Source organism: Pleuronectes platessa, chromosome 10 (genome assembly GCF_947347685.1).
Source record: "Pleuronectes platessa chromosome 10, fPlePla1.1, whole genome shotgun sequence".
Lineage (NCBI taxonomy): Eukaryota > Metazoa > Chordata > Actinopteri > Pleuronectiformes > Pleuronectidae > Pleuronectes > Pleuronectes platessa.
Window position 1 is genome coordinate 11293182 of NC_070635.1, and position 140210 is coordinate 11433391.

At 44.2% G+C, this 140210-nt stretch overlaps 11 protein-coding genes across 23 annotated transcripts in view; 8 read left to right on the forward strand and 3 right to left on the reverse strand.

The window, feature by feature from the left end:
• The first annotated feature begins 1025 nt into the window (after positions 1-1025).
• On the forward strand, positions 1026-32086 carry si:dkey-246i14.3 (ephrin A4). Of its 2 annotated transcripts, none has more exons than XM_053433277.1 (5): positions 1026-1595; positions 20876-21174; positions 25090-25158; positions 30732-30758; positions 31458-32086. In XM_053433277.1, the coding sequence occupies exons 1-5, from the start codon at positions 1477-1479 to the stop codon at positions 31538-31540; spliced, it is 597 nt and encodes a 198-aa protein (XP_053289252.1). In that variant the 5' UTR covers positions 1026-1476; the 3' UTR covers positions 31541-32086. The 2 variants fall into 2 exon arrangements, with proteins under 2 accessions (XP_053289252.1, XP_053289253.1); XM_053433278.1 differs by having other exon boundaries at positions 30735-30758.
• A 9311-nt stretch (positions 32087-41397) lies between these two features.
• On the reverse strand, positions 41398-47262 carry flad1 (flavin adenine dinucleotide synthetase 1). Of its 4 annotated transcripts, none has more exons than XM_053432374.1 (11): positions 46902-47261; positions 45837-45921; positions 45456-45618; positions 44619-44996; positions 43984-44097; positions 43619-43886; positions 43114-43261; positions 42688-42786; positions 42337-42526; positions 41845-41918; positions 41398-41760 (listed from the first exon to the last, which is right to left on the reverse strand). In XM_053432374.1, exons 2-11 carry the CDS (start codon positions 45842-45844, stop codon positions 41625-41627), a joined length of 1578 nt encoding a protein of 525 aa, XP_053288349.1. In that variant the 5' UTR covers positions 45845-45921; positions 46902-47261; the 3' UTR covers positions 41398-41624. The 4 variants fall into 4 exon arrangements, with proteins under 4 accessions (XP_053288349.1, XP_053288351.1, XP_053288352.1 ...); XM_053432376.1 differs by lacking the exon at positions 46902-47261 and adding an exon at positions 46605-46895; XM_053432377.1 differs by lacking the exon at positions 45837-45921 and having other exon boundaries at positions 46902-47262.
• Positions 47263-49022: 1760 nt separating this feature from the next.
• Positions 49023-71289, forward strand: shc1 (SHC (Src homology 2 domain containing) transforming protein 1). Of its 2 annotated transcripts, none has more exons than XM_053432497.1 (13): positions 49023-49264; positions 60568-61443; positions 61624-61694; positions 62192-62255; positions 63268-63387; positions 64609-64662; positions 65035-65086; positions 66147-66273; positions 66370-66517; positions 66765-66822; positions 67252-67368; positions 68129-68385; positions 68506-71289. In XM_053432497.1, the coding sequence occupies exons 2-13, from the start codon at positions 60850-60852 to the stop codon at positions 68632-68634; spliced, it is 1791 nt and encodes a 596-aa protein (XP_053288472.1). In that variant the 5' UTR covers positions 49023-49264; positions 60568-60849; the 3' UTR covers positions 68635-71289. The 2 variants fall into 2 exon arrangements, with proteins under 2 accessions (XP_053288472.1, XP_053288473.1); XM_053432498.1 differs by having other exon boundaries at positions 49026-49264; positions 61279-61443.
• Positions 71290-72368: 1079 nt separating this feature from the next.
• Positions 72369-73663, forward strand: lenep (lens epithelial protein). Its single transcript, XM_053432499.1, has 2 exons — positions 72369-72682; positions 73183-73663. Exon 1 carries the CDS (start codon positions 72369-72371, stop codon positions 72561-72563), a length of 195 nt encoding a protein of 64 aa, XP_053288474.1. The 3' UTR covers positions 72564-72682; positions 73183-73663.
• A 114-nt stretch (positions 73664-73777) lies between these two features.
• Positions 73778-84377, forward strand: pbxip1b (pre-B-cell leukemia homeobox interacting protein 1b). 7 transcript variants are annotated; one of them, XM_053432500.1, is made up of 11 exons: positions 73778-73899; positions 75549-75625; positions 75826-75901; positions 76164-76237; positions 76753-77167; positions 78111-78359; positions 78540-78563; positions 79063-79115; positions 79437-79550; positions 81322-81556; positions 81735-84377. In XM_053432500.1, the coding sequence occupies exons 2-11, from the start codon at positions 75575-75577 to the stop codon at positions 83234-83236; spliced, it is 2793 nt and encodes a 930-aa protein (XP_053288475.1). In that variant the 5' UTR covers positions 73778-73899; positions 75549-75574; the 3' UTR covers positions 83237-84377. The 7 variants fall into 7 exon arrangements, with proteins under 7 accessions (XP_053288475.1, XP_053288482.1, XP_053288478.1 ...); XM_053432507.1 differs by having other exon boundaries at positions 81322-81412; XM_053432503.1 differs by having other exon boundaries at positions 75829-75901.
• Positions 84378-88395: 4018 nt separating this feature from the next.
• si:ch211-105c13.3 (uncharacterized protein LOC325758 homolog) lies at positions 88396-93746 on the forward strand. Its single transcript, XM_053432508.1, has 3 exons — positions 88396-88557; positions 93013-93134; positions 93256-93746. The coding sequence occupies exons 2-3, from the start codon at positions 93015-93017 to the stop codon at positions 93409-93411; spliced, it is 276 nt and encodes a 91-aa protein (XP_053288483.1). The 5' UTR covers positions 88396-88557; positions 93013-93014; the 3' UTR covers positions 93412-93746.
• A 1512-nt stretch (positions 93747-95258) lies between these two features.
• s100t (S100 calcium binding protein T) lies at positions 95259-97050 on the forward strand. Its single transcript, XM_053432509.1, has 3 exons — positions 95259-95358; positions 96247-96409; positions 96506-97050. The coding sequence occupies exons 2-3, from the start codon at positions 96248-96250 to the stop codon at positions 96668-96670; spliced, it is 327 nt and encodes a 108-aa protein (XP_053288484.1). The 5' UTR covers positions 95259-95358; position 96247; the 3' UTR covers positions 96671-97050.
• A 3162-nt stretch (positions 97051-100212) lies between these two features.
• chrnb2 (cholinergic receptor, nicotinic, beta 2) lies at positions 100213-109583 on the reverse strand. The gene is made up of 5 exons (XM_053433436.1): positions 109446-109583; positions 107299-107343; positions 104773-104882; positions 101858-102986; positions 100213-100365 (listed from the first exon to the last, which is right to left on the reverse strand). Exons 1-5 carry the CDS (start codon positions 109473-109475, stop codon positions 100213-100215), a joined length of 1467 nt encoding a protein of 488 aa, XP_053289411.1. The 5' UTR covers positions 109476-109583.
• Positions 109584-112214: 2631 nt separating this feature from the next.
• LOC128450029 (E3 SUMO-protein ligase ZBED1-like) lies at positions 112215-115337 on the forward strand. Its single transcript, XM_053433435.1, has 3 exons — positions 112215-113407; positions 113838-114457; positions 114594-115337. Exons 1-3 carry the CDS (start codon positions 112291-112293, stop codon positions 114993-114995), a joined length of 2139 nt encoding a protein of 712 aa, XP_053289410.1. The 5' UTR covers positions 112215-112290; the 3' UTR covers positions 114996-115337.
• Positions 115338-125497: 10160 nt separating this feature from the next.
• she (Src homology 2 domain containing E) lies at positions 125498-133067 on the reverse strand. Its single transcript, XM_053432304.1, has 6 exons — positions 132109-133067; positions 131467-131593; positions 129490-129744; positions 128892-129267; positions 127454-127573; positions 125498-126791 (listed from the first exon to the last, which is right to left on the reverse strand). The coding sequence occupies exons 1-6, from the start codon at positions 132553-132555 to the stop codon at positions 126599-126601; spliced, it is 1518 nt and encodes a 505-aa protein (XP_053288279.1). The 5' UTR covers positions 132556-133067; the 3' UTR covers positions 125498-126598.
• A 1569-nt stretch (positions 133068-134636) lies between these two features.
• Positions 134637-140210, forward strand: part of LOC128449244 (cingulin) — a 15589-nt gene continuing 10015 nt past the window's right edge. For both annotated transcript variants that reach the window (XM_053432305.1, XM_053432306.1), the window contains exon 1: positions 134637-134793. The gene's annotated coding sequence lies outside the window, so the exon portion shown is untranslated. The remainder of the gene's footprint in view (positions 134794-140210) is intronic.

Sequence of the window (140210 nt, forward strand, 5' to 3'; positions counted from 1 at the left end):
TTTGGCGGTCTATTCAAACTGCGAAGATCTCTCATCCCTCCCTTTTTTTGTGTACACAAGTTGAGTTCCTACACAAATTAAACAACATACTACACAGTAACTTAAAGGGAGTAAGTAAACAACAGTGAGTAAAAAATGTGGACATATACAAACAAAAGTCATGTACCTCTCCGTACAACAGCATAGAGGGGGGAGGTGAAGTGGGAGTCACACCTTTAGAAGTGAACAGAGGAGCACAGAAACTTTCTCAAACGATCCACGTGTTAGACATGTCAGGTAATACGTTAAACTGATGTTTGTGGGAATATAACATTAAATATGACAAATGTACAGTGGCCCTAAAGTGCAAAACAGAACAGCCAATAAGAAAAATACACACGGGCAAATAAGAAAGACAACAAAACAAAACAAAGGTGGCTGATATTGACAAGACTCGTCGCTGATTGGATGGACTCGCTGTCCATGTGTTTTGTGATCTGCTGTTGTGTTTTCTTATTTACCTTATTTGTGTTTTGTGACTTGTTGTGATTTGCACCTGCAGGGCCAGTGCACTGATGTATAATGGCCTCTGTTATCATATTGTTAACATATTCCTTCTGTATGTCATTGATTTCTTGAAAAACACAATTTGGCCATGTAATAACTCTCGGAGCTACACTGTAAGTATGAAGTGTAGGGGCAGGAGGGGGGTGTAGGAGGTGATGAGGTGGGGATATGTCCTATCCCTGACAGGGCTCTGTCAGTTGTGTGTCTACAGCCCTCAGCTCCAGACCAGTGATCTGAGAGGGTCTGTACTGACCTTTCCTGAATAACTGGATCAGTGACAGACTGGTCTCCTCACACCAGTCGGCGCACCTCCCAAACATTTAACCGTGCACTACAATAACACACAGACATACACACCCACCCACATCACCACACCCATGTCAAGGGATTGGTCCAAAGTTCCCCCTGGCACCGCCCTCAGCTCAGAGGCCCCTCCCTCCTGGCGCTTTGCAGTCTGTCGCTGCCAGTTTCCATTTACTATCTGACCCACCGCTGCAGTGCGCAGCTCACCCTCACCTTTAAACTCCCCTTTAAACCTCAGGTTACAGTGTGGGACTCTGCGGGGGGGGGGACCTCAGCTCGAGGGCGTCATGCAGAATAATGGATAAACTCTGGAGAACTTCTCCCAGTGGAGGTGCACCACCCCTTCAACTCTGCAGCCTGTGACTGTTTAAACCTTTTAAAAGCTCCTGCACTCACTTGTATGCGTGAGGCGAGGCTGCAGCAGCAGATGACAGAAGTTTGGAGCCGGTTCCTGAGTTAGTGAAGCCGCTGAGAGGAAGTCGTTCACCGGGTGTCGCCTCCTGCTGCTCCTCCTTCTCCTGCTCGGTTCTTCTCCTCACCTGAGGCGCGCACCCCTCCCAGCCAGGCAGCCAGGCCCCGGCCCACAGCTTCTCTCCGCGGGCCTCCCCTCCCTCCACGGCGGTCAGGATGGCCCTCGGGACACCGGGAGCTCTGGCCACCTGGAGAGCCACGATTTTACTCCTCCACCTCATCTCAGCCGCGGTGGCAAAACGACACGTCGTGTTCTGGAACTCCACCAACACCAGGTGAGGAAACCCTCCCTTGAGGAGAGCAGTTTCTCTGAGCTCCTTCTCCCCGCAGGCCACGAATCAAGGATTAGCAGTGAAATAGGGAAAAGTGGTTCAGTGTCAACACTTTGCATCAAACTGAAACTGGTCACAACTTGTGCTGTTGCGCAATAGTTGCTAATGACTCAGGCTCTGGCTCCTGTGAATAATCTGTGCTATGCAGCAGATCACGTCCTTGTGTGCAGGAGCAGGTTTGATCACCTGAAACCTGCCCTGAGTCAAAGTCATCCCACATGTTTCTCCTTTTAGATAGAGAAGCTTGATCTCTGGGGCCTCCTCGTCTCCTCTGAGGAGAGAGCGGCCTCCTGCAGGTGATCCTCTGGCTCATAATAGCCACAGTCTAACCCGAGCTTTCAGCTACACACTGCCTTTTGGCGTTTAGTGATTATGCTACTTAAAGGAAAGCAGAAGTAAGGGCTTCTTCTTAAGTGTACTGAATGGTGCCCTAGATAACATTCTGAGGACACAGGTGTATGTTAAAGGGAGTATGTTGGTGTGTGTGTTTTTTGTGTGTAGTGTGTTTATTGGGACCATTAGCAGGCCAGAGCCGGGCTCACCTGCTGATCCAGGTGTTCCAGTCTGGCTAATTGAGGGGTTGAGGTGGGAGGCCTGCAGGGCGAGTCGGGCCTGATGCCCAGAATAACACGTCCCCAGACAGCCTCTCTCTTGACCTGCACAGTTCCAAACTCGCTCCTCAAGGCCTGATTTCCCCGGCACTCCTTCACATGAGTGTCCCCATTACTTGATAGCCACCAAGACCACTTTGTCAGTCACAGCGTTGTCTTTTTTCTACATTTTCTGGTTGCTCGAAATGTGACAGAAGTATGAAGCCCAGGATTTATAATTTCCCAAAGGGCTTTTTTGTCAGATCTGCAGGACTTTCCTGTACTAGAGTCAGCGGAGGTTATATCCAGTGTGTCCAGCTGGGTAAAACCCAGTCTTGTAATTGGGATCCTACAGAAATGCGGTGTGGCGAGGATTAGGAAGCATCTTCTTGTTCCCCAGAGGTTCAGGGATGAATGGTCGCACCGCCTGTGGCAGGGCCACACAGTCGAGTGCAACACCACACAATCACAATGCCATCAGCACCACGGTGGAGGGTAACCCACTGTGGCAGAGAATCACTCTCATCAGCAACACCACCCAATCACAAAGCTATCAGCGGAGCCGTGATGCTGCAGCCGCTCCACAATCCCCTGGGTTTACCACCAGGACTCACTTTCTCCTCCTCTCCTCTCCTCACCTCTCTTCTCCTCTCTCATTCATTACCTCCCTTGTTACATCCCACTCACCTTTTCATTTTTTTCCTTGCTCTGCACTCCTTCAGCCGTTTATCTCTCACGACTCCCTCCTGCCCAGTGATGGATATTGGCGTTGTGATTAGTTGAGCTTCATTCATTTTCCCATACCATATTTTCTATTAGCTGCCTGCCAGCCAGCCAGCCAGGCTGTCCTGAGGCCTGTAAATGTAGCCTGGCGAGGGTGAAGGAGCACAGGGACAGGAGAGAGAGCAGTGCCTCTGTTGGCGTGAGGCTGCCAGGCAGGGTCCAGGGCTGGAGTCCAGGCTCTGGGCGCAGACGGCACATTATTCAACCGAATAGCCACATTTGGCTTTTTGGTCATTTGTCCACAATGTTGTAGTGAAAATTAAACTTATTATTTACTTTATAACTCCCTTCTTTAAGCTTCTTTCGTCATTAGTTCATTACGAATGATGGATCAGCTGAATCCCTCAGCTTCACTGAGCTCTTCATCATCTTTCAGCGCATTGTTTTGATTTAACAGCCAATTTAACTGTTCCGACTCAGTTTTGTTTATTGCAAAAATAGCTCCGACTAACTAGGGCTGGGTGATTATAGCCAAAAGTGTATCAGTAGAAAAATTTCAATATTAGTCGATATCGATAATTTTCACAATAAATGTCACATTATCAGTTCTTTTAGGTTTAAAGACAGTTTTTTACTTCTGAGTGAAAGTTGTGGTTTCAACTGTTGCTATGGGCAGAGAATGACAAAATATTATAAAAATCTGAAGTAGAACATAAAAAACGCTATACATCCACTACATGCTTGAACAATGCATGAGACTTATATCGTTATATAATTTACTTCTGTGATATTGCAATTTTTTATATTATATTACGATAATTATTGATATCGTATTATCGCTCTGCTCTTCGACTAACTGCTACCTGGCCAGCATCGAGCTGCAGACATTAAAACTGAATAAGTATTATTTATATATATATATCAACCAGCTTAAGAACCAGATATTTTCTTCAGGCATTAATGGAGTAAACTAAACAATTATAATATAATAAGTAAATCAACACTGTTGATAATATCAGTGCTGTGTTCCTAAAAATCGATAAATTCTAGTAAGTTTAAAGATATCACCTCTTAGATTTATGGAATATGTTGAAAGGATGTTGTTGTTGTTCTGGCCTTTGTGCACCTTCTCATTGGTTCAAACCCTTTTTGCAAATGTTGGCGATAAAGCTTTCAACACCTAGAAGCTAAAGAACCGTGCAGAACAGTTTAATCGTGACTTACATTAAGGCCGCTGCGTGAAAGCCTGAGCTCGTTTTCATACAGTATAGATCGAACACAACTGTAGCTGCTGAGCAAACAGGCTCTTATTTGATACGGGTGACAGGAGACATTCTCTGGCCGTCACCTTTCCGTCGACATCTAGATTTATGGTTTTAATGAAGCCGGTGCAGTGATGTGGAGACTGAAGGGTCTCGTTGCTCTGGTCTTTGATGGCTAATATGTCTGTAACAAAGGCTCAGTGAAACACTTTAACTGGCGCACATTTAGCACCCTCCAGATTGAAAAATGGAGCTCTGAAATGGATGTGATGGACCTGACTGCAGGGTCAGCGTCGGGCGCGGTGGAATCAGATGCCCGGCCTCTCTCATTGTGGGGCTCAAGTGGCTCGATTGCCCTCTTTTACGATTTTATGGACGGAGTTTATGATCGCTTTCATTTTACAACCGCGCCTCTCCCTCTGTCTCTCTCTCTCTCTCTCTGAGCAATAGATCCTTATTAGATGAGAAATTCTTTTTTACTTCCTAGAGCAGTTAAAGGTTAGTAAAATATCATAACCTCAGCTTACCTCAGCTTGGTTTACGGGTGTGTTCAGCCCCCTCGTGTGTGCTTTGAAACCTATTGGAGCGAGTGGGTCGAGCAGCCGACTCGCTGATTCAACAGTGTCTGCGTCCTGTGCCACATCCATCCTCATAGATTTACCACGAATGTGTCAGGAAGTTTACTCAGAGAAACTTTGCATACGAGCTGCCTTTTTAGATTTAACAAGAATAAACATCACTCATCATACCTGAACCCTCGATAAGCCTCTCCAATTCTCTGTCCTCTTATTGACCTTGTTCTTGGCTCCTCGACACCTTTTACCTTTTTGTTTTTGCCCGTCGTGGCAGGAGTTGAGCTTGTTACAACAGTCACCCTGGATCGCTGCTCAAACTTGAATCTCCAAGTCTTTGCATTCTCCTCTCCCACTGTCTGTCTTTCCAGAGCAGTGAATCTATGGGGTGTTAACTGGAGATAACAGTATTTTACCATATGTGCACAGTAGGAATATAATAACCAACGTTTCTTACCATGTATACCCTGTTGCTTGTACTTGAACTCACTCTTTAAGTCTGGACACGGACCTTAAAGCATTTTAAAACAACATCAGACCCCCTCCTCTGCCTTTCTCTCGCTCTCTCTCTCTCTCTCTATTCTTGCACTCTGTCTTTATCTCGCCCTCCCGCTCCGACAGGGACTGAGGTCGGGCTCAGGAGCCAGTGGAGCATGTTTAAACGGTGTGCGTGCAGCAGATGAATATTTGTATTGGTTTTCTGTATCTTTATTGAAAGCAGCCCTCATAAGTCTTCCGTGTAATCTCCGCTCTCTTTATGCATCATTTCTCTCTGTGCGCGCTCACCGATGATCCTGTTTAAATACCAGAGTAAATCACATTCTGCATACCATACCTTCACACATGCAGACACATGCACCCACACATCCGGCGTGTGGGCTCGTGCAAGCAGACACCCCCGGTATACAGTAAAGTGAAATCAGACACTGCTCGTAATTGTGTCTTGTCAGGGGAGATGATGGCACATTAAGACTGATTTCTGTTTTAATTTTTAGTCTTTTTTTTTTTTTATTAAGTCTGCAGCCGCAGGTCTGACTGTGTCTATTTCTGCTCCGTCGTGTGTGTGCATGCAAATGAGTGTGTTTCTCGCAGTGGCGGCTATCTCTTCTCTCTGTGTCTGTTTCTATACTAATCTCCGTCTTCCCCTGGTAAATGATTAACATGGAGAACCTGGCTGAACTATAATCAACAAACCCGCAGTGAGGTAATTACCACTTTATTCCCTGTCCTGCTAACAAAGCAGCCCCCCCCCCCCCCCCCACCTCACTCTCTATCTCTCACAGGTTCTCTCTCTACTCATCTGTCATCAGGCTGTATCAGTGTCTCTCTCTGTCTCTCCCCTCTTCTGTCTTTCTGTGTCAATGCTTATTGTCTCAGCCGTGGTCCGCGTTAGATGCAGAGATGTGTTTGTGAGTGTGTTTGCTCACCTTATCGCTCTCTGTAAACGAGCTTTCTCTGTTTGTCGGTGGTATTGAGTGTATTATCAGGAGGTAAACTGCGGATGAGTTAAGTTTGTGTACACTTCAGCTTCTTCATCTCTGTCGGAAAACAATGCGGGGCAGTGATTTCAGTGATTTGTCAGCCTGTGAATTGACATTCGGTGGCATTGTTGTCTGCTGAAGTTGTGTGTGTGTGTGTGTGTGTGTGTGTGTGTGTGTGTGTGTGTGTGTGTGTGTGTGTGTGTGTGTGTGTGTGTGTGTGTGTGTGTGTGTGTGTGTGTGTGTGTGTGTGTGTGTGTGTGTGTGTGTGTGTGTGTGTGTGTGTGTGTGTGTGAGAAGAGATGGTGTGATCAATTTCAGTTCTTGAAAACCAAAGCCTAAAAAAGTAGCAGGTTACCCGGCTCTATTCAAATACTTTATTTATTGTTTCTACTACTTTCTTTCAACTTGCAGAAAGTAATGCAGGTCCTCACTTCCGGCCAGCGGCGGCCGGCTGTGGGAACACTTACCAACCACTGTGCCGTCCTCTCGACTAAATAGCTCATTGTTTTGTTTCCACTTGCTAGTTGAGTTTAGGTGTGACTCAAGTGTTGGAGGGAACAGGCATGTTATTGCCTTTGGATGCTTGGTTTTTTGAAGGTGCGGCGTGCTGATAGAGTATTGTGCAACTGTTCCCTTTGCTCTAAAGTGTCACATGGCCTCATTTTAAGAATAATTTCCAGAGAAATTACACAGACATGGTTTACGAGTCACTGACACAGCTTCCTGCTTTCTTTTATATGTGTATGTGTTTATTGAAATGTTAAAACAACATAGAAAAGCTTTGCAATTGAAGTGAAAGACAAATACATTCTCACACACACACACACACACACAGGAAGACATAAAATCATGGTTTAGAAAATAAGGTTAGGGCAGAGGCCTGGACGTCTGTGTTAAAATGGATCAGATAGTCACAGTGCAGCTTGGAGCCGTCTCAGTAGACATGGTGTACAGGCATGAAAGGACGGCCGCTCTCTCTCCTCCTGGTCAGGATATTTAGTAAATCGATACCAATTTAACACCCAGATATTATCGCCGGCTTCTCGCATTATCGCCAGACTGCATATGTGCCCTTCGCTTTCCCAATTTCTCACACCACGCTGCGCTGTCTCTCTGTGCACACACATACATCAATATTAGGCTGCATTAAGCTGTAATAAGTTGCATTGTATGAATGTCTCCAAGTGAGGTGGAACAGCTGTGGAATGAAATGAGGTTAGACAGCGTCTGCAGCTCGGGCTGGCACGGCACAGGCATTGCTTTGGCACAAAATGGCTGCCGTACGTGTGGGAAGAGGCTGTGGTGGTTAGGGGCCGTTGGTGAGCGCCGGCTGGGAGCGCATTCATTCATCCATCCATTCATGCGTCCGTCCATGGCACAACAATGAGCTGGCATTGTTGTAGGTGTCAGGCCAACTGTGTATTTCTCTGACACACAAACCAGCAATTACACTGTGTGTGCGTGAGAAGATATGAACGGAAAATGTGGGAAACGCTGTCAACACAGGCTTGACCAAAACAATACCGTCTGCTTGTTGTTGAGCCAACATGTGCATTTTAGCCACAGACAGACAGACACTCTCACGTACATAAAGAGCTCACACAATGCTCTTCCACTCGGCTCAGAAATCCTGCCAAGAGGCGACCAGGGAATTTCCTGTGACAGAAATTGAATTAGTATTGACCCAGACTGAGCAAAAGGACGTACAGCAGGAACCTGGATTATTGTACCGTACGAGGTCCTCGCTGCCGGGAGGACACTGAGACGTGTTTGCCATCATACCTCAAAGGCCTCGAAGGTGCTTAAGGACAGTCCCCTCAAAGTTCTTTTCTTGAATTGCCTCTGTCTTCTCACGTATAAAGTTCACTGTAAAACGGTTTCTGCAGTTTTATTTCCTGATTTGATATATAAGAACTTCAGCAGAATTTTGTGCAGTGACACATGTTTTCCTCTGACATGATGGTTCTTGTTGTCGTCACCTGTCGAGAGGGCGCTCTTAGGAATGTGTTCATCTAGGTGTTGGTGCTCGATTTGAACAACTGTTCTGTTTTTATTAAAGAAAAGCCAAAAATCTTTAAAAATCAAGAAATACTCAGACCTTGGTATAGTGCATCTCGTGTGCAGTATATTGACCCAGTTAGATCAGTAGGTTGAGAGCCACAAAAACATACATGTCCATGTTTGTTAAGCGTTTAATTTCCACTTCTAGTGAGTGCAGTTTGTCTCTGGATCAAACTTAAGATTCAGGCTCCACTGTTCTTTTTAGGTAATTGTTCTTGTCACAAAGCGTCTTGTCTAAATCTAAACCGATGTGATTTTAAGAGACATTTCTTAAAACTGAAAAAATATTATAAATGTGCATGATGTACCTTCATAATCCTGCCATGGAAAGACATGATGGAGGATACACAGGTACTCAAGCTTTTAAATTAAATCACTCAAATCCACTCTCAGAAGGAAATGGAGCAATTCTCTAGAGTTAAGGGAATACGCTGCATTTTTACCAATGTTTGACATTTGCAAGTCTATGTTCCATATCTACTCTGTCCATGCCATGTACAAGCTGCAGTACAGTGTGTTCTAAGTGTGTGAATCCAGAAGCCATATGTTGGAACTTGATGTTCTTACAAACTGGACAGAAAAGTGCAGCTGCTCTACGCCTATCTCCAAGAAACATTTTGAAAAAAATACTTAAAGGTGTGTGGGCATATGTGTGTTTAAAGGGAGTCTACTTCAGTGTAGTGCACCTTTTTTTTTTTGTATAAACAATTCTGCTTATCAGTATGACCTTCTCATTGCTGTAACATGCAGAGCTTCTAGTTCTCAGCTTCCTGTTCCTAACGACACCTTTCATCTCATACTTTGTGATTCCCAGACATGACAAATGTTTCACCATGTAGATCTTTCAAATCCGCTGTATGATTTCTGGAGTCTTGGTGGAACGAAAAAACTAATATTATTTTGGCAATTGCCTCCCAGATGTATGGCAGCACATCCCCCAATGAAACGAAACACACTCTTTTCAGCTTCTTTTTGGCACACACTCACACACACACACCATATATGAATACACACTCTCCATGCCTGCTTCTTTTCTCGTCGGCCCCCAGAGATGGTAAAAACATTAGACCTGCAGTGGAGGGAGCGAGGGATGGAGAATGCGTTGAGGAGCGGCTGGTAGGGAAAGAGTCAACAGATTTCAACTCCCAAAACAGCTCGGAAAGGCCCCTGGGGACGGAGGGATGAGGTGAGCGGGAGAGAGGGATGGAGGGAAGAAAGGATGTCAGCAGGTATTACTATCACTGTCACAAGCAGGCGTGAGGAGTGGACCCTCCCCTTAGCCCCTCCCTTTGCAGACACACATACACACACAATCTTTGACGCATGATCTTACACAGGTGTGGTGCAGATATCCACACACATACTACTAATAGTACCATTGCCCTGGCTGCATACATTGCACACACAGCCCTCCAGGAAGTTTGAATGACCCCATCTTTTTAAGCTGGCACTGCTTTCTGTCAAAACATGAATGGAATGTGGTATCAGACGCTTATTTAAACATGCCAGTGCTCAGATTGTAGATGATAGTCTGTGTGTACACCAGCAGATTTGGTTTTGTTATTTTTGCAGAAATAACCAGGACCACATGATTTTGGGGTGTGCAGTAAATGCAGATCCAGCTGGATCTCCTGGTCCTCTTGACGGCTATTTTTTTTCTTCTTTATTCTTACTTTCTTCTCAGATTTAGTTTTTTGATCAGCCTGCAGTTGTACAGCTACAATGAGTTGTATCTGTCAGCGTATAGCGACTGCAGGAGCAGGTCCTACACTCACTAGGGGCTCCTACTGGGCTACTTTTTGGCTTGACCGCAAAAGTAAACCATAAATTGTCTGTACAGTTTCTACAGTCTTATATACACTCAAAGCCCTTTAGAGGTATTCATGCATACATTAATTTATGAAGCACTTTTTCTATCGCACACCATCCATACAATGTCGGTAGGAGCAATTTGGGGCTCAGTATCTTGCCAATGGACTCTTCAGAAAGCCCTGGAAGAGCCAATGGATTGAACCGCGACCCTCTGGTCAGTGCACAGTCCTCTCTACCTCCTGAGACAGCCCATAGTGGATATATCTCCCTGGCTGGCACTAACTGAGTGAAGTAAAGCCCTATTCATGCTCCTGCATCAAATCTACATATAGCTCCGGTGTTGACGTGTACCATACGCAGAACGTGCACCTCCCCAAAACTTTAAATACGAGTTACAATTAGTCGGCCAACGAACCTGTAACTGAGTGATGTTTGTGATGTAGCTCGGTCTTTTTTTTTCTACATGTCTAACAGTGGCTAACTATGAGGCTAGCACCTTTCTTATGTTTGATAGGCTTGATGTTGACAACTAGGTCAAATTTATATTTGTAAAGTTATTTGACAGTGCATCTGCCTGTCGCTGCCTATCAACCATCAACTGATGCACGTAGAGCGCCACATGCTGGCAACCTGTTTAATTTTTTCTCCTTTTAAAACAAGCTTGTCTGACAAATTGAATTCACTCTACGTTTTTATAGCCATTGTGTCCCTCGGCACAATAAGTGACAATTAGCGTTTATGGATGTGACCGTAAGGAATATCAGCTCTTTTATAGCGATTCATTTCAAATGACTGTCAGAGGGGCCCCTCAAGAATGCTTTGCCCCCTCCGTACAGAGTCTAGTTGCGCCCCTGGTCATATGAATTCAGCCTCTATAGTGATTGTGTCCACCTTTTGTCACAGAATGATGCTTGTTACTGATTTAACATTATCACTTTTATCATCTAATGTTGCATTGACAGAATTCTGTGTTTAACTGCAGAGTAGTGCCTTAAATATTGTACATAGCGTATAAACTTTCTATAAGGAATACTTTCTTCCTTGTCAATCAGTTCAAATCTTCCATCAACTCTCCGCCTTTATGTTTATTGACATTTCTCGAGTCATTTTGAAACCATCGCCGCCCAGTCACTGTCCAAACGCGTGTTTTGTTATATTTGTCAGAATTGATCAGACTGTTGTAATTCACCGTCTGGGAGCATCAGGAGCAGTGGTTGTATTTTTGTGCTGAATGGGAAGAGGTGAAATAGCCTTGTCCCAAATCTCCATAGCTCTGGCCTGGTAGCAGCAGAACTCATGAATCTCATTGCTCTCCCATTCAGGTGGAAATGGAGTTCTTCTCCGCGGCGCACTCCAAACACCGGCGCAGATGCTCCCTGTTTATGATTGTGGAATTAATCTGTGCTTTTCTAGAATACGCCCAGTGACAAAAGCATCATCATTGAAGTCAGAAAATCCCTTACTCGCTACATTTTCTTTCTTTTTCTACATTTAAAGAGGTTCCCTGGCTCCTTTCAGAGCAGACAATTATTCTGCACAGTGTTGTTCCTCATCAAAGGTCGATAGTGAATAGCTAAACAAGAGGAGGCAGTTTTTGTTGTATTTGCAGCTTTACTTCACAAATGATTAACACTGGACTTTTTTGTTACTATGAAAACAGACGCACACACACAATCACATGCTATACCTCCTGTGTGTTAATCTTGTAATTTGTAGGTCATTACTTAAAGTAGAGACCAGTCATCTTTAATCCCAAATTAATCAGTTAATCCCTGCAGTCCAGTGTGGGGCTGTTGTTAGTGCGATGTGAGACCGGAGTCGGCCCCTCTCCTCCTGACCCTCGCCACTTCCTTCCCCTCCACTCCTAAGTCCCCCCCCCCCCCCCCCCTTCCTTCTTATTGTGCCTAACCCTTTTATCAGTGTTGTTGAACTTAACTGGCATTTCCAAGAAATTCAGAGGCATCCGGCCATGAGGTGGACCGTGCCATTTATTTCTATCAAGCAAAATGTCCAAAGCATGAGTTTTATTTCACACAGTTGAGCTGATTTACTGAAAGTACTGTAAAGAAGTTCTTTAAAAAAAACACATGTTCAGCAACCTTGAAGTCAAATGGATATATAGTTTAGATACTTCAGTAATCTTCTTTCAGGATTTTGTTGATTGGTATTAGACCTCAATGTGACCACCTCTAGTGCGAATGTGTTCGTGTGTGAGGGCTGGCAGGGGGGGGGGAGACTGTGCGTGACTAGAACAGGACAAAGCTGGCTGCCTTGAGGGTGAATAGGGGGGACCTTCCAGACCCCTGATGCACAGTGCGATATGAATCTCAACCGTTGTGACGGAGAAAGATGGAGTGGGAGAGGGAAGCGCGGATCGCCTGCGAGGGAGAGGCGAAGGGGCCAGTTTAGACTCCTGGGATTCCAAAGCAGTGACCGTGAAAGTGCTTAGATAAACACAGAGAAAGATGGCAGGGGGTGGGAGGGAGGGAAGGTGAAATGGTGTTGGAAAAGGCGATGGAGGGAGGAGAGGACTAGGAGGAGCTGCCACGCTGACAGGGGAAGGAAATGAGACCCGCTGAAGATGGGGTGAAAGAAAGCAGATGGGGATGAAACCAAGTATAGAAGTTTTTTTGAATAAGTTCACTGGGAGTCAGACGGACTGAAAGGGACCAGCGTTACCTCTATTTACTCCTTAACTCTCTTTCCTCTCCAATCTCTTCCCCTCCATATTCTCCTTTCCTCTTCCTTCCCACTGTTTAAATAATTCAGGGCTGTTGGCTGTATTAGAGCTGGTTTCCTTGACATGTCTTAACGGTGTGTGTGTGTGTGTGTGTGTGTGTGTGTGTGTGTGTGTACGCTTGTGTGTCACTTAGTGATGGACTGAAGGACAGCTACAGTCCTCCCAACTGGCCATATACTCCTCTAATAACCACCAGATAAACACATATGGAGGGAAAGGGTGAGGAAATGCACACCTGGGATGTATAGTGTGTGTGTGTAAGTGTCTGTGTGTGTGTTTGCTGCCCATCCAGCACTGACCTTCAGATCATGGAGAGACGTAAGCAGAACCGAGAAAGAGATGGTGTCTACAGCATCTGAATTGTGACCCACTTAGCAAATAATGGATTCTCAAAGCCAAGTCTGATTTATTGTTTTGAGTGTACTTGCCCTTTTCACTACGGTCAAGAGTAAATATTTGTGTGCTTTTTTTTGACGGGTGTTTCTCTTGTGTCTTCCGTAACCCACTGATACAGAACTGTACTTTACTGCACTCCTGAGACACAGAAAAGTATAGTACAAAGTAAGTGAATATAATGGATGGAAGAGCAGGGTAGTAAGCAGGAATACTGTAACAAAGGGATTAAAACATTTTATAATAAAACTAAAATGCATTATTATGTATAGTAGTTTATGGTGTGATATAGAAGAGGACACCAACCGTACGCATCCCACGACGAATCCACTTTTGCGGCTGACATCTCCTGAAGTGGTAATTTTCACGTAAAATATATATATTTACACAAAAAGTTTCTGATTTGAAGGCGAAACAAAAGCTTTCAGGTAATGACAGCTTTCGTAGAAGTTGAAACCAGACATGATATTGCAGCAGATTATTATTATTATTATATAAATCAACCTGGTTTAATGAATCTGGTTCAACTGTTTGTGTTTAAAATATAAGTAATTTGTAAAAATGTTTCCCAGAGCTCAAGGTGAAATATTCAAACTGCTTGGTTGATCAAATATCAATAAAAGCTGGAAGTCTTTTTTTTTGTACTTTTTTTTTGTACTTTTTTTTTAAATAGAATATTTCCCAGTCCCCTCTCAACCTTACAGCACCTGTGCAATTGCCCTGCTCCCAATACAACCCTCATTATGTGTAAAGTTAACATTAATCTGTGTTCACTCTCTATTAAGCGACGCCTATTGCTCTGGCCCCGATGGAGGCTCCCAGCAGCAAAGTCAGTCCACAAACATGAGACGAATGATGTTGACACAGTAAATAAGCTCGACTGCCACTTCGTTGCAATACACTTTGATAGATTTCATCAGTAGTTTGAATCATTGCTTTCGGTGTCCACCCATCACAGCTGTCTTCCTCCCCGCTCCGTCCGTCCTGTCAGCGTCGCAGCGAGTGAGGCACTGCAGCTATATTCAGGTTTATGCATCGGAGCCTGGCACCTGCACAAATCAGCCCTGTATTTACACTGCAGCTCCATTTAGACTGCAGGAACATGGAGAGCAATCATTACTCTGAGGTTTTTAGGCTGTCCGAGAGAGGGATGCGAGAAAAAAAAAAGACGACCGTAGTGAAGGATGGATGGGTGGGGTGTTGGCTTGGCACCAATCCCAGCACTGGATTGGTTGTCGTGCTGGCAACGGCACGTCTGACCTTATTTACCCCCTCGCATGCCCCTTCAGCATGCGCACACCGCGTTCTCTCGCCCAGGCTCATTTCTTTTGCCGCACACTTTCCCCGTCACTCCTCTCAGCGTGAGATCAGAAGCTCTTCGTCTTCTACTTCTTGTGCCCTCTCTCCTCTCGCACTTCCCTCACGAGCATGGCCACCTCCATGCTGAGCAGGTGAGGGAGTCAAATCAGAGCAACACTTACAGTCGGCGCCGTGCTGGTGGGCGCAGCGAGGCAACCTGCAGTGTTTTTCGGTCAAACGGCGAAAAAACACAAATGACTCGTCCATTTCTGTTTTGGACAGTGATTTCCTAGCTCCTGGAAAAAGTCACTGGAAAGCTTATTTTAGGATCAGACCGGACCACACATGGAGAGCTGCTGAGATGCATGACAGAGCTCCGCCACAGAGGGGGGAGATGGTTTCCACAGACCTGCAGCCACATCAAAACGGCTCCGATAGATTCGTTTCCATACTGATGGGTCCTGTGCACCAGAATCATGCAATTTCCCTCAGCTCTGACGGCCTTAGCTGTACATCCTGTTGTGCTGCTGAGTCCCACAGAACGGAAACACACACACACACACACACACACTCTAACGGACGACATAACAGGCAGAAAATAGGGTCTGTCTTCACCTGAGGTTTGAGTTCCTTTAGGGCCTGAAGCAGCAGGTGTGTGTGTGTGTGTGTATGTTTGTCTGTGTGTTATCTTTATTTAAATTGAGGGGGGGTATGGGTCTGTGAGGCGACCTGCTGATTCACACACTATGAATCAAGGGTTGAGTGGTGTGTACGCCCTGTGCCTTCTGGTCATTTAATGGAGCCTGCGGGGCAAGAAGGCTGCAACCAATCACTTCATCTCTGTTACACACACCCACAGCTATAATGGCCGACGCTTATTCACAGAATTCAAGCTGTGCGATACATTGCATTGTGTGAACGTGTGCACTCGTGCATCTTCTGTCCGTATGTGGGCAGGAACTTTTGATTTGTCCGATGGCTAAGGCTTTTCTCCAGGAAATTGTGGAGCAGGGACGGTAAGCCACTCAGACCCTGATGCATATTAATATAATGGGCGAGCTCAGAACTTATATAAATCAAAAAAAACTCTTATGTGGAGATAGAAGAGGGGGAAAGAGTAGGAGGGAAGTTCACGTAACATCCACGTTTGTTGATAAGGAGTCCTTGAAAAGAAGGATATGGTCTGATGTAGGCTAGAGGTTCACTTGTTCCTGCTGACCTTGAATGAAGCCAACACACACTCACACACACACTCACACACACACTCACACACACACTCACACACACACTCACACACACACTCACACACACACTCACACACTCACACAGACACACCAGGCAGTAAAGAGCAGATAGGAGCAACAGCTGGCCCCCTTTAAGGCGCTCGCTCCTCACTGAGAAGGAGCCGTTGATCCCCGTCCGGGCCACAGTTTGATTAAACAAAGAGACGGTGTATCTGCAGAGTCTTGAGAGTGTGGGGTTCGAGGAGAGGGGGGGGCATGTGAGGTGGTTTTGGGGGGGCGGGGGGGCACCAGATGGTCAGAGGTGGGGGGTGAGGTCCTTGTTTGTGCGCGCCGAGGGGAGTAAGACACAACACTGGTGTTTGGGCTCTGGACACATCGTGGCTCTGTGTGGGCGTGGAGTGGGGCACAGCGAATGTAGGGGAGATGGGTGGGGTGGTTGTTACCCTGATCCTGCACTGTTTTTACATCCAGAAAGATCCTAGAGGAACTGGAGAACAGAGAGGTTTGAGCCTTGCAAGTTCCTGTGGTAATGAGTACCTGAAGTCCATTTCCTTTTGTTGTATGATTCATTTTCCTGTTTTCCTCTAACCTGAGGAGCAGGAGCGGGTCACTGCAGAGCTCGAGGAAACAATGACTTGTCTCGCTGTAGTTTTCTGCCTTGTTCCTTATTTTCTCCTGCCCCGTCTTCAGGGACTCTTTGTCAGGAACTCCTCTCGTAATTTCCCATCAGTTTATTCTTTACTGCCCATTAAAAAGTCTGGTTCTATTCAGCTGCTCAGATCAGTTTTCCTTTCTGTCTAACCAGTTTTGGAAAACACCTCCCTAAAAAATCTGTAGGTGTGACACTATTATGCAAAATAGTTTTTGTGCAGAATCCCAAAATTGTTTAGTTATTTGTAAAATTATCCTTCTAACAATTTGTTAACGCCGTAAACCGGATCACTCAAAAACAATTTTTCGGATTATGCATTTCCATGAAACATGGTGGAAGGATGGGACATGGGCTGAGAAAGAAGCCATTAAATCATTTTAATGGCGCACATTTGGATAAAGGGGCAGATCCAGGGTATTTTGGTTTCAATTAGTTTAACATGGCATTTGGATGTTTTTCCTTCAAAATAATCTATCTATCTGTGTGTGGTGCAGCCTGATTAGATTGAAGAGGTCTGTGCGGCTTTGCAGGAGATACGTGCGCTACTGATTATCGTTAAATTCAGGAATAGTAAATATCACCTCTGTACCTGAGAAAAATGCCAATCTGGGTTTAAATCATTGTGCATTTCTGCAATGTAATGAAGTCGCTTTGACTTCACCTCTCTGAATGAATCTATTGATTTCAGAAATAACTTTTACATAAACAGATTTTTGAGGTGACTGGATTAAACAAACACTGATAAAATACTGAGGTTTGTCTTTGTTTTTTTGTTTCATTGAGATAAACGACTTTCTCTAAATGTTCTTATCTGTCAATGTGCTGAAAAAACTGAAATAAACCAAAATAAATTCACACAATCATCGTCTTATAGAGCCCTTAACATCCTCCCGTGTCACCATGCTACATGTTACTACAGCCCATAGAGGCTGAAGCTGTGTCATGCTATGCCCTGCCAAGGCAGAACGACCACAGCGTGCTGTGCCCAGTCACCATGGTGACCAGAGTTAGTGGTCACCATGCTGGGATCGACCACGGACAAACTGGGACTCCAGCGAGCCGGTTCGGCCTCCTGTCGTTTCTACGAGGAAGTAGAAGCCCTTTAATGTGGCTGGTTAGCATACCATCACAGGCAGGAACGTGTATATGCGAAACCGCTCTGCCCTCAATGTACATGTTCCAAATTCATTGGGGATGCCCAGCACAGTGTAAGCATGTTGTTAGCATTTTCATTGTAGTAGAATATTTTATCTCCAGTGTTTGTGTGTGCGTTGAGGGCCCCAGCGTGTTCAGTATGCGTAGTACGCAGCTGCCGTGCGTGAAGGAGAATCTGTTCTGTATTCCCGAGGCCGTGTTGTAGGATTGTTGCTCCTTTAATTATTCTCTCATATTAGAGGATCAAAGGTCTCTGCCACAGTCGAGCCCCTGAATTTCATTATAACAGTGCACACACACTTAAATAGTCTTCTGTATGCATGTACATTTACATGGACACACATGGGGAGGGTATCGGCTGTGTTCACTTTTTTGAATTTTGAATGTGATTTCCAGTGATTATAGAAGAGGGTAAACTTTGGCCTTTTCAAGTTTCCCACTGAAGAGCCCAGCGTGTTCGTTTTGATTCGACTCCTCAGTCCGAGTTTTCTTTATCAACCGAGCGCTTGCACCAGAACTCAGAAGGGTGTCACTGATCACCCTCTGGCAGGAGGAGCATGTTTTATTCTCCTCAAGTACTTTCATGTCCTGGTGTGTGTGAACATCATGTGTTTGTGTGTAGTCATGCCTGCACATGCTTAAACTGCACATGAATTTGCCTGTGTGTGTGTTGCTCTGCGTCGTTGCCCTCTCCCCCTCTTTTGCGGCACTGGACCAAACCAGTCCTCTCCTCTGCGTCCAGAGGATTCTCCCACTGATGGCTGGCTGCACCAGCGCTGTGTTCTTTGACACTCACAGCTCCTCGGTGCTCCCACGATGCCCCGGTGCTGTCACCACTCGGCTGCACGGTGGCTGGCAAGAAGGGGGAGTGTAATTAGGGCGTATACCCAAGCCTGTACCAGGGCCAGAGAGAGGAAAAGGGAGGAAGAAGAGGAGAGGAGGAGGAGGGGGGGGCTGCTGACAGTTTGACATCACTGGGGCACGGCGTCTCTGTAATTGCTGGCGTGCATATGGCGCGGGCCGATGTTGGAGGCTTGTGGGAGAACGAGGGGTTGGAGGAGTCAGAAATAGGAGGGAGAGCACAGACGGGATGCAGCGTCACAAGAAATGGATGGGGGGATGAGTTTGTGTCACAGAAAGTGGGGAGAGGAGAAGGATGGAGGGAGGAGGAATGCAGATTGGGGGGGTTGGGTGGTGGAAACACGACCTTAGCAGTGAAGAAGAAGATGGAGGTGAATGACATGTGTAGCAGGGGTGCAGCATGTTGACACAGCACACGCCTGTTATTACATACATGCACGTACACGCACATACACCTACACACAGCTGGTGCAGCTACGAAAACATTTCCGCTTGTGTATTCATGCCCGTGTGTGTGTGTTAGTGTGTGTGTGTGTGTGTGTGTGCAGATGCTTACACTGGCTCATGTGCTATTGTGTTCTCTAGACCAACAATTTAGTGTCTCTGTTTGGCTGTAATTAGTGCACACAGGTAATAGAGGTATCGTACGTGGCCACACACACATTCGCTGGGGGGGATATTGATCACAGGAGTGTGTGTGTGTGAGTGCGCGTGTGTGTGTCCAGAGCAAGGGACCCTGATCGATTGTGTTCTGTCCGGTTGATAGATCACCAATTCTGCACACTGGCTATTGAGCAGGAAGCAGCTCTGGGGATACCTGCCTCCCGGGTCTCACCTAGCCCCACATGACTCACTGTTTTATCTTATTCTGAAGAAATAGACAACATCACAGGTTCAGAGTTAACATGGATTTCTATTTCAGTTTTAGTTGTTATTTTGTCGCACCATCCAGCCCCCCCTCCCTCCGACCGTCTCCTGTCCCCCCCCCCCCCCTCATTGCTCCATCCATCTTTGAAACCCTCCGCTGGAGCATCTCACGGCTCCCGTCACGTCTATCTCTTTCATTTCGGTTTTCATCTCTTCTGTCTCCTCCTTTTTCACTCAATTCTTCCACTCATTGATCCTTTTGGTCTCGTCTCTGTCCGCCTACTTAACTCCAGACTCGTTTGCCAACCACCGCCACTGCCACTGCCGCCTCCTCCCCATTCCACGGTCCTTTTCCCTCCTGTGTTCCCCTCCAATGGTTCCCAGCACTCTCTTCCTCTCTCCTCCGCTCTGTCACCCCTCCATAAAGACTCCCAGTGACAGACCAGCACCTTCTGCCCAAGCCACATTCGGCCCCTTCATTCTTCTCTCCTGCGCTCCAATGTGAAGGAGAGACCAATTAAAGTCGGCTTCCTCTCCTCTTCCACGCCGTTGTTGCCCTCTCTGTGTCTCTCACTCAGACTCTCCGGGGTCGCTAATTAAAACACTCCACTTTCCTTTTTATACTTTTTTTTTCCACCTGTTCATGCGGCGTATCTCCTCCTCTGACTTTCTTTATTCTGCCTTTCTTCTTTAACCTGTTTCAACAACTCTCTGTTCATCAGTCTCCGTCTGTCTTTCTCTGGGCCTCGTCTCACTTCGCTCCATCACTCACATATTTTCCATCCATTTCTCACAAATGTCTCATTTCTTGTCCCCTCGTTTTGTCTCGTCATGCTGCTATAATCAATTTACCCTCTACGTACCTCTCTGTCTTTGTCCTACATGTGCCTCCCTGAGTCGTTCTCTCATGCTCCCTTTCTCCATATTAGTTTGTACATGGGTAACTCTTTATACTGTTGCTGACAGGAAGTCTAAAGGAGCATACATTATGCAGCCCTTCTGTTCTAATGATGCGGTCTTGTCCAGAGTTGTTGTTATGCCTGAAGCCAGTCAACCTTGACTGAAGACACGGTTGTGCATGCACACGCACGTCCACTTCAGTCCGTACACGCCTGTGTGTGTGTGTGTAGAGGGAGAGGGGAGAGCGGAGCGAGTCGGCTTTATTTTACACTGAATTCCCCTCAGATGTTTTGATTAGCATACAAGGATTTCTATCTGTCTCTAAACACTGTTCCCTTGCCAGTCTGGAAATGAAATGAACATGTATCATTGTGCATCAAATCCCCAAACATCCTTTAACACTCGCACTCCGCTTTATGACCCTGTGTAATTGTCATATGTAATATTGATGAACGATCAATCTGCTGGAACTATCCACATTCCTCCAGGCGCAAAGGAATTACCTTCTCTGTCTGTCTATGCTTAATCACCAACTCTCTTTTCCCTTCAGTCACGTATCACTCTGTGATCGCCACGTGAAATATTAACGACATTGTCTTTCTGCATTCCAGGTTAACGGCAGGAGATCTGTCCATCCAGGTGAATCTGAACGACTACCTGGACATCATCTGCCCCCACTTCCCCAACAAGGAAACCCTGGGCCCCCGGCAGCCGGAGACTCTGGCCCTCTACCTGTTGGGGGAGGCAACGTTCCAGGGCTGCGTGGAGACCAAAGGAGCGATCAAGAGATGGGAGTGTAACACCCCCTTTGCTCCATTTGGACCGGTGCACTTCTCTGAGAAGATCCAGAGGTTCACACCCTTCTCACTGGGGTTTGAGTTTCTCCCAGGGCACCACTACTACTACAGCTGTAAGTAAAGTATACATACATACATCATATAAACCTATATATCTCCGCCAAGGCCCACAAATCCCCTTATATTCAATCCAGCTTCACCAAATTTGACATTTTCATAAAAACTGGATATTTTTTCAATCCATGCAGTTTTCAAAAAACTAAAATCCAGCTCTGGATTTGCACCAAATTTAATTTTTCATACCATATCCTTTTACCAAGCTTTTGGGAAATTCTTCCTTTAAATTTTGTGTAATCTTGCTTATAGACAAACAAACAAAAGCACCTACTAGGTGGAAGTAATATCGACAATTACATTTCCTAAAGCTCGAGATGACATCCCAAAGAGCCGACAGTCAAATACCCAAATGGTTTCAGTTTCGCTCTACCAGATGTTCCCCTCACAACACATTTTTGCAACTCACTGACAAAAGCCCCAGATCAGAGCTGAATCTGCATTCTCCAATCACCATGAGTGATCTCTTCAAAGACCTGATTAGAGAGGCTCGTCAACACAGCACTTCCTCTAGCAGGCGGAATATCCAGACGATGGCGACAACAGCAGCCAATCAGAGAGGACCGCACGTACAAGTTGTGTATGTAGTCTAAAGTTGGATTTGGCAAAAGGCGAAAAAAAACCTTCATCAATGACTAATGGCTTATTAAACAAAATCAAGCTTTTAAACAGCTAACATGTGTGTCAAATCCTATCAGTTCATAAAATTATGGTTTTATTACAACAGTCCACATTTAAAAAGCACTGAAGTTTAATACTCAACCTTGATCACAAGACTTGTGTGATTCCAACTAGGCTGAAAAGTGTTTTTAAGAGTTTTTGTGATAAATGTATTTTTTAGTGAAACAATGATCATTCGCTCCGGGCTCCATATCCTGAGAGCCGAGTAAAACGACCCAAAAAGAGAGAAGATGTGTAAATATTTGATGTTTCACTTCATCAGCCTGTGCAAAGACACCGGTGTTAAAGCATGTGAGCAGGCAGCCCCAGTCTTTTAAGGGGTGAGGCGTCTTTAACCAGTGTTGAGTTCTTGCAAACAGCAGCATATGGATTTAATATCTTTCCATAAATTCACACTGAATCCGATTTAATCCTTTTAGGCCCTTACTGAGTTTTAGTGATGCTCTCCTGTTTCTCCAGTGCAGCGTCTGCGCTCCTCACTCGTTTATTTCAACCCAGTGGAGGAGCAAAGGGAGGGAGAGAGACAGGAGATGGCTTAGTGGCTGTAAAATCAGTTTACATTTTCTTTTTTCCCACTTTGTACAACTCCTGGTGTCAGTCCAACCAAGAGGGGGAGGACATGAAACAAGGCAGAGAATGAAAGAGTCAAGTGAATGCGCGCTATGGAAGGGTGACAACAAAGAGACAGAGGGGCCGCAAAGTGTAGGAGGAAGAAATGGAGATCAATACGTGACGACAGTGAAGGGGAAGGAGAAAAAAAAGGCAGGCAGAGAAGCAGACAGAGGTAGAGAAGCGTGGAGGAGTGACAGAGGGAGAGAAAGAGCAAAAGATGGACACAGTCTGACAGTACAGGAAGGGGAGGGGGGAGAGAGGGATGAGAGAGGCCAGATGAGTGGAATCCACACTGGAGGAAGAAAAGGGAGAGCAACAAAAGCGACGGAGAAAAGGGATAGATGAGACTAAAGGAGAGAAAGAATCTTTACATAAATTACTGTTGCGGTCTGAAGGACAATGGAGCATTGTGAGGGCATGAGAGAGTGGTTCCACACACACACACGCTAACACACACGCATGTATATATGTACACACACACACACACACACACTGGCCTATTGTGGTTGCTCAGGCCAGTTCACAGAGAAGCAACAATGGGTGCCCCCCCCCACCCCTGGTCGGGCCGCATCAGGCTCAGAGCGATTGTGTGTGTTTTGTCCACATCAAAGATAAGGCGTAAAGTTGGTCCAAATGTCTGGCTCTGGGGTCTGTGAGCTGAATGGGCCCGCAGCACTGGAGACACTATAAGGGCATTAGCCTGGGAGAACAGTACAATAGTATTAGAAACACTAATGGCATTAGCTGGCTCAGTCTGAGCTGGGCTCAGCTCCTCTCACTGGCTCCCACAGACTATGACACTGACAAGCCACTGGGTCTGTGGGTCACTGACCCGCTGCCCAGTGGATCTGCATGTCTGGATCCCCACAAACAGGAAACACCTTAACATCCTCTGCAGTCAGCTGCTGAACCAAAGACTTCAAAGCACCAAAACCTTTTAGTTTTAGCATTTTAAAATGATGCAAATAACTAGTTCAATGTTGCCCCAAACCACAATGAAAGTAGATTTACAGGTGCACACAACACATACAAGTTTCCAAAACCCATTAAAACCTGATGAAGACGCCCGTATTTTCTTCAAGGCTAATGCTGAATCACAAAGGGGACCAGAGTGCAGTCATTGTCTATGACGACAACGGCGACTTCTCCAGTTCAGGTTTCTGTGTGCTGAGTCGAGCTTCACCAACCTGTGGATGAACAGGTGAACAGCTCTGTGAGCAGCAGCGGGGGCTGCAGGGGTCTGTGGACTGAGTCCTGCTGCACTTTTACAACTCTGAAAAATAAACTGCTAAATCAATCCCTGTGTGAAAGTCTGAATTCTGAGTGAATAATCCACTAGTGGCCTCAAAATGCCACAATGCAACAAAAAGGCTTTCTGCCAAAGACTCCAATGACAATACACTTGTCAGTGATGACAGGAAACGACAGTGATTAATAAGCTCAGTGTTTGAAATCTTAATTATCCGCTCAATGTACCGTAAACCACTAATTGTCGATTATACTGGGAGTGGTAACTGAATGAGTGAACAAGGGAGTGATCAAGAGTCTGGGTGTTTTCAATCAATTTTTAATTTCCTTTCTGCTGTGATATTGTTCTGCATACAGTAGTTCTTCATTCTTCTGCAATGTTAGGGTCCGTAATACAATATATGAAACTTCTCCTTAAAGTAATGATAATGTGTAATGCCCCTGAGGCTTGTCTCTCTGTCTGTCTGTCTGTCCCATTCCTGTGGACCTGATATTTCAAGAATGCCCAAAAGGTTCAGTTTGGCTCCAGGATAAACTCGAGGTGACGGTGTCCTCGCGAAACCCTTTTTTAACCTTGTGAACGTGTCATGAGAAAACCCTTTCAAATTTTGCACAAATAGTCACTTAAATTCACCAATGATTTGGGTGGTAAAAGGTCAAGTTCAAGGTCGTCTCACAAAATATGTTTTTGTCGCATGCACTCAAAGATTTTATCTCAGGGCTCAAAGGTAAAGATCATGGGGACTTCATATGAGTCACCATGATCTATGAGTTCTGTGCATGTGTGTGTGTTGATTTAAACCGTTAATATTGAGCAATGCCGTAGTCCCACCTCTTGAATTGATAACCAGAAGTGAGACAGACTGTTTGCCATCATATGCTCAGCTTGTGCACCGGCTCCCTGTTGAGTTAGCAGCTGTTTGTGAGTTATTCAAATATAAAGCCCTTTAAATGCACTTTCCAGACAGATTTGTTTTGTAGAACCGATGCTGAACCGACAGGTAATATAGTTGATGTTTTCCCATGTGAGCCGTGTTCAGAACTGATATCGGAGCTGTCGCCTGCTTTTATGGCTTCACTCTCAATTGTGTGTTTTATTGTTTTTATTTAGCTGCGTAGGTAAGTGCGATGTGTGTCAAGTCTCCGTGACACAGCGAGATGGTGTAATTCTTTATCCTGCTATCATGAGGTATTGATGTGGTGAAACCAGGAAAACAACCTCGCTGTTGGGCTCATAATCAGAATTTTTCACAAGTAGAGATTTGATGGAAGCACTCCATCCAGCAAATATCTTTTATTTAACACTTTTTGAGAATATGTTATTGGCTTCAAGTTGCTCATCTACACCTTTTCTCTTTTTTTGTTCTTTGCAGCTCTACCCACAGATGAAGGGCCTGTTCTGCCATGTATGAAGTTGCGTGTCACTGTGTGTTGTGAGCCCAGTGAGTACACTCCTCTTTTCATCTGCTCCTCCTTTCATGCTTCTCCTCTGTGCACCAAGGAACTCTCAGCAGCTCAGATCTCTGCTATCAGGACGGTCCAGCATCGTGCATAAACCGCAACTTATCGCGTTACCCTTCTCTCCTTCTCACAAAGTCTGAGGCTCTAATGCTCCATGTTTTTTGCATCGACATCACCCGGGGGGATGAGTCTTTTAAAAACAGCACTCATCTCTCCATTTTGGCTTTTTTAATCTAATCAGATTGAATTTTTTTAAAGTGCAACCCTCTTCTTCTCTCTTCGCCTCCCCTTTAGCTTTTTTTTTTTACCTCCTTGTCCCCCACATTCTCCCACTCTCCATCGCCCTGGGTGGAATTCCCAGAGTTGATATAATCCAGAGCCCGCCTGGAGCAACGTTAGTCTTCCAGTCCAGTGAGCTGCCTGTTCCGGTTGGGAATGTTGCCCAGTCACTGTGGGAATCCCTGTACAGTTGTTAGTGTGTGTGCATGTGCGTGTGTGTGAGTGCGAGTGAGCATTACTATGACAAGTCTTGTGTCTGTGGACCTCCTGCATGAGTCTAGTGTTCTTTGCGTGTGTCCTCTGGCAGTTTAATTTGTTCAAGTTGGTGTGTGTGTGATTTCCGAGACGTCTGTCCCAGTTCCCATCCCAGTGCTATCTGCAGGGTGCTTGTCGTGCTGTCCCATTCTGAACTAACACACTTTGGTTGTGTGTCCCTACGTGTGTGTGTGTGTACGAGAAGTTACCACTACGTTCCCACATGCCTTCAATAGCAAATTCCTCCCATACCCGCCACCTTGATTAAATGGGAGTCAGTTTGGCTTCAAGGAAAAGAAAATATTAAAAAACCTGGAATAAAAAGAAAAGCCCGATCCGTCTCTTGTGGATTTGTAAATGCCATCCCGGTTGCAGTGCGAGACGAGGAGTCATTTGCTCAGTTATTACCAGAGTGAAGGCTGATGACTTCTTTTTTTACATGTTAATTATCCTGCTGTCATTAATTAGAAATACCACAGATAGTTGTGCAGTGTGGAAATGCTAATGTGGTCTTGACCTTCTGACAGAATTCCCACATCAGCGTATCTGAGCCGGAATGAATCAAAATATTTGATATCGCGTGGATTATGTATGCTGAGACACACACACACACACACACACACACACACACACACACACACACACACACACACACACACACACTTGACTTTAAAGCTGACACCCTTTTACATTAAAAAGAAACTTCTACCTACAAAGACGCTCACACTTCTATCCACTGTTTCCTTTTTCTCTCTCCCTCTCATCCTGTCCCTTCACCAACTTTAATCCCGACTAAATTTGGGGTTCTCCCTTTCCTCGTCCTCCCCCGTCTGTCTGTCTGTCTCCCCCCTCCCCGCTCATCCTCCCTCACCCCCCCTCTCCACCGCTCCAGCCTCCTGTTCTTTCTCTCCACTCTTGTCATTCCTGAAGTGGCACTAATCCTCCCCTTCTCTCTGTCTCCTCAGCTCTAACCTCCCTTCCTCAGTTTTTATGATCTTTCGCTACTGGAGCAAAACTAATCTAGGCACCATCCATGGCGAGTCTCATACACTTCCTCGCCGCCCAGCCCCCCCCCCCCCCCCCCCACCCTCATTTGACTCCGCCCCACCCCCCCCTCACCTTCCCCCATATCTGTTTTACAGCTATTCTCCGACTCTCCCGAGCCGTCCCTGTTTCTACGCTCCGTCTCTGTCGTGTACACGCTGAGCGGCGAGTGCGTTGGGACGAGAACACGCGCAGCTGGAGAGGGGAGAGCGACTGAGATGGATGAGGGAGGTGATGAAGGAGAGTTGGAGGGTCTCTCGCTCTCTCGCTCTCTCTCTCTCTCTCTCGCTCTTTGACTGTCCATTAGTGGCAGTTTCCCCACAGCTGTTGTTGTGTTGTTCCCTGTGGTAACACCTCACATACTCCCTGGTTCCTTCCTGCTCAGGTTCCCTTTTATCTGACAGGCAGCATGGCAGGCAGGACGCGCCGTGCCTGTACATCCAGTGTGTGTCAGTGTGTGTGTGTGTGAGAGAGAGAGAGAGGGGAAGGCAGCGGCTCTCGTCCTTCAGCTATATCTCGTCTCTTATCTGAACTTCAAAACCTGCACCTCCCTCCCTTCTTTTCTACCCAAACTAAAAAGTAGTTCCACTTGGGGATGCCCTGTTGTGGGTGTTTCAATTAATTACCACTGGGTGCAGACACACACATACCTGCTTCACCCTGGTCTGAAGGACAGAGTGGTGACAGTGCGAGGGCCCGTCAGGTACACTAGTGTCATTGCTCCAAGGTCAGCTACCTCTCTCCGGCCCCTCTGCTTCCTCTCCAGTGTGTGAACGTGTGTGTTTATCGCCTTAATTTATCCCAAGAACACGACACACCAGGCAGGACAGTTGCAGTGACACAGGAGGCTCCTAATGACATCCTCTGTGTTTGTGTGTGTGAGTGTGTGTGTGTGTGTGTGATGTTCCTTGTTTTTTATTCTTCCCATCCTGGCTTTTGCTTGGAGTACTGTGAAGCCGTTTCTTTTCTTTTTCGTTGGGTTTTTCAGAATAGCGATGTGAGCGAGGATGTGATGTTTATTTGAACTCCACTCTGTCATGAATCATGCCAGAGAGCGAGGCTTCGCTGAAAGGTGCTTGAGTCTGTGTTGCATCAGAAAACAAGCCTCCGAATCGGCAGAGTGCTGCCATGTGAAGTCTCCGGCACCCTGCAGCCCCTCTATTGCGTCTTTGACCTGCTCGCTTCGCCTCTTACTCCACACTTACCTTTTTTTTTAATAGTTTTTCTTCCATTTTTCCACTGCAACGTCTCCCCAAAACTCCTCCTGTTGTGTATCCCCCTGTTCTCCTTGTCACTCTGTCTTTCCCTTTTGCTGCCGTCCCACTGCGAGAAACCATTATGGACCAACTCTCCTCCCTCTAATTGATTCCCTTTTTCCCTCCATCTCTCTTCTCGTTTTTTTTTCTTCTCGTTCCCCCGCTGTGACGAGTCCATTGCTCTCATTTAAGTTTGGAGAGCTTCACCGTTTTCCCCACTTTGTGTCTCCTTTTTCCTCTCGCTGTTTTTTTAGACTTTCCTCTCTGCCCTCCTTCACCCCCTCCACTCTCGCCCAAATACCTTTGTACCCTCGGAACCTGACACACACACACACACTTAAACACACACACACAAACCGACCGAGCTTAAACACACACATGAACGCGCACAGTCTGCCCAGCCAAACTCTCTTAGACCAAGAACTCTATAAAAATTTGACTTTCGCCGCTTTTGCCAACTCGCTTTGTTATTTTGTGTTTCTTCTCTTTTAACAAATGTTTCTCTTTTAGTCTGGTTAGCAGTCAAGCTCAGTTAGCATTAGCTCCTGTGTGTGTAAAATGGCGGCGTGTGAGGAGAGGTGGAATGGTGGAACATTGTCTGTCTCTGCAGTGGGGCGTTCTGCTGACTGGAGATACACACACACACACAAGCGCGCGCACACACATACACACTCACACACACTTAGCCATAGTTGTGCATGTACAGTTACACTGGCTGCATGTTTCTGACTGCAGTGCAGAAAAAGGCACTGCTCTCAGTCACGCCACCGCGGACGCCATTTTGTGCTGGAGCTCGCCATGTCCAAAATTAAGACGTTGACACAAATGGGCGTCCTCCGATTTTTGCACAAATGATGAGATCAAAGCCGGATCAAAACACACATATCACACACAGCCGGGTAAACACGAGGCATTTTTCATGAGCGGGTTCGCGTTTCGTGAACTCGCCGCGTTACACACACACACACTAAGTGACAGCGCACACTATAGCTTCCCTCGACTTAAATATAAATCTAATATTAAAAATATATCTGTCAGTCTTTTTATACAGCTTTTTTTTTTTTACATAATCGTTCGCTCATCGAAAATATCTACAATCACAAAAAATTGTAAAGTTTGAACTTATAAATGCTATATTTATATTAGTTTTTAGAAGTTTTATTAATTAAAAATATTTTTTGCAAAAAAGTAAAGATTTTACACTTTTTATGTTAATGTTTTATCAACACAATTTGAAATTAAAAGAACTTTTATTTAACTTTGGTGATAAAATTGCATTCAAATACATTTTGATATCAGAAATACATATATTCTTAAAATGTAACCTCATTGACATCATTTTTTGTTAAATTTTATGCAAGTACAGCAGCCGCTCTATTAAGCAGGAAGTGTTTCAGTATTATCTTTTCTGTTTGCTTTGATTTATATTTTCCCCCACAAACACGCACACAAACCCTCAGACACACACACACACACAGACCCTCAGACACACACACAGACAAACACACAGTGGCCCAGCGAGAGGCCCAGACGCAGCATGCTATTTAATGCTTCGTTAACCCCTCGATGGTCGTTAGCTATACAAAACCTGGGAGTAATTTAGTGGCTCATGTCTGTGGGAGCGACGTGTTGCTGCAGGGACCTGTAGCTACAAGACAGATATTACAGAGACAAACGCTGCTCTGCTAAGCCTCCATTTCATAAACCCTCTGTCTCTGCGTGGCTGTACTGTTACAGATGAGATAGAGCGTCCCATTTCCTCTCTCCTAATCTCAGTCAATCGCTATGGGATGCGGAGAGGTGGTAGTTTTCTCCGACGTGTGTGTAGGTGCGTGTCTGTGTGTCTGTGTGAGGTGGGCTCGGGGCTGTAGATCGATATAATAACAGCTGAGATTGTGCAGCCTCATCCGTGTTTCCTGACCCCCCCCCCCTGTCTTCTCTCACAGACGCTTCACGCCACCTCTCCTTTCTGAGGAGATTTAAGCGTTTCCTCTCTTTCAGCCTCACTATACCTGCATTTTCCCCTCCAGCTCTCCCACTCCTCCGTCCCACCATTCCTCCATCCGTCCCCCATTATTTCCTTTTAGTCCAGCCCCCTGCTGAGAAAGTGACGCCCAGACACAAACACCCCCCCCCCCCCCCTATCCCGTCTCCTTCTCTCCCTCCCTCCCTCCCTTCTCTCTCTCTCTCTCTGTCTGACCTTGTTTCAATCTTTCCAACCTTCTTTTTTTCTCGCCGTACTTTTCTCACTTGAGTCTCCACCACTCTTCCTTTCATCTTCTGTCCACTTCTTGGTTTCGCTCTGTCATTTTGAATTTTCTTGTTTTTCTCCCCCCGCCCTTTTCTTTTTCATTTCCTATATCCGCTCTTTATAATCTCGATCACTCTTGCTCCCTCTTTCATTTACATAACACTATATTTTCCTGTTGCCTTGCTTCTCGAGCTCCTTTTTTTATCCGACCTTTAAGAGAATTTGCATGGGGGACATATTTAGGATTGCACAGCCAGTCAGGACTCATTTTTCACGGCGTTAGGCTTTGAGTAATGGTAAATACCTTCCCCTGGTCATTTGTCTGTTTCTTGCTCCTTTTTGTTCCACAAAGCAGAAGCTGCATGGAGAAAGTTAAGCACAAGAAATGACTAATCAGCAACTTGTTTCTTTGCCTCAACTTTATATGAATCTCTCTCTCCCCCTGCTCTCTCTCTCTCTCTCATTACAGCAGCGGAGGGTTCGAAACAAACACAAGGTGAGATGCAGCATTTTAAATCTAATTTTATTTCTTGAGTTTCAGAAGCTTTTAACGATGAACCTCTTTATCGTTGATTACAGTGAACGAGTCTCATCTGGGTCTCTCGTCTTTTTCTCTGAAGTTCAAATGTGCTTTATTTAATTACAGCAAGGGCCGGAATGTGGCACAAAATTCACATAAAGAAGAAACACAAAAAATGCATAAAGCAAATGTTGCCTAATCAAGTAACAGAAATAGGTTGAAACGGAAAAAACATCCCAAACAGAGAATGTGCACAGCCACTCATTACGCCCACATGTGCTTCTTGAACTCATCTGACCAAAACCATGAGCATTAATGCACTGCAATAACAACCTCCTCTCTGCTGGGAAGTTGTTCTACAGTAATTTAGACCCTGGCTGCGGAGATCTTTGATCCCATTCAGCCACAAGACACATCACTGTGGTCGGCCACAGATGTCAGGCAATAAGATCCGGAGCGCAGTGCGACGGATAGGATTGAGGTCAGGGCTCTGCGCAGGCCGGGGCAAGTTAGAAAATGAAGATCCTTCCCCAGACTATTGAAGATTTCAAAAATCAGATGCTCTTAATTTGGAAAACAGCCACAGATCAGAAGAAACTCGTGTCCAGTCACTTTATATCAAACAGTGTATATCACACACACGTTCTCATGCAAGTTTCCATCTCTCTCTTTCAGTAACCGCACCTCTGAGTAGTGCTTCCTCACTGCGGACAGCTCCACTCCTCCTCATCCTCAGCCTTCACCTGCTGACCACCTGACCCCCCCCCTCATCCGTCCTCACCACCGACCTCGCCTCCTGCTCCCCGTAAGGATCAGGAGTCGCTACTCAGACGATCAAGTACACAATGCAATCTGCGCTCAGACAGCGAATGACACAATGCAATCTACACTAAGCTATTGCAAATGACCAACATTACCTTGTGAGTGTTTGACCTGTGATATTCCAGGAAGAATCATGTTGGGGATTTCTCTTCGGAAACGGGGGCCACGGTGACTCAGGGACTGATTTACCGAATCACTGTGATTCATTTCTTGTTATTTCCTCCTGTCACTTGTTGTGTAAGTAGCAGCTCAGAATAATACACACAGGGCTTTGGCCTACTCATGAGAATCATATCCCAGTCTGCCTCTGCCAGAAGAACAATGAGTCTGTCCGGATGTGTTCCAACAAAGTTCTCTCAGTTTTTCATTTCTGTTTCTTATCCTGTTTTTCCTTTTCTACTTAGTTTCTTTTATTTGCTTTTTTTGTTTGTGTTCTAAACCTGTCTCCAGTTGAGAATTGGCCAAATAAACACGTTCTATTGCACTGAGTGGCTCAGGTTGGAGGTCGATCAGTCAGCTGGCGACTCTCTTTTCTTTCCCGTTATGCTGGATATGGGCAGACGCAGATAATTAACTGCCTAGTTTACATCTGAGAATGTTAAATGTGTTTTTAAATCTAATTAGATTTCTTGGAAAAGGCTTTTTAGGAGAAATGGGGAATATTCTGGAAAAGTCAGGAAAAGCTCCTGCGCCCCCTACTGGGATCAGACTGGTTTAACTGGAATTGGACTGGGTTGGCCCTGAACCCAGAAACTGGACACTAGATCGTGGTGGTATATGGTCATAATGGCACCTGGGACTAAGATTGTTCCTCTCTGACTGGACCCCCTGTTGTTCTGCCTCCCCAGCCCTCTGTCTGCTCCAGAACAGAGGGGGTTATGGGTAAACGGAGAGAGCATCAGCATGTTGATCTTCACTGAACACACTGCAGACCACTGAGGAGGACAACCATATGTGTAGATGTACACACAAGCATTTTGTTCCTTGCGTTGTTTATTGTTTTCACAGGATTCTCGATGTTAGCTTTTACTGTATAGTTAATATATTCTGCACAATAAGATGTATTAACTGTACAAGTCAGTGATTTAGTAAGATCTGATATTTGAACGCAAACATGTGGAAATAATTGCTTTTTTACCGACACAGACAATGATTTATATTCTGGGTAAAATGGATTTACTGGATTCTTGTCAATATGCTTTGCTACAATGTATTTTCCCAAGTGAAAGGATTTAACGGTGGAATTTATTTAATTTGGACTGCCATTCGTTTTGTATTAAGAAATGGCTCTTCTTGACTGTCATTGATCGAGGAAATATTATAATTAATTCAATATTAATTTACTTAATTTTAAGATTGTAATTGAAGAAAATAAATCAGTGGATTTTCTTAAAGAAATTAAATTAAGCTTATATATCTATATATATGGTAAAATAATTATTTCCCCACAATATTTTAGTGATTTGAGATCAGAAAAATCTTTAGATTAATTATATAGTTTATTCTAAAAAAAATACTACATTGTTAGCACTTAATATATTTGTTTTCCTCATCGCACCAGTCGTGCCGTTGTTTCATGTTTTTTTCCAAAATGGGTGCTGAGAACGGATGTTTGAAAAATGTTTAATTTGAACGATGTAGAATTTTACAATCATGTACTTGTAGGATTATGATGTTGATTTCTTTATGTGTGTTTGTGTAACGCGTTTCACATTTTCGTGAAAAATGTAGCTTCTTCTGTGAAGAGCCAACCGCAATCTGAGCCTTTTTTTTTTTTACGTGGCACGTCAAAATAAATTCGATTGCATTAAAACAATGAGTCGGTCATAATTTAACTGTCGACAGTGACAACACACTCACACAAATAACTTTATTTGTGGAACACACACTTGGGTGTAATACACAGGAGTATGGAGATAAGGAGACTACTGGGACTGGAAATGACCTTGTGGTGTAAGAGGCCATTGTAATCTGAGTAACCTCGTTGAATATTGAGCTGAGTTTTTTATCTACAGGCCGCCTGATAAGACTCAGATACCCAATGGACTCCCGGTATTAATAGACCCTGAACACCAATACACAGACCTTAGAGTGCTTACTGTATTTATTTTCACCAAACACAGGACCGGGGGCTGAATACAGAGCGAGGGGGGGTGCGATGTTTGTTTTGTGCTTTAAATATAGAAGTTTATGTCCAAATTAGCTGTAAATACATTTCAATTTATATAGGCTTTAATGTTGAGCCTCTTGTGAAGCCAGAAAGGCAATTTCCTGGATAATAGAGCTAATGCTCCTATTTCATGGTTTATGATCCTTTCTGATGACATGTTTGTCACTGCAGAGGCATGTTGTTATGAACTGGCTATGATTCTGACCTTCATGTATACATTTCCGAAGCCCATGTTTTCATTCTTTGCTCCACCGCGAAGGAGGAAGTCAGCGTGTAACTCATCGGGGGGGAAAGGACTTTAAACCGCAGCGGCAGTCCACTCCTATCTCTCGTGTTGCAATTGTTTGTTCCAGCAAGAGCATGAACAAACCTAAAAAACCTTTAGATGAATCTGTGACAGAGTTTTTTGACGTTTTAACTTTGATTTTCCAACAGGAAATGTTTACCAAAGGTTTTTCTCATGTTAATAACTTCTTCTCTTGGAAAACTTCTGCCGAATTAACTCCCCCTTCAAAATAAACTTTATAATTATGGACAGATGTGGACAGATTATTTAAATTTAGAAAATCACGAAATTCGACTGATCGTAAACAATTTCTGGCAAAAACAATATTAGTTTGAAACTGTCTGACGAAAGAAAAGAAAAAAAAATCCATATTGCATATCCACACTGCAGATCTCTTCTCCACAAATTACACTGTAATTACGCTGTATCAGATTTCAGCCCAGCAGGTTCTGTAGCCACAAGTTGGCCTGTATTTAATTGCTCCTCTGGATATTTAAGGCTCGGGTTCCTGGTGTTGATTACGTCGTTAGAAATACTTACCAGTGGCTATTAATAGAAGCTAATTATGTTTTTAATAATTTGTGTCAAGCTATTTTATGTATTTATTTTTAGTAATTTTTGTAATGAGAAATATCATTTAACTTGTTAACATAGAAATATCTTGGTTTCAAATCATTGCAAGGCAAAAGGTTTCTCATCTTGTAGTGTTCAGCAGTGAATAGACAATTTTCTCAAGCTCTCCCTTGAATTTTAATTTTGGCTGCATGTTTTTGAGTCTCTCAGTGTATAATCAACATCTTGATCAGAAGAGATTTTCCTGCTGTGAATTCTGACCAGTTAGTATTTGACAAGGTGAAATGAGGTGAATTGAAGTGAAATGAGGCGAGGCAGCTTCCACACTGCAGGAGCTGTCCTTCACAATATGATGTGATAAGATTTTTGAATTCATTTATTTTTGTATTCTCATTGTTTGATTGAAGTCACAGCATCCCTTCAGAAAGCGCACTGCTGTCCTCCGGGTAGTGACGTGAAGGCCACGCTGGTTTTCTGTCTTTAGGAGTCTTCATCGGGTTCAGTTGAACAAAGGCTAGAGAATTATGAAAAATATAGAGCAGCCAGTTGGAAACTCAACTTTAAATACATTATTTTAAACCAAAGGAATAATTGGTTTGGATTGAATTAGTGAAAAGGCTTTCTCTCTACTTTTTCAATCTAAATACTAATACAGTTTTTACCGAAATGGTATCGTGCACGTAATTGATGACCTTTGTGCAGCCAAATCAGCTCCACTTATCTTTCCAGCTCGGTAATGTAATCTACGGTTGTCATTTCTGCTCATAAGTGTCCACATCTGCCAACTGCCAAACATCTCTCTGCCTCAAACGGGACTGGATCCCAGTTTCAAAACCCTCTGACCTCTCAATCTCCCCAGAATGTAAAATGTTGTGTCTCCGAGCGTGGACAAGCAGAACCTCTGTGAACAGGAATGTGGGGTGTTATTGACTCCTCATGGTAGCGTCTCCGCTCTGTGTGCAGGGATCAGGATCAAGCACCATGTTTCCACCAATCAGCATAATGCCACTTGACATCTCTTGCACACATTGCGTCTACTTTTTCAAAAACTTTATAATCAGACACTTTATATATATATATATATTTCCCACAGAGTGAATATTTGACCCATTACGCAGTGGAGTGTAAAAAACGGACTTAAGATGCTAAGTCTGTGAAGTGGGTTATAACGAGAGGAACGTCCACTTTCCAAGAATATTCTCCTCTTGTTAGTCTCAGAGGTTTTGCTTCACTTGACTTGCCACAGACAAATTTAAGACCATTTTATACTACCCTTAGAACTTAGCAATATATATCAGAACGGACATGATTAATACCACACGTTACTTCACAAATATACAGAGCTAACTTGTGGATCGAAATTTAGAGAAGGACAATAACCCATTAAAATAGATGCAGACTTCATTAAAGATGTCCCATTACAAGAGATTCAGCTTTGAAAAAATCTGCTTTTATGAATGCTGTAGGTTTTTTATTAACTTAAGTCTTTATAAGGTGATTTAGTGCACACATTTAATAAAAGATATACAATACAAATCTGTTAGAGGCAATATTTGTCTTGCTTTTGTTCTGTTTGTTCAGCAATTTCATTTCCAGGTGATGAGTAATAGTCAGGGGTTTTATTTCCTCTCAGGTATAAATAACTTCTAAACTAACTTGATCGGATTATGTCAAACGTCTTTCCACATCCTTAACTCCAGTCATGTAACCAATAACACTGTTCTTATTTCTGCTATATGCTCATGATAGAGCGTTTTTCATTGTGTCACATAAACAGTGATAAATATGGATGAGAACGATTATGATAGAATAAACACCAACGTTAGTTTTTCACATCGAACAACATTTTACCTGAGCAGGGGCGGATCCGGGGGCTGGGTCAGGGTGGCACCAACCCCGAATGAAATCTGATTGGCCCCATAACTTTTCCCTTCCCTGTCTGCAGTCTATAAACAAAAACATTGAACAGGAAACAATTTTCTAAATCTATTCAACGATGTGTGGCTTTGCTCAAAGCTCCCGAGCTAACACTAAACAAGCAATGACTTTAATGTGCATCTCTCTGAATAAGGAGTTATGTGCATGAATGTTGGACATATAATGATAACGGTAAATAATGGTAATGATCAAGAAAAAAAAAGTAATAACCAGTACGTATCTATAAAAGCAGGAAACAGTTGAGACGAGTTCGGCCTTCCTGTTAAACACCTCCGGTTTCCCCAGCCCCATGTTGAAGTTATGGCTTTCTAGCGCAAATGAGATCCAGTGGAGTTGAGCTGAAATTGTCCTCATCAGCTTTCAGTTTGCTGGTCGCAGCTTCACAGGCCCTTTACATTAAAGTGAGCCCCCCCTGTGTGAAAGGCATCTCTAAATGCGTGCCATGTGTGCGGCTGCCAGCAGGGGCTCTTGGTTCTATGGACCGGACGGCGAGCTGTGACAAACTCCGGATTATTAGACTGGCTTTAGTACCCGACACAAACGAGGTGCAGTCAGTCACACTTTGCATGGCAGCGAGCAGAGCAGCCTCCCTCTTCATCCTCCCTCCCCTCCCGCTCCTCTTCGCTCTCACTTTCATCCACTTTTAATGTGAGACACTTTGATACTGAACATCCTATTTCCCGTGTTCTGGTCGGTTGACTTTACATGCAGATGGGTTGGTAATTTGCATAGACCCTTCTCTCCTGATGCCTTCTGACAATGAAGCGTCTATTCATCCTCTGTGTTAAGCACCCCTCCGAGGACACTGGCTGAATCGCTGTCTCATGCTGCTTCAGGTCTCGTTTTACACTGCGGGAACTGCTCAGGAATTGGATTAGGAACCTATTCCTTCAGAGGAGAGCATCGTGTTCGCCGGGGCGGGCCCTCGTAGGAGCCTCGGAAAGGGAGAGTTCACTCCGATATCAGGGCTTGTCACGTGTTTTCGCACCGAGTCGTGCCAAGTGTGACCCTAAGTCGTGCTGAGTCCGTATCACAAACACCGTTAGCTCTGTCGATTCTGTTATGACTTCTTCCCACCTGGGAGATTTGGAGAGAAATGCCGGAGTGTGCCGAGAGAGGAGCAAGGAATTATGGGCCCAACACCCAGGAGGAAACTCTGATCACCCCACTTCTTTTTTATTCTCCCATCACCTCAAGTGGCTGCTCTGATCTTACTCCCACCACCTGAGCCAAACCTGTCTTTGGAGAACCAATTAAGTTTAAATATGCACGGCAGGGAAAAAATAGACTATTTTTATCCCTGCTGGTTCCACTTGCTCTCAGATGACACAAAAGCTGCTGTATCGGGATTTTAAGAATGTTTTATTCCCAGATTTCAAACAAACCCTGTTTCAATCGCAGAGGTGTGCAAAATTTAAGAAGAAATTAATAAATATGCAAACAAGACGGCACAAAAAGCATTTCATTCCAGACAATCTTAGGCCCCTGCAAGTCAGTACCCATTTCCTCCCGCTATGTCACCCCGGATGTTTCACTGGCTCTGTCCTTCAGGTCGAAATCAAAACATTGATTTAAAATTCATGAGAAGAAGTGAGCAGAAATGCAGAGTTACAGTACAAGGAAAGGCACCGAGGAAGGAAGTGGTGCGATGACTACGGTGGATCGTGATTGGATAAAGCGGTGAAGCCAAAAACAGGCATGAGGGATGAAACAGCCAAGTGAGAGTGATGGAGTGACAACTGAAGGAGGATGAAGATGAAACTGCTGGAGACAGGAGACAAGAGTAATAAACTTAAGACAGATATCATGCAATGTCGCTGGATTGACAGCAAATACAGTAACACAAGAAACTAACACCACTACAGGCACCAAAACTCCCTATAAGGTTCAGATCAAAGTGAAAGGGATCTATTGAATATAAAAAAAATACTAATTATGTTTTCACTACTGTGTTTCATCTAAATTGTACGAATTATTGTTTTCTTTACCCCTTTTGATATTTTATGACAACTGAAGGCTACCACAGGTTCCTCTGTCATGTTTGGAAGTAGAGGGTGAGGTGAGGGGTCTTCAGCTGTAGCATGCAACTTCACCACTAGATGTCACTAAGCTTTACACTGAACCTTTAAGAACAGAATTATAACAAGGACAACAAACTTTAAGTTTAGAAATGAATCATGATATAGAATATATATCCGTTATAATGTTACTATATTTGTTATATACATGTATCCAAGGAATAAAAAGCGTTTTACTTTTGTTGCCTGTGGACATGAAGCAAGTTTCTACTACTCAAGGGAGTTCAGTCCAGGAATCCCCCCCCCCCCCCCCCCCCCCCCCCTCGGGCTCGGCCCCAAAGAGTCAGATGATAAATCTCAGAGCTCCTGAGATGATTAATAGGGTAGGAAATAAAAATGTTCTGCTATAATTTCTATTCTTTTTTTTAAACCGTGGGTCATTTTCCCTACCTGTAGGCATAGAGTTTATAAATGAAACCTTTGGAAATTCTTCGAAAAGCTATACAAAGGTGAACTGTTAACAGGGGCAGGAAGCCCTACCCTCATTTATGCAGGTGAAAGTTGGTCCGTGTGGTCTAGTCCCACTTAACAACTACTTTAGTACAAAATGCAGAGAACAACAATGCCGTCTGTGATATTAAGCTGTCAAAACACACAGTGCATTCTAGTGTATGGTGCTATGAGGGCGCAGACCAGTCAGAGTTCTTATGTTGACAGCGCCATGCATCTCATGGATGACTGGGTTCACGTGTCATTTACCTGAGGAGGAGACAAACCTGGCATTTACGTGAATTTTACTTCCTCGCATAACAACATTGTTGCAGAACAAGTACATGCTGTCACAGCCAAAAGTATTCCCTGAAGCCTGTGGCCTATTTCAGCAGGATAATGTGCTCTGCCACACGACGGAAATCTTACGAAGAAAAGTAGAACAAGCTTGATTTCTTGCTATTCACTCACTTACATGAGTAGGCTTGTAAGCATCGTTTATAATTTATAAATCCATGCTTTGCTAGGTAACTGGTTACCAACGTTTTCTTGAATCATTCACTTTCTGCTTTGATTACATGATGTAAAGTTCCCAAACTGCCTAGCATAATTCCTTTTTTTTATATTTTGACATATTTGTATAAAAAATGTATTTTGATGCACGGTAAATATGCAAGGAAGACTGATAAAGCAAAAATATGTTTTCCACCCTATGCTTGAAAAATAATCTTATGTTTCAGGGGCTTTATTGCAATATGTGGCTGCAACCTCTGCTGCACCACGACCTTCTACCTGGTCAGCTGACATGAGTCATCCGGCACTTCACAGCGTCCACTCCCTCTTCTGACGTGACGGCAGCTGCAGAGCTCATAACAGAGGCACCACAGGATTCTACATCCTCGCTCAGTCTGTGTGCACTTGTGTGATTTGGTTGCTGCACTGGCAGTGTTTCGGGGGGCCACAATCATAAAAGGTTGCTTAGGGCCACCAAAATCCTACAGCCGGCCCTGGATTGAGTATCTGTAGGACCCAGTAGGTCCCAACTCATATATTAGAGGGTTTAATACACTGAAGCACTTTGTAAGCTTGTTTAGATAAGTGCTAAAGATATAAAATGATATATTATAAATTATTTTCATGGTTATTTTCATTGCTTTTACAAAATTATTATTTTTATAGCACAGTGGAGTTGGACCTATACAATAATATGTGATTATTAATATTTAGACCGATCATGATATTGCAGAACCAACATAGGGTAAAAATAATCAAACTAGAAAATTACAATACACTAATTCCATTTAAGAAATCAACCAAGAATTTAGAACAGCTTTCCTTTAGTTTGTGAATCTTTTTAACTTTGTTAACATCTTAACACTGAATCAGTTCCAGTCTAAGCTGCTTATGAACACAGGACAAAGTTTGGGTCACATAAGGGGAGTCTAAAGAAATATGATTTTCTACCAAACAAATCTCATCATCCCACCCAATGTCCCGGTGTGTTTATCTCTCCAACAAAACACACACCATCACATTTATTCTGTGATTATGAAGCCTCTGTTCATCGCCTCTTTTATTACTGTTATTATTAATAAATCAGGCAGGCAGTGAGGCCCGGACAGGGACGTTAAAGGGGGGCGCGTGTGTGTACGAGGGGCCCGGGCTGGAGGTGGTAATTGCTGGTGTAACAGTGTGTACAGCCCCGCGGTGGCCTCATAAGCAACCCACTTTATTAGATCGGCCGGTATCGATCCTCGCCGCGCGGCGTTGACTAATCTGCAGGCGCGGGGCGGGAGAGAGGCAGCGGGTCGATGGGCCTGGATTCAATCATGTCTGGAAACAGAGAAGGTAATTTGTTGTAATCACGGCCGCTAAATGGAAAACGTGAGAACAACGCGCCCGTGAGGTGCGTGGAGAGAACTACAACATCAAGACACTGGAGCTTTTCCAGTAAAAGGCCTGGACACAAACACACACGTGCTCAGACAAACGCACTGTGCTTTGCAATTATGGATATTCAGCCTGAGTCATAGAAGAATCAATACGCGCCTGCTGCACGACCTTCACTTCTCTGCTGCACGCACGCAAGTTTCGAAAAGCTGATTTTCTCACCTTGACAGAAAACCTTTTCACATTATTTGCTAATTCGTTTTGATAGAGGATCTTTTTCTGGGCAGATTGGTCTTTATTGGATTTGGAAAAATAAGACAAATGGATTCACGAGTGAGGTAAATCCAGAGCAGCGTCGAAAAGCCCCGCAGGCGGCCGGTCCTGTGTTGAGAGTCCTCTTAAAATAGTAACATGACAATAGAAAAAAGATGAGACGGATTGATGTTTTATTCAACAGCGCAGAGCCATTACTTCAGACGCACAAGTAACACACACACACACACATATAATCTCATTCTGCAGTTACACGAGTCAGTCTCCTGAAAATATTCACATGGAGACGACAACAAAAAGTCCAATTTGTCTTTACCACAGAGTTAAACGCAAGTGCAAGTCAATTATTTGTGTCCATCAGCGACAGGTTGTGTGAGGCGACGTCAGGCTCGGGAGTTCCTCTCCTCTTCCTCGTTCTCCAGGAGGTAGGCCGGCCTGTAGCGCGTCACACCTCGCGCGTCCACCATCTGCAGTGCCGTGTTCCGACAGGTGTTGTCCATACTGCCCAGTGAAGTGTACCTGCGGATCCACACGGGGAGTTTAAGACCCAGAAGTGTGCGCTGCAGCTGGGATGTTCAAATAACACGGTGGATGTGTTCTTACCCTTTGTCGTAGAGGATACAGTAGGGAACGTACAACGTCCTCAAGAACGACCAGATGTCATGATACGTCCAGTCCTGTAGAGCGTTAGAAGGCATTGAATTGGTTTGTGACTGATTCGTGATCAGTTCAATCTAAAGTAACTCATCCTCCAGTGCTAAAACACGATATATTATTTGGAGCTGGAATCAACTGTTAAACATGCCTGTGTTCCTTCGTTATGTACATGCGAGTTGTCTGAATAAATCTACAGACATTTATTTTCTTCAACGACACTGGAGGGTGTAACCACGTGCAATTCAACATCAAGAGACCTGCAGTAACTCATAATATGTAAAGGTAGGTTTCACATTAGTTGTGTTTGTGTCACAGGTGTGTGGACTGGGATTCTTGAGAGTACTTCCTGTAGGACTCATTCCATGTGCTTTTTAAACAATGCTATATTAGGGGACATAATAAGTTACAGTATCTCCATGCTATTTGAGTGTGTCTCACTAGTAAGGGGTTGACTCTCATGTAGTCTGGCCAGCCGGGGTCTGTGGGACACATCGGTGTGAGTGTGTGCGAGTAGGGGTCACTCCTCCTGGTGCCCATCAGGACGGCTTTCAGCTCCGGCTTCCTTTCCTGGACGTCGCTCAGCGCCTGCCGAATACTGCCCTCCACAGAGAACAGATCCAGGTCATATCTGTAGGAAACACATTGCCAAATAATGACCCGCTGTGTTGTAATGTAGTGAAGATTATTTGACCAAAAAATACACTAATACAATTCATGAAGACTGGAAACTATAAAAATACAAATAATAAATCCACTGAAATGTGTTCATTCAAGGATATATTAATTCACCTTTTGATTGTGTCCTGGAGGAATCTCTCCATTTCTGGGAACGGAGAGACGACCCGGATATAGAGAGCTTTCACCTTGTCTTTACCATCTGGATACCGTCTGAGTGGCAGGAAGAGAGCAAGGGGACATTTAAACAAGATGAATAACAGGAGGACAGAGAATGATTAGATAAGAGTCCATTCTCCTTATCAATATGTCCCACCGTCTGCCCGGTGCAGGTCAAGAAGAGTGAAAACAGATCTGTCTTGTCTAGAATTTTTCTCTGTCTAGTTGCTGCTCTTCCTCCTCCACTCATTTCTTACTGTTACACCCCCGACTGTGCAGAGGTGGCAACATCATGTTTTTAATTGGAATCTCCCTTTAAACTCTTTTCTCTCAGGTCATTTATTCTGTCATGGTTATATTATATCTGCCCCCCCCCGTTACCGTTTCATTGCAGCGTAGTAGAGGTGCAGCAGCGCCGTGCAGTCTTTGCCTCCGTTGAAGCCGACACAGACTTCCTCTGCCGAATACTGATCCAGGGCCGACTCTATCGTTTTCAGAGCAGTCTTAACTTTGTCCCCCAGTGGTGTGTCTGTTGGAAATCAAACCCACAGTGAGAGGACGCTTTACAGGGGAAATAAACAGTGTATAGAGTGTGATATCAATGATCCCTCACTTCTACGTCAAATCAAACAAGTTAAAGTACAAATACCTTCTTGTCCTTGTTAATGATTCATGACTCTATCCTTTATTCAGTCCAATACCAGTTCATACATTTTTTAATCCACAAAGATTTAACAGCTTTAATTACTTCCATCTCTATGCTTATTTTACTGGTCCCAATGCCTGTGTGAAGTGTAAAGATTTCTTCAATATTCACTTCATATTAAATTGGCATAATTTAACAGTCTTCTCCAACTACCCTCAGCCCCCCCGTCTCCCCCCTCACCACGATTGGCCAGCATGTACACATCAGCGGTGGCGATGGACACTGGATCAGTGACTAAAGGCACCATGCTTCCCTTGGGCAGCTCGTCCAGCAGCTGTGCCCGGGCTTTGTCCACCTCCTCCTGGCTGTTTGAGTCCAGGACCAGCCTGACTCGATGATAGTTACTCAGCCAGTCAGGGTAGGAGCCCAGAGCCACCTTCCTACCCCAACCCGCCTGCAGCTTGGTCAGCACGGGGGCGATCGCTGCTTCATCTGCATCCACAAACACCTAGCACAACAATATTTGTTGGGTTCGCCTGTATCATGAAAACACAGAATACAGACGCACATTTTTTGTAAATGATCGGTTGGGTCCGGGTGTTTACCTCACAAGTGTGAAAAGTGATCCCTGAAGCAACAAAGAGTTTCTCGAGACCACTGAAGGCCCTCTCCAACAGAGAAGGGATCCCGGGAAAGATGTACACGTTACGAACACTGACCTGGGAACAGACACATTATGAACAGTAAGAATATGTGAGTCAGCGTTTTCCTGAACCTACAGGTTGGAAGATACTATGGTCGACATCTTTATCCTAACACAATGTCCTTGCTACAACACAGTTTTTAAGCGTGTCAAAAAGTCTGTAGCTCAAATACTAATATGCCTTTCACTCTTGTTTTCTGTAAATGTTGAATACAAGTATTTCCCAAAATTTTTAGAAGATGGTTTTCTATCCATGTTCTTTCAGGATTATGGTTAATGCCGCAATCAGTCTTTTCAATATAACCCTTAAACAGGATTGATCTGAGAGAATATTATGGGATTTTCAGTTAAGTCTTTTTGAGAGTTGTGTCAGCTAAACAATTTTGTGAAAACCAAACTGAAAAGGTAACACACACAGGCATGGAGGGTATTGATCCATCGTGTATAGTATAATTCAATCGAATCTAGTTTCCTGTAAAATGAATCACTGCATTTGACACTTTGAAACTAAGCTTTCCCAGCTCTGCACTCTCTCACCAGTGGGTAGCGGAGCAGTTTTCCAGTCTGAGCATCAGTTCCATAGTTGAGTTTGGCTGAGCGAGGCACCATGGCCAGCTTCATCGTGGCGCTGCTTTTGTCCGCTTCGCCGAAGAACTCTTTAACCAGCTGACTGAGCTCAGGGTGGAGATACAGCTCCTCCTGGAACGCCATGGCGATGCTCTCAAAGGTGACATCATCGTGGGTGGGGCCTATGCCTCCCGACGTGATGAGGTGTGTGTACTGGGGTGAAAGGAGGGCCACCTCTTTGGCGATGACCTCCTGTACATCTGGTATGACTGTGATTCGCTGGACGGACACTCCGAGCCTCCTTAGCGCTCGTGTCAGAAAGGCACTGTTCGTGTCAAGTGTTTGACCCTGGGACCGGAAAGAACAAGAAAGGACTGTTAGTTCAGTTAGCTTCAATCCAGTGTTCCCAACCTCACTGTAGCAGCACATTCAAGGACTTGACAATGACTTCAATGTCTTGCTTGATGATATTGAAATGACTCACAGTGAGTAAATGTCGAGCTGAGATATGACATTGGATAAAAAGAAAAGCTTCATGTTTAAATCATGATCTAATTTTTTTTTTTTTGAGAATATAGGACGAGATGTTAAATACCCCTTGTACGTTTGAAGGTCTTCTGCATGGCTAAACTGCATGGCCGTTGGTGTCGTGTTAACATGTATGTATTCATAAAAGTCACACTTTCAAGTGTCCAGATTTATTTAAATATTCTTAAATCCACAAACTCTCAAGGATTCTCAGAGGGTTGCTTTCAATCACAGCTTCAAAGTTGTACAAACCACGAGCATCTATCAACACTAAATCACCTTGAGTATCTCATCTCCAATGATGAGAATGGCCGCAGTGGGAGCATCCCCATTGCGAAACAGACTTGAGCCCTGCTGGTCTGTGGACATTGTTGCTTTGGTGAGTTGAGCTGCCAGTCTCCTCGCACGCACCACTGCTCTACTCAGGCTGGGAAGAGCAAAGCTGGGAGACAGAGCCAAAAATGCATAAGGCAATGTATACATGCATATAGAGTTTCTGTTGATATATTATAATTTAAACTGTATACTGCAGTTATATATGAAGGTGAATGTAATGTATGTTCAACCATTTATACATTTTAGTACAATCTATATCATTTTGGGGCTTTTATACTGGCAAGATGTCCCTATGAGGATTAAGAAAACATTTTTTTTTCTTACATCAACATGAGGAATCCATGTACGCTATCCCTATTACAGCTCAGGCCGTCTTCTACTTCTTAACTTGTCTTTGATCAGGAAATATCTTGAAGGAGACACATGAAATTGCAGATTAGAAACAGAAAAACATGCAAAGAATAAGACAAGAAGCACCGCAAGCTGAGTTAGTGTCTCAGCAGCACAGACAGAGCATCAAACAATGATCATTTCTTGATGCAATTCAGCAGCACAGTAAATGGTAAACAACTGTTTTTATTAGCGCTTTCAAAATAAGAAATCAAGAGTGAGTAGGACACTGCATTAACATTGATACGATTGAATTAACTCGATAAAATGAGTCTGTGCAAGACTTAAACTGGGGACACTGCAAATGTGACACCTGCCATGCCTCCTCCAGTATCTTAGTTCAAATGAATTGCATGAAGAATTAGATGCAGAGTTAAAGGGTGAAGCAGACAGATCGATGTACAGTGGACATTGTCCACTGCACCACAGTTCGGATCAACAACCCTGCAGCGAGCTGATGCGTTGCAGACAACAGTGAATCAAACTTGAGCTGTGAGATGAAGCTTTGTGTTCAAACAGAGGGAGCAGAGGTTCAATGGACGGATGTTAATCTACACTCTTTAACGTAGTGACATCAATGAGACATGTTTGCCCACAGGTACAGGAGCAGCTAACTCAACACTTAACGGCGCATTTGAAGTTGCGCAACACTTACACATACTAACGTGGAAACTAAAAACGAGGAGCATGCACATTCAATACCTCTCATAAAACGAACTGCCACAGAGGAATGATGAATGATGACTACAAGTCGCACACACCAGGACTTCTATAGCAGATCCCCGCTAGTTGCGCAAGTCTCCTTGTTAGCTTACTGGAGGAACACAAGGAGACTCAAGCTACGAGCGAACTGCATGTTAGCGTTCAAGCGCAGTGATGCAATATGCTGTATTTTGTATATAATAACGATGTCCCCTCCACTATCACCTGCTGCGGACAATCAAAGGATTTATTATAGTTTTGTATAATTCCATAAGAAACTCATTAAAAGCAGCGAACCTTCCTCCTCAGCCGCTGGCAGTCCTCGAGTTTGTGGCTACATGCCAGTCAAATGACAACTGTCCAATCACGAGCGAGAGATGGCTTCACGAGTTGTCCGGCAGCCAATCCGGGCTCACGGAGGCGGTGCATAGCTCAAATCTGTTTTCACTGAACACGGAAGTGGCTAAAAGAAGCTCCGTGTTTTGCTAGAAGAAACACAGCCGATGTGGATTAATACATGTATTTATGAAGAGGAGTATTAGCTACAAGAGCTGCGCTGATGACTCGTCCATTGGAGGAGATTCACTCTGCAGCGTCTACACTGGACTTCCATGATGCTAACAGGTGCTAGTGTCACGTTCTTCTTCAGACTGAATATAAACAGACTAGTGTCACGGTTCTGCCCCTAGTGGCCGGAGGAGGCAAGTCCGGGATACACGAACAATCTTCCAAATGTAGATATTACTTCTCTGGCCTGTAGGTGGCGTGTTTGCATGACTTCAACTGTCCAGCTCAGTAAGCAGCATGAAATGTTTAGCTGTTTAAATATTTAGTCTCAATGTAATATTTTTCAATGATGTGTTAAATAAAAAAAGAGGTATTGCAGATTTTTATCAAAACATATATAGAAGAACTTTTCTGTCGGCAAAAAACTCATCAAAATGTTGGAGAGATGAGACTTTAATAATTAGAATCATTAAATAATAACTCAGAATTAAGACAAGTAATTATATGACTATATAAAATAAATCAAATTATATAATACAATGACCATAAATAATTTGAAGAATAAAAAAGATACTGTCTACATATATTATATTTATTTATTTATCTTAAGTTTAAGGGTAGGCAAAGCAGGCAAATTGCCCAGGGCCCTAAGTTGTGAGGGGGGTTCAGAGAACAGCTGATTGCATTAGTCAACAGTGATGACGATTTTGAAAACCCCCTTTGATTCTCTCATAGGCTGCTGCAACGTGTTGTTGCGGTTTTGGCTGCAACACTGTTTGCCCCTGAAACTCCGAAAGTGCTTTGTAGACTGAAACACTTCACCCATCCCTCCATCCGTATAGAGGTGAATGAATAATGAGTAAAAGATAGGACTTAACCTAAACTTAGACTAAGATGTTATAGCGGCAGGAAGGCCAGAATGAGGTAGAGAAGAGAATAGAAAATATAGAGGCAATAGAATAAAAATTCTACTTATATATATATATCTACCAACAGCTGGAGAACGCTGGACTGACAGACAGCACAGAGGCGTTAATCATGACTGCACAGGAACAGGGCCTACGAACAAGAGCCATAGGGGTTTACCACATCAAACAAGACCCAGGGTGCAGCGTGTGCCCTGAGACAGTTCAGCATATAAGATCAGGGTGTAAGATGCAATCAGGAACAGTGAATATAGAAAGGCACAACCAAGTAGCTGGAAAAGTGTACAGGAACATCTGCACCCAGTATGGATTAGAAGGGCCCAAATCCCGATGGGGCACACCATCGAAGCTGGATGAGAACACTAGGGCTCAGGTCCTGTGGGAATTCAGACTCCAGACTGACACACACCTACTGGCTAACCAACCGGACGCAGTGGTGATGGACAGACAGCAGAAGAAGGCAGTAATTGTAAATGTCGCAATACAGGATGACAGCAACATCAGAAAGAAGGAACACAAACAGTTTGAGAAGTACCAGGGGTTGAAAGAACAGCTGGAGGAAATGTTCGAACATCAAGACCAATGTGATCCCTGTGGTAAAAGGAGAACTGGGGCCTGTGACCCCCCCCCCCCCCAACTGGGAGAGTGGCTCCCACAGATTCCAGGATCCACATCTGAAGCCTCAGTCCAGAAGAGTTAAACAACACAAATCATAATCATCATAAAGGTCATAATAAGGTAATACAGATGTTTTTTGTTTTTTATTGGACAATGCACTTTAGTGACAAAAACACGAATATGAAAGTTCACTATCATTTATTGAGGGTAAAAAATAAACCAGGTTCTGTTTGTGGCTCGCGATGTGGAACATTTTACTTTTGCGCAATCTGCATTGAATAGGCCAGGTGCAAAACACACACACATACACACGCACACACACACGCACACAACCACACAGCCGCACACGGTGCCAGATGACGTTGCCATTTGTTCGCGGAAGTGGCTTCTGTCGTGGAGGGAGGGAGGGAGGGAGGAGGAGGAAGGAAGGAAGGGGAGAGCAGAGAAGAAGTTTCAGAGTCAGCCCGTATGAAAGTTAATCTGAAGTGTTTGTGCGGAATAAGAAGCTTCGAGCCTGTGATCTGCTGCTGGATGCAACTCAGCTGAAGTGGGTCTGCCAAGGAGGAGGAGGAGGAGGCACACATCGAGGCGAAGGGAGGAAGAGAGCTGGTAAGTTGCGCGTTGAAGTTGACCACACTTTGTCGGGGCAGGGTTTCGTTCGTGGTGAGCGCCTGTTCACCGCAGTTATTGTACTACTAATACATAAATAAATAAAACACTAGTTCAGAGGAGACACATCGACTTTTCTTGTCGTGGTGCCTTCAGGGAACCATTGTTCTTCTGGCCGTGTGCAGTTTGGGTTACACGCTTGTCGGGACAGTGGAGTGAAAAAAACTGGGTAAAAAATGTTGCTCATGATCACACTGGCCTGTGAACACATCTCTCCCATGTTGTGTGTCCGTCCCTTGTGCTCTCACACACTGAGCCCACAGCTGCCTGTTGAGCCACTCTGCAGGGTCACAGTGTGCTAATGTGCTGAAGTTAGTTATAAGATATGATGAAGAGTCACCTGAGTGGCCCCAAGCTCGTGTCTCCCTCTGGAAGTCACTAACATGTCTTTGGGTTTGTCTGTCAGACACAGAGATGTCCTCCAATCAGGTCAGAGCTGAAATGATGAGGCTATTGATCAGGGGAAGGCAGTTATAATTCATAATCCCTTATCTATGGTCTGAAGTGCATATGGCAAATAGCAATAATGATTTTTAAAAATCCGCAAATTACAAAACACAACATTAACATTTAGTTCTAAGAGAGAAGGTAGGTACCTGCTATTCACAGGATTCTCACACTGTCGTTGTATTTTCTTATTTGCTCTTGTGTTTTCTTATTTTTTTGTTGTGTTTTGTAATTGCCTCTTCTGTCCCGCCCCTTTTGTGTTGGTGAGTTGTTATGTTTTCATATCTGTCGTCGTATTTTCTCGTTTGCCGTTAACATTTGCGTTTTGTTGTTACACTTTCTTATATTGTTGTGGTTTTTTATTTTTGCAATCGTGTTTTCTTGTATGCAATAATGCGTCGTCAGTTGCTGTTTTCTTTTCGGATTTGCTGTTTGTCTTTTGTAATCTGCCGTTGTGATTTGCACTTCAGGGCCACCGTACTGAACTGGCTTCTTACACCTTCTTCAATGTGACGATTTTTTGTACTTTAGCAGAATATGTGTGCATTTCGGTCACACAATGATAGCATTTCAATTTGTTACCGAATAGAAGCATAGTGTAGATAAAATTGAGAAAATGTTTGGCAAGGAAATTATAATACATTTTTTAGCCCTAACTTCCATAATTCCATAAAGAAAATGGATCCTGGTAATGTCAGGGTCAAGCTGAGTCTCTGCAGGTTAAAGTAAATTATCTCTGAGATAAGCTGCAGAGTACATCGTTGCACACACACACAGACACACACACACGCACACAAGGATAACCATAAATCTGTACACAATCCCCCCCGTAAACCTTCAGTCCAACTGTTTTCTCCGTATCCATGGAGACCGATCAGCTAAACACAACTTGGATGTGTTGAGCCGGGGTCACTGTGACAGGAGTGAAAGTTCACCCTGAGAGAAGGACACGCAGACCATTATGGAAACAGACTCAAGGGCATGTGGGATGATTGAGGTGACTGAAAGCAGTGGGCTCAGTTTCTCTTATCAGGGTCAGCCACACCGTCCAGAGCGTCAGCCCCCGACGTGATTGGTGGAAGTCATCTCCCCTGATGGAAATGGAGGTCGGGAAGACGAGCCCCGATCAACAACCGATCCGACAAAAATGGTAGATTCGGACACGTCAGGAGCCAGAGGAACCGGACACGGGTGCACCTACACACACATGCCCGAGGACGAAAAAAACAACACAACCAGAAGGACAGCTTGTGACACAACCTGCCAGTCGAAGCGCATCATCTCTGTCACTCTATCACTGCACTGGCACGACCCAAAATCCACTTGATTAAAATTGGATCTGTCCAGTTCTGCTCACACCATATCAGTGCCCGATGATAGCGTTAGTCCTCCTGAGTGACAGCGGAGTGTGACACTTGATTGTTGCAGCCTCACTTTGACAGGTGTGTACTTGCCCACAGAGGAACACGCAGCAACACTAGAAATGAGCTTTTCAGTTGTTTTTTTTGTAACTGGGGAATGCCAGTGCCAATATTAGCCTTGAATCAGTCTTGTGATGCTTGAAACTTTAGTATTGATAGAACACAGCGGCGTCTGAACTGCTGTAAAAACGACGAGGCTGCTGCTCAGCACACAATGCAGTTTTGTGTGGGTGTCTGTGCACGTAAGAATATGTCTGTCTGTGTCTTTTTTGTCTGGTGTGTTTGATACTATGTCTGTCTGTGTGTTTGTCTGCCTTTTGTGGGTCTTTGTTTTTCTGTGTGTTTGCGTCTGGTGTTCGTCTGTTTTCTTGAAACTAACGTAGGAGTTTGTTTTTGAGGTCGTAGCGTGTGGTTGTCCGTCTCTGTACCTCGACACAATGGGAGCTAGTCTCAGATCTGTTTCCCCCCCGTGCTGCTCGGGTCAACTGAACAGCGTTTTAAAGTCCTGTGTGAAGTCAACAATGAAAAGTGAGTGTAGCTTGGATATAGGGAACAAAACACAAAAGTTGAAACGGTTATAACTGTCAATGCTCTAGTTGGGTTGTGTATTAGCTGGTCCTGCTTGTTGCTTTAGCTTTGACATGAAACTCAGTGTGCATCTGCTGTGTTGTGTACTTCGAGCTGCAATCATGCTCTTTATTATGGTTGATCTCTTTTCATGCCGAAAGCTGTGATTACATAAAACAGAAGTTACCTCTTTTGCAAAGCAGGGCTCCGTACACCCTTCCTGAAGCTGGGGCCAATGTGTTGGTGTGAGATTGGACTTCTGCGTCTGCCATACAAGGTCACTTAAGGTTAATATCCAGTCTGGAGCAGGCCAAATTCCCATTCTTAGAGCTGTTATCGCTGTGTTATGCTTTCGATTGTCCCATACTGATTGCAGAGAATAGAAAATAACCAATAAGAGGTCATCAATCAATGAGAACCTAATGTAAATGCCAACCCACACACAAGCAGCCAAACAGGAAAAGCTGGGCCTTAAATCAAGAACTATTAGGATCTGAGGGTAAATGTGTTCAAGGCCTGACCAACCTTTTACCCTGAACAGCTTTGGTAGTCGAGTGTGGAACTCAGAACACGTGTTACTCAAAAAGTAAAGAAGTGAAGTAACACTGCATATGACAAATAAACTGTGTAGCGAGGGGGAAGTTGTATGTGGAGAGAGGCAGTGGGTGGCAGCAGGAAGGGAATGATGGAAGGAGATAGAGATGTGGGAGTGTGGTTAGAGGGGCTGCTTGGGGGGGTTGGCACGACCCAAAATAGCCGGCTCACATGTTTGCTGTGTGCGTGGTGAGCTATGAAACCAGCAGAAAGGCCTCCTGCTGAATGCCTGGCTAATCTAATGTTCACTCCCACCCTCTAATCTTTGAAAATTTGATCGCCATCTTGCTTAAATGTGTGTTTGCATGTCTCCTCATATCAGAGACGATTTGCTCTTTCAGACTTTTTCTCTCCGTCCCTCTGTTTTCTCTGCACTCATCAGCTTCATCATCATCATCTCTCTCGTCTCTAATGTGAACTGTCTCGCAGTCAAGAAAAGGTCAGTCAGTTTACTCATCGACGCTCATTTTCTGTTCTACAGAATGCAAAGGGGCGAAAATCGGATTACAAACACCAACACACACACTCGCACAAACACGCGCACACACACACACACTTACACACAGAATAAGAGCAGACAGCACATGTGGCCCTGCAGCGTGTGCATTAGATCCAGAGCTCTATCTCAGCTTCCCTCTTACTGTTCCATCTTATAAATACTGACTGGCTGGAGCTTCCACAGAGAGTTAATACATCCGCTGCATACACACAAACAAGATGCACGCTGGCTATCTCACACTGGGCAAGCTGAGACAGTCACATCCTACACACGCGGCCCTTTCAGTTGATTCCTCTCATTCCACTGAGTGTGTTTCAACATGCTCAAAGGATTATTGCCATTCTCTTATCACACTTGCTCTTTCTCTCTCCCACTTTCTGTCACTTTCTCCCGCTCTATCTCTGTTTAATGTCCATGTTGTGCGTCTGCGTGCTTGATCAACTGGGCCATTTATATCAAGGAGGTCCTGTGACCCTCTCCACAGCTGATCCTGGGAGCAAAGCATGCTGGGAGTCCAGTAGCTACAAGGGCGGCATTGGAGCAAGCTGGGATTTGCTCCTTGAGTATTGTGTGTCTTCCTGTTTTTTGTTTTTATCGTGTGCTGATGTGCACTAGGGTGTTTTTAGGATTACGGACTCACAGGCAGCCTGTGATGGCCAATGGAATATATGGTAAGACATGCAAATAATACAACCAGCTCATCCAAAAACACACCATGACACAGTGGCAAAGGGGTTTATTCTTCTCATTACAATGAATCATCACTTTTATAGTTATTTATACATAGATATGAGGTTTAACGAGTTAATTACAGCAGATAGAACCTCCTTCAAATAATCATTCAAGGCTGCATGACTGCAGGAAAAACGTTCTAAATTAGATATTGAGAAAACAACCCGCCAACTTTAATACGGGGGTGATAGCAGGTACGGCAAGACCTGTCACATGATGCAAGTGATGTGCCGAAACCACCAAAAAATACTATGTTATTGAGTGCAAATTTGTACCCTGTGTGTAAAGAATAGTTTAAATGCAACCTAAAAGCTATGTTTGCATAAACTAATAATAGTTTTCAATTTGACTATGTTTTGAACATCTGACCACATCTAGGTTCAAACATCATTCAACGTCAGTTCTTAGTAGGGATGTAATAATTCACAAAATTGGCCTATTACTATTTTCTATTCCTTTTAATAACTCTACTAATCTAAACTTGATTAACTTTATTATAATGTTTGAAACTTTTGACAAGTTTTTAAGCAGCATACAAAACAATGTGAGAACTATTCAATAGATTTTTACAAAAAGTTTAATAAGGAGCAACACAGTATGACGCATTATATTGTCTTACCCCAATGAGGGATTTGAGAAAACAAAATATTTTTACTGCATATTTGGTTTCCTGGGTAATTTAAATGTTTTCCCGGCAGCGAATAAATAATTCAATATTCGGTAATCCTATGAAACTGGAAACTCAAGTCACAACTTGTAATATTGTGCGAGAGACTGTTCAGTCCTGTGTATGTAAATCTATCATGGGTTGAGTGAGTTATTAGTTTATCAGGTCCATCCAGCTAAAAGTATTACTGTCTAACTATACAATCCTGCTTTAAATTTTGTCTCTGTGATGGTTATAATGGTCAGTGTATGTTTTGGAGACTGTCCTTTTTTAATTGTGACGATCACAAACTAAAGATTAATATCTTTCATGGAGGTCGAATTACCTGCAGGGTTGTCATTAGTTTTAGTAAGATGTACTTCATAAACTAGCAGCTGAGCGTGTATTATATATGTATAATTAATTATATATATGTCAAATTATAAATCCAGAAAAATAGATCTGTCAACTCTGAGCCACAGTGTCTCATGTGTTTCACTGGGTACAGGCTTCCTGGTGCAGGCTGTGGGTGGAGGGGTCCGTCTTCACCAGTCACAATGAAACCAGTCACATCTCAGTGTGGTGCACAGCGGCACATTTTACCTTGAATGACATCTCAGCAGTTCTCTTGAGTTTCTCTCCCTCACATCCCCGAGTGCACTGCTAGACTACACAATGACGGCGTGGTGGTCAGACACAGTACTGCAGGGAGTCTTATGTTCGGGGTGTCATTTGAGGACTCCTTGCTCTGCACTCGGCTGGGTTCCTGTGGCGCTCTGTGGGTGGTTTCCTCTGCTTTCCGCTGCACTGCCTTCTCATCAGACACGCTTCAATGTCTTGACCAATCGCTGGAATCTACACTTTCTCTCTGTCTCTTCAGAATCACTCATTTGTTTTTGTGGTTGCCTGCTAATAACCTGCCTTTAGTGTTGCGTTAACATGGGGATATTTATTGTAATGGGAATTTCAGACTTTTTGTCTTTTCTTTTTATGCCTCTGCACTGGTCCGAGGAATTTATGCTTTCGGGTTGTCCATCTGTCCGTCAGTCCCAATCCTGTGAACGCAATTTCTAAAGAATGCCTTGATGGAATGTCTTCAAATTTGGTACAAATGTTCACTTGGACTTAAAGATGAACTGATTCGATTTTGGTGCCTGGAGGTCAAATGTTACTGTCAATGTGACATATTAGGACTGCCCTTTGGGAATTTCTTTACATCTGACACAATTCACTTGGACTCACTGATAAATCAATTCGATTTCAGTGGTCAAAGGTCAAGGTCACGGTGCCTTAAAAAAACCCATGTTTTTTGCCTCTTTAATGAAGGCATTTTTATCTCAAGAATGCTTGAGGGAATTTCTTCAACGTTTGATCAGTTTTCACTTGATCTCAAAGACAAGTGATTATGTTTCAGTTGTCAAAGGTTACAGTGACCTTTATATGAATCTGGAATCTTAAATCATTGAAGATGATATAGGGTGACCTCATGTTACCCTCTGTGCAGCACCTAGGGGGAGGGTGAACACTGTCTGTCTCCTGTCTCCATCCTCCATCTCTCCCTCTCTCTTTCACCCCCTTTCACCCTTTTTCTCAGGTTACCAAACATGAATAAGGGAGGAGCATTGAATAGCCAACTTGGTCAACCCTTCCTCCCTACATATGCACACACACACATATCCATCTATCCATCCTATAACCCTCCCTCCCTCCCCCATTTTCATCTCCCCTTGGAGTGAGTGCATTAATGTGCAGGAGCAAAGCATCTCGCTGTGCATGTATGTACGCTGCTAAATGACTGAGGCTGCAGAGAGGAGGTGGGGGGAAGGGGAGGAAACAGGAAGGAGGTAGGATGGGAGAAAAAGAGGTGGGGAGGGCAGAGGCAGCAGCTGACATTGTGTGTGTGTGTGTGTGTGTGTGAGTGAGAGAGAGGGGGGGGGGGGGTGTAAGAGAGAAAGAGAAAATGGGAGGCAGAATCACCCACCCAGACTAGAAGGAGGGGAGTACAGACAGCGTGCTCGTCCCTCTAACAGACAGAGGTGGAAGGAAAGTGGGAATGAGAGACAGACGTGAGGGGGAGAAGAGGAACACAATGAAGGAGTGCCATTGTCCATCCTGGCAGCACTGCCATTTCACCATCTGCTGAGAGAGAGCGAGAGAGAGAGAGAAAGAGAGAGAGAGAAGAGAGAGAGAAAAAGAGAGAGAGAGAGAGAGTGGAGGGAAGAGAAGAGAAGAGAAGAGAAGAAGAGGAAGCCAAACGGAGGAGAGGATGGATGGAGAGGAGCTGTCGGCAGTGACTTTGTGAATTAATCGAGCGGAAGAGTGTATCAGAGGAGAAGCACGTTTTTCAGGGAGTGGACGGACGGACAGCCAGGAAAGAAGAAAGAAAGGACAAATGCGCGTCTGGTGCTGTTTAAACATTAATGTGGTTCTCATGTGAAGATTGAGCCCAGCTTTAGATGAATCCACATGGATTATCAGCTACATGCTCTTTAAACCAAAAAAAGGAACTGTTCTTGAAAAAAGGAACTTTTAGATAAATTGATTAGACTTACTTTATACAATTTGAGTTACTTTATCATTGTGTAAATATAGACTCTTTTGTGATTTCTTCTCTGCAGGTTAATATCCAGTCTTTGTTATCTGCTGCACAGAATATTCAGGTTGTTTTTATGCAACTTTTCTAAACACAAATGTTGTCTTTTAAAAGTAAGTGGTCAATGTAGTTGTTGTTTCTTCTGTAGTTAGAAAAGTGATAGTTGTTCTTTTTAGATATTGTCCGACACAGAGATCTACACTCTCTAATTGGACTCAGTGCATGCAGCCGCTATGGGATGTCAACATTGATTGGTTTTATGGCTGGCGCGACGCTGGTCAAACTTTGATCATTTCCTGAAACCTATTGATTTTTCTAGGAGTCTGTAGTTTTTCCTCCGGTTGGATGAAAAAAAATTGTCTTTTAACGCAGCTATTAATTGCTGCCGTGTGACTCGATAAAGTAGTTCTCTCTTTGTCTGAAGATTTCTGTCGTTGTCGGGACTATCCTCCGCAGGCATCTCTTTTAATGTCTGTTGCCATAGCAACGGGCAGCAGCTGCAGACAGACCAACATGTAAAGTTCATTTTTCTTGTCTTATCGTTAAAACTGGTGCTGTTCCATTAGGTAATTGTGTATTTTTAGGAAATAAGAAGCAGTAGACCTTAATAGTCGAAGAGTCTCCTTCTTAGACAGGATTTTTTCTTGCTTTTCTAGACAGTCTTTGTCTATGCGGAGCTCGGCAGTCTCCGAGAATCAGGGTTGTTTCAGGTCACCTGTCTCCCCCTCCCCATTCTGTGTGCTGGTCTGGTGCGATTCAGCTCAGCGCTGCTTGTCCTGATCTCACCTTTATCCACCGCGACTACGGCAACGTGTTCATCAGTCAAGCTGATGTGCTAGAATCAGGAATGGCTGCATAGATTTGATTATCTTACTGATTCCACTTGTGCATATCACTCTGTGCAGGTGCTTGGCCACATGGCCACTAATCACTGATTATTAGGTGTTCTATGTCTGTGACAGTCTGTTCCTATTGCTGTCTGTGTGTAGGTGACTCAGGACTTCACCTCATGTAGAGGGTCATCTCCTCTGCAGTCACCTGACCTGCACTGTGTGCTGTCTATTATAACATCCTAAAGTAAGACCAGGGTTATCTCTGCTTATAGAGCAGTTCAGCATCTCTTTGTTTAAGACCACATTGGCCCTTTTCTCTATCTGTGTTTGATCTTTACACTTTTTTAAGTGCCAATTCTCTCTTTGAACATTTTTAATGCAGTGTTACAGATTGTTATATTTGGTCTGCATGCTCTTTGATTGTCCAACTACAGGTGTCTTTTGTGACTTTTCCAGCCATACTTCTTTACAGTTTTCTGGAGATCATCCCAGCCTGTCTGGCAGTGCATGCTTATGACTGGATCCTCCATGGCGCCTTTGAGCCAAGACCAGATGGATGACTAGCTTGAATAGCTAGACAGTCCCTCTGTGGTGCTAGACTAGTGTAGGCGACTGTTCCTTTTGCCATGCATCCTGCGCCCACTGCAAGCTGGTGCACTGTACTTCGAACACAATCGTGTTATGAAATAGTCTGTTGAAAGATTTCTGTTTTTCACAAGGTGTCACTAAAACATTGGTGCCAAATTTACAACCTTGTGCAAGAGGTCTAGTCAAGGTGCAAGTGAACCTTTGCTCGACTTTGAGGGAGTAAAGGTCAACAGATTGTATACATGACTAGTGCCTCAACAGCACTGAGGTGTCAGTTTGCTGCAGGACTCTGGGTGTAGACTGGCTGCAGGACTGTAGGTGTAGACTTGCCTCCTGCAGAGGTCAAACTGCTGCAGACTGTTTTGTTTGTGGGACTTTGGGTTGTGAGAGACTGTTAATGTCAGCGGGACTGTTGTTTGCCTTCAGGGTTGGACTATGCAGAATATGAGCTGATGCGTGGTGTCTGTACTGTTTGTATTAGAACTGAGAGTTAACCTGCTGCTTGATAAGCCCTGCCTTAGATAAGGAGGGAAACAAGTCCAGAGTAACACTTGTCTTAATTAAACCATATCGGGCCGTGTCAGCGCTCTTCTCTCAGGTAACTGACTATTATCTGGGCTTGTTGTTTGAACTAGGCAGTAATAAGTAACAGGGTAAGAGCAGTCGAGCCTAGAGAGGTCAGAATATCAACACAGTGCAGATTTATTTGAGCATTTCCAGCTGGATGAGTTAGTTCACGTTCATCTGTGAGGATCCTCCAGCAACATTCAGGGAACCTTGGGTTGGGAGTTCAAACCAGACCGATCAGGTCTCATTACCATCACAACAAGCCCACCGGTAGTCGTCATCAGCCAATGACCTACATTCTCTAGTGTTGCATCACCACCCTGCTCCTGCAGTGTGTGTCACTGTACCAGACACAGACAATATCTCAAACTACCACTTTCTAATGGTGCTCTGGAGAAAATACGGACAAAAAGCATCCTTAACTGAGGTGGCCAGGTTTTAGGGAACACTCTTGAACCGAGGCAGCCTCACTTGTTTTAGCCATATCAAAAACTACGGTCAGGAACGGCCCACCACTGCTGGGCCAGTCTTAAATACTAACTTTTTTTCTTTGTTTTCTACTCGTGTCTAAATAGTTGACCAAGCCTTGCCTCTAGCAATCCGTAATATTACAGTCAGAGGCCGAAGGTCAGGGGTCACCATTTATATATTCGACAGGGGGACTGTTAAAGCAGCCAGCCTGGAGAACGGGCGAGCACACGAGGGAGGGGGTAAGGGGGAGAGAGAGATCATCTGGAAGAGGAGAGAGGAAGTGGTGGCGCGGGAGAGGGCAGAGGCGTTAGAGAGACAGAGGTTGGAGGAGTACATTGTGTGGAGGAAGAGAGACGACTTCCAGGAGAAGAGAGGAGACAGAGACAAGGGAGTAAGGAGTGTGGAGAGAGTGAAAGAGACCGGGCCAGAAGTGATCTGGAAGAAGAGAGAGGAAGAGGAGGGAGACGCGAGGGCCATTCAGAGAGGACATGAATCTATTTGGAGGAAGAGAGAGAGGGAGTAAAAAGATGGGAGCTCAATAAAAGGTTTTAAGGTATCATGCATTTGAGTAGTAGGTGTTAAGAAAGGCGTGCTGCTACTGAAGACCAGCCATACATCAGTAAGCCTTCTCTCTCGTCTTTAACAGCTTTGGGCTTCATTGAGCTCTGCAGGTGCTCGCTGTAGTATTGACCAATTGGAGCTCAGTAGTGTGTGTGTCTGTGTGTTTGTGTGTGTGTGTGTGTGTGTGTGTTGTGGTGTTGGTGCTCACAGCCCCCTTGCGATCCCCTCGTTGGCTGCTAATAGGATTTTTATGGGGCTGTGTCAAGCAGGTTATAGCCGCCAAGGGGAGCTGCTTCACACGTGCATGCATATGTGCACGCCAACACACATATACACACAGATAATCTAAGAGACACTATGGGCAGGGAGGGTTTATTCTCCCTCACATGCATGTAAACACATAACGTGCAAATGCTCGCTCCCCCCTGTGCAGTAACACATGCGAGGGAGTGTTGAGAGAAATCCCTTGTGCTGATTCTCCATGGTGCTGCCGACAGCTGGATAACTGGAGCTCACTGAGAGGCTGTCACGTCGGGACAAGATACTCCCAGATATTGTTTTACATTGTGGCAAAAACACCAAGACAAACACTAAGACCACAGAGCTAAGACCACATCATCGTCAGTGCCAGGGAACACAATGAACATCGAAGCAGATTTTAAACTGAACTGATGACAACATGATCTGCGCTGGTGCACTAAAAACAAACTCTCTTCATCTGCAGTCGATTAACTGGGACACCGCACTTCTCCTCTCCACCTTTTCTCCTTTTTCTCTCATTGTGGATAAAGCCCTTTTTGTAGCGGTTGGGTTTTGGCTGCATGGTAATGAGTGGAGGACAGACAACCAGACAGATGGATGCAGCTCTTACGCCGAGCAAGACAGACAGATGGCTGTGTGTCCTTCTGGGGAGAAACTTTGAATCCTGAGACAAAGAGACATTGAAGGAATCACTAGAGCCTGTGTGGACTGTCGTGGACATAAAAACTGACGCTGCAGATTCATCATGGAGCTTGTCCCCAAAACCAAGTACACACACTTTCGGAGTGAATCGCTGAGCTCAAACGATGAAACAAACTCCAATCCGTCACCGTTCCCTCCGTCCAGTCCTGCCACCCCACTCACTCCATCCCCTGGTTTACCTTCTTCTCTCTCCTCCTCATCTCTCACCCCCATCTTACCCCCCACTTCTCCCCGGCGAGCTGAGAACAGCCCCACCACCCTCTGCTCCTTCTTCCCCAGGATGGGATCCCTGCGTCTCGGTGTCTCCACCAATCTTCTCCCAGGACTCAAGGCCTCGAGCAGGCTGCAGCAGCCCCACGCGCCTGTTGAGTCCTCTTGGGATGACAGGGGCAGCTCTAGCTCCTCCTCTCCGCTGCTTCACCCTGTTCCCCCTCTAATTGCTCCTTCTCCTCCTCCCCGACCTCCTCTGCAGGACATGAACCGGCTGGGAGGGGCGTCCAGGAGGGCACGGGTGGAAGGAGGGCAACTGGGAGGAGATGAGTGGACGCGCCATGGCTCCTTCGTCAACAAGCCCACCCGTGGCTGGCTGCACTCTGACGGTGTGGTCAGCACCGCCGGTGTGTCTTACACTGTACGGGTAAGTGACCGGCACACACTCACTAACCTCTGACTCCAATATTTAATTACACATCTCTCTTTCCAGTCTTTACATTTTTAGAAACTAATTGCCCTATTTATTTCCTCTGTTTTGTTTCATCTGTAAATCGGGACTGTGATGATGGAATGCTAACGTGTTGCTTGGCTCTTTTCTGGACAGTACATGGGCTGCGTGGAAGTGCTACAGTCAATGCGAGCCCTGGACTTCAACACTAGAACTCAGGTCACCAGGTGAGATGACACACTGCTCATCACGGGCTCGCCATTCCTCTAATTTCAACTCTTTGGTTAAATGGGTCAAATCTCACACACACACACACACACACACAGACACACAAACTCAACGCTCATATTTTTCTTTATCTAGTCTGCTTGCTTTCTGTCCCACTTACACTCTTGCTGGCCTGTTTCTCTCTGCATTACTGTCTGACTGCATCATCTTGTGTGTGCGTGTGTCTGTGTCTGTGTGTGTGGTTGTGTGTCTGTGTGTGCGCGCATGTGTGCAGCTCTCTCAGACCCTAAATTAGAATGTTCTGGAATCCTGGTGGTTTCCCTCTGGTTTCCGTAGCGCTGTTTGTCTCCGTGGTGTAGACGAGTATTGCTGCCAGGGATGATAACTTCATTCATCCGCTGCCAGATCTCGTTTAATTCACATAATTGTGAATCCGGAGAGGTGTGGGGGTTAATGACATGCCATTGCAACTTTCGCCTGTGTTTGAATGTTTCAGGGAGGCAATATCTGTGGTGTGCGAGGCGGTACCTGGAGCCAAAGGAGCCCAACGCAGGAGAAAGGTACACACCATGCACACTAGCACACACCCTTACAGGGCATTATTTATTTATACAGCTTAAGTGGGCGTCCGTGGGAAGGGTTTTCTGGATAAGAGCTAGATTTAGCTTGATTGTCCACTCTGTGGTCAGCTGGCTATTCAGACACACACACACACACACACACACAGACACAGACACACACAGTTCTTGATTTAGGCTGATTGTACACTTCTGCGGTTAATGGGCTACTCGCAGGTAATTACCAATCACTCTCTTGTCTCTCTTTTTCCTCCCTCTGTTCACAAGGGAGGCTGGAGAGCTTGTTTCTCCTGTGGAGCCAGTGTCAGGCCAAGGAAGCAATTCAGACTAGTACATAGCCGCCAGTCTTCTGTAAAGACTTTGTGTGTCTGCGCGCTGTGTTCCTGTAAAACGTTCAAAAAAAACTCCAGCCAAACAGTCCATAAAACAGGTGGCTAAATCCAGTGGCCAGCTGCCATCGCAGGGTTCGACCAGGGACCGTCTGGCAGCGCTGCACAGCAGTCAAAAAGCAGTTAAAGAATGCAAACTAGAATAGATGAAACCCGTCTCCTCCCTCGAGTTTGGCTGGACTAAGGTAGATGTGGCCGGGCATGTGAATCTTGTCTTGATGCTGCTGTTCTCACGCCTCACTCCAAACATTCTGGAGCAGATGTGGATGTGAGCCATGAGAACAGGCGGGGTATCAGGCGGAGGATCGGGGATAAACAGGCTGGCACAATAGAGTTGGCGTGGTCTGCCTGATGCTCTTGGCACAGCCTGCTGTATGTGGACTCCCGTCTGCTCCCCATTGGTCACAGTCGGCCTTCAAGACAGGATCACTTTCACAATTGCAGCTGTTCTCCCACTCCCACACGCTCAGGCATTTCCACACATACACACACAGTTTTCACGTGCACAGGCAGGCAGCACCCGCAGCAATAAGCATACCCTGTAGGCTTCTGTTTGTGCAGGTTGTTTGTTTATTACTCATTGACCACATCCCTCTCCATTGCAGCCTTCCTCTCGCAGTATGACGTCCATCCTGGGAAAGAGTAACCTGCAGTTTGCTGGCATGACAATCAGCCTCACCATCTCGACCAGCAGCCTCAATCTGCAGGCCCCCGACTGCAAACAGGTTAGACTGAACAGCAGCTTCCTCTCCACGAAGCAACCGTGGTGTTCTTTTGTTTCAACTCAGTAGGTTTTTGGTAGATTTGTCCCTGACAGCTTGAGACTTAACCATGAGTCAGAGATGCATCTGACTGTTAGAGCTCTGCTGTAGCCAGTGCACTAAAAGCCTCTTAATTTTAATGAGGTAGATTAAACCTGAGCATCTCTCAGCTTTAGGGATGTCTTGTGTTTTTTAAGACTTATTTTTATAGATCAACTTTAACGACAATTTAAATAAAGAAGACAATTTGTTTTAAAGCTTATTTTATTGTCTTAACTATTATTGTTTATTACATCTCCTAACCTGAATTATCTGTCCAGGGTTAGTGTTGTCATTTTATTGTATTTCAGAGAATATCCACATATGATAACGCTGTGCACGGCTGTATGCTCACTCATCTGCCAGAGAGCTAAGCTGGAGCAGGACGACTTACTAGAATTTCCAGTTTACACAGGGGATGTTAACATTTCAGAGACAATGTTTTGGAATTCTTTTTCCCCAATGCTTTCAGCCTGTTACTTAACAAACTGAAAATAAAAAATACTTCAAATACTGATTTAAAATCAAAGATGATCTTTCTATATCAAAATCTAACCTAGTGTAATATATTTATTCAAACAGACAGTGTTTATTATGAACTTTTGTTAAATTCAGGGGATTCCCATATCATTTTAGAGCCTCTCCACTTTGCCTCATTTACTCTTATGCTGCAGAAATCCATCTCAACCAACCTCTTCATTCCTGCATCAACACAAAGTAGAGAAAGATCCTGCTCCTAGACCTCTAACGAGTTAATATCTACTGAGCGATGTATAGTTCTTTGCTGTATACAGTAGAGCAGTGCATACATTTGAACAAGTAGCACAAAGAAACCTGCCGTGCACATTTACCCATTCACAAATGCAGCCTCAGATACAGACCACACGTCAGGCAGAGAGCATTAGCTGATGTTATTGATCGCACATGTCGGCAGACTGTTAAAAAAGTGTTCCATCTATTGTCTGTGCTTAGTTTTATCCTGGCTGCAGTTGATGGCGCTCAATGGGAGAAAAAAAAGCACTTTTCAGTAATTAATCCATATTTGTCTCCCCCATCCACACGCTCTCATCTCGCTCTCCACATATTCATGTCACCCATGTGCTCTCCCTCTCTCTCTCTCTCTCCTCTCTCTCTCTTTTTCCACAGATAATCGCCAATCATCACATGCAGTCCATCTCCTTCGCCTCTGGAGGAGACCCAGTGAGTCACCCAAAGTCAGCTCAAACCTCACTCTGGACATTTTCTATCTGCATTTCCTTCCTTCCTTCCTTCCTTCCTTCCTGTCCTCTTTCATTGTCTGTTCCTATGAATACCACTCACTCCATTGCTACCTCTCCGGTTTGCGGTGCCTCTCTTTCAAACCTGATCTCACTACGTCCTGTTATCTCTCTTTCAGCTTGGTGTCTGTTCTTAACTTCTTGTATGACTCACAGGCTGCAGCTTTGCTTGATCTCTTTCTTCTATGTCTTCTTGTTCTCAACCTCTCTATTTGAAACCTGCCCTCACTTTTTCCTCCGATCGATTTCCCCCCCTTCCCCTCTTCCCCTAACCATCTTCCCCTGTCTCCCTCAGGATACGGCTGAGTACGTAGCATATGTGGCCAAAGACCCAGTCAACCAGAGAGGTGAGCAGAAAAGGCAAAATGACACCTTCCCTGAAGCAGCATCTGCCAATACCAATCTAACAATCCAGGAAATCTCTGTCTGCCTGAACTTGGCTTGTATATTGAGAACCGCTCCATCCTATCAGCCTCACAGCTGACATATGTATTGTTTAGGACCCAAGGAGGTACAGTGTTGAATTGGCTGCCATTTGGACACACAATATGATCCATATTAATAAATCTCAGGCAACGACTGATTCTCTAGTTCGGGTTGAGCTTCACCAAAATTTGAATAAATAGCTGAACAACTCTTTGTGCAGCAGTGGTGTCACAGCTTCAGGTTTCTATGGAGCGAGTCCTGCACCTGGTCTTTAAATGCCGTCGCTCAATTTCTGCAGGTCACAACCACAGGCCAAGCAAACACCCCGTTCCAACAGGGAGACTTACAATGGGCACTGCACAAGTTTATATATTTTATAAGTTTTAGGGCAACGGTTTTGACCATATCCTCTGACGCGTGAGTTGCAAATCCCTGCATTGACTGTCACTGCATGGAGAACCAGGATTTAAGTTTGCACCACCAGCAAATAATGTGAATATAAACAATACAAATTTGAATGAATCCTGTTAAATAAATCAAATGGCTCCATTCATTATTAAATTTTAAGTTTGACACGCTGCCAACTGCAGACAATACTGACCCAGAATGCTAAATCGGGTGGAAGGAAACACTGTTTTGGGCTTCATTTATTTTTATGAGCTAAATATATGAACATGTGGCTTGATTTTTCAAGATATATTGGTGAATAGAAAAACATACACAGAGCTGAGGAGCAACTGGAAAAAAACACTGACATTCTGCAGGAGTAGTTCATGTATCATTAAGGTCCCTGCAATATTCAGCCCCAATTTAAATATGATTCATGTTATTCATGTAAATCTGGAAATTTGAGGGGAAACTACACTGAATGAAATGCACTCTTCCTTTAGAAGAAGTCAGTATATACAATTTTACATAGATACTTATATATTCCTGCAGCTGCCTTGATTTCCTCAGTCATTTGTGTGTCCTCTCTTTCAGCATGTCACATCCTGGAGTGCTCAGAGGGTTTAGCCCAGGAAGTTATCAGCACCATCGGGCAGGCCTTCGAACTGCGCTTCAAGCAGTACCTGAAGAACCCACCCAAACTGGTCACACCTCACGACAGGTAAACGTCGATGTGCTTTGTCACGTGATGCTTGTGTTTTTTTGTTGTTGTCACATGTTTCTTAATCTGGCTTTGTATCACCCCTTTCTCTACCAGAATGGCTCCGTTTGACGGCTCTGCGTGGGAGGAGGAAGATGATGACGCCGCTCCGCCTGCTGATGTCCCTTACTATAATAATTTCCCTGGAAAACAGCCTCCCCCTGGTGGACTGGTTGACATGAGGACCCGCCCAGGGGCAACGCTGGTGAGACGAGAACACACTCCACACATGCTTCGGCACATCCAGACACTGACACCACTGCAGCTAAGCGATGATACACAGTGTATAGAAAGGAATGCTCAGGTTTGAGCCGAGAAGAATAAATCACATCTGTGACCCTGCTCTGTTTGATATAAACACATTATTATTGACCTCTAAAACCCTCTCAGCGGGTTGAGTGTGTCCACATTGTGCAGTGACTCATTTGTTTGTGTGCCTCTTGTGTTTGCAGCCTTATGGACAGCCGGGACAGAACGACATTCACAAGCAGCCTCTGCCGCCTCTACCAGGTGAGATCTGTCTCTGCCTGTCTGTCTGCCTCGCTCTCTCTCTCTTGTCTCTGTGATTCACTGTGAGGCTGAGAGGAAATGACTCAGGCTATATTTCAGGCAGACTGATGAGAGACTATGACACACCTATTTCCCCCCCACCTCTTTTTAAGATAGAGTTATTCTCCTCAGGGTAGAATGCTGCTTAATCATAATGAGTTTTACTGGAATTTGTCTGTAGGTGTGCTTGAGGTCAGTGCCACAATTAAATACGTTGGGCATTTTTTGGCTCTTTAATGTTTAAACCCATTACCGACAGTGGAGAAATCCCTCTCTTTTCTCCACTCTTTTGTCTTTGTTGCTATCGTCTCGTCTTTAATGTGAACAGCTGAATGGACACAAGGGAAATGCCAAGGTTACTGATGTCTTTCTCTTTTTCTTTTTTTTTAGTGGGTGCCAAAGAAGGAGGGAGGGAGCTGTTCGATGACCCTTCATACGTCAATGTGGATAAACCCCGCCCCCCAGTTGCAGCAAATGGAAACGCTCACCGAGATGCTTTTGACATGAGTAAGTGTCTTACTCTGTATTTCTGTGTTTTTAATATTACTCAGTGTGATGTATCATCTAGATTTCATGAGTCCAGGTGACCAACTTACTTTCTTACATGTATTTCTTGTAACTGATGAGATGTGTGTTTTGTAACCTAAATTAATCCAAATTGCTGGTAGAGGAAATGTTTAATAATTTCAACATTTAGCAAGCTTAAGGGTCAATCATTGACAAAGTGGCTGAGCAGAACAGTGTGTCATTTACATTCCATATAACTAACGGAGCTGCGCACTGAAGGTGGCCATGAGGAGAGATAAGAGAATTAGAGTGCCTTTGTCCATCACAGGGGGCATTTTATGTAACATGATTGGCTGAATAGTTAAAGCTTTTCATGTTAATGGCACAGTCTGCTATAAGTGTATAGCACACATCTGTTAGAGGCCACCTAGTTCAATATTTAGTATGCCTCCGCTTCAGCATACAGCCACGTCCATTTGTCCATATGCATGCCCCTATTTATAGCACAGTTTAAAGCACATGTCTATTGAGATAAAGTGATGACCCTTCATCATCCCAAAGGTCAAAGTTCAACTTCAGTGTGTACTGCAGAAACACTTTTCTGGACATTATTAAAGGCAATAACTCAGGAATAAATTCTGCTTATATTCTACATGTTCTTAATAGAAACAGACAAAAGTAAAGGAGAGAAGAAAAAAATATTTGATTTATACATGAAAAAAACACAACATTTTACATTTATCCGTGTTTGTTTCTAAAGAGCCATTTGATGATGCCCTGGGGGTTTCTGGGCACGGTGGACCGAGCTCAGGGACAACAGCGCCCCCTCTGGTGCAGCAGTTGCAGTGCGAGGCCTGGTTCCACGGAAGCTTAAGTCGCAGGGAAGCGGAGAGGCTGCTGACCCGAGATGGCGACTTTCTCGTGCGGGAGTCCGGGACCACGCCCGGACAGTACGTCCTCACAGGGCAGCAGGGGGGTCAGCCCAAACACCTGCTACTAGTCGACCCAGAAGGAGTGGTGAGTCAGGGTGGGGGGAGGAGAAGAGCGAATAAGCAAGGGACAATTTAAAGTAAAGTTTTCCTAACACATGGTTGTACAAGTGTGTATGCAGTTAACCAATTGTATTTTGTCTTTCAGGTTCGTACTAAAGATCATCGGTTTGAAAGTGTGAGTCACCTGATCAGCTACCACATGGACAACAGACTCCCCATCGTATCAGCTGGTAGCGAAGTGTGTCTGCAACAGCCAGTCGAGCGCAGGGCCTGACGCCGCAGCGACCAATGAAATACACCACCAAATATACACACACTCCTTCTGCAATTCAGCATACAATCAAAACATCCACATTCTAATAACACACGCAGCGACACTGCATTTAACACACTCAAACATACACATGAGCACACATCGCAAAGAAAACCAAAAAAGTCCCCAAAAAAATCACCATTTTCTCTGCAAAAACACTTACTTGCTGCTGTTGCCACATGTTCCTATCCCCTTTGAAAGCCAAACTGTGATCCGCAGTCCTTCCTCGACCCCCGTCAGGCGCATCGCTCCACAACGGAGAAGCACTGCTGCAATTTCTCATCAGCCTACTGTGAACCAGGGAGAAGCCCTATGCTTATTTCAGAAAGGGGCCGAAAACAAATGCAATTTTTTTTATTTAAGAAAAAGAAAACCACATCGTTCAAAAATGAAAAACAAAACAAAACATTTTACTAATATTTGAAATTGTGTACAAAGAAATTATGGAACTGAAGAGTGAAGAGACAAGGTGACGTGGAATAAGCTTGTGTTCTTTCCATCTGGAGGAAGTGATCTCCCTCCTCTGACTGTCGCTGGAGCGTGTTTGGCAAAACCCAAACTGGACGGCAACAGTTCTTTGTCATTGACACTGAACCAGGCTCGAACAGAAACACTCCCTTCAGGTGTCACGTGAGCTTTTTGGCTGCAAACCTGACTTTGACGTCACTCTGCCTGATGAATATGCATAAACCAGTCGGCTTCCGATTCAATCAGGAGGGCCACCCTACACACAACCACTCTCCCGTTAGAGACTTTTGAACTTTGAGGTGGAGCTGATGAGGAAAGCCTGTATGCAAAACTGGGACTGCTATGCCAATGACCATCATATACCTGTTTCTTTCATGTGTTTTGTTCTATCTTGAGATACTAATCGGACATTGGGGGTTTAAGAGGATCGTAACAGCTGTACTGCCCTAGTCCCTCTGTAAACACACGTACACCTTTACGCCACACGGTCTGCACCACCTGTCACGCCAAAGAACATGAACTTGATCGCTAACAGCAGAAGAGGAAGCCATTCGAATTATCAACTGTTATCTGTCTTGTGTAATAATTACAGCTTTGGGAGCTAATCAGATGGACGGAATTGCACATAAAATGGGCCTGTGCTGGACGGAAGAGGAATCAAGGTGCTCGTGCCTGAATACATCGTGAGAAGGACTTTGCTGTCACCCACAAACACAATAACAACCGCGTGTAGAGAAGCACGGACCAGATCAGTCTGAGCCACTGCTTCTCGTTGACATCTGAGTATGTGTTTGCATTGACAATCTATGGGTCATATCTTCACAGAGTAAACTGAAAGCTATGGAGGTGAACCCTTTAAGGGGCGGCCAATAAGAAATGTTGAGCAGTCTAAGCAAAGAATTTTCCTCTGCAAAAAATGATGCAAAGTATGTGATAGTAAGTGGTTAGGTAAAAAATGTTTGTGTATTGTGATGTTGCTTTACTTTTTAAATCACTTGAGGGAATCATTTTGTAAAAGCTTGTATCTAATGAAGTGGTTCTGGGGTAACAGAAGATAAGGACATGCATGTTTTTTCGGAGCGTTGCTAATGATGAAATGTTGAGCCCAACGCTGCTCCTAGTTGTGCTGTTTAAAAACAAAAAACGGGAGGATCCGAAAGGGAGACGTTCTCCTCTCCTCTTCCTCCTCCCTCAACTCATGACCTTGTTTTTTATATCTTTTTATATCGTGCCTTGTTTCTTCGATGCAGTCACGTCACTTCAATGCAGTCACCTTATGTACTTAATTCAAATGTAGTCGCCTACAGGAGAATCTCACACAAGCCTCTCCGTTAAAGCAAAGACGCAAAAATGACACTCCAGTAAACACACACGATCCGATCCAGTGATGGCAATCTCCTCTGCTGCATTCAGCAGATATGTATAGTCACAGATACTTGATGTCACCGTAGTGGGGATACTTCCTGACCACCTGTAAATAACATCAGCTTTGAATTGGTCAGCTTGGTAGTTGTTTTCATTGTTGTATATTTGAAGACCTATTTGATAAGTACCACCAGACACCACAGCACCGCGGCAGCTCTCTAAGCCAATTGAACGCGTCAAAGAGATTGTGTCCAAACTCCTGCAATACGAGAAGGGATCTTTTCAACTTAAACCCGAACTTTTAACTTGTCCTAAAACCCAGAAGTGGTCTCACGTGTAATCTTACCATGCACACGCATACCAGAGGGAAGGCTGAGTCGGTCAGACACACACTTCTACCTGTTGTGGTGTTTGAAGGTTAGAGCTTTAGGTTATGTGTGTGTGCGTGTGTGTGTGTGGGACCGACCCACCTGACCCTCTGCATTATTTGATGCCAGGTCCTGTGTTAACATTGTTCATCACAGTTGCCTTTGTTGCATGAAAATCGTGTCAAATGTTGTTGGTGATGGTGATAGTGTTGTTGATGCTGTTGTACTTTTTATTTTTTTATTTGTGTTGAAAGCCAAAGGTTACTTTCAGATTGCGTGCACAGATATTGATTTTGACTTTATATATATTTCTGTTTTAATACTTTTTGTTTTTGTTTTTAGGGAAACATGTCTGTTTACACCTGTATCTGAAAATATAGATTGCATATATAAATACATATATCATTCATCTCTCTTTGCGAGTCTGGCTTTTGATATAATTCCATGACCCGCGTATTTATTTCCTAGTTGGCCAGAGTGTTCAGATTCCTTTAATACCTTTGTGTCCACGACTTTTTCGTTTCGGTTGTGCATACGTCTCAACATCCGTCCCATTCTTGTGAACACGTTATCTCAAGAACGCCTCAAGGGAATTTCTTCAAATTTGATTTAAATGTCTAGTTGGACTTAAGGATGAACTGATTTGATTTTGAGGTTACAGTGACCTCTCTTTCTGGTAAATGTGATACTGTATATAAGGAACACTAGTAGGGGATTTCATTTCACCTGATACAAACATTATCTTACAAATGCCCCAAGAGAATCCTTTCAAATTTCTTCAAATTTTTACCAGTTATCATTTGGACTCAAAGATGAACTGATACATTTGCAGTGGTCAAAGGTAAAAGGTTCCTGTGATGTGATATCTAGAAAAAAATTACATAGACTTGAACCGCAATGGTTAGTGGAGGTTTACAACTGTAGGGTGTTAATTTTAGTGATATAAATGTATATTTGACCGGATTATTTATAACCAATGTTAAACAGGATTTTTAGATTCCTTTAATTTTTCTATCAATTAAAAAACTTGGATGGAAAATTCACCAGCACAGCACACAATGCTAGAAGGTATAGTATGATCCCCTGTCACACTCTGTCCTGAAACAATGTAGTGGGATGTAGTGCTGGGGTGTGACTGGAGCTGCTGGAACCCTCCTGTTTGTGGACAGACGAAGCTGTAACAAGGGGGGGCTGATTCAGGGATTGTTAGAGCCTGGAGAGTCTGTGGGGTGGTGGTGGGGGGGAATTTTACAAAAGAGTGGGGGGGCAGTGCACAGAAAAAGGTAAACAAGGCCTTCAATCAATCAGCGGATGTTTGAAAGCAGAGGAGCGTCTAGAAACAGCAGGATGTGAGTGGAGGCTGCCTGCAGTTCATATAGGAGGTTATAAGTAGAGGAGCTAACCCTTAGCTGTCGCACGAACCTGGTCCAGTCCCATATGCCAGACCCTCCTTCTTGCCTCCTGCCTTATCGCTCCCCTTTCCTCTGCGGAGCCATGCATCCACAGCGTCCTCTTCCGCAAGCCATGCCCTCCTCCTCCCTGGGACAGCAGCTGCGGGACATGGCCATGGGTCTGGGACGGGGCAAGAACTTCCTGGGAGGAAACTTTGCCTTCAGTTTCATCCAGTCGGTGAAGGAGTGCCTCTATTTCCTTCTCTGCTGCTGGTGCATCAAAGAGATCCTGGACTGACCGACTGCGAGGGAGAAGATCAAGGAGTAGATCATTTTTCCCTGTGTCTCCGTTGGCTCCTGTCAATTTCAACCATCTTTAATCTCATCAAAAATGAGTGTTTGATCAGCAAAGCATTGGCAAGTATGAATTTTGTCTCATAAAAAGATGGTGGAGTAAAATTTCTGATATATACCGGTAATTAACAATCAAAACCGGCCTGTACAACCCTCCTATAATCAATTAAATGAATGAAACATATTGATTGCTATAAAACATGATAGAGTGATTGGTTTTCTCGATTTGATTTAGCATGAACAAAGAACAGCTTTTTCCAGACAGATCTTTTTGTATCTACTTTTGCTGCTAGCTAGTTGGTATTATCTGGTAAGTGTATAGATACTGGTTCTATATAAGGTTCTATATATCAGGCGATTGGTAAGAAATAATCATTTCTAACTTTTTGATGATGCCTTTTGACCTCAGTCTCCCTCATAATGTTCAACCCAAAGTTACGCCCTTGTATATAAATGATGTGATCACAGAGGCTCTCAGTTTTATTGAGGAATAGTTTGACTAAATCATAAAAATGGTCCAATGCGCTTACGCACAGATCTATTTTGTTATTTCTGTTTTTCAGGGTCTATAAACGATGCTCCTGTTGGGTTTTCAGGAAACACACTTGCACGTTTTCAGATGTTCACTGTGGGGTTGGTTATAGTTTCTGGAAGTTCCCTGAATGATCTTAGATCTGGACGACCGGCTGACACGGCTGAAGTTCACTGTACAAGACAAACTGCTGTGGACGTGAATAAAGGAACGAATAAATAGAACAAATATATATTGTCTGCATTTTTGTTCATTTTTTTCTGAATAATTTAATTTAAATAACAGTTTAGGTACCCTGTTTTTATTAAGAATATGACTTTATTGGTTTAATTTGAAAAAGTTTGCAGAGCTGCATTTCTTCATAGTGTTAAACTGGATGATTTATGTGTTTAAAACAACAGTGGATGGATTTTACAAACTGTTAAACATGTAAACGGAGGATCTGTGTATCTGTATGAACCTGGACACGTGCGGAGCAGCGGTGTGAACTTTTTCAAGTGTCTCTTGGAAAACTAACTGACCCGAAGTTATCACCTGCATGTGTCAATCAACCTGGAAGCCTTCCCTGGTGACGCCGCGTCGCGATTGGACGAGCCGCCATGCAGGGGGCGGGACCGGAGCGAGCGCCGCCTGCGATTGGACGAGAAGGGCGAGTGTCCGGGAGGAAAGTTCCCCAAGTTGGATGAGAGGAGGCAGACAGACGCGTGTTTGAGTTTCTGCGTCAGACCGAAGGAAGCGACGCTCCACGGTGAGAACCCCTCTTCGTTTTAACGCTATTTACCTCCAACAGGAAGTGTTCACGCGTGTCGGGTTGTTTTGCATTTTTCCTTCCGTTGCGCAGTTTCACCCACTTTCTGATTTCCTGGTGGCTAGACCGACTTGTAAGGTGGGGAAAGTTTTGTATTTAATGGCGAATGTCAACAATTCTTTAATTTTACTCGACACTTAAGGTTATTTTACCTCATCAGCTGCGGCCTCCACCGTCGAGTCGAAGACGCCATTTGTCTGACTTTAATGTAAGACGTGGTGTTTTTCTTTCTCTGTGACATTTCCTGTCCCAGTTTGATAACCTGTGTGTTTTATGGGTGATGCTGTGTGTCTGTATGTTTGTGTGTGTGTGTGTGTGTGTGTGTGTGTGAGCTGCTGTGAACGTGGAGCCTCCTCCTCTGCTCTGCCTTATTCTCTTGACCTTTTTTGGTGTTTTTATCCCCTACTCACTCCAAGATGATATGAGGAGGCCTACAGCTGTTTCCGACTGCTTTTGTGCATGAAAAAAAAACTGTATATACAAGTAAAAATATTGAAATTGCCGAAAGGAAGTGAACACATTTTGAGCAGAATCATTGTGTTAATATACCAAATGGTTGTTTGATCAGTGCCCTGAAGCCACACCCACTCATAAAGATCAGATCGTAGGAAAAAAGAGGCAGTGACACTTATTTCAGTCTGTTGAAAGCTGCAAACTCTTTTAAAACTGTCATTAGATCACATTGCTGCCCCTGTTGTGTCTTCCATCGCCATCTCCTGCTCGCTCCCTCTCAATGTCTCAACTCAATTTCTCTCCAGCTATATTTAGCCGGTATCTATTTAAACCTATATGCTCCACAATGCTCCCCGGGCCTCGGGCTGGATTCAGTAGACCTCTCTCGGGAGCCACTTGATTAGGAGACCTAAATTGCCGAGCGAGGAGAGAATTGAATCTGGGGAGTGATGTGTGTCATTATCCACCGCGACGTCGGCTCAAATGGTTTTGTTCATTCCTGCTTTCACAGAAGAAAGCCAGCCAGTTAATATCTCTCGTTATGTTATCCTCTGCCGTTGTTTAAATACGCTACTGCAGTTGCAGACAAGAGAAAAATGGCATCTTGTAATTTTGTGCATCCTGTGCTTTGGACAAATATACAGTTTTGGTTCTTTTGCACACATCTATTCAACAGGCCACTAGGTTGGACATGGACGGCCCATTCTGCTGCCTGTATCTCCAGTATGGTGCCGGCCTTAGTTACCCGTGTCTCCACTGAAACATTTCCCAGCTAGTCAAAAGGCACACAACACAGGCAAACTACTAATGAAGAACTGAATGCTTCAAGCGGATTGGGACTTCCTGCACACTCAAACACACACTCATGTACATGCACAGAGCAATCTGTTAACACCGTGCTCCATTAGTCCTTTATTTCCAGAATGGGTGAGGCCTCGCCGCAAAGCACATATTCAAATCCTGTACAGGTGTAAACAAAGGACGATCATGTCTTAAAGCTGCAGGACTGACACTGTGACAGTTCTCTGAACAATCTGCTCACTTGAGGTTGTTTTATCTTGTCATCAGCATTGACCCAAAGGTTATGAAGGCAGTTAATCATATAATCTGTTCTGGTCATTCTTCTTGTGCTGCAGGAGACAGGAAAAGCCTCCAGGGGGTCATGTCTGGCAGCAACAGTGCGAACAGCAGCTGGACCGTCCTCACTCCTGAGGTATCACCACACTGTAAAGAGCGTAGGAATACACAGAGTCGTTGTGCATGAACTCAATGACAGCTCATTATTTAACACCTTGTCCCATATGATTTATTTTGGGTCACCTGAATGTGAACTAGGTTTTCTATGATAAGACTCTGCCTCTCTTTCCTTTTTTTTTAAAAGAAAAAAGTATAGTTTGTCGCTTTTTCTTCTAGGAGACTGTCGCTGAAACCCTGAAGCCTCTGGCAGAGGAAACAGAGAATCATGAAGAAAGTCTTACATCTGCAGCAGGTGCTCTTCACAATAAATCCGAGGTTCACTGAGGGGTTACTAAGGGATGTCTTCCATACTTACGTATTATATAGTTTAGCTTTTATTCATTTTCTTACTTGCCTTAACTCTTCACATTCTAAAAGTGAAGTGAAAAAGAATGGGCCTCATCACCACTGGCCCTCACTCTGCATATACAAGCTGTTGTCTGAAGTCAGAATTGCTCCATTGCAAATGTTTCTTTAAATGTTTCCCTTCTTTCCTCCTGTGTCTGCGTGTCAAGAGCCAGAATCTGGAGCAAATCAGGCTGCAAGAGGTGAAGCATCCACAGAGGGCTCCCCTGTGGAGGAACACCTGGTAAGACATGAATACACATCATTTTTTTAATTATGTATCATTTTTTAATTGTGCCAGAGTTGTGTCCTTGAGTCAGAAGGAATTCCGTCTGGAAAGTCCCAGGAAAAGTTGTTGAATTTGATGTTAAAGAAGTTCTGGGAATCCTGTATGAGGAAAGAGCAGTTATATATGGTACCCAGCTATTGGTACAGGTCATAGTTATCTATCGCTTCGACTCTGTGGCAGGCTTCCCTTCATGCAGATGGACCACACTGCGATTGTGTGTCTGGTTTTCAATAACACAAAAAAGGCACATGTCACGGTTCTGCCATTGACCTCCTCTGGTTGCCAGGATCAAATTAAGTCTAGAGTTGTATCAATCTTCTCCCTTTTCATAACCGTATTTCCCAAAATGTTGAACATTTGTTTCTGAATCCGTTGCTTTCCTACAGCTAAAACCCCAAATGCTTAAATATCAGGTGCCCTAATCTCTGAGTGGTAGTGTTATGAATTAAGGAATTTGAATGACCTAACAGGTGTCAGGAGAAAGAACAGTGGAGCTAATTGGAGACACAAGCACAGAGCAACAAACCTCCGTGCCACCTGCCCTCAGCGATGCCGCGGTTCCAGCTTCATTGGAAGACTCCGGCAGCTCTGTTCCAGGCAGAGATGCCCTCGACCACTCTCAAGCACCACCCGAGGGCCCAGCACCGTCCAGCCCTGACCCTGATTCTTTCTGTGACTCCTACACCCACATAACCCCCTCCCCTGATGAGCCCCCAGCCTCACTGCTGACAACAGAGACTCTGGGAGGGGGCGAGTTTACACAAGAACAAGAAGAAGAGAGGCTCGCAGAGGAAGGAACGGTGCACCACATCAACGGTGTGGAGATACAACAGGAAGATGAGTCAGACCTGTCTCCAAGAACGAGTGACTTAGGGAAACAGGCAGGTATGAACAGCAACTCAGACGCCATTATTACATTATTATTTGAATGACCTCAAGTTTATTTTTATTGTCTGTATTGTTATATGGGAAAGCTTATCACCTGGTATGCCTGTATCCTTTGCTCTTTTATTTGGAGACTGAGCCATATGTACTTATTTATGTTTGAAGTGTCCTTGGTGGACCAGCTGGTTATGGACTTGTTCAGTATCTGGGCCAAGAGGTTGTCTGGAGAGGCTGTGGTCGGTATGAGGAAGGGAGCATGATGTGACAGAGTAACTCTGCATGTGCTCAGCAGCGAGGCTGCATGACACCCTGCAGAAGTAAATTGGCTTCAGAGGGACCGGGACCTCCTAAAAGTTTTTTGCAGGGTGGTGCTTTTGGTCTGTAGCTCTGTTCTACACCATTAAAATTCTTCCTTTGCTCTGCTGTGCATTCTTTCACTGGCTCTTTGTTTACCAACTCGAGTTTAGTGTCAATGAGTTCTTTGCAGTGTTCTTTATAGTCGCAGTGCTCTTTAACAGCAGTGTGGGATGCAAATAATTTAGAAAGCTAAAACACTGTTTCGAGGTGCCAGGAATTTCCAAATGTAGCATTTGAATCACTTGCATATGCAGCTAAATAGAAACTAAGGAATGGCATTTGGGCAAATTAACATGTACGTTCCTAACCCACAGCAGAGCTACAAAAGAAACAAGTCTTACGTCCCAAGAGATCTCATACTGCAAGATCAGACCAGTTACAGCACCATACCTGCTTTAATCTATCTAATATCACCTCTGTTCGAGCAAGCATAAAGTTGTACCCTTTAATGTGCAACAGTTTTGCTTCAAAATAATCAATACATCAGTGGATGTCTACAAAGTAAATGATCTGCTGGTTTCACATTTACTTTGTAAATTGTCAAAATCAGCTTTTTTTTATTCAGCTTTTTTCATTTCTGCTCCAGACTCCCCCGTGGATTCCGAGGTGGGTGAGGAGAGAACTGAGAGGAAGGAAGAGGAGGCAGAGCCAGAGGTGAGGAGGAGGCGGACGTCTCTCTTAGCGGCTCTGGACCGAATCGGTAGGACAGAGGAGGAAGAGGAAAGAGAGGAAGAGTTTCAGGTGCCGCAGCGAGACGACGACAGCGGATTCTCTGTGAACAAGTGCATGCTTGGTGCCGTCATCCTGTTAGGCCTCGGCACCATCTTTTTCTCCGGTAGGCATCGCAATTTTGACCCGTTGCTAAGGAAAGCATCCAGTCCTAATTCATAAATGTCATTTTAGAAGGATTTCAAGATGTTTAAGTAAAGTTGAGTTAGTTAAGTAAAGAGGAAAGTGGGGATGGAATTGGAATAGATAACAGTCATGTTGCAATTGAGGTGTATTGTATCTGCAGGTGTCTTCATGGACTTGGATGAGGGTAGGTTGTTTGGTTGTGTATGCATGAGGGAATAAATGAGTGCCAAGCATGTGTTTGTATGTGTGTATGTGCATGCAGGTAAAATTGTTTTGCATCTGACACCCATATTTGAAGCACTGCATGGTTTTAATGATCTGAACAAGAGGGAAAGAAAAATGTTTGCACTTGAGGCATATAAATATAAATAAATGTTTATGTTTATCCATGGCATGAAAACATTCGAAGCACATACAAGGCAAGGTAAACATTGAAATGGAAAAAGAGCTAAAGTGAAGATACAAGATTTTCAACCAGCACTGAATATATTGTCCTTAACCTTTTAATTTAATTGTGATGATATTATGCAGTATTAATGTATATGCCTTCCTTCAAATGAGGAGCACCTGTCTCATTATCTTGATTGGGTGGATGCCACATTTTTCAATAAGAAGCATGTGCTTGTGGTCTTTGTCACTGTATATTTGCATATTGAAATAAAGCTTTGCATAATGGTTTTCAGAGAGTGACTATGGGACAAGGGAGCTGAGAGATTCAGAAGCTCCAGGAAAACAGGTCAGTGTGACGTCAACATTTCATTTTTTCTTTCTTCCTTTGTTCTTTCTTGTCTAACTTTGATACATTATACATGCCATGTTGTAGACGAGAAGCACCATGGCAAGACTTTTTAGTTAGATATGCTCAGTCGGAGCCCACCCACAACACTGACAGTATTCTGGCTGTTTTCTACCTCCTGTGCTTCTCTGGATTTGTTTTCCCCATTTCATCAACATGTACTGTTCTCTCACTTCTCGACCTATCCATTAGACTGTAATGATGTTGAGAAGTCCTCCAAAGCCCTGACACTGTTGTACTGTTTGTGTAATTTGTTGACAGGAGTGGCTTAATCCAGAGGTCCCTCCACCTCCAGTAGATGCTGACAGTACAGAGCTGCTAAATAAGTTGGCTGAAGAGAACCAACAGATTTCTTTGCTACAAGCCCAATTTCAGGTGTGACTCCTTTCTTTCACTTAGTTTCTCCCCTGTGTGTTTGTGCGTGTACGTGCAAATACAGTATATACAGTGCCTTGCATAAGTATTCACCCCCTTGGGACTTTTCTACATTTTGTCATGGTATAACCACAGATTAAAATTTATTTCATCGTGAGTTTATGTAATGGACCAACACAAAATAGTGCATCATTTGGAAGTGGGGGGAAATATTACATGGATTTCACAATTATTTACAAATAAAAATCTGAAAAGTGTTGAGTGCATATGTATTCACCCCCTTTACTGTGAAACCCCTAACAAAGATCTGGTGCGACCAATTGCATTCACAAGTCACATTTCAAAGTCACATAATTAGTAAATAGGGTCCACCTGTCTGCAATTTAATCTCAGTATAAATACACCTGTTCTGTGACGGACTCAGAGTTTGTTGGAGATCATTACTGAACAAACAGCATCATGAAGACCAAGGAGCTCACCAAACAGGTCAGGGATAAAGTTGTGGAGAAATATGAAGCAGGGTTAGGTTATAAAAAAATATCCAGAGCTTTGAACATCTCTCTGAGCACTATAAAATCCATCATAAGAAAATGGAAAGAATATGGCACAACCGCAAACCTACCAAGAGGAGGCCGTCCACCCAAACTGAAGAGTCGGACAAGGAGAAAATTAATCAGAGAAGCAACCAGGAGGCCCATGGTTACTCTGGAGGAGTTGCAGAGATCCACAGCTGAGGTGGAAGAATCTGTCCACAGGACAACTATTAGTCGTCTACTCCACAAATCTGGCCTTTATGGAAGAGTGGCAAGAAGAAAGCCATTGTTGAAAGGGATCCATAAAAAATCCCGTTTGGAGTTTGCCAGAAGCCATGTGGGAGACACAGCAAACATGTGGAAGAAGGTGCTCTGGTCAGATGAGACCAAAATTGAACTTTTTGGCCTCAATGCAAAACGCTATGTGTGGCGAAAACCCAACACTGCCCATCACCCTGAGCACACCATCCCAACAGTGAAACATGGTGGTGGTAGCATCATGCTGTGGGGATGCTTCTCTTCAGCAGGTACAGGGAAACTGGTCAGAATAGAGGGAAAGATGGATGGAGCCAAATACAGGGAAATCCTTGAAGAAAATCTGATGCAGTTTGCAAAAGACTTGAGACTGGGGCGGAGGTTCATCTTCCAGCAGGACAATGACCCTAAACATACAGCCAGAGCTACAAAGGAATGGTTTGGATTAAAGAATGTTAATGTCTTAAAATGGCCCAGTCAAAGCCCAGACCTCAATCCAATAGAGAATCTATGGCAAGACTTGAAGATTGCGGTTCACAGACGGTCTCCATCCAATCTGACTGAGCTTCATCTTTTTTGCCAAGAAGAATGGACAAACCTTTCCATCTCTAGATGTGCAAAGCTGGTAGAGACATACCCCAAAAGACTTGCAGCTGTAATTGCAGCGAAAGGGGGTTCTACCCAGTATTGACACAGGGGGGTGAATACTTATGCACCCAACAGATGTCAACTTTTTTGTTCTCATTATTGTTTGTGTCACAATAAAATTTATTTTGCACCTCCAAAGTACTATGCATGTTTTGTTGATCAAACGGGAAAAAGTTTATTTAAGTCTATTTGAATTCCAGTTAGTAACAGTACATGATGGGGAAAAAGTCCAAGGGGGGTGAATACTTATGCAAGGCACTGTACATGATTATATCAGTGCATATAAACAAGTCTCTGGATCACATTCTCACAGGATTGTCTTTTTCCTTAAACAGGCAGAGCAAGAAGAGCTAAACGTGGCCAAGGGACAGGCAGCAGAGGGAGCAACGGAGCGTCTGCAGTGGGAGGAGGTGGAGAAGGAACACAGTAGGTTGAAGACAGAGATGGCATCTCTCCCTGTTCTTCAGAAAGAGAATGATAAGATGAAGAGAGAGCTGGAGTCTGTCCTGGCCCTACAGAAAGAACTAGAAACACTGAGATCGACTGGGACTGAATTAAAACGCTCCCCAGGTACAAAGGGATGGAGGCAGGGAGGGGCCGAGGTGCAGGGTAGATGTAGAAGATGATAGTTAGTAGAAGGTTAGGGGAAATCGGTGGCCTTTTTATTATTTTATTATCCTTCTGTTTTCTCACTTAACTGTTCACTGTTCACTTCTGAAGCTGTAACGACCACCTGTGTTTCCCTCAGAAGCCACTGAAGCCGCTCAAGCACCTGTGCAGTCCACAACATCGCCCTCAAGTGGTCAGCCCGAGGAAAGCAGGCAGGAAACGACTAAAGAGAGAGAGGATAAGAAACCATTGAAGGACCAGAAGGAGAAGAAGACGGATTGGAAGAAGGAGAAATATGACACTGGTGAAAAGAAGGAGTGGAAAGAGAGAGAGAAATTTGAATTGAAGGAAGGAGAGAACAAAGAGCGCAAAGATGGAGGTAAAACGGAATGGAAAAAGGGAAAACACGAGCAGGGGAAGTCTGACAAGGTGAAAGATAAGGAAGGTAAACAGGAGAGGCACAGCGATGTAACGAAACAATACAAGGAGAAGAAGAATAAGAAAGAAAAGGTGAGCCGAGGTGATGAACGAAAGTCATGGAAGGTTAGCGAAGGGAATAAGGAATGGATAGAGATGAGTGAGAGAAAAAATCAGAAGGAAGTGAAAGATTGGAAAAAGACGAAGCATGAGAAAGTGAATGAGGGTAAGCAAGAGAAGAAGGATCGGAAGAGGGGAAAGGACCAGGGAGAGAAGCACAAGGGGAGGGAAGAATGGAATGGAGAGAAGGAGTGGAAGAAAGGGAAAGATGGCTTCAAGGAAAGTGGCAAAGACAAATGGGAGATGAAGGATGGGAAAGAGAAAAGTGAGAAGAAAGATGGTGAGTGGAGGGCTAAAAATGGCAAAGAAGGGAGAAGAAAAGATGATAGGAAACAGTGGGAAGAAAGGGAAAATCATAGCAGAAATCATGGTAAGGACAGGAAAATGAAGGATGAAAAGAAACAGTGGAAAGAGAATGAGTGGAAGGGTAAAGATGATAAGGAATGGAAGAAGAAGGATGAGAAGAAGCAGCGGGAAAAGGAGGGAGAATGGAAGAGAGGGCAGAAAGAGAAAGATCAGAATTATGACAAGAAGAAAGTCAAATCAAGCTCTCACAGAAATGAAGATGAACACCACCATGGCGAGCGTGTGCGGGGAGAGGGGAAGGCCGCCCACACACACCGCAGCCCCCCCCTCGAACAACCTGAGTACTGGGTCCAGCAGAGAGACCGGCTCCAGCACAAAACCAAACCACCACAGAACTGCAACTCATTGGAGACCTGCGCTCAGAGTGAGGGGCTGCTTCCTGTCCCCCTCCCCGAGTTTGAAGCCATCCTCCAAACTTACCTAGCCAAGGCGGAGGAGGCGGGAGTGGATGCTTCCAAAATAGAGGAGCTCAGAAAGCTGGCTCCGGAGTTCTTCAAGGATGGAGTCTTTGCTCACGACCAGATGAGCTTTCAAGAATTTGTGGAGGACGTGGGGGATATTCTGGAAGATATGGTGGAAGGGGAGGAGAACGGGTATGATACGGACAGCGAGATCGAGGAAGAAATGGAGGAGTTCGAAAGAGACGTGATAAAAAAGTTTTCAGTGCCGAAAGCTGCAGAGAAAGCGGAGGGAATCCAAAGGGAGAAACGGAAGGAGAACGGACGAGGACGTGGCTGAAATGGGGGGGAATTGATGGATCGGTTAAAAGCAGCAAAGAGGAGCAGTGACGGATGAGGTTATTCAAAGGGAACATTTGTTTTTGGACCACAAAAGCTTATAAAGGATGCATTAATCCTTTCCTTTTTTTCAGAGGATCTTATATTACCACCTCTGCGTGTTGTTTCGGTGGCGTTTCAACTTACAGTTTAATTTACCTGTTTTGGTGAAAGCTTTTTATTTCACCTGCACACAGCAGAAGAGAAATGGCTAACTTATAGATCATAAGATTTGTTTGGGACGGACGTAAAAGAGAGTTTAAGAGGCTGAAACTCCACATCTAGTTTCTTAGTTTTATCACTGACTGACCACCAATGTTATTTTCTTCCTTCTCTGAATCCTGTTAGATTGACCTGCTTTGACTCATCTCTGTAATAACCACTTGTCGTCTTAGTCACACATTACACGTCTTCCTCTGCAAACAGATCCGTGCACTGTTCATGTCTTCACTTATCAGTTCCTACAGTACGTCATCTTTATGTTGTCATTTCTTAAGCCTCTCTCCTGACAGATTTAAAGAATGAAGTTTTGTTATATAGAGTGGAGTGAGTGTGAACTGCTGATATGGTTTGATGATTATTTTACGTGAAATTAGAGAGAATCTGCTTTGATTTTGGCTTTGAATGTTATGTACATATTGCTTTGAATGTCTTAAAACTATGCAGATATAGTTAACTTATTTTATAGAAGCAGGCATGATATAGGTGAAATAAAACAATTGTCACGCACTTAAAATATTGACATGTTGAGCATCTATGTTTCTTTTCAGGTACGGAACTTGTGTTGTGCACTAAAATGTTCTTAATTATTGTTTTATTTTGAATGTAACATTTGTTCTTGATTAGGTTGTCAAGTCTCTTAAATCATGGGAAATAGATTTCGGAAATTTCCCTCGGACAATAGTGTTCAAACAGATTTATAAAAAAACAACTAACTTATGAAGTGTTGTTGATTCAAGGCCCTACAGCCGCACGGAGATTATTAACTATGCAGAACCACAGATTGTGTCGGCTTTTTGGCAGCATAAGACTTTGTATGTTTGAATGTCGATATTTGCCCATATTATTGTTATAAGAGCAGAATAATAAATTTGGTGAATCCATTTGATGAAAAGCTGTTTTTTTTCTTCTTTTTACTCAATTATTAAAGAAGTTTTACCTACAAACATCTACACATTTTATTAGATGTTGATCACAGGTGTTAAATACACTTGAATTTGGTCGAGCTGTGATAATTCTGCGATGTTGGAAAGAAGGTGAGACTTTATATTTCATTTAATATAATAAATAACTGGTATTAACTGGTGAAAGTCCATCATAGGTTGTAGCTTGTTTGTTGACATATCAATACAACGCAGTCTCCTGTCTCCCTGTCCTGACTGTAGATCATGGAGTAGTCTACCTCTGACACACGGATGTCTTTGTGTCGTCTGCATCTCGACACAGAGCAACAAGCTGGCTGATGTTAGCAGAAGAGAGGAAAGACACAGAGAGACTGTAAGGTTTAGTTAAAGACTAATGACCTGTTTACAAGATTTTACCTTTACATTTTTTATCAAGTAAACACATCCATTCTTCATTATAATATTGTAAAACTGCTGTACCTTTCTGTCCATATCCTGCTTCCTCTGTGTAAAAATAAAGTTTAATTATGTTATAATGAGTTATGTTCCCTAATGTACACCTTTCTCTCTGTAATGACTTACCTAGCTAGTGAAGCCTGATAAAGGCCCAGTAGAACTGCTCTATGACTCTGAGGACTTGTAAGTTTCCCCAGTTTCCCCATTCCTTTCTGAGGGTCAGGGTTAGGAATTTAAATTCTCTGTTGTGATGATGGATTTCTCTCAGCTGGATTCCAGAGAGGAGAGAGGTATGTGGGTGCATGGCTCTTCTTTGCATGCATTTCCAGGCCTGACCTCCATTGGAGCTAATAGACATGTACAGCTGACCTGAGAGCAGAGCCTGCACCTGACGGGACCCTACAGAGGAGCCCTGCAGATAGACCAGTCAGACAGATCTGTTTAGATCTGAGGTAAAAAAAAAGGTGATGCGAGGGGGTTTTGACAAACTGACTCAAACTGGCAGGTTCATTAAACCACTAGATATAAAACGTAGGCTGTTTAAAGGTAAATAGACAGCTGGTGAACCAAACACAAATAGTCATGTAGGCTAAAGGCATGTCGCCTCACTTACCCACACACACGCACACACACTTCGACCTGCCCTCCTTCAGTCAGAAGATTTCTATTAGTTGGATGAGTGGGTACAGCAGGCAATCAACAAAAATAGACAAACAAGTCCTTGGACACAAATACACCTCCAGCGGAGCATCCATCATAAGAGCAACTAGCTGCATTACCCCATGGACAACGCTGATGCTCATATACAGCTATGATTACTGAGTCCTCTCTGTGAGCCATTTATTTTGTCTTAGCAGCTGCACTTCCTCAATGATGGTCAAGGGAATGGAAACCGAAATATAGACCGCTGTGTCAGCTTTCTGTCTGTCTGTGTGTGTGTGTGTATGTGTGTGTGTGTGTGTGTGTGTGTGTGTGTGTGTGTGTGTGTGTGTGTGTCATAGAGCTGAGACATGAAAACACTGGGTGGATATATCCGGATGATAAAGCCAATTTGCTTGTTAGCACAAACTGTCTCACTAAGATGCCAGTTGTGCACATTCTGTCAGAGGTTTGACTTAAATATTTTCACTTTCTGAGGTAAAACCCAAGTGTCTCATTCTCAGAAGTTTCTGCAACAATAACTGGATAATTATACCTGATTTACTGCATTTTCTCAGCTTTACAGCACAGCCTCCCCCACAGTTTCACGCTCATACTCCGATGTGGAAAAAAATGTCTGTCCATCAGCATTAATTGTGCAAAACATTAAACTGTTTGTGCACATAATATTTTGATGCCTTTAAACTGTCCTAATTTAAACCTAACTTACCCACTCAATTCAATTTCAATCGCATAACAAAGCACTCTCAAGGTACATTAGAGAGATAGCTCATTCTCATAATAGACTATAGAAAGAAATCCAACAGTTCCCATAATGAGCAGCACTTGGAGAAAAAAAAATGATTCTCCTTAAAGAGGCTGAGTTAGTCTGGGCTCTGTAATCTATAACTTCTCCTGGAAACTATAGTTACACTCTGAAGTTACACTCACATTCTGGAAAAAGCTCAGTTGTGTTTTTGAGAATCACATCAAAATGTATTGAGTTCTCCCTTGACCCATGTTCAATCCCAAATCTAGGGTTTCCTCCTTTTTCTGTGAATCTCTTGGTCTTTTTTTAGTTTGTATCCGTGACCTGTTCTTAAGTAAGAGCAAATGCATTTCCTAAGAGCCAGTGACAGGCCTGGGACATCGGTCTATATTTAGAGATGGACAATGCCTTGGTGTTTTTATCTTTTCATGGGATCTATTAGGTCTATAACTTTACGTCTATCACCTCCTTGCTTTATTTGTACATGTTTGTGAGGAACTCAGCTAAATTAGTTTGAAAGACAATAGCCGGGAAGATATTCTTAGATTTCTCCCTTACTGCTAAAACTGCTTTGGGGTGGATTCATGTTGCATTATCTGGATGCCACATTGGCTCTTATTGCTTTGACCATGTAATTAAATGTTAGTCATCATTGGTCTGAGTTAACTAGAAAAGAACATGTGGGAGTAGTTTAATCTCCAAAGGAAGAGTTCCCACCCTTTTGCGACGCCTAAAGCTTCTTCTGTCTTGATCTGGTTTTGTTTTCTTTAACAAGAAAAGAAAGTAACCGTTACTGAGGCCTAACAGGAACGAAAACTGTGCTGCCTCTTCCCAGGGTGGAAAATTCCATGTTTCAACTTGCATGAAAAGCTGAAATAAACAGCGACCACTAGATGGTGACAGAGACGAGGTTCAGCACGGATGCCAGACCACCTCTGCTGATGTTGCATGAACTTGTTAACTGGTGTGCCATGCCAGTGGCGCCAGCGTGCCTCTGCCTCATCTCACCACACGCATCTTGAGTAATATCAGAGCTCTGCATCGTCCTCTGTGACTGTCTGGGTGGTTTTTTACAGCTCGACACACGTTTCTTCCTGTTTTTCCTGCAGAATGCTGGCGACGCCGCTGTTGTTGACCAACGTCTGAGCTCATTGGACAAGAGAAGTGATGGAGAGCTCAACTTCCTGGAGTTCTGGCAGCTGATTGGGGCAAACCTGCAAGGAAGCATGGAGGGTTCTGGGCCAATGGTGTGTCCCCAGATGCTCTTTTACGGTTTTTGTCACTGACTTGTCTTTTGGCCACACAGCTTGCAAAAAAATAGGGAAATCAGCCAAATGGAAAACACCCTAAAATCGTTTTCAGCTCCACAACGCTGTGCTTTTATCAGTGGGCTGCTTTTTCTTTTTCACCCTGTTCCCTCAGCGGCTGCTGCCAAACTGGCACTCACTCTGCCCCTGAATACTATTAAACGGTTTCAGCAGTTTGAAAACTAGTCCAGGCTGTTGGCTATCAAACACACACACACACACACACACTCATACATTCCCAGCTGCTTGTGCTTACAGGTCTGCGAGGGTGTTGTGGAGTGGGAATTGCATTTTGTGAGAGCTGACAATGTGTGTATAAGCATTATGTGTTCTCGGCTGGAACATGTCTCTGTGTTTGTCATCTCTCTCCAGGACACAAACCCAGTTGGGGTGTTGGCACAGCTGGATTTAAGGCTGGGAAATCAAATCTAAAATTAAATGCAAAAAAGCAAAAACAAAATTCCTCCTGCCTCCCGTGTCTTCATTTGAGACTTTGATCACTACGGATTCCTTTCTGGTGAACAATGTTTTCCCTGTCTTTTGCACAAGTGAGTGAAGTTTCAGGGTGTGGTTTTTGAATACATCTGTCTTTTGGGAAAGCGCAGAACGCTCACACTCAGACATGTTGAAAGTGTGTGTGAAGTCAATTTCATGAATGTGCTCGTATAAAAAACCCTGTAAAGATTAAAACCACACGGTGTTTGAATCGTGGAGCTTTGGGAGGAAATTTTTTTGCTGAAAAGCGCTGTTGTTGCTCAAGCTGCTCCTCTTTCCACATTCCTTCTCTCTCAGGCACACGCCCTATGACAATGAAAAAAAAGGAGAGAGAGAGAGAGAGAGAGGGAGAGAGAGAGCTGGTTGGAGTGAGAAGTTAAATCACGGAAAAGATATGTGTTGCTGCTTAATCCAGCCCAGGACTGAAGAGGAGGATCACTGAGAGAGAAGGAGCACACACACACTCACTCGTCTTTTGTTCCCTGACATAACGGTGAGTCTGCTTTATTTTCCATTTTCTCCTCATCCCTCTCTTTCTGTGATGTCATGTTCTCATACTGAGTCCAAATTGCTTCAAAGTGACATGTTTAGCTCCTTTCCTCCACCGTGGCATCAATGTTGTATCAGCAGGGAGCGTCTCTCTCTATTGTCACTGCCCAGCTTGGTGGACACAGGGATCGGGTTCCTCTTGGTAATCTAACGCCAATCCCTGTACACGTCCAGAGAAACCGGAGGCTCGAGTAACGTTGACTTATTTATTTGTTGTGTGTCACTCCTGCCTCTGGCCCTCTACAAATTGTCAGGATTAGTTGGGGCTAAATGTAAATGTAGGACGCGGACAAACCCCCCCACCTCCCCCTGACGTTTCTGGTTTTGCGCACGGCGCGGACTGGCTCTGGTCACGGGCCTGGGCGCACCGCCGAGGCCGGGCCGGGCCGTGCCAGGCCGTTACCACCCCGGGAATCAGTCACCATGCGGCGGGCTGCTGTGGCTTAGTCATCGCGGTCTTATTTAGGATTATCAGTGCGAGTGATTCACGTTGAAATGAGACAGGAGTGGCTCGTGACGCGCAGGGCAAGCAGCCACCTGGGCACAGACAGGTAACAGGACGGAAGTGAGTCAGTCCCACCTGATGCAAATAGCACGAGTGGATCTGATCAGGGATCGATCCTCGTCCGCATGAGGACCCGTGGTGGTCGGTGGTCGTTAAGAGTGAGGTGTCACTACCTGCTCCAACGTTGTCTGGCACTAGCTCTGTGGGAGGTGACCTCATCTGACATACTGGTAAACTGGTTTGTACGATCCCAGTCATCTGCACGTGTTCTTGGGCAAGACTCTGAACAACTGGATTGTCCGGTGGCCCGAAAGAGCTCAACGCACTGCAAATGGAAAAAAGTGCAAATGAAGAAAACAGTATCAATTTGAACTTCTGCAAAAAGTTACCACAAAATCAAACTCAGAAATGCGCTGCAGATAAAAAAGTTTCCAGGGGAATTCAAGAAAAGTATGAACCTGGCTGTAGTTCAGTTCTGTGTGACTTTATTAAATTCTTCGACTCATCAGTGGTGATGGAACTGCTCCTAGAAAAAAGTGCTTTATTAATACAGACCATTTATCATTTATAATATCCATGACTTAATTGAATATGTCTGGGTGGTGTGCAAACAGGATTTGGTTAATTTCAAGCAGAATGCAGAATCTCTGGCTCACAATTAAAACACCAATGACAGACAATATATCTCATATTCATTAATATTAATTTAACTGTTTAACCAGATAAATCCTATTTGGATTTGAAATGTATGTAACAAGCAAGAGAAAGTAACACCCACTGATAAAACTTATAATAATATTAAATAACTCCCCCCAAGGTCCAACAGTCTCCTTATGAAACCACATCAAAATGAACTACATCTGTTTTTTCATTTGGATTTGCACCAACTTGCACACACTCGTGTGCAAGTTAACCATTGCTTAAACATGCCGGATTTCCCCCCCATTAAAATCCATCAATCATTCCTCACAAAAGTCTCATGGGTCATTTGGGTCAAGCCTCTCTCCTCTTTTTGTGGAATCCTGCTGACGAACTAAAAAACAAACACAAAAAAACTTGGTGGAGGTACTTGTATATAGTATATTGAAAGATCAATGACAGTATGAATTCAAATCTTCTTGAAAGAACCAGAATCCATCCATGCATGCAACCTCGATCAGCCACTGTTTATCCTGCCAGGGTTGTGGGAGGAGCTGGAGCCGATAGAAACCGAATCCTTAAGCAATTTCCCTTAATTTGATATTGCTCAACTTTTTCACCAAATTACCACGAAATGTTTGAATAACCAAATTCCAAACCAGTTAGAGCAGCAGTTTCCAGTCAGGATCATAATAAAATCCAGGCCCTGGCTGTGTAGCTTTTAAAAATGAAGGTTGAAAAGAAATGGTTAAAAGTATGGCTCTTCTTGGTTATCTTGTGACCATGAGTTCTATTTATTTTGAATACGTCTCGAGGCAAAAAGACAGGAAGCCACAAAGTGAGCCTGTGTCTGGTGCAAAACTTACAAAAATGCCACACATGCAAATGTTCAAATAAACACAATGTAGCAGGCTGAACACAAGCTCTCACCACACTTCAGTCATTACGATCACCACTCTATCTGAGTGCTGTGAGGCCGCCTCCTGCTCTTATCACGCAAACACAACTACATGCTTCATTCTGCCCCATGTGGAAGATCTGAGGCCTCCAGTTCTGACTAAATGCATCTTGGTTTCATGTTATCTCAATACACAAGAGACTCTTATGGATGGTGCAGGCCTGTCAGACATTTTGATGTAAGGCCTGTACAGACACTCACACACACACACACACACACACACACACTGGTCTGCCTGCTCCTCTGCTGCTGTTTGTCTTGTCGGGGGTGTTTGGAAGGTGCTGGGGCAATTACAGTAACCTATTAAATAGTGATGAACAGCATGCTGATGACAGATGCTCACTTCAATGTAGGAAAGTGTGTGAGTCTGTGTGTGTCTGTGTGTGTGTGTCTGTGTGTGTGTCGTGCGTGCGTGCTGGCATGGCAGGGAGACATGAAACCGAATCCAGGGTTTGGGTGCCTGCTCTCACTCACCCAGTAATTAGGTTAATGCAACAGAAGTCCTAATTTGTGTTGGCCTTTTTAGATATCTGCGTGTGTGTTAGTGTGTGTTTCTGTCTGTCTGTTTGTACGTATATGTGTGTTGCATAGTGTGAGCATCGAAGCGGGACATCTGTGTCAGATGGAAGATTTACCAGCTTCTGCAGTTCAGGCCCCGATCACCATCATCATTAGCCGTCCTGTGGATGCCTTGTGGTAGTTTCCAATACACACTGGAAATCCGGCAGTAAGGTCTCGCCCCACATTGATACTTATCAACTCAACTCAAGTATCCACAGCGTTAGTCGCTGCCAATGAAACACCACAAATTGGCTGTGCTGGGTTCTATGATCTGTTCCCAGATCTGTTTTTTTTTATTTTCGACAGCAATTAGTTTTAATTTGTTGCAGAAGAATGTCACAGTCAATTCAACGTGACATGGAGAACGCATTTGTGCATCGCTTTATGACTCAGTACATTATATATTCCTCAGCAGATATTAGTCATGGTCTAACATTAGCAGTGCCCGGCATGTTTGTCAGCAGGACATTGAAACAGAAACAGCTAAATGGAATCCAGCCATTATCAGTTTCATTATTTACACATTTTGTCTGTGACAGGTCAAAACTTTCCCTGTGTAGGTCGATCAATGTTAATCAACAGTACGTATACCGACGTTTAGTCACTTCTCCGGTGTGTGTGACAAACTGATAAGGTGCATGGAATCGGGATGTGGCCATTTGACACCCAATGAAAGCATAGATGTTGTTCCTGTGCATCCAGCGTGTCCAGCAGTGAGTGACGTGAATCAAAACTTCATTCTGCCTCAAGTCAGTTCAGACGAGGACATTGGTTCAGGCTCACAGCTTCCCTCAGTCACAGCAGCGTTGGATATTTGTGCTCAGACTAGTTAAGCCCAACAGATCTCAGCTGAAGGGGCCCACGTCACGTTCTTCAGCTCACACACAGCCCAGTGTGTAGTGTGTTCACACAGTGTGAGCGGAAGTGTGTGGCAGCAGACGGACAGCAGGCAGCAACTTGAGCCTGCGGCCTCCCGCTGGCTTCTGGGGATTAGATGTCCACCGTCAGAGATCACAGCTCCCATTGTGCTTACCTCAGAGACTCCCCTCCTCTTCATCCTCCCAGTGCTCCCTCGCTCTTGCTCTCTTTACCTCGGAGAGCCTCCAGGCCCCTCCCCCCTCTGCCCCTCTTCCTCTGCCCTGACATCACCTGTGTGTCTCACCTTTCTGACATGTTTGTGTTCAGAGGACAGATCCAAACAGATCCCGTTCAAAAACACTTTCATCATGTGGTCTCACTAACAACAAAGAACGACATGTTCTATCAACGTTTCTCACCATTTGGGGGTTAAATAATAACTCAAATTCTTTTACTTTTTAATTGCTTTATTAACTGTTATTATAACAATATTCTTAAAATGTAATCATTCAATTTCCTGTCAATATGAATCCATACATGAATGTGTTAATCTTACTAGCACTCAGTTTAACTACTTTACATAATATAATGATTGCATATTATGAATTGTGAATAATTCCTAATCTCGATCATTCAGCTGCCAGCATTCCAAAGTAATTATGCACATCTCTCGGTTCTGCAGTGCAAACAGATGATGCACCAAATAACTGAAACAAGCAGTTTGTCCACCCGGAGCCCGATGTGAATAAACCTCATCAGGACTGCTGCTGTTAAAAAGAAGGATTGTAATTAGGAGGCCTGATGCCTGAGTGTCTGAGATACGAACATATCTCAATTCTCCTCTCCACCTTTTTGTCCTTGCCTCTCACTCTCTGTAGATATGGAGTCTGCAATTAAGACGTTGGTGACCACTTTCATCAGTGCTTCCAAGGGTAAGGAAAACATGGACACCAAATCCTTCCAGAAGATGGTGAGTTCACAGCTCTCCAACACCATGCAGGTAAGGACCTACGTCGTTATTTTTTTTTCTTGCACACTTTTTGAAGGAAATTATCCAAGAAAGTATTTTCCTATGCAATAATTCCTGTCCGTGTGTGTCTGTTTTTGTGTGTCTTGCTCAGGACACAGACAGCAGCTCTGCCATTAAGGAGATGCAGCGGGGCCTGGACGCAAACAACGACGGGAAGGTCAGCTTCCAGGAATACCTCACGCTGATTGGCTACCTGGCCAACAGCATCAGTCAGAATAAGACAGGATCCCCCTCGGAGGCATCGTAGACGCTTGTGAAGCCGCTGCGTTTGATGGATTTGCAAATGATCCGCCTTTGCTCTCTCTTTTCTGCACCTTTTAAGTATCTTTTCTCCATTTGAATGTTCCAGCAACCATCCAGTGTACCTGTTCACCGTCCATTATCATCTCGACCCACCTAAATCTAGCAGTTGTGTAACGCTCTGACCTTGAATGTCTGCCCAAGTCTATCTCTTCAGTCACATCATGGTCTCCTGTGTCAAGGACACATTGAAGGACTCTGAGCTGGGCGTGTATTTGTCATGCCATTTACACAAAGGATACCGACCATTTTTCCAAAAATAAAAGCTTTATATTAAAACCATGCTGTGTGTACGTTTTCATTAGCATTTCATCAATGAGCAACCTATTCCTGTTCTCTGTTGTCCTCCTTTGTAATGCTCCAGGGAAACCAAACACAAACGCTGTACTCATGCAGTGGTTTTCCTGACATGGCTTAACAATGACCCACAGGCACCAATGATACCCGATGATACCTGCTCCTTCCGTAGCTGCCGGCAACACTTGCTAAATTTAGCCGTGACAGTCAAACTCAGCAGCTTTTAGATGCGCCAGCTAACGCAACCGGATCCCGACAGTATACGCTTCCCATTGTGTGCCATCTTCCACTCTGCAACACTATACATATAGACATATGGTGCATTCAAGCGTGCACACAACACTGTGCTCCCCCAGTCTCACAGACACAATACACTGCAGCAACAAGAGGATGCTCTTATACAGTCTATGGCAGCAACTGGGCTTCTACATTAGATTCGATCATGTTTGCTTTATAATTACAATCAGAGATCATTCAATCAAGTGAACATGATTATGTGTTTTTCCTGACATTCATTTTCTTTTCACTGAATCCATTATATCGCTTTAAGTCTGACGGATAAATGACATGAATTGTTAGCTTGTCCAAATGCGTTTGTGTTCAGAAGTTGCGTGTGTGTTGTGCGCGCATGTTGCATGTTTTGAGGTATTTGAGAAAGTGCGCCCGTGTGCGTGTGTCACCTTGAATGAACATGGCTGCCTTTGTGTGTTAGTCTTTGTATTAGGATTTTTCTGCATGGCTTGCCAGGTGTGATGGATCCATTCAACGCCGCAACACTACTCCTTCGGATACTGTATCAGGCATGACTCGCCCCTCCTCCTGTAAACATCTCACCCCGGCGCTCACCTCCCCTCTCTGCTGATTAAAATCTGACACATGGGGAGAGCTGTCAATGTGTGTTCATCTTTGTCTCGGATCAGTATTTATTTAGGCACTCCCTTCGAGCTGTCCCTCTGTTTGACATGAGGTAATAAAAGCGGTTGCACAACAGCATAGCAGGATAATCTGCTATCACAACAGCAAGCTGCAAAGCAAGACATATATGTCATTGCCACTGCACTACAGCTCAGTGTGCTGCTGGCTTCAGGGAGATTAAATCAACAAAGTAAGAAGTTAGAGACTAATTCTTTCTGCCTGAACTGGTTCTTTACACCCAGTAGCTGCTGGGAGATGTACCTTCCACGCAAGGGATCATTTGAGTATAAGAAGAGCTGGTTTGTGGTGTGCATTGTGGTCAAATTAAGGCCACATCAATTAACCCAATGTCTTTCTGCATTAGTGCCATGCGTGTCAATATGGCTCTTAACGTGTTCGATGGGGGGGGGGGGCGGCAGGTGGGTCTTACCTTCGTCCGCTCTGAGGTGTCTGATGAGTAAATGGAGAAGGAGAAGGAGGAGGGGGGATGGGGGGGGGGGGGGGGTGGGAAGGAGCAGAGGAGTGTCAGGTGGAAGGAGGGAGACGGGAGGAAGGGAGACGTGGGATGGGTGGAGTGAGGGGTGTATTTAAGACGTGGTCCCCCTCATGCTCCTCATCATCGCCTTCCACCTTCTCTCACTGCACCTGACCCGCTGGCCAGCACTCGTCCTCCTCCTGTCAGGTAAGAAACTCCGAAGGATGCAGAGAACAGATTTCCACGCAGAATGTTTGTCAACGCATAAACATAGAGTTTTAACAGGGGCACTTGTGCAAGATGTTTAGCTTGGAGGTCCTTGTGCATATTGACGACAAAGACTCGAACTTCAGGAACATTAAATAACCGTGTTAAAAAAATCTCTTTCTTGTAGTTTTTCTTTTACATGGGGTGCATGAGGGTAGACTGAGGTAAGAAGTGACTGACGGTTAGGTCACAGCTCAGAGGTGATGTAGGTGCAGGAGAGTAAGGGACCTGTCTCCGGTGCAGGTTTCCTTCCATCCGGTGGAGCTAAAGTAAAAGCCGGATCAGGTTGCTCCTGTGTGTACTGGTTACATCTCCTCCACTGGTTCAACTGCCTTACCAGCTTAGAGTTTCACTCTTATCAGCTGGCTCACATGTCCGGCCTCTGACTCCCAGAGGTCCTCTTCTCTGGGACAAAGCAGCAAAACAGATCGGGGATCTGTTTATCTGTGGCACAATCTTATCAGGACCACTGGCAGGGAGGAAACACTCCCGATGAGCAGAAATGTTAGAGCAAACTTGACTCCGGGGCTGTGCAGGGAGCTCTGACTCTGCCAAATACCTCATCTGTCACTCGATAGATATGCTCAGACACCATCTGTTTGCGGCTGCTTGTTTTTCCTCATGCCTTATCTATCTGTCACTCCTTCTGGCTCGAGTTTCTAAGAGAGAAACATTGTGCGTGCATGCATTTGTTTATGCCAAAAAGCATTAAATCTGCATTGGTTCGCAGCAGACTTGTCCTCCATGCTTGAGAGGGCAGATTGTGCATGCAGCGTGGAGCGCTCACACAGTCTCCTCATCCCTTCTTTCTCTCCTCTGCCTCTCCAGAATGTCTTTGCCCAACTCAGAGAACGCCTCCAGCCTGGAGAACGCCATGCAGCTCATGATCCAGACCTTCCATAAGTACTCTGGAAACGAGGGGGACAAATATACGCTGAGCAGGACTGAGCTCAGAGAGATGCTTACTGCAGAGCTCGGCAACTACCTGGGGGTAAGGAGCGTGCAAGTGCAAGCGTAAGAACACAAAATGCACACACAGGTTTCATAGATAAGGCCTGATTTGTATTTTATACCCTCGCCCCTGCAGAATGCACAGGATAAGGAGGCAGTGGATAAGGTTATGGGAGACCTGGATTCCAACAACGACGGGGAGGTCGACTTCACCGAGTTCATCATTCTGGTCGGAGCCCTCACCGTAGCATGCAACGACTTCTTCCTGGACTTCAACGACAAGCAAGAGAAGAAGAAGTGAACGCCCTCGGCACGAAGACGCCCACTCCGCTAACCTGCAAGGTCCAGGGAAGAAACAGTTTGGACAGGAGAGAGGGAACATCCTGTCGTGGGCGTCATGGGCGTCACATGCCACAAATACACATGCACGCACGCACACACACACTAAGACACACACAACCACACGCACACACAAACAGTGGGTGTTTGTGTATTTGTCTGCTATTACCCATCAATCCATTAAAAGCTGTATCTTTTGCAATGTGAAAACCTGGAGAGTTTACGTTTGTTTCAGCACCGGTCATTGTTGAATATGCGAACACATCTCTGTATTTTGTAACACATTCAAACTTAAGGAATTCCCCCCTGGAAAGAATAAACGTGACCTTTTCTCTAACGATACCATGTGGGTTGAACTTTATTACAGCAGTGACACATGACGGGCACCAGGTGGCAGCAAGTGGCCCTCGTGCGAATCTCGCAGTTGTGTCAGGGTTATTCCAACTGTGGATGGAAAATAGATTTTGGGTCAATCACTGGCAATATATCAATGTTATAATACCAATGAGGTTTACATTAACATATTGCTGTCCTCTTTGCTTTAAAACAAATCAAAGTTTGACAAGAACAGGTAGTTTTCCTGTTTTCACAGCAGAATAATAAGAGCGTAGAGTGACCTTGTCTGGGTTGTACACCCATGATTGTTTAAAAGCTGTGCTTCCTAAAAGAAAAAAAGCACTACGTGAGTGTGGGCATGTGTGTGTGTGTGTGCTTGTGTGTGTGTGTGTGTGTGTGTGTGTGTGAGTGTGTGTGTGTGTGTGAGTGAGTGAGTACATAAAAAGGAAGCTGCCAGCCACAATATTAGAAAGACAGGAAATGTTTCTTTCTTTCAGGCTATCCTGTGGTGTGGTGTGATTAATGGGAAGTCAGGCTACTGCAGTAATTTATGGACCATAGGTTGTGCGTGTGAGTTTGTGGTCTGGGTATTAGTCGTGTATTGAGGATGTAAAGCTCTTAACGCAGTCACATTATGGGGATTTAAGGTTACTTTAAGGTTAAGGGTTAGGTTAAGGTAAGGGTAGGGGTTAAACGTCATGTTGGTTGAGGTTAGGGGTGGAGTTAGTCTACAGGGTTATGGTCTACTAACCCTAAATCGACAGGAAATCAATGTAAGTCAATGTAATGTCCTCTGAAGTCATGGAGCTATGACTGTGTGTGTATGTGTGTGTGTGTCTGAGAGAGAGAGAGAGAGAGAGAGAGAGAGAGAGAGAGAGAGAGAGAGAGAGAGAGAGAGAGAGAGAGAGAGAGAGAAAGAGAGAGAGAGAGTAAAAACAAGCAGCACAGACCCAAATTTTTGTTAATCTGAACCTACAACCTTTATTGGACCGGTTAAGGTGTGCACAGGAGCAGATTTGAGAGTCAGGAAGGAGGAGGTGAGAGATGAGGGGCGAGGATATAACGAGAGAGAGGAAGTGAGAGGGGAGGAAGGAGAGAGTGGAGAGGTTAGAGGGAGAGGACAGCAGCACTTTTGTCCGTGTGGAGCCGTGGTGTGGCCTACAGTTTTCACAGGTCTCTGGTAGGCTTTTCACACTTGTTTGGGATCTGCATGGTGACCCCCCCCCCCCCCCCCCCCCGACTGGGTAATACCATCCTCCAGAGGCAGATAGAGAGAGAGATGGAAACACAGCTCCCAGTCCAGTGCTGAGCTGCAGACATGGCAGCTGTATAAAGCAGGGGGAAGCGAGTGACAGTGACTGAGGATTAGACAGCATTTCTTTTTTCTTTCTTCAGATATTTATAGTGGCTTTCATATGCTGCAACAACCACAGCAGCATTCCATTGTCTCTGTTCATCCTGCTTTAACTCACTACCAGGATTGTGCTTGTTGTGGTCAGATTATCCATCCCCCCCCCCCCCCCCCCCGTTAATCCTCAGATGCAGCGTCATATTGAAGTCAATCACGTTTCTACTACATAGCTTCATGTAGTAGAAACGTGAGTCCGTGTGTGTTGGAAAAATAACCTTTTTTGCATCTCATGGGAACATAGCGGACATGACGAAAATAAGCCGTTCCATGCAAAATTAAAAAGGTGATTAGAGGATGTAGGTTTTTTCTAATTGGACTAAATGTCAGATATGTGTTTGTGGAAGACCAGATAAAGAGGGAGGGGACTTGAGGGAGGTTGTCAGACATTAATAGAAAGGGTGGATGAGGGAGAGAGCACAGCATGCTCTCCTGAACATTGCATCTGACAGATATGATAATGGATTAGGGTACGGGGGCACGCATACATCTATACATATGTTCTTCACATTACATACATGAACAGAATCCAGTGCAAAAATAGATACACCGGCAATGGAGCGGAGCGGAGAGAAACAAAGAGAGGAAGAACAAGTGAGACGCTGTCTTTCTCTGATCTGATGATCACAGCACTGTAGTTGTGAAATAACAAACTACTACACATAACAGCTTAATTTCCATGTTCTCCATGCTTCCACCAATATATTTTGATTTACATGAAACTTTTTACCGATAGCGATCTTTACCCCAGAGCTCTAAATACTTCATCCTGGAGAAATCATATTCCACTGACTGTCCTATAGGAAGACCTGTCCACCATCTTGGCTTATATCGCCCCATCTTTCCACGGCCGTACTCTACTTGCTGTGCTCAACCTCTCTTAGCATAAAAACTGTCCATGCATGATCTATTTTCTTTATCCCTTTGACCTTCATCACATAATGCTTCCTGGCTCTTGTATGTATTTTCCTTCGCAATCAGTTGCTTGTACACATATTGTGTTAGTGTATGTGCCACGGGCTGTGTAGTACAGTTTATATCACATTCTTGTTATAGCTATACAATCATACAACACACCGTAGCCTCTCTATCAGCAATAGACCCTGGTATGAGCTAAGACATAGAGAAATCTTGATAATATATAATCAATGCTTTACTGTGGTAGGCTGCTATGCTATCATAAAATATATTGAGTTCACTGGCTTGGTGGATTTCTGGCAAAGAAAATAAGAACCTGGATATGAACCTTCCTTCCCTCTCTGATTAGCTCTCACTGACATCAGTCGATACTGTGGATGAGAAATGTCATAGTGGGAGGAGGGCACGTAGTCGTTGGTAAGTAGAGCAGTCAGCAGCAGGAGGAGAAGTGTCGATTGGCTGGCGTGAGGTTTCTTAGCATCCTCGCTCCCTGACTGGCTGAGGAGGAGAGCAGGGACGTCTCCACCGGCAAAGGGGAGGTCAATCCGTCAAACATCTGGACCAAACACTGCAGGTGTATGATGGCCTTGTCCTTAGCTCTCCATACAAGAAAAATCTGTTGTTCATTGCAAAAAATGTTACTATATAAAGGTAATGGGTGTGATTCCTTTTTCAGTTCCAGTTCTGGTTCCGGTTCCATAGATACAACAAAATAAAAACCCTAGACCCGCTCCCCCCCTACCATCCCCGCCTCCGGCCCTCTGCTGTTCTGCTGTGCTGATTGGTCGGGGGGGGGAAGCTGTCCGTCAGCGTGTTCGTGGCGGGGGAGAGGGGGGGGATGCTCAGCCCGGCGTGCTGGTGATGGTCTTGGCCGTGTAATTCTGGAAGAGGGGCTGCATGAACATGCCCAACGTGCCGAACACGCACACGAACACGAAGATCCACAGGAAGAGGCGGTCGATCACCATGGCGACGTACTTCCAGTCCTCGCTCACCTGTGGATGGAGGGGGGGTGGGGGGGGTAGAGAGAATGATTACGGTGAGCAGAATCACTCTTGCTTTGTTATGTATGCAGGGGAGGGGGGTTAATAGAGGTGAAGGGTTAATGCGAGCGGAGACTTGTTCTGCCACAGAGCACTGATGAGGTCCAGCGTGAGTCAAGGAGGCTGAGGAGGACATGGGAGACAAGAGAGAGTGATGGAGGGCAGAGGAACCAGAGGGTGTGCTGACACTCTAACCCCGGCTATGATGACTTGGGGAGGAGAGGGGAGGCGAGAGGGGATTTGGAAGAGCTGAGGCAGGAGAGGAGAGGGAGGGTTTTCAAAACAGTCGGCATGGAGATGGGATGGTAACTATGGCGATGATGGACAGAATTACAGAGGAGTGTTAATTCCCCTGTCGGCTTCTTTCACTGCGAGAGAGTCTCCTAAGATGCCTTGAGGGGAAGCGATAAAAAGATGCCACCCTCGCCCCACCACAGTCCTGGCTCCTCCGTTCCTGGCGCTCCTCCACTTGTTCCCCTTCTCCATGCACACGTCATGCCGCTGCTATAATTGCATGTCTGCGTTGAATATTTAGAGGGGGCTACGATTACGTCACCAGATCTGTCTCCTCTGCTTAGGCTCCGGCGTGGTCCCCCATGCGTTTCAAATGGCAGAGCTAAACGGCGCGGCTGCGAGCCCCGATCATCACTATAACATGATATGGCGCTGGGAGAGGAGAGATCAGTGCTGCTCAGATGTGCCTGTTACCAACATATTCCCATAAAAGCAGGTGATTTGAGATGTTATCCACATAGAGACTACTAGATTATAAGGTACCGTGGTGTGAAGAAGAACCCAGGGGACACACAGGCGGCCCTGTGTTACCACCAAATCTATTTGTTACAGATATATTGGTCTCAAATTGAAAAGCAGTAAACTGCAGCGATGAAAGATTAACTGGCAGCATCAGCAGAGTGTATATTTAACCAAGTTATTTAAACCTACATCAGTGAATTTTTCTTTTATCTTGAAATGATAAAGTCTCTATTATGACACCAGTTTGTTGGTGTCTTTGTCCATAGTATGTTCATATCTGGTGTTTTTTATTGTCAACAGCTGCCCGGGAGAACAATTTACATCTGGAGCCCGACCAATATGGATTACTGGGGTCAAAGCCAATCAAGTTTATTGGCATATGAGAAGAGATGCGTAAATACCGACGTGCGGGTCCATATTCATGTTCATCATCACAACATGCATGATTTGCTGGAAAGACGTCTCATGGGAAAAGATGCGTGAACACAGACGTGATCCATATTTTGCTACCCAGATTACAATTTATAATGTTTAAAAAACTGATCAAATTATTTTACATCATAGAATTTCGTTATTATTGCTGGTATAAAGGGCAAAATTATGGGTCGGTCTCTTATAAGGAGCCACAGGGAGTTATACAGTATTGTGTGTAAATGGTTTTCCACAGTAAAAATACAGTGATACTCACACTTTGATCATCATCTTCACCCTTCATGTGGTTGGCGATGAAGCGAACTCCTTCCACGGCTTCCTCAAACCCTGGACAGGCCTGGGCCAACAGGGCCTGAGTCAGAGCAGGACCCCCCCCTGCTTGCTGGCCCCGGGGCACGTTTCCAGAGCCCCCTTCCCTGCCCTCCCTCACCCTATTCAGACCATCCAAGGATCCACCCCCTGCACCTCCCAGATCCCCTCCAAACTGTTTAACAGACGCCCGGTTCACGTAGCAGGTACAAGGGTCACTGTCTTCTTTGCTGAACACCCCTGTTGTGGTTCCCCCTCCGCTCCCGCCACTCCCACCCAGCCCGAGACCCACCATCAGGGCCCCCGCCTCCCCGCTGCGCCCGCCCTCTTTCTGCTCCTGGGCCCTCCTTCTTTGGCGAAGCCGCTGGCGCTCGCAGCTGTTCCTCGGCTGGCGCATAAAGAGCAGGGCAGGGAGCTTGTTGAGGAACACCAGTTTAACCCAAGGGGGCATGGTGTGTGTGGTGGGTGAGCGGTGGTGCACGTTGAGCACACACACACTGGTGACGATAGAAAAGGTGACTAGGACCATGGTGAACATCAGGTACTTCCCCACCAGAGGCACGTCCAGGGAAGTGGGCGGCACGATCTTGGAGATCAGCAGCAGGAACACAGTGAGCGCCAGCAGCACTGAGATGCAGAGCGTCATCTTCTCTCCGCAGTCCGACGGCAGGTAGAAGACCAGGATGGCCAGTGAGGTGATGAGGACACACGGGATGATGAGGTTGATGGTGTAAAAAAGAGGCTTCCTGCGGATGATGAAGTCATACGTTATGTCCACGTAGGTGGGGTCGGCGGGGTTCTCGTTCCGTCTGCCTGGCAGGGCGATGATGTCCCACTCCCCGCTGGGCGTGAAGTCGTCCATGCTGGCCACGTCCGCGCGGAGGACCAGATCGATCTCGGTGCGGTCGTAGGTCCAGGAGCGGAAGCGCAGCGTGCAGTTCTGCTGGTCGAAGGGGAAGTGCTTGACCTCGATCTTACAGGCTGATTTGTAGATGGCTGGGGGCAACCAGAAGATGCTTCCGTCGTGGGAGACCACGGCGTTGGAGTAGAAGGACACCTCGTACACACCGTCGGCACTGAGGAACAGGTGGAGAGAGATGGAGAGGAGAAACACATAGAGGAGAGTCAAACTTCAACAGAAACATTTTCTATTCTATTATTTAACAATTTGGTTAACACAAATTATAATGAGAGGCCATGTTTCCCCCGAGTCTTTTGAACTGTGACACATCCCCTTATGCAATACATACTCATTACAGAGCGGGACACACACAAACAGACAAACAGACAAACACACACACATAAACAGATACAGGGGCTGTGAGGTTGGAGGCGTCTCAGGGCGGCAGGGTGACGCACACCTGATCATTCAAACATGAGGAACGAGCTAGCTGTATCGAATGATCACGCAGTCTAGACAGGAAACATGGCTCCCAGGTCAGAGTGGACAGAGTCAAACGGCTCAAATTAGACACTTCACTTTAAAGTCTGCTGACAACGTGAAGGCCATTGACTGACTTTCTACTAAACTTAAATATCTGGCAAGAAAACTACTGGATTATGGCTAATGGTTTAGTTTAGTTTAGTTAAATTATTCGTAATTTCTGTCTTTATAGACACATGTGTTCATTCTAAGAAACAGAAACTTCCTGAAATTTAAGGCTCTGTTGCTGCCATACACAGAGACTATCCTCCTGTTGAAGTGACTGACAGGAGTCCAGCACGACCGAGAGGGAGGACAGCGAGACGAACTGGGGTATGTGGGATTAACAGGATCATTCTATCCACAGTGAGGTGGGTCGGAGATCTTTTAATCTTTACTGAAGTAAAGGCTGAGACAGGGAAAGAGGAGAAGGGCCAGAGAGATCACTCCGCTCTGATGAGCTGCTTCACATACAGCAGACTGATCTCAGATTCCATTACACTAAGAGAAGTGGCCTGCAACATCCTTAACCCCCTCTGACATACAGTGAAGTTCTAATTAAGTCGTGTTTCTGTTCCGTGTTTGAAAATATTTGTATTAAACAAAACATTGCAATGAAATACAGTGCATTTAATATAAAATTGGATCAATTGTCATTTTTTAATTTAGGTCATATGTGTAAAAATACAAATTTATGAGTTAATATTGCCTAAAAGAGACGTGTATAAAGTGAAAAGTAGTGGTCCCAGTACTGAGCCTTGTGGAACTCCACGACTTTTGTGCATGGTGGATCAGAAAATTACAACTTAAACCAGCCCAGTGATGTTCCTCTGATTATACATAGTATAATTACATAGTCTGGAGTTATGTATAATTATACTAGATGTTATAGATACAGTGAGAATTGATCAGCGAGGGATGGTCCTGAGGAGAGACTCTAAATAAAAATGTAAAGTCACAGTTATTTATCACCCAAACATCACCCATTATACACAACTCATTTAACACTCACTTCTAGTGTGTTTGCACTTGTGACTATATGTGCAAGTTAAATCCGTCATGCATGCATCTACTGTATATGCGTCAACCTGCTGTGTGCAGCTGATTCAATCTTTGAAGTGTCTCATGAGAGCTGCAAACACTGTACAGTAATGTGGCATGAGTGATGTGAGCAGATTACAGTGGTCAGATTCAGTCATGTGTGGCAGGTCAGGATGTATGACTCTTAAACCCACTTAGACTCCTGGCACGTCATCGATGTTTGGATCCAAAGTGACATCTGTAGCAAGTGGAACTGCTTCACCGCACCAGGTATATTAACAATATCAGGGTTGTGTATGAGAATTCCATGTGCTGTTGCTGGGCTTGATTTCTAGATTCCATGTATGACTTCTGGGAGCCGCCTGCAGTGAGGGCAGGAGGCTGAGAGCGTGACTCACTTGTTGTAAAGCACCACGTCAGGCAGCCAGATGTGCTTTGAGGGCAGCCTGACCTTCATCATCCCATCAAACTCTTCAGGGACCCAAGTCAGCCGATAGTCCTGCCACTCCTGAGGGTCAATAAGAACACAATGCTTAGTCACTCATCAGCAAATCCCACTGCAGCAAGAAGACGTTGTGAAGAGAGAACATCTGTCTGTCCATCTTTGTGTCTGTCAGTCAGTCAGTCAGTCAGTGGTCAATATAATACATTAGGAGCCACATAAGCCTGGGGAACATCCTGCGCTGTCTGTCCTGCCTCATACCTTAAACTACGAGCCAAAGAGGGATAGAGAAGCACTCGTGTCCACCCTGACCCTGAATGGTCTTTTAAACACAACCAGGCACAAACCAATCAGCTTGATTAAAATGGCATCTGCAATGAGGCTGGTTCCCAGTGTGTGCACGTGTGCGCAGCAGCAAAAAAAAAAAACTGGTGTCCTCTGCATAACCTTGTGTAAAAAAGACCGGGATAATCTTGTTCCGTGTGTTGTGGGTCAGTCGTTCGACATTGGCACGCCGAGGCCTCTGTGACCTGTAACAGCAGCCCTGTCTGGCTCTTCTGTGTTCCTGCCATGTCGGAGCTGTAAATCCCACGCTGGGTTGCCTGCAGTAACAGTGATGCATGATGGTCATTACAGTTTGTCTTGGCTCGGGACAGTTGTCCTTGCTTCCCCTGCTTACAGACAGCGAGGAATCCTCAGAACGCTGATGGCCATTCTGCGCTCCGTTCCCTGCCATAAATCCTAACTTGCTTAGGTGCAAGAGAATGTGCTTAAGTGTGTGTGTGTTTGTGTGTGTGGTCAAGGTATAAGGGATGTTGTAGGACAATATAACAAGTCTACATAACGTAGATCATTATCCTTTAAGGTGAAAATATATTTTACGGTGAGGTTAAGGTTACAGTTAGGGTTTGGCAAAGGGTAACTATGGTCTCCGTGATCGATGCAAGTGAATGTAATGTCCTCTGAAGTAATGGAGACAGGACTGTGTGAACTGATGTCCATTCTACGCTCCATTCCATCCAATCCCAACTTGCTCAGGTGCAGCTGTATGTGCTTAAGTGTGCGTGTGTGCATGTGTTTGTGATCACTAGAGAGAAAAATACAGAGCAGCATCCATTATATATCCATTATATACAGAGGGAGGGAATCTCATCTGTTTTATCTTAATTTAAATCCAAACTCAACATATGCCTGCAAATTGTTCTATCACCTGCTCTCCACAGCAAGCGCATATGTTGATAATGTATGTGTGGGTGAAAGCATTTGTTTACCGTGTGTGTGTGTGTGTTCGTGTGTGTGTGTGTGTGTGTGTGTGTGTGTGTGTGTGTGTGTGTGTGTAGACAGGTTGAGGCCTCAGCTGTAAGCTTTACTAAGAGCCAGCCATGTAGAAGAGGGTCACCGCCCAGTCAGAGTCACATTATTCACAGGTTTCACGCGGTGAGCTCATAGGTCTCGTCCCAAAATCCCCAAATCAAGTGGGACACTTTGGTCCAGCATTTTTGTGCAATGCACTTTTTGTTATCATCAGTTATTTGTTTTGTATATGTAAAAAAAACAACAAGCCGGGATTTTTGCTCATAAAATGTCTCTTGTCTTGAATATTTTTTTCTGTTTTTCTCTCTTGATATCTGACGCTTCACCAGTCTTGTCAGATCGAAGGGCTGCTGCTCCGAATGAGGAACACAGAGATGCATCTTTCTCCTCCAGTAACTGGACCACTGCACACATGCTGGTGATATACTGGTATGACACTATTACGCATGATTATATTTAGTAAATTGCAGAGGGAGCATCAGTCACTGTCTGTAGCTGTGTCTCAATTCAGGGGCTGGATCCTTCAGAGGCTGCATTTGAAGACTGTTTGCGTCACTGCAGCATGACTAGACTGTCCCATTTCCTGGGCTCCTTCAAATGTGGCTGACACATGCATCCTTTCAATTTCAGAAAATAGATGCTCCGACGGGTTGACTCCTTCCTGGTTCAACCTATCCCAGGATTCATTGCGCTTCGATGCCGAAAGGTTTTTCAGAGCAGTAATGGCGCTGCTAAACTATGAGACGCTGAGAGACAATGCTTCAGTACCACGCTTCAGCTCAACCGAACAGTGTTTCCCATGTTCAAAATAACCGAGGGGCAATAAAACCTTTTCGGCATGTCCAACTTTAGCTCCGTTGCTAGGAAACAGCGATAAGGGCGGGACAAGCTGGTGACACCGATCACGGAAATCCTCCGTAGACCAGACCGGCTCCTTTCAGGTCAGCCTTAACGTTCTAGGTGGCGAAGGAGGCGGCCCCTGAATTGGGACACAGCCACACTACATATCTATTAGCCTGTGATTCACTTACACTGACCTGACTGTCACACTGTAAAATCCAAAGAAACATCAAACCCTTCAGTCATTGTTTAGTTTTCATTTGTCCTTTCTGTGTGAGTTGCGTCGATATATTTAAATTATAGAGCAGAAAAGAGCAGGAAGTCTCACCTGTGTTAGCCAGACGTTAGTGGTCATCACCTGCTCCCGTTCATGCTGCAGAGAAAGAATAAAATACTGTTAGTGAAGGTGTCTATGCTTCGGTGATTCATCACAGCACTTTCAACAAGCTGCACACCATATATTTGACATGTTTTTTCAATAAATCCATAACAAGAATACAGCGAGGCCGGAACATCCTGACATTTAGTCCCTGAAGGCTGAGTCATGCTTCAGAAACAATGGCTGCATAATGAAACCTGATAACATCTTTCATTAAACCCTTCCTACGTGCTTGATGTAAATGTCTTTCAAACTCCACGACCCAGTTTGTAGCACAGACTTTCTGTAATAATAATCAAAGTAAGAAAAAACACTGAGGTCAAACTCCAGTCAGGATAACACTGATTATGTCATCATCAGGATTCATTTCTCAGACTTTTAGAAAAAGCTCCTCCAGAGCCACCGGAGCCATTATACAACTGTTTTCCTAAGCTGAGCAGTACTCCACATAATGAGCCAACCAGCCTTTGTGTGTGTAAAATCACTGGAGCAACACTTTAATCTACACAAAGATGAACTAATACACTTCTTGTTTGACACTTACTCGAATTCTGTATTCACCCACAACTATGAGTTACCTGTTCTTTACTTGAATATTTGAATTTTACAGCATTTCTGCTTTTACTCCACAAAATTAAATTACAAGGAAGAATATGTGGGGGGGAAAAAGTTCTAACTTAATATATAGGAACAACTAAATTCTATCCTAACTATTGTTTCCTGAGCTAAGATAAGAGATAAGATAACCATAAAATACTTCTGAGTTTGTCATGGATAGGAAGGGGAAATTATATTGTTATCTAATGCTAGGGATATTAGTAATAAGAACAGTCTGACAGTCAGAGTGGTAGACAGCAATGGGGGGAGGGGAAGGAGGAAAAGAAAAAAAGAGGTACAGTGAAAAGGGAGAGAGATAATCTTGTTTATTAATCACATGGAGTAATATCAATGGTGAATGCTTGAAGGAGGTGTTTGAAGTAAAATGCTTGATTAAATGTGAATCTACAGTTCATCTGCTGCGTCAGGGGAACATGGGAAGTGTTGTTTTGTGATAAAAGGGGAAACGAGAGTTTGGCGACGAGTGGCAGAAACGCTGAGTGGAGACAAATGACTGACAAAAGGGAAGTGAATAAATCAAAATGATGTTGTGATAGATGATGACTGGTTGAAGGAGGCTCGTGTCCATTGAGATGACTACAGTAACTAGGACAGGATCTAACCAAATATTTGAACTTTCTTTAAGGATCAGCTAGATTTGTGTCACGCCACAATTAGCTCCGCCGAATATCTCATGACAGGAAGTGACGTACTGGAGGATGTCCAATTAAGGAGATACCAGTGAAGTGTTTACAAGTGATCTAATGTAAGACGTCCATGTAGAGATCGCAAGAATGAAAGAGGCAGATTAGAAGAAGAAGAAGAAGAAGAAGAAGAAGACGAAGAAGAAACGTTTGCTGATGAGCATGGCTTTTTAGATTTCGTGGGCCTTTCTGTTTAGAATCCAATAATCAGGATATAAATAACAGGCATAGAATGATTACATTATTTAATCAATTGTTACATTCTCGGGCTTGTAACGCCTCAATCAATCTTTACTGAAGGAAATGAGCGATTTCCTTTAGTTACCATGATGGAAAGTAGTCAGGGGTGTTGTGAAGTGGCAAATTTGCCGAATCAGGATGTATTTATATGGTGCTTGTGATGATTTAGTGATTCTATTGGTTTTCCACAGGCTGTGTTGTTCTTACAGGAACACAGTGTCGTGATTGATTGTAGTTGGAAGGGAGAGTCAGCAATTAAGCTGGTTTTAAATTGATTTTGTGACTAATTCTGGCCGTGGGTTATCGTAGATGTGTGTTTGGGTCTATTTGACTACATATTGCAGTTGATTTGCCAAGAAGTAGTGGAGAGAAGCATAATTAAATCTTGGTATTTATGTATTATTCAAGTGCAGAATCTCAATAATTCTTTCACTGCTGCTATTTTGTTTTTTCTCTCTCCAAACCTTCTCAAAATCCCCCTGAATCTTACTGTTCGTGAGAAAAATGGGGCGCACAGATTCAAACGCACGAGCCCGGACACACGTGCACACTCACCACGCTGATGAGTTGGGCCAGCGACACCATCAGCTGCACGGTAACCAGCTCGGAGCCATTAGTGGCAGGACGGATCAGCTTGTTGTAGTGGGCTGGGTTTAGAAGATGCTCCACCAGCCGCTCCTCCGTGTCCGCCCCGAGGCCGCCTGTAATGAGAACACATTATGATCAACATCCTCATCTGTCCCGATAGTGGAGACAGAGAAAAAAGTTGTAGCCATCTGTGTCCCTCCTGGCATCAGTTGAAAAGAACTCTATCGTATCGGATTTGCTCTGCAGACGTTCAGGGGCAGGAAATCGGTTTGGCCACTGCCCTCCTCACTCCCAGCACTGAGGCGTGCATTGGCTATCTGTTTGTATTGGGAATTCAAAGGCCTTGAAGCATGGCATTACTCATCACTGGCGGCTGGAGCACGTCAGCACAGCTCGATACACACTTCTTAAAGGATCTGACATCATGAGACTGAGTCAACCAGTCTGAATGTCTCTATATCCTCTCCATCGCTCTCTTTGTGCCTTGGCTCTGTCTCCCTCTATTTCCCTCTGCCGTGTTGCACTTCTCTCCCACTGCCAGTCTTTTTTAGCTTTGGGTTATTTTCACTCCATCTCTCACTCCCCCCCCCTCCCGCCTAAGCACTCCCTCCTGTCCACCATCCCTCGTCCTGCAGCCGACTGCAGTCGTGTCTGTGTGAGCGGTCGACTTTGGGCAGAGCTGTCATAACACCATGCACGGGAGGGAAGCCGTTTGCACAGAGAGACATGATGCACAGAACAGGGCCGCACCTCCTCCTGCCTCCCTCCTTCTCTCTCTTCCTCCTGCTTTTCACTCCCTGCCTCTTTGGCATCTGTTCACTCCTGTGCTGCATCTTCTCTCACTATTCCCTCACACCTTCCCCCTGAAGGTAAACACAGGCTGCTTACTGTTAGCATGGTACCAGTGTTGTCATATTCTAACCTGCTCTTTTAGAGGCTATTAGCAGCGCAGGAAAACAAACATGTAAATGTCAATGTGGACGGAATGAACACGCTGTTATGTTTCATTTGAAGTTTTCTCTAAATTTGAAGAAACACACATTCAGATGAGAACATTTCAATTTCAATATATAGACATAAAACACACATACACACACTCATAAAACAGACTATAGACTTAACAGTAACAACTATCTGCAGAGGAGGCTTGAGTCCAGCCCTAGACAATCCCATATTACAGGTTTTATCACCTCTTTCGCCCCTTTTTAAATGCATCATCTGAGACAATGTAATAGTGAACAAAAGCTAGATTAGATAATGTCAATTAGATAATGTCAATGTACTCGACACAATGACTTCAGCTGTTGTTTTATTTCGTGTCTGTAAACCCAATATCTTTGGGGTTTGGACTTGTCAGGCTTTAGAAAATAGTCATCTGCATTTTTCTGATGTTAGATCAATCAATAATAAAACCTATAGGACAGAGAAAGTAAATATAAGACACTAAAGAGTATTTACGTAGAGTTATAAAGGTAAGTAAATATGATTAAAAATAACGCAAGGTACATTTGACGAATGAAGAAATGTCGAGACTTGTTTAATTAGTGATGTACAAATATGGAAATGGTGATATGATGGTTCTCCTCTGTGAAGAAGCATGGATTCAGACTTGAGGCACCGTAGCTTGTTTCTTTCCTCTCATGTGCAAGTTACACAGAGAAAGTAGGAAGCTCTGCATGAAGAGAAATCCTCAGGAATAAATGACCAGCGGCTGGGATCACGTCAGTAACGATGTACGTCAAACACACGGACACGACTGACAACGTGTGTGTAGAAAGTCAATGCATAATCTTAATAACAAATTGGAAATGTCAAAAACAGCACATGTTGATGAACCCCACTTATTCTGTTTTTCCACTGAAGCTCTGACTGTGTCCCTGCAGCTCTCCCTCTGTGACACGCTGCCCCCCCCTCCTCACCGTCTACTCCTCCCTTGAGCTCCACTCCCCCCCCCTCACCCTCCAACCTGCCCTGTAGCGCTGCTGTGTTCACTGAGCAGGAATGATGGCCTCTGTCTGCGGATCAATGAGGACTCTATTCACTCTCGTAATTCCTCGCTCTCCCTTCTCTCCCTCTCCCTCTCCGCCTTCCTGCATCCTGTCTCCTTCTCTTTTGCACTATGTCTATCTCTCCATCCTCCCAGTCAGTCCATATCTCTCTTTTCTCTCCTCTCAGTGCCTGTCTCCCTCTCTCTCCTTCCTGTTATCTCCATCTCCCTGTCGCTGACAGCCACCGTCCATTTATTGCCTCTTCTCTCGCTTATTCAACATCACGAAGACGCAGCCTGTCAGCACATGCCTGTAGTGCTCCGGTTGTTTATTGTGCACGAGTGCCGCTTTTCTTCTTTGAGTCTTATTTTTTGTGTGCACATATTCATGAGGGAAATAAGTATTACTGTCTGCGTCTGAGCCATATGAGTAGTGCATATTATTCTCAGAAGCGCAAGGCAATAACACTGTCAGTGGAGACAGGAAGCTAATACTATTCACTTGAACAATGATGAAGCAGAAAACATCCATATTTCAGTCAGCCGAGCTCAAAATGTGAATGCTAGTTTCATGTCTAAAGCGGGCGACGACTTAACCGCTTTCTAAACCGTCAAAATGATCAGTTACAATTTTTTAGTTATCCATATTATATTTGCCCTATATCGAGGACCAGGATGGCCGAGTGGTTAAGGCGTTGGACTTAAGATCCAATGGACGTTTGTCTGCGTGGGTTCGAACTAGGGCTGACCGATAAATCGTATTTTCATCGTCATCGCGATATGAACATGCGCGGTTAACACATCGGAAAAGATGCCTGAAACGCGATGAATAAAAATCATTTTATTTACACGCGCCATGTATTCACACCCAGCATGCGAACATTTGACCTATCAGATGGAGCCCTGGATACATGCGCCATGCATTCACACCATTTGGCTAATCAGATGAAGCAACAGCTAGCCGTCGGCGCCGGCAGCGTCCCCGGGTCCTATGTTCCCCCGGGTCCTATGTGTTCCGGAGCCACCCTCAAATTAGTTGGTGTTAATTTTGTGGCGACTGCGAGTCTATGTAACACGATGGCGGAGAAAGGAGAGAATAGCGAGGAAAATGTGGTTGACGAAGACCTTGTGGTGAAAAAGAACTGCACTTCTGCAATTTGGAGTTATTTTGGATTCCGTAGCGACGACGTGTTACAAACACAGGTACTGTGTAAAACATGCCGAACAGCTGTGGCAACTTCCAGAGGAAATACAACAAACCTCCATCACCACCTGCAACACAACCATAAAGAACTACACGAACAATTCAAAGCTAGCCAAACCACAAAACCAAAAACGGTGAGTAGCAGCAAATCTAAAACCTTGCAACAGTCCATTTCTCAGAGTTTTGCGTGCGTGACTCCTTACGAGAAAACATCCAAACGCCACGGAGAAATAACAGAGGCCATAACTCGTTATTTGGCTAAGGACATGATGCCTATAAACACAGTGACCAAAGATGGTTTTGTGAGTCTGATAAGGAAACTGGACCGAAGATACAGCATTCCATCACGCAATTATTTTTCCCAAGTCGCCATTCCAAAAATGTACGACACATGCAGGAAGACAGTGGAATCGGAACTGGGTCAAATTGAACACTACGCCTGTACCACAGATCTTTGGTCCAGTCGAACGACAGAGCCCTACATCAGCCTCACTGTACACTTCCTGGATCAAGACTTTGAACTGAAAACGCGATGTCTACAGACAGCCTACTTCCCCGGAGAACACACTGGGGAAAACATTGCGTGTGGACTACGTGAGGCTTTGACCAGCTGGAATTTGCGGGAAGAGCAGCTAGCTTGCATCACCACCGACAACGGGTCAAACGTTGTGAAGGCCACCGAACTCAACCACTGGGTCAGACTTCAGTGTTTTGGCCACAGGCTGCATCTTGCCATCGGTAAGTGTAAATTAATACATTTGCTTTACGTGGCATTATTGTTATCTATTGCCGTCTTATTTTGTAATATTATTGTTTTATTATTGTTTTTGTTATTTATTGTTATTATTTTATATTGTTTTTTGTTTTTTGAGAACCTCTGTGTCTATTGTTTTGTAACCTATTGATTTTGAGCTCATGCCTACAAGTTAAACTACTACTACATGCCACATAATGGTAGTCTGTCTAGTCCCTGAATCATTACTTTGTAATTACTGTAGTTAACTAGTATGTAGTCCCTGAATTATTACTTTGTAATAATTGTAGTTAATTATGCAGTCTCTGAATTATTTCTTTGTAATTATTAGAAAATTGTTAGATTTTGCAGTTAGGCTACAATGATTACTGGTAGGTTTTAATATTTTTTTCATGTGTTTTCCTGTCTTTCCAGAAAATGCTGTTAAAGATGACAGCCGCATTGCCCGTGCTGCTGGGCTTTGTAAAAAATTGGTGGGACATTTCTCCCACAGCTGGAAGCAGAAGATGGCACTGAAAGAAGCACAACAGGAGCACAACCTCCCAGAGCACTCACTCATCACAGAATGCCCAACTAGGTGGGGCTCGAGGCAAAAGATGATGGAGAGGATCTTGGAGCAGCGGCAAGCCATATCTAATGTCCTCTCGGCAGACCGAAAAACACGGCATCTGGTTCCCTCCTGGCAGGACCTGGATGTACTGGAGTCTGTAAACCTGGCATTACACCCTTTGCAAGTATTTACTGATGCTCTTTCCGGGGAAAGCTATGTGAGTGTTTCATATGTGAAACCAGTCCTTCATCTCTTGAATACATCAGTTCTTGCAGAAAAGGAAGATGACACCAATTTAACCAAGACCATTAAAGTGAAAATCCTGGATTACATGAATACAAAGTATGATGACCCAGCAACACAAGAACTTCTGGACACTGCATCCTTCATGGACCCCAGGTTCAAGGTCAGCTACATCAGCAGCGAAAGAGTCCAAGACATCAAGACCAGGGTGATGTCAGAAATGAAAGAAACAGCACGGAAGGTAATTGGGTTATACATTTGACATGAGCACTGGTGGGATACAAGATGTCACATACTGTAATCAGATGGTGCATTATCTGAATGTGAATGGAACATGTGTATTTTTCTATGTATTCTTAATTGTCTCTCTGTTTTAGGAGGGAACACCTTCTGACAACACTGAGGCCCAAAGCATGGATCCACCCAGCAACAAGAAGGCAAAGCGATCATTGGGCAGTTTGCTCAAAACAAGTCCAGGCCCCACCACTCCCACCGCATCTTCCATGCAGCTGGAGCAAGCTCTTGAAGCTGAACTTAACAGCTACTTGCTGTCCCCCACCATTGACAGTGAGGCAGACCCTTTGGCTTGGTGGAAACTCCACCAGGTCACCTACTCAAGGCTGAGCAAACTAGCTCGGAGGTATCTTTGTATAGCTGCCACTAGTTCACCCTCTGAGAGGCTATTCAGCACATCAGGGAATGTGGTAACATGTCAACGTGCATGTTTGAAACCCAGCAAAGTCAACATGCTGGTTTTCTTGGCCAAGAACTTGCCCTAAAGAATAACTTGCCATAAGGGTAGATTTTTTTTTTCCTGATTGTATCTTGATTTAGTTATTTCAATTTTCCCCCGCATACTATAGATCTCTGCACCTTGTTGGGCGGAGTCGAGGGCCTTGATGATTGTAATGGGAGACATTAGTTATTTTAAATTGCCATGCCCATGTTTAATTTATATTTATTTAATTATTTAAGTTGTTTTCCCCCAGATATTTTTTTATTTCAAGAGTTCAATGGTTTTGTTCAGTTTAGAAGAAAATATTTTAAATAGAGCAGGGGAAATTAAACTTCGTTGGGTGTTCATGTTGTGCACTTTGTTCAATAAAAGTTAAATAAAATAACTTATTTCATTTCTTTATTCAGTGGGCATAGGCTATTCAATGTTTGGGGTCTATGTTAGCAGTGTACCTATTATAGCAGAAAGACAGGAACTGTATAGCTAATATGCACACTTCAATATTTGTTTATTTATCGCAAGTCATATCTCATCGCAATATTGAACAATGGTATCGCACATCGCAGATTTTCCTCATATCGTGCAGGCCTAGTTCGAACCCCACTCCTGGTAAAATCTTTGAAAATCAACTTGCTCCCCCAACATCTGCTCCCCGGGTGCCGTACATGGTCGCTCAATGCATCTTAATAATCTTAAATGATGTTTGAATCAAGCATCTTGAAGCCAATCTCAACTGACATACAACAAACAAGAGACAAACAATCTTTCACTCTCACATGCACACCGACAATCTATTTAGAATCTTGACCTAAACCCCAAGTGTCTTATGTGCAGATCTGCCGACAGTTGCAGATATAGTATTTATATCTTTACAGAATAAATTAACAAGGTGGAATATGGCATACTGTGTGATGCAAATCCGGATCTGAAACATTTTCAATTATTAAAGTAAAATCACAAACTGAGAGGATTGTGCCGTCTTGGCTTTTATCAAATCACTGAATCTTTTGGGCTCAGGATAAAAGTCGAGACTAATGTTTCATGGCACTGAGACAAAAACAGGCGTACTAATCTTTTCTAAATTTTCTTATCTGGAGAACAGAAACATCCACACTCACGCGCTCTGATCACTGCAGGATAAACATGTGAAGTTGGCTGCTCGCCTGCAGCACTCATCAATGCTCCTACACAAAGACTGATCGCTCTCCGTCTCCACATACGACACCCTGTCATGCTAAAGGCCACGCTGAGTGGTCCTGATGTTTCTGCTATAGCTCAGGTTGTATACTGGTCGTTTTCCGGTGCAAATATTGCAAACTTAATGTGACACCATGAATATTTCAGCAGGGCTCCCCCATTGGACCCTGGAGCAAAGGGAGTTACACGGGATGAGATGGTGGCCATGTTTACCATGTGTAATCCTCACAACTTTGTTTCCTCTCATCAAATAGCCATCGATCTCAGTGTTCCGATGGACCTCAGAGAATATCAAGATCCAAGTCCTGATTCCAGCGTTTTTGATGATAGCGAATGATTGATTATTACATTTTACAGCATCTGTAATGTGTAGGTCACGGCGCAACTTAGAAACCTTGAGTCCACACGCTCTGAAGACAAATGTGCAGAAAATAAGAGCTAAATTGAATTGCCCCACTAAGACTATGATGTGATGATCTCTATATAGGGCTGGCTCAAATGAGGAAAGGTTGGTGGGAGAGCAGGATCGCTCTCCGCTCCTCCTGTCAGCGCTCCGCTAAAAAGGCTTTTTGGCTGCTGCTGGGACCTTTCAGGCTGAAATATTCTCACATCAATAATGGAGAGATCCATTGATCTACTGGCAACAACCAATTGGCTCTGTAGTGCCCATAGAACTGAGATATTAATATTGATCCTCCATCCGGCCGCAATATCGCAGCACTCCAATACCAAAGCCTTCCCACTGTGGACTAACTGAGGATGGAGGCTTTATTGTCGCCGAATTCAAAATACATCCAGGTCGAGAAAAGCGCAGCCAGCTGAGCGTGTGCTGTTGTTATGACTCATAATGTTGAGGAGACACATGATACAACAACGCTACCATGTTTTATATCTACTTCAGCTTTCAACAGCATCATTTTAAATACTGATAGTAATGGATTCATTAGATCTTTCAGAAAAGCAAATATTTCATTCATTTTTTCAGAGTCCACATTCTGGTATCATGATACCGGACGATGGAACCACTTTACTCTAACCCCCATCTCCAACCCCATGCTACAATTAGCCCTTAACAGACAAATGCACTTCAGATTTAACCCTTTCCTTAATAAGTATAAGCTGATATTTCCTCACTGAAGCACTAAATGTCACATCTTTCGAAGACAGTTCAGAGTAAATTCAAGGTGAACGTGTTAAAGTGGTTTCAATTCCTTAAGAATCTTGTGCTGAAAAAGCTCTGCTATCAGCAACAGAGACTTTAAGTGCCCAGGAACCATCATATCAGGAATAAACACCGCACTATGATTTATTTGTTCCACTCACAGCGCACGGAATCTGTTGGATGAAAGATGGCGGGGCTTATAATGGGGGGTGCCTATTTCAGGGATTGCAATAAAATACATCACTTGAACTGGATTATGCTTTTCATAACAGCTATTATTTGGCTTCTCATAAATCCTGAGGCCATGTTATCAGCAGCTTGAAGCCTGGCGTCTGGAAGCAATGTGAGGAGCTCGTCTGTCTGTCATATTGAGATAACAACAAGTCCTGCACATTCATTAGAAAACATGAATGTTTTTTAATATTCCTGCAAAAATATTACTTTCTGATGATAAGCATATTTCAATCTAGTGTAAGTGCACTAACAAGGCATTTCTAAGTGATAAAGCAGTTTTATCATCTATACGTGATTTCATCAGGCGATGATTGTTGTCGTGAACACACCTCTAACACATATATCATAGTGTGGTGCATAGGGCTCGGCGATATGGGCATAAATCATACTGAGAATATTTCTCAGTCGATATTGATCATACAGTTTAAATAAAATATAATTTCTTTTGAGTTTAAAGATTGATTTTTGCTCCTGACAGGAGGTTGTGGTTTTAAACTCAATGTCAATCAATCATATGTTTTATTCCTCCTCACCATGAATCATTATATTGATGTATAATGGACATTTCTTTTGTGGCTATTGATGAAAATTATATTGCGGTAATGATATTTTATTGCCAAGCCGTAGTTGATAAGCATATAAATATATTTTGTATCTCTTTATTATACTTTGCCAGGCTTGTGTACCTTTACACGTTGGATAATGTCTATTGTCACAAAGCAGTTTTATCTTCTGATTTCATCAGAGGAAGATAATCTTATCGGTTACAAACACATGCATCAGAGCAACAGAAGCAGTGTGCTGCACCACAGCATCTCTTTCATTTTTTAAATCATTCTCAGACAAAGTTAAAATTAAAACTCTTAACTTTGCAAATGTCTCTTATCTTCCTCCTCTTCTCCACTGCTTAAGTTTCTATTAACCCTCTGTGCTCTCCCTCCGCTTTCCTCTAATCTCAAGGGCCACAGCCTGCTGTGTGCTGCTGCTGCTGCTGCACATTCACTCACACAAACACACAAACCCTCTCTCACACACACACACACATACACAAATAATCTTCCACAGATCACACATGAGAGCACACGGTTTTACACACGACATCACACGTTCCACATCACACAGATCTGATACCAATGCAGGCCTCTGTTGTGAGTGTGCTGTGCATTTCTAATCACAGATGGAGCCCCCCCCGGTGCGCTTATCTGATCCTGTTGCTGCTGCTGTGCAGTAGGAGTCGGTCCACAGAGATGGAGACGGAGAGAGAATAAAGACAGACAGTGACGGGAAGAGAGAGAGAGACAACAGGGGGGTCTGCTGCGACGTGCAGGTTGAGGTGGTGCTGGAGATCAGAGAGCCGGAGCGGTGCCGCACCAAAGTGACGACGGGCCAAACTGACTGAGCAGAACTTTCTAGACTGTAGCCCTGCCAAGGAAATGATGAGTTGATACTCACCTACTTCATCATGGCTTCACACAGCAGAGGACACACGTTGTGGTGAACACAGACTGTCGTGCATATGTGAAAAAAGGTTTCAAGACGCAGGCGATAAATAAGAAAGTGCAGTAAAACTACACCAAGTACACGTTACGTCCTTGGTTGATGGGACTGTCGCACAGCGCGCTCCATATCCAGTAACCCCCGCATCAGGTCAACTCAGCACCACAGACCTGTTTATTATGCATGGGCTGCCGGGGAAATGACAAGAGGAGACATTCTCCTCACACAGCAGGAAGGCTGCATCCCCGACGCAGCGTGCGAGACAGGTGGGGAAACGTCCTTGAGCGCCCTTGCACAGCCAGGAGACGCAAGACTCCGTTTGAGGACACTTGTGTGTCTGTGCATGTTGAGGTCTTCTGTAACAAAGTCCTGATGTGGACTAGTCGGAGGTGTTATCACTTTTCTCCATCTCATTCGATCGTCACACTGGATATTTGTGTGATTGTGTGTGTGTGTGATGCAATAACACACACTCTCTGCACTAATTTGCTTATATGTGAGTGTGATATAATTCGTACAAGTCTGGGGACCGTCATGAATGAACAAACACATAAGATCACATCTTTGTCTGTGTCAGTGCGTGTTTTTGTTGTGCACGTTTTACAATTATGTGCTTTACTTGTTCCCTTCTAGGTAAATCTCTGAATGGTGCTATTATGAGCTTGTGCTCCAGGTGTGTGTGTGTGTGTGTGTGTGTGTGTGTGTGTGTCTGCGACCACGTGCTAATGGTGAGCATTTCTTCAAACATGTGTTTGCGTGTGTTTGTGTGTGGATTGAGTTTACAGCCCCTGAGGATGCAGCTAATCAGATTTTCTCCCTTAAGGGAAGGTGACTCATTAGCGCTCGGCTGCTGATGAAGCTCCTTCAAGTGATATTTCATGTTGGCAGCATTTTTCTCTCTCAGTGCACACACCTCTGTGTCTCCGGCTCAGGAGAGATCAACCGACAGAACCTAACACTCTGGGTGCAAATAGAATGCACCATTAGGCACTTAATTGATATTCCATTAGTTTGCTCAGTCTGTCACATTCAATTTAAGTGTGTTTTATTGTTGCTGATGCTATTTCAATTGGTTTCAGTTGTACTGTAATATAAACAGACATTGTAAACTAAATATATATAATTGTGCACTTTATGTTTTTGATGCATTTTTTCCGTTCTTGTATTCACACAGATTTTGTCTGATTTAATATCTGTACAAAACTTTGCAAACCAACTTAGAAGAAGTGAAAATGTGTCATGCAAATAAAGGGTGTTAGTAACTAAATCCTACATTAACTTATTTAACATAATTACTGTTACTTCCGCTTATATCTGTATGTGCATGTATGTGCACATATATATGTGTGTTTTTGAAAAGTGTATTGATAATTAACTGTATTATTAATACATAATAATTATACAAACACTCAGTATTAAAATATCGCTTCGTTTGAGAGTGTGTGTGTGTGTGTGGACGTGGTGCTTGAAACGATAAATGGCCGGTCAATGTGGGTCAAAGTGTTTTCTCTTTTCCTTCATGTCTTTGTGATTGTTCCTGGATGTATTGTGATGATGAACTGTGTGGTGTAAAGCTCTCTTTCCATGTGTGTGTGTGTGTGTGTGTGTGTGTGAGCAGAAGCACAATGGGCGATGATGAACAGTTAGTCAATGCAAGGCAGATGGCCAGGCATTTGTGTGTGGATGGAGGTGTGTGAGCGTGTATGGTGAAGAGTGCTGCTACGCAGGAAGTGACAAACAGTCTTTTGCTCGGAGGCGGTGAGCTGGCCTCCACCCTGTCACTAGTGTATGGATTAACTAAAAATATTAAGGCAGCCATTATTCAACCAATCAGCCGACTTGTTTCCCCCTCACCATTCTGCCCAGTGCTAATCATTGCTGAGCACAAATCAACTCCATATTAGAGACAACTTACAAACCTAAAATATGTCCGAACAACCGAATGGCTTCACACCTAACACATCTGCTCCCAAAGCGACAACAGGGCCGTAAATAAGACTAATCTGCTTCATGCACGTCCTCTAAACAGATAAGGGGGGGAAAAGTCCATTGATCCGCACGCGCTGAGGCTTTTTCCTGCGCTGCCGGATGACACATCATCTGTCCTGTGATGACAGGAAGTAGACATTGTTTCAGCTCAACCTGCCTCTCATTAACCTGCCCACTCAACGCAAGACCTCAGTGTTAATGAGAGAGACAGGAGGAGGAGGAGGAGGAGGAGGAGGAGGGGTGATAACATTTCTATCTCACTCTGATGCAGGCTAGTAGAAGGAGCCTATAATTGCTTTTATAGAGGTATAGGTTAATATTGTTGTCTTTAGGTTGACTGGCTGTTATGGGTTTAAAAACATGAAAAACAGGCCTACATGAAAAATGCAAGTTTTATTTACTATAACGTCCAAAATGTGATTTCCCCAAAACAAATCCCCCAAAGAGATGAGTCCATACCTGTCCATATAATACCACCCGGTGTTACTTCATGCTATAGTGTCTATATATAACATAAAGAAACCTTTATATAAATGAATTATCTTGTTCTCAAACGTCAGATGTTGCCTTTGTTTCTATTGTGTGTGTTATAGTGAGGACAATCACTTGCTCTACTCCACCACTCCGCCGCTGCTATGAGGAGAGAGATGGTGACACAGCAGTGAACGAGTCGTTTCCTCCACATCTGCCTCCTCCACACAATCTCTCCTTGGGTTTCCTCACTCGCTCCCATGTCACTTTAAACAAACCCTCATCCGATTCCCCTGGAGGCTCTTTTTTTTTGGGGGGGGCGGCAATATACAAAGGTGACGATGTGCACACACACGCACAGACACAGACACACACGCACACAAAAAGAGCGCATCGAAGGAGCCATTAGACGGATAAGTTACTCACCTCCCGCCATGGCGAGCAGAGCAAGCAGCGGCAGCAGCAGCCGCGGCGGCCGGACGTCCATCACCATCAGCATCATCATCATCTTCATCGTCGCCACCATCATCATCAGCATCACCGTCCGTGCGTCCGAGCGTGCGCCGAGCCCCAGGAAGGTGTTCTCCGGGATGGAGAGGCCAGCCCCAAAAACACACCCGCAGTGTTTCTCCCCTTCCTCACGACCCCCCTCCCTCCCCTTCACTCTCTACCTGGCATGGTGACGTCAGAGCTGGTCCGTCCACTCTTCATCTGCCACTTCTTCTTCTTCTTCGCTCGATTCGAAGTGGGGGGGCAGGAATAGCACGGAACCAAATTTGGCCAGGTGAGCTGCGCTGCTCTGGGTCGTGCGGTGCGCTGGCGGTGCCGCTGCTGAAACACACCGCGCAGCGATGGATGCGACGCGCCGGAGAGGCGGGGGCGGGGCGCACGGTGAGGGTGCGCGCGAGGAGCAGGGTGGAGGGGGGTGGAGGGGGTGAGGCAGGAGGGGAGGATGTGGCACATACCTCAGAGGATCCACAGCTCAGATATGCCAGCGTCTTCCCCCGGCCCACATCACCATATAATATTCAGCACTTGTGGGCACTTCCAGAGTGTTTTTGTTGCTGGGGAGCGACTTCATTAGTGACCTGGTCCGACTCAGTGGCATCTTTTCATCTCCTACATGTGCTTTATCTTGAATATTAGATAAGATATGAGATATTAGCGATTCACATCTAGCTCTTAGCAGCTGTATGAGGGAACCACCCACTGCACATGTGATGAGATGAGGTTTTCTTTCGCCAGAATACCATAAAGATCAAATTGGGCCTACGGTAATTTACATCAAACACAATGAGGTGAGACTCTCCCTGTCCTGGTTTCCGTGTATATGTGACCCACCTCACCAAAATAGCCTTGCACCACCTCTAAGCCTGAGCCTTATGCAGTCCTTATTCTGTGAATAATCTTCACCCTGTAAAAGCTGGAGGGGCTAGCTCCATGCCCTCTTCTTTTGCTGCTCTCCTCCTCTTGTTTTTCTTCTTCTTTCCATTTCATTTTCCCCCTTCTTGTGACTTATTTTTCATAAAATTTTCATTTTGTTATTTTTCTTACCCTCTAGACAACTGATGTGACCTCTAATCCACTGTCACAAAGTCAGGCATGCAAGATGGGAAATGATGGAGTCGAGAGAGAGAGAGAGAGAGAGAGAGAGAGAGAGAGAGAGAGAGAGAGAGAGAGAGAGAGAGAGAGAGAGAGAGAGAGAGAGGAAAGAATCGGTAGGGGGATGGACTTAAGGAGGATGATTAGCCAGGTAGAAACAAATTAAGATGAAGATGTAGGATCTTGCAGCTCCCTGTTGATGTTGTAATATACTTAGAAGGTCATACTGAGAACTGGATGCCAGAGGAAGAGAGATATCAAACAACTAATTTGGATGATGAGGCAGAGGAAATGAGGCAAATAAAAAGGGGTACAGTACTCATTACGCAGGAGGGCGGGGGAGGAGGGGAGTCAAAAGAGCGTGGGAGGCGGATGGGGGAAGAGTAAACAAAGTAAACAAGAGTGCAGGATGGAGGGAGGAGGCGGTTGCCGTGGTGACTAAGAGAAACCCGAAAGCTCCGGGAGGAAATGACTTGTTCCTCCTTCATTTTGTCTATTTTAATCACAGACACGCACACACACACACACATCCGCAGCTGGCACACGACAAACGCACATGCACCCGTGCATAAGTGCAAGCGATGCACACAAATGCACATATGGATGCACACAGACCCAAACTCTTCAACATTGATGTCTTCCTCTCTCATGCTATCTTTACCCGCTCCGTCTCTGCGTACAGTCCTCCCCCCCCCCCCCCCCCCCTTCTGCCTCTCCTGTGCAGTGAATGAGCTGACCTGACAGTGCTCCTCCTCTGCACTGAGTGCTGTGAGTCTCTCTCTGAATTATTTAAAAGCTGGGACCCCCACGAGTGCTTGTCTTCCCCTAACACCCCATCACACTCCGGCTCTCTCTCTCTCTCTCTCTCTCTCTCTCTCTCTCTCTCTCTCTCTCTCTCTCTCTCTCTCCTCTTTTCTCTGTCCCTCCCACTCTCGCTGTCATTCTCTGTCTTCTGGTGGCTCTGAGTACTTCCTGCGGTTATGTCAAGTCCAGGCAACACTTTGATTAACAACACACAAATCTGACCAATGAATCTCACACTGATTAATACCAAAGGAAGAAGATCTGTGGGATGTAATAAGGTACATCTGGACATTTTTGAGATGTTTGTGTTTTGATTATTTATTTCCTTTTAAAATTTTGCCTAAAAAACTTAACATCATCTTATAAACAAGTGACAGACAGAATCGAGAAGCATGTGCGCGACAGCTCAGGCTTGTTGTTTGTTTTGACCTACTTTGTAATTTAATTAAGAGAACATAGACCACACCAACCATAACAGTTCACACGGATGGAGGGAGGGGTGATAGTTAGGCACTGTCTGCTGTTGTGTAACATCACCATTTGTGACACTCTGGGAAGCAGCAAGGCCGAGATTTGGGACGGCTCCCACGCAAAAGTAAGTAAGTGTCTGCTTTGGCTGAGGTTTCTTTGGAGTCGACCTTATGGAGGTTTCATATGATCAATAAATATATCAATAAAAACTGATTTGTAATCTGACAGAGAGAGAAAACCTTTGGGTTTTACTTTATATTTTCCAGGCTCTGCTTTGACATCACATGCTGTCACTCTCCATTCACAAACTAGGCAGGCTGTTCTGTGGGGGGAGCTCATTGCTACTATGGCAGCAGTCACAGTTATTCATAGCTTTTTTCATATTGCAGTCTGTCTCTCCTCCCTCTCGTCATTCCCTGCAGAGACGGCCCTACCTCACTCTAACTAATCACCATGGCAACCTGGTAATCCCTGAACAGAAAAAAAAATCTGACTCCCTTTCTCTCTCTCTCTCTGTTTCACACTCTCTCTATCTCTGTCAAACATACAACAGGACTGCATGCACACACTCACATGGATGCACACATGGGCACATTCACGCTTGTACACACACTCACGCATGCACGCACACACACACTCTGTCTCTCTCTGAGAGATGCTCTTGCAAACCCATACACTGGTGTTTACTGGTGAGACATATCTTACCACAAACACATGCTTCCATGCTTCATTGTAAGGATAAAGCTCCTCAGTACTTTGTGAGAAGCTTCATGCGCGGGTGTGTGTGTCGGCAGAGGGTTTAAATACACCGATGTTTGGGTTGTGTGAATAAGAGCCATTTGTGTGTTCACTATTTATGCATGCATTTTGTATGTGCACTTCTGTGTGCACAGGTTTGTCGGGATCTGCTGACGACATAAGTGTGAGTGTACATATGTGTGGATGTGTGTAACTGTAATTGATTTCACACTCAGGTCAATGATTTTACAGCTACAAGAGAAAAGCACACAGAATCACTCCAGTCTGCTTCTCATCCCTGTTTCAATTTCCGCTTTTCTTGGTCCCAGATTTGACTTTTTGCTGCAGGCACGTCTATTAATAACACTGTTTGTCTTCAGTTAATATGAATTTGGTTTTATTTACTGAATAAATGTTTCACAACAACAATACACGGCCCACATCATTGTGTGGTCGACCCAACAATCATACATACATCATTTATGCATACAACAGGTACATTTTTTGGGGGTGCATTCACAATAAGACATCTTTTTAATAACAAAGTCTTCATATTCAGATTACACTGAAGGCCAGTAAATGGGCCAAATGTCCATGCACTTATCTGCACACTGACACACATTAAAACAATTTTGCCTGCTGGATACAGTAATGTTACATCCCCCCTCCCTCTACACTGGTTCTAATCATCTAATCGATGCAGCTCTTTCTCTTGACAGACAGAGCGGTTGGAAAATCAGCCTGATTTTCAGGAGAGATCAATGAGCTGATTGACGTGTCAGATGGATGAATGAATATACTCCAATCAGGGCTATCGATCCCACAGACCAAGACCTAACAGGATGGAATGGTGCTAATTGATGATGTCAGCACCTCGGTGTAGAGGCATCTGGAGAGGAAGTAATACGCCCTCGTCTCCATTTACTCATACTATTATATTGGCTATAGTAAGAGCCGTGCCTCTTGTGCATCGTTGCAGGTATTACTCAAATGAATGCGTTTACAGGGTAGAGAGTCGATCTGTCTAAGTAATGGACAAAAAAAGGTTGCAGACTCAGGACAAATATATGTTTTTTTCTATATGTTTTTTTCTGTGACTTTAAGTACAGGGTGGTGTGTGTGTGTTTGTGTTTGTGTGTGTGTGTGTGTGTGTGTGTGTGTGTGTGTGTGTGTGTGTGTGTGTGTGTGTGTGTGTGTGTGTGTTTGTGTGTGTGTGTGATTATGATTTCAGATTGGAAACAGTCAGCAATAATAATGTGATAAGTATTTATTGTAGTATCCGATTTTGACCACTAGGTAGCACTTGGGAGACCTTAAACAAAACGTATTAATCCAAAGCAGCACATATTTGCATGTATGCATGTATGTGTACACATGTATTATGGGAGAGGTTCTGCATCAATGTGTCATACGTGCTTGTGCTTGTGTCTGTGCATGTTATGCATGTGTTCCAGTGTGTGTGCTTGTCCTCTTATGCATGTTCAGTGCGGCCTGGGCACAGGATGCTGCAGGGTCATGTGCTCGGCTCCAGTGAAAGGCAGTCTGTGTGTGCAGTAGTGGTGGACCAACTCAGGGATGCTTGAGAAGATGCAGCTACTCTGATTCAGTGTGTAGCCCAGGCCCTTGCTGCTCTTTGTCTGCGCCACAATGATGTGCACACAACTCTGACTGGTCCTGGTGGAAGGAGGCAGAAAGAAAAATGTCAGTGAAGCAAGTTAGAGACTCATCAATAGTTATAGTTGAGAGTTATAAGACATTGAGGAGCATAATGTGCACGTTGTAACTTAAAAGAAACTGCTCTCTTATCAGTCTCTCCCAAAATTAGACTTGCTGAGTACAGTGGATGTGTAAATGGGGTTAATGATGTTGACGATCCAATAAATGAGCAGTGTACAACAAATGAGCACTCAGGCACACACACGCACACACACACACACACACACACACACACACACATGCACACACACACACACACACACACACACACACACACACACACACACACACACACACACACACACACACACACACACACACACATGCACTGGAACACAGGATTCCCTTGATTATCCCAGTGAACTACTTTGTTGTCTGAAGTATAGCACAAATGCTCATGCATTAACATTAATGCCTTACAGGTTGTAATGCCCGATGCTGTGTCTACTTAGTATAAATCAGGCTTAAACAGCATATCAGTTACACCTGCAGATATTAGCTGGAGAATAATTTTACCAATATTACTAACACAGAGCTAAAGACAAACTGAAGAACAATAAATAAATGTTGCATTACATGTGCTGTCATAAACAAACATTCATACACATCCCCACACTCACTTCAGAGCGATGGAGTACTTGCTGGTTCCTGATTCGCTGTCCCTCACCAGGAAGCTGGCTTCCCTGCAGCGCTGCAGCTGAGCCTCAGCCTGCTGCCGACTCACACTGCCATGGTACCAGCTTGGAGAGAGAGTTGTGGGGGGGGGGGGGGGGGGGGGGGGATGCAGAGAGAGACAGCAGATCAATGACATATAGCTCGCTGACATATGGAGATAAGTCAGATGTCAAGTAAATGATAGGCAATGATGGTGAGAGAAGAAAGTGAGAGTGACGGAAGGAACGAAACAGGCTAAATAAGATTTGCCCTGGACGTAAATCAGGTAGACGGTTGTATGTTGTGGACTGAACAGGTTAACAGGGTCAAAGGTGAACTTGAGAGGGCAAAGAGATAAATATGGGAGACCTATGAGGGAGACAAGCTGGCAGCTGGCTACAGGCGAGAGCCCTGTATCAACATGTGGCCTTGATGCTTGGAGGCAAAACACACTGACATTCAGCCACAACATGAGAGGAACAAATGTGAATATGCTCTGAGCTCTGAGCGAGTTCCATAGGAAAAGAAAGGCCACAACATGAGGAGAAGGGATTCACGGTTCAAATCAGACTCTGTGGTCAATTCCATCAAGCTTCACCTTCCTCCAGCATTTATATTCAGCACGTAATGGGCTGCTGCTGGCTCATGATTGCATTAATAAGTACTCAATTTCGCTTAAAAATGTCTAAAGTGCCAAGTGTGAAATACAAATAAGATGTTGGCCAAGAGGACCATTAGGAAAATTGATTGATTGTAAAAGCTTGATTGCTTTTACAACTTTACACAGGCTTGATTTGGAACCAAAACTGAGGAGGGCGCTGTTTTTCCCACTTCACCCACCCCTCCATTGGCATAGTGGTGGGTAGATACCGAGGGACTCTTCATTTTTAGATGAACTATCCCTTTACTTAGAAAAATGCTTATTCTTTACTATCATAAAAAATACAATCAGAGCAGCACATTTAATGAGAAATGTGGCGCTACTTTTATTGAGCATTAATAATATGCAGGCGACACTCCACTAATCCTGTTGGAAGTTGTGGTCAACGATTAAGAGGTCAACGATCAATCAACACACTAAAACACAAACAGACAATTAAAATCTCACATGTGGATGTGTTAGAGTTTCCAATTGGTCAAACCTAAGTATCTTTGGATTGTTCAAGATCAGCCTGGATCTGAAGCCAGGACTTGTTTACTATTATATAATATGTCATCTCTTATTTCTTTAAATCATTGACTGTAAATAAAGATGGACGGCATGATGGCTCTCCAAACGTGAAGCCAAAGTGTCACAATTGCCACCTGGTGGCTGGCTGAAGTATGGGTCATACATCCTACCTTTTTAATTTTAGTGGATGGGATATGGATCAAATGTTGAAACAATGTTTTCTCTCTTCTTACCTCTGCTTCTCCAGAGGCAGGCCGGGGTCCAATTTAGCTTCATCCCCATCCAGTGGGGCACTGAGGGAGGTAGGGGATGGAGGTGAAAGTTTGTTGGGGCTGGATGAGGGTGAGAGCTTGAGAGTGGGGAAGGAGGGAGACGGGGGCGTGAAAGGGGAAAGTTTCAGGATAGGGGAGGAGGGGAAGGTGGGAGAAGAGGAGGAGGACGGAGGAGAGGAGATGAGGGTTTTATGGTTCCAGTTCTTCTGTCTCAGGGTGTGCTGTTGCTGCATCTGCTGTTGCTGCATCTGCTGTTGCTGCTGCTGCTGCTGCTGCTGGCGGCTGGAGGCAGAACTGTTCTCTTTAGTGGGAGAACACTCCACTGCCTCAAATTGAGCTGAAGGAAGCAAAAGAGACAATATCAAGCTTCCATAACAGAATTCCATCAAAGCATACCAGAGCCACCAAAGTAAACATGTCTCTGGAAGTTGATTCAGCTGGATTGTTGTGTTTCCTCTCTGAAGCAAACGCAAAGTTGTTGTGGCACCACTGTGCAAATAAAGCTTGTGGCATCCTTCCTCCCCATCCCCCCCCATCATCCCTCTCTCCCTCTCTCTACCTGACAGAGCTCTGACAATGTCCTCCTTTCTCCACTCCCAGGGCAGTTCGTACTCCCCGGCGGGACGGACGTCAGACTCCGGTCGTGTGACAGGGATCCACACCCCCTCGCTCTCGCCCTCCAGTCCGCCCTCATACGGCGTGTCGTAGATGTTTGGAGGCGATGGCTTCCCCTCTTCTCCCTTCCTCTCTCTGTGGCCGCGGTCCAGCAGGACACACACTTTCAAGAGGTCTTTGGAGCCACGTCTGCGGACCTCTACAGCAGAAGGTCACAGGATTAGTTGGTTAACAGCTTTCAAATGTAACATTTTAACTCATATAAAGAGAGAAAAAACTTTATCCAAAGGACGGACTCACAGCTATGTAACATTCTTTTGTTAACTTTTTCTTTGTGTCTTGATCCAAAAGGGGCTTTCCTGAAAATTATATTTTGATGTGAACAAACGGCCTCCAAATTGAAGGAAATGTAATTTCCGCTGTGAATGCTAGTTGCTCTATCCCTGGCAATTCCATTCCCTGGCACACTTCCATCCAAGTTTTCTTGGGCAAGACATTGAATCCTCCTGACAGCTGGGTTTTAGTGAGTTAGTGTCAGTGTGAATGTGTCAGTGTGAATGTGTCAGTGTGAATGTGTCAGTGGCAAAACTGTAAAGCACTTGGAGTGGACATCATTGAATAAAAGATTTTTAAAAAGCAGGTGTCAACACTGTGTCACTTTTTTCTTGTAGCTGAGTCAGTCTCCTCTTCTGATTAACTTACCAGATAATAGACCTATCCCCAGACAAATAGAATAACTGTCTGATCTTATATTATATTACTGAACTATACCTCTATGAGCTCTTGGGTAACCTTGATATGCGTTCTCTTTATTTAACCCGTAAAATATAGATGCTTTTCTAAAAAAAACAATTTTTTGCCTAAATTTGCCTGTGACCAGACATGTACCTCTTACAAGCATCTCAGTATTCATTTGCATAATGCCACATTTAAATGAATGTATCTGAGGGGATGAATAATAAAGGATGTGTCCTGGTTGTCACAGTTAGAAAGAGAAAAGGGGAAATGTCTAAACTGGTGTTCAACCATAGTAAAATCTACAATTTTGCATATTTTATTGACATTATGTACTGGTAGAGTTGTCAAACAGGTCACACTGGCAAAGTGTTTTATTGAGTTTTCCATGTTTTTCTTAAAATACATTTGATGCATGGTGCCCTCTAGGTTGTGCTTGTTATGAGAAGTCGCTGCATTTTCAGGAATTTCACTTGTGTTTCCTCGCTGTCGGACAGGTAGCCTGCGTGTCTGCACTATTGTGTGACCAAACAATGGACCTACAGGAAGAAAAGGTCAACACAGCTGCTGATTGGCTGGCTGACCAGGCCACTTCCTGACTGCTGGGAAGTGATTGAGCGAAGGGCACAGGGTGAGGGGAGTCGAGGTGGAGGGGGGTTAGTAGGTTATGGGGAAGGTTGAGGGGGGGGGGGGGTCTTTTGATTTACGGGACACTACAGTATTGTGTTAATATGTCTGTCTATGAGTGTGTGTGTTAGTGGAGAGAGGGGGGGTACTGGGGCCAAGTTCCTATCAAGAGAATGGGGCAAAGGAAACAGAGGCAGGAGACAGGAAGTTGGAAGAGGAAGCTGCACCCATTGTCCCTGCACAATACTGTTCCTATAACAACCGCCAGCCAGGAGGGAAGTTAGCGCAGAGACTGAGGGTCTAATGTCCCTTGTCCCTGTCTCTGTGTCCCTTTAAAACTTAATTAGCACGAGTGTGAGATAGTGTGAGTGCAGAGACGTGTAAAAAGTGTCCCTGAACGTAATCCAGCTGTGCACTCATGTGCAATTGTAAAGTCAAACATTTACTTTACCGACAGCGTCAGAATATGCAGTTTGGATTTTGCTTTGAGTTTATTTTGTCTTCACCATCAGTTTCTCTAAATGTAACTGCTGAGACGGGTGATGTCCCCTGACCTCACCTGTAATGATGACCTGGGCGTCGTAGGGCTCCATGTACCCATCATTCACTCCGGCTCTCTCAGCCTCCCTCTGCTCCCTGGTTTTCTCTGCATCGAAAGGATCGGCGTAGTCCTCCAGGATGATCAGCTGTGTGTGAGAAGGGAAAATAAACCCGTCAGAAAACCCAATGCAGAGGCCCTGCTTCCTATTCAGATGTTACATTCACCTGGAGGCAACAGAGACGACAGGGAGAGAGGGGATCTGATACGCTACGTGTGTGTGTTGTGTGTGCGTGCATGTGCGTGTGTGGTGTCCATGACTGAGTGACAGGCAATGGAGGGACACGCGGAAATACTTGTGCAAAGAGGTCAGTGCATTGTGTTTGCCTGTTTGATGTCGAACAATGTAGTAAATCTGCATTGTGTTCTTTTGAGAGTGATGGAAACTGGATACAGGTTTATGAACTGAGGTGGGAAAGACACAAAGAGAGGCACTGACATCAAGCCCCACTGTGAAATCTGTACTTTACACCATTCAGTTTATTTACTCTTAACCTGCATGCTGCTAAAACCACCTTTCATGGTTTGATTCTAGCAGATGAAATATGAAGATCAAAACGTAAGTTTACATTAGCTATGGTTCCATCTCTTTGAGTTACTCACCGTTGTCTTGATGTCAGACCTCGTCTCGTTGTCCGGCTGCTTCTTTTCACTGATCCCGTTGAGTTTGGGGGTCTTGTATTGTTTGTCCACTTTAATCATCCTGCTGATGTACGCTTGCGCCAGACTCGAGGTCCTGACCTGGCGGTTCTCGTCTGGTGTCCCCGTGGCCTCGATCTTGGAGTTCTTACGACCTTTACCATAAGTGAGAGTCTCCCAGACGGTCCCACCAGACCCAGCGTTGTTACGACCCAATTCCGTAGCCGAATTCTTCCGGTTTCTCCCCGCCAGCAACCCCCCAACTCCTCCATCCTTTCTTTGATTAACTTTCAAACTGTCTCGAGAAAACGAAGGTTTGGTCCGAGGTTGAGAACCTGATTCAGAGGCTGAGCGGACCCTTTCGCTTCCGTTCTTCAGGTTGATGGGGAAATCTCTGAACCATTTTGCCATGACTGCCAAGTTGTTAACACTTCGCACAGATTTGATATTTAGCAACGTATCTGCCTTTTATACGCACTGCACAAATAGACCTAACACTGGAACGTGCGCAACAGCTCCAACTTTACGCACAAGTATTTTACGCACTCCTCGCATTAACTTAGGAATGAAACTGCGATGATTTCTGCGTAATCAAACGGACTGGAGACCCCTTTGTTCTGCTGCACTGATTCCCAGCATCTGAAACTCTCCCTGACAGTCAGAGAACGCCCGGTGCGTCTTGGAGATCATTGGCCAGCGGCTCTTCTTTGCTGCGGACACCCTGCAGTAACAACTATCCCTGCAGTTTGAAAAGTAACTTCTGCAGAGCGTAAACTCGAAAGAACTGGAAGTTTTTCTTTGAACCCAGTAAAGATCCCATTCCCGGAGAGTGAGGTGGTGCGTCCAGTTTGAGGGGAGTGAGGAGATGGAGAGGAAAGTCCGTGCGCGCAGACGGTGGGATGTTGCTGGGGTTTGGGGAGGGACTGTCTGAACGGGGCGGGGTAGGAGTTCCACTGTATTTAAATTGAAAGATTCAGAACTATTGAATCTACAGAAAATCGCCAATCTTTGTCAGTGGCTGGGGAGGTGCCAACGGATATCTGGCAGGGAGCAACAGGTTGGATTCGGAATGTGATGCCAGTTATTGCACAATCTGAAGACTTGCAATCCTTGTCAACCATAGCTAACAACTTGGAAACATTTGTAATGTTTTACCAAGTTGTTTACGCAATTCATTTTGTGATTTGTAATGTCAGGATGGGAAGCCATAACAATGGAACACTTAATATGTCTAAATTAAATTAAATTAATCTGAATTAAAAAGAGATTCTATAATAAACCCATGTGAGAAAAACAACTCAACCTTTACCAATTTACCTTGCACAGACCTGCAGACCAAACAAGGACTTTTGTGAATAAGGTTATGTTTCGATTAACTGACTCAAAAAGCCTGATCATAAGGGAAACACTGAAACAAAAGTCTGTGTTTGTTTTTAATCCCTGTGTGTTTGTAGTGTGATGATTGTATTTTATGTTATTGTGCTGTATTTTGTAATTATTTATTTTTATAATAAAGTATAAACAACACTAGTAGCACAATATGTAGTCTTTCAGCTGCTAGCTCCATGTTATTGGAAGTAACAAAAGTCTGTATGTAGTTTAATATCTGTGTACTTGTAAAGTGTGGGGATTTTATTCTGTATTTTTGTGCTGTAATTTCTAATTAATTAATAAATTGTTTATCATTATCTGACATGGATCAATGGATGTGAAATAAAGCTTAACTAACTAAATCAAATGCTTAAATTTCTCTCTAGCGACACTAGAGCAGCACAATATGTACTCTTTCATCGTCTAGTTCTGTGTTATTGAAGGTAAAACAAGTAGTGTGGTTTTGATATCTGTCTACTTGTAAAGTATGATGATTGTAATCTATATTATTGTGCTGTGTTATACAATTCATTGAATTTGGATTCATTTTCATAATGACATGGATCTACAAGTCTTTCAGCTGCTATAGTTTCTTGTTATTGGAGGTAACAAAAGTCTGTATGTGGGTTTAATATCTGTGTACTTGTAAAGTGTGATTGTTTCCTTATTTTCGTGCTGTAATTTCTAATTTACTTATTATTAGTTAATCATACTCATACAATTCATAGTACTTCAGCTGCTACAGTTCCATGTTATTGGTTGTGCACCTGCAGCCAAAGGCCCAGATGCTGCAGACTGCATGTAATTACCCCCTCTAGTGTTCAGATGTAGAAACCAGCACACGGGGTACCAGCGAGTTTTCACCTTGGCTCGTCAGTGGAGCAGGAAATGTTCACACATGAAGGTTTGTGTTGTCAATTCACCTGGAGTGAAAAATAAGGGCCGGACTTTTCCAACCAAATGGCCTTAAAGTGGTCCTGCACAGCGAGTGATTGACACGCAGATTCCACCAATAGCAAGCGTAGCCGAAATCCAAAGTCCCGCCCACGCTTGTGCGCTGGTCCAATCCCAGAGCGGCGTGCTGGGAGACTGGGCGGGACGCTCTCATCCCTGACAAAAGGTAACAGGTTGCAGCCACGGACTCATGAACTTGTCGCTGTGTCGGTTCGCTTTTCTCTCTCCGGACCTTTAACGAATGAGGGAAAATATCTGAACCGTCGTCGAAAGCGAGGAGGCGACGTGTCCGGGCGAAGCGGCGCAGTCACTTTGGAGAAGAAGGTAACTTTACGCTTAGTTTTTTTAAAACATAATAAGGAACAACAGACAGTTCGAGCCCTACCTGTCAGACGCTCCGTTGCTCTCGTCGCAAACACTTTGTCTGAGGTTTTTTAGCGTTTTTCCTTCTAATAAAACCGCTTTGTTGTTGTTTTTCCTTAATATCGAGTCAGTGTGAACTTCTCTTCTCTTTTCTCTGTTCGCCAGAGTAGCTCGTTAGCTAGTTTGATGGGTCCAGACAGAGACAGGGACCAGTGCTCCCAGCTAACTTCAGCTCGGGACACTTGTATCTGATGTGAGGTGAGGTGAAACCCACTCTAGATGTGTGTGTGTGTTGAAGTTACAAGTCCACGAAAGACACACAAAGATGCTGAACTTAGCTGTGTCTGTGCCCTGAGCTACCAGGGGAGTAGGTCACTGGGAAAACTGAACTGGAAAAACATTCCAACACCTCAGACACTGATTCATCCTGCTTTTATCAAGATGAGATAATTAAAGTTAAGTTAAAATAAGATAATCCATTACTAGTCCCACTACGTGGACATTTGCTGTGTTGTAGCAGTAAAGAGGACACAACTACACACCAGTTAAAGTAATACATAAGTAAACGTGTAATATAAAAGCAAGGGAATACAACAATATCCATAGAATACAGATAATATATTAACTGTGAGCAGAATATATATATATACATACAGTATATTGGATTGCACATTGCATGCCATTGGAATTAGCAGCCTTCATTTAACCAGGTTAGTCCATTTGAGAGATATTTGGCCAAGAGTAGCAGCAACACAGTTTTAGTAAAAGTAAAAGACAAATGTATATGAATATCATTTAAACTTAATCATATCTCTTACATAACCTGGACTCAATCTTGATTTTTACCTTTAAAGACACTCTATGTTTCTGATTTTGAAGCCGGGCAATCACTTTGTACATTAGTGAATTAGTTGCTGAAGGCGTAAACAATTTAACTACTTAAACTTAAACACAAGCAGCACAATAATAATATGTAAATAAAAAATTAAATAAAACTGATGTGGATTCACTAGGGCATTTGGAGAGAGCTGCTATGTAAATACGGAGATGCTCTTTAGGATTAAGTTTGAGTCAGATGACGGGTAAGAAAGAAGTAAGTGCAGGTTATAGTTATGAAGGTGGTAATTAAGGGTTCATGGATTGTGTCGTGAATTTTCAATAATTATAGCATAGAACCTGCAAAACTGCCGGCCATGGTTTTGCGTTTCCAGAATGTTTAGTGTGGTAGAAGCAGTTCTTAACAATACAAGCTGGTAATAGTCTTGCAGATACAAGTAAGCAGATAGAATCCCACAATTCATTCTTTATCTCTCTCTCTCTCTCTCTCTTTCTCTCTCTCTCTCACTCACACAAACACACATACACAGCCCGTGTAAATGAGAACCTCAGAGAGGGACAAGTGTCTGGAATGCGAGGGAAGGGGAGGGGTGTATGTATGTGCTCCTAATATGCTGTCATTTGTTTACTATTTGGTAACACTGAAGTCCCTCTTTGTTATGCCAATGAACTTCTTTGGATTTAAAAGGATGAATTAATGACTGTTTGTTTGCGTGTGAAAGAGGAGCAGTGGCGAGTTTGGACAAGGGAGATTGACTGCATTAGAGAGGATGAGGGCCTGGGTTTATGTCAAGAATGTAATGGAGAGGGAGAGTATTCCCTGAGGACTGAGGGGCCGCCTGTCCTTAAACGACAGAGAGGAAGAGAGCTACTGTTTCTGTTGCTTACACTTTCACCTTTTTTTTATTTTGCCTCTAAAACTCAATGATTGACCTGGAGGAAAGAAGTCAGGCTATGAATTGCCATGTTGGCTCCATAGGAAGCTGTAAACTAAAACTGAAAATCTATCATCTAGAACGAAATCTCATGACGACTTTATTCCACCATTGTTTCCCGGATTAATTGTTTTCTCTATAAAAGGCCTGACAACAGGGAAAATGCCTGTTATAATTTCAGTAACACCCTCAGCTACTTTATTTTTGTCTGACTAATCCAAAGCCCAAATATATTTAATTCATGTAGTGGGGCTCAAAAGGTCTAGGACTACTTTCCCATTCATTCAAATGGACCACTTTCCCAGTCCCAGTGAATGAGCAAGTGGTCTCAGACTCTAGCTATTTTGGATATGAAGGGGAAAGACATTCAAATGCTCAAATTTAAGATGTTAGCTCAAAAAGATGATTAATTAACATGCTATTTTAAACAAAAGATTGATTGGCAATTAATTTGACATGATCATGAAAGTTTACCGTTAACCTTGTAAACAATAGTTTCACATAAAAAAAAAGATGCAAGATTTCAGGGAACTGTAAGAAACAATTTTCACTATTTTCTGACATTTTACAGACTAAAAGACAATGACATACATTTATATTCAGCCAATAGGATACGGATAAATCTGGATATTATACTGAATTAAACACAATCGCTGACTCCATAAGTCAGCAGAGGCATTTTCATGACTCTGCACACTTTGGTGGTGTGCCATTTCTCTCCACAGCCGCTAATCTCCTAATTATATTTCCCCTTCCATCTCGGAATCCGAACAGGAGAGTAGCTCCAATTCAATTTACTGTGCAAGAATTTAATTTAAGGCCAGAGGCAGACAGTCAGTCAACGTAACACAAGTGGTAGAAGCATCGGAAAACAGCCCTGTAAGCTGGGAAAACCAGCCTGTGAAAGGATGTCTATTGTTAGTGTGGAAAAAAGTAACTTGATTCTGTAAAAGACCACTAGGACTAACTAACATAAAAAAAAGATTATTGCTTAACATTACTCACTTGATTGCTTGGTTTATGAGAACATAGCAAAAAAGAAGGTGACATAAAAGCCCTTTATTCAAAGCCATTAGCAGTTTCAAAGTATTGCTGATTCATTATCTGACAAATTGATTAATTCTTTAAGACAAAAATGTTCCAGGTTATACATGTTTTTACTTTTAAATAAAGAAACTGTCATGTTTTTAAAAGTGTTAACCAACAGTTAAGGAAGTGTATAACAAAATGTAAGATAACAGATGATAATAAAAATACTTTCTGTATTTTCAAAGGCTTTGGGAAGAAATTAGTTGGGGGGGGGGGGGGGGCGAGGGAGATGAACATGTCATTGTTGAAGCAAACTTGTTGTATTCAAGGACAATGTGAGCGAGTGAATGAACGAGGGCAGGGATAGTTTTGGCATTCTCAGAATGGCTGCCCTCGTTTTCCGCCCCACATCAGCTGGACAATAGGATGCGTCTGCCCCCTCACCACATCCCTCCTGGAGTTCACAATGTGTTCTTCTTCTGTGACATAAAAAAATAATCTGATGAAGATGAACAGCTATGAAAAGAGTTTTATTCACCATTCAGTCTTTCTGAACTGTAAGTTAATAAGGCCCATGTTTGCTCAGACTCTTGGCACTAATCAGACGAGCATTTCACATTAAATCAATGGACGTTGTTTTCTGCATTCCTTGTGATGGCGTCCATCCCGGGATTGTCAGTGCACGACCCTTTTGCTTGACCTTGGAGTCGAGGCAATGTTCTGCAGACTTCATGCCCGACTTCACAAATGTGCTATGACGTGGGCTTTCCTCTGTGGTTTCAAAACGGTGGAGAAAAAAAAAAAAATTGACCCCAATGTGCACATTGTCCGATGAGCAGACCTGTCTGCGGAAGCTGCGTATGCACCACAAGCATACAGATCATATTTAAAGGTCATTCACGTCATTACACACGACGTTGCTTTGTTCACGGGCAGCCCAGAGACTTACCTTCACCTGTTCTTACCCTGAAGTTGTTTTAGTGTTCTTTACTGTAAGGTGTGGCTCAGCTTGTTGACCATAGTTTGCTATATCTCAAAATGACTTGGCTGCATTGTGTTATACAGCTTCATAATTCTGTATGGAAATATAGAAAGTGTGTGTGTAGCTGTTCAATAATGGATGCTATTTGAGGGTTTCTTTCTGTGTATGTGGGGGATGGTTGTTCACAGGAACGGCTTGACTTTGGATGTTATCACACAAGGCACTGATAAGAGAAGAAAAGCTGGCTGTTTCTTTTTCTCTCTCACATTACCCTCCCTTTCTGGCCCCCCGCCCACTCTCCCAGTCTCACCTTGGAAGCTGTGGGGAGGAAGTGAAAGGAGCAGGGCCCAGAGGTCAGGAGGGAGTGTTGTAATAGGTTTGAAATGGGTTTAATGAACCATACCGGTGTAACGTCACTGGGGATGGGATCATAACACGAGGCTGGATCAGCCAGTCAATGTGATATCAGGAATGTTAAGTTCTTTAAAGAGCTGTCAGTGTCAAAACCGGTTTGCGGTGACGTATGGGTGCTGTGGAAGAGTTTGAGATTTACTCATCAACTGCCATCAAAAAGAGGGAGGGTTAGGGAGTAAAGAAAAAAAATAAAAGTAGAGAAATTGCAGAGTGAAAGAATGAAAAGAACAGTTGCCATAGTACAAACAGTTTGTATTTGTATTCAAGCTGTCAAAGTTTTGGCGGGGGTTGGGTCTGGTATCTGCTTGGGAAGTTTCCAAAAGTTGGGAAAGACTTTGTTGGTCCTTACAAGTGGAGAGTGATATGTGGGTGTGTGCTCTCAGGTTAATGACTAATGGAGTGCACCGGGGACAAAGTCCACAAAAGCAACCGAGAGACAGAAACCAAGTGTCACTGCGTATGAATCAGTGTCGCTGTGTTCGTTCCAAGCAAAGCTGCATCTCTGTTTTGGTCTAACAAGCGTCTGACATTTCCACATTTCTTGCTAATGAGTGCTTCTATTATTTGGTTTCCTAATTTGTGGGATTATTTGATAAAAGAGCAGTTTTTCTAAGTTAACCTGACTATTGTTGTACTTGTTTTTTTCTCTTTCTCTCTCTGCCTTCCAGAATATTTTATTTTCACTATAGCCTGTACCTAACATTAAAGTTTTAAATTCATATTAATTTGTGAATTAAAGAAATTCCCAAATAATAAATATCAATAGTAATTTTTAAAAACATTAAAACAAAGCCTGAGCAAACAGTCTCAATACAGATCTCTTCATATTTGTTTTAGATGGAAGGATTATGACGAAGATACACGTAAATCAGGAATTTTAGAGGGAGCCAATTAACTTACTAGTGCTGTTTGGTGGAATAACTATATTTAAGTCTTTCTAAATTCCATCAAACAGATATTCTATCCAGAAATCACTTGTTATTGACATGTAAACAAGCACGAATGTATCTGCACTATAAGCTCACATCAGCAGGTCTTTGCTGATTTATCGGTTTAGAACTAATTCAGACTTTTTCAGTTTTTGTAATTTTCTTGTGGGAAATGCAGTAATGCTTGCATGTAAACCATGAATAAAGTTAATGTGACCTGTTTTAAAGGGTCAGCGCAGCCTTTTTTCTTTT

Excerpts from the sequence above, each read along its gene's own strand:
- si:dkey-246i14.3 (XM_053433277.1), top strand. The coding sequence starts at position 1,477 with ATGGCCCTCGGGACACCGGGAGCTCTGGCCACCTGGAGAGCCACGATT. Across the intron at positions 1,596-20,875 it reads TGGAACTCCACCAACACCAG|GTTAACGGCAGGAGATCTGT; the intron begins GTGAGGAAACCC and ends TCTGCATTCCAG. Across the intron at positions 21,175-25,089 it reads GCACCACTACTACTACAGCT|CTCTACCCACAGATGAAGGG; the intron begins GTAAGTAAAGTA and ends TGTTCTTTGCAG.
- flad1 (XM_053432374.1), bottom strand. Across the intron at positions 42,787-43,113 it reads TACTACGCTGCAATGAAACG|ACGGTATCCAGATGGTAAAG; the intron begins GTAACGGGGGGG and ends CCTGCCACTCAG. Across the intron at positions 42,527-42,687 it reads CTCCAGGACACAATCAAAAG|ATATGACCTGGATCTGTTCT; the intron begins GTGAATTAATAT and ends TGTTTCCTACAG.
- shc1 (XM_053432497.1), top strand. The coding sequence starts at position 60,850 with ATGGAGCTTGTCCCCAAAACCAAGTACACACACTTTCGGAGTGAATCG. Across the intron at positions 65,087-66,146 it reads AGACCCAGTCAACCAGAGAG|CATGTCACATCCTGGAGTGC; the intron begins GTGAGCAGAAAA and ends CCTCTCTTTCAG. Across the intron at positions 68,386-68,505 it reads TAGTCGACCCAGAAGGAGTG|GTTCGTACTAAAGATCATCG; the intron begins GTGAGTCAGGGT and ends TTTGTCTTTCAG.
- lenep (XM_053432499.1), top strand. The coding sequence starts at position 72,369 with ATGCATCCACAGCGTCCTCTTCCGCAAGCCATGCCCTCCTCCTCCCTG.
- pbxip1b (XM_053432500.1), top strand. The coding sequence starts at position 75,575 with ATGTCTGGCAGCAACAGTGCGAACAGCAGCTGGACCGTCCTCACTCCT. Across the intron at positions 78,564-79,062 it reads CTTCATGGACTTGGATGAGG|AGAGTGACTATGGGACAAGG; the intron begins GTAGGTTGTTTG and ends AATGGTTTTCAG. Across the intron at positions 79,116-79,436 it reads CAGAAGCTCCAGGAAAACAG|GAGTGGCTTAATCCAGAGGT; the intron begins GTCAGTGTGACG and ends ATTTGTTGACAG.
- si:ch211-105c13.3 (XM_053432508.1), top strand. The coding sequence starts at position 93,015 with ATGGAGTCTGCAATTAAGACGTTGGTGACCACTTTCATCAGTGCTTCC. Across the intron at positions 93,135-93,255 it reads AGCTCTCCAACACCATGCAG|GACACAGACAGCAGCTCTGC; the intron begins GTAAGGACCTAC and ends TGTCTTGCTCAG.
- s100t (XM_053432509.1), top strand. The coding sequence starts at position 96,248 with ATGTCTTTGCCCAACTCAGAGAACGCCTCCAGCCTGGAGAACGCCATG. Across the intron at positions 96,410-96,505 it reads AGCTCGGCAACTACCTGGGG|AATGCACAGGATAAGGAGGC; the intron begins GTAAGGAGCGTG and ends TCGCCCCTGCAG.
- chrnb2 (XM_053433436.1), bottom strand. The coding sequence starts at position 109,475 with ATGGTGTCGCTGGCCCAACTCATCAGCGTG. Across the intron at positions 107,344-109,445 it reads TGGCCCAACTCATCAGCGTG|CATGAACGGGAGCAGGTGAT; the intron begins GTGAGTGTGCAC and ends CTTTCTCTGCAG. Across the intron at positions 100,366-101,857 it reads GTGAAGATGATGATCAAAGT|GTGAGCGAGGACTGGAAGTA; the intron begins GTGAGTATCACT and ends CTCCATCCACAG.
- LOC128450029 (XM_053433435.1), top strand. The coding sequence starts at position 112,291 with ATGAATAAAAATCATTTTATTTACACGCGCCATGTATTCACACCCAGC. Across the intron at positions 113,408-113,837 it reads CAGGCTGCATCTTGCCATCG|AAAATGCTGTTAAAGATGAC; the intron begins GTAAGTGTAAAT and ends CTGTCTTTCCAG. Across the intron at positions 114,458-114,593 it reads TGAAAGAAACAGCACGGAAG|GAGGGAACACCTTCTGACAA; the intron begins GTAATTGGGTTA and ends TCTCTGTTTTAG.
- she (XM_053432304.1), bottom strand. The coding sequence starts at position 132,555 with ATGGCAAAATGGTTCAGAGATTTCCCCATCAACCTGAAGAACGGAAGC. Across the intron at positions 131,594-132,108 it reads GGTCTGACATCAAGACAACG|CTGATCATCCTGGAGGACTA; the intron begins GTGAGTAACTCA and ends TCTCACACACAG. Across the intron at positions 129,745-131,466 it reads CGCCCAGGTCATCATTACAG|AGGTCCGCAGACGTGGCTCC; the intron begins GTGAGGTCAGGG and ends CTTCTGCTGTAG.